This window comes from Tiliqua scincoides, chromosome 4 (assembly GCF_035046505.1).
Source record: "Tiliqua scincoides isolate rTilSci1 chromosome 4, rTilSci1.hap2, whole genome shotgun sequence".
NCBI lineage: Eukaryota > Metazoa > Chordata > Lepidosauria > Squamata > Scincidae > Tiliqua > Tiliqua scincoides.
In genome coordinates this window covers 27,239,893-27,383,551 of record NC_089824.1, presented here as the reverse complement: position 1 = coordinate 27,383,551, position 143,659 = coordinate 27,239,893, and the positions used below count along the sequence as shown (strand labels likewise).

The 143,659-nt window shown below is 44.7% G+C and overlaps 4 protein-coding genes across 5 annotated transcripts; 1 reads left to right on the top strand and 3 right to left on the bottom strand.

Moving 5' to 3' along the window:
- Positions 1 to 14,838: 14,838 nt before the first annotated feature.
- Positions 14,839 to 32,150, bottom strand: GDF6 (growth differentiation factor 6). The gene is made up of 2 exons (XM_066625545.1): positions 31,853 to 32,150; positions 14,839 to 15,674 (listed from the first exon to the last, which is right to left on the bottom strand). Exons 1-2 carry the CDS (start codon positions 32,148 to 32,150, stop codon positions 14,839 to 14,841), a joined length of 1,134 nt encoding a protein of 377 aa, XP_066481642.1.
- Positions 32,151 to 61,863: 29,713 nt separating this feature from the next.
- On the bottom strand, positions 61,864 to 69,046 carry UQCRB (ubiquinol-cytochrome c reductase binding protein). Its single transcript, XM_066624113.1, has 4 exons — positions 68,957 to 69,046; positions 65,426 to 65,497; positions 63,219 to 63,385; positions 61,864 to 62,106 (listed from the first exon to the last, which is right to left on the bottom strand). Exons 1-4 carry the CDS (start codon positions 68,973 to 68,975, stop codon positions 62,029 to 62,031), a joined length of 336 nt encoding a protein of 111 aa, XP_066480210.1. The 5' UTR covers positions 68,976 to 69,046; the 3' UTR covers positions 61,864 to 62,028.
- A 4,527-nt stretch (positions 69,047 to 73,573) lies between these two features.
- MTERF3 (mitochondrial transcription termination factor 3) lies at positions 73,574 to 92,685 on the bottom strand. Of its 2 annotated transcripts, XM_066624224.1 has the most exons (9): positions 92,584 to 92,673; positions 88,730 to 88,961; positions 87,860 to 88,199; positions 83,604 to 83,756; positions 82,922 to 83,111; positions 77,514 to 77,661; positions 76,556 to 76,627; positions 75,053 to 75,214; positions 73,574 to 74,039 (listed from the first exon to the last, which is right to left on the bottom strand). In XM_066624224.1, the coding sequence occupies exons 3-9, from the start codon at positions 88,182 to 88,184 to the stop codon at positions 73,845 to 73,847; spliced, it is 1,245 nt and encodes a 414-aa protein (XP_066480321.1). In that variant the 5' UTR covers positions 88,185 to 88,199; positions 88,730 to 88,961; positions 92,584 to 92,673; the 3' UTR covers positions 73,574 to 73,844. The 2 variants fall into 2 exon arrangements, with proteins under 2 accessions (XP_066480321.1, XP_066480322.1); XM_066624225.1 differs by lacking the exon at positions 88,730 to 88,961 and having other exon boundaries at positions 92,584 to 92,685.
- Positions 92,686 to 92,748: 63 nt separating this feature from the next.
- PTDSS1 (phosphatidylserine synthase 1) lies at positions 92,749 to 132,632 on the top strand. The gene is made up of 13 exons (XM_066625862.1): positions 92,749 to 92,979; positions 103,993 to 104,084; positions 108,567 to 108,611; positions 110,408 to 110,532; positions 113,481 to 113,639; positions 118,414 to 118,565; positions 119,838 to 119,979; positions 120,871 to 120,983; positions 122,309 to 122,374; positions 124,899 to 124,998; positions 126,353 to 126,418; positions 127,549 to 127,618; positions 129,263 to 132,632. Exons 1-13 carry the CDS (start codon positions 92,801 to 92,803, stop codon positions 129,370 to 129,372), a joined length of 1,419 nt encoding a protein of 472 aa, XP_066481959.1. The 5' UTR covers positions 92,749 to 92,800; the 3' UTR covers positions 129,373 to 132,632.
- The last annotated feature ends 11,027 nt before the right edge of the window (positions 132,633 to 143,659 follow it).

The window sequence follows — 143,659 nt, the reverse complement described above, 5'->3', positions numbered from 1 at the left end:
GGAGAAGCCAGTGAGATGTATTCTTACTCTGTCTTACAAAGCATGATGTATGAGGTATGATACTTTTATTGGATCAAGTCACTGGTGATACATAAAGGAGAGAAGAAAGAAGGATATCGGCTAAGAACTCACAACAGATAATGTTTGGTAATTAAATCTCAGAATTCCTGCACATTTTCAAGGTGGGCAAAGAGAGACAACACATGAAAGCGAAGGCTTAAAATGCAGGGAAAGAGCAGATGGAGAATTTTTCTTCCACATGAAAGTGAAAACTAATATAAAATGATGATGAAATGCAAGGCTGTTAACCAATTAAAGGCATCTTAGTTGAGTTAAAGCACCAGCCTTTTAATTGAGGTATCGGTTAACGAATTACAGTGGACCCTTGCTTTACAATGATAATACATTCCAGAGACAGCACTGTATTGTGCAAATATTGTAATGTGAATTCAGTAACGCTTGGGGGGAGGGGGGGGTGATTGGTTCCAAGACTTCAGAAGTTGAAGTTTCTGCTACAGAACTAACAGCCCAGCCCTGAGCTGCCAGAGCATGGGGCTGCTGTGGTGCCACAAATGGCTACCATAGCATCCAGCATGCCCCAGGCAGCTGCCACCGCCTCCTCAGGAGAAGGGGACTTTCATCCCTTTTCCCCAGCAAAGGAAGTAGCCCCGCAATGGGGCTACTTGATTCTACGGCAGTTCTGGAGCTGCCGCAGAATCACAGAGTTCCATGTTGGGTTGCCTGGTCCAACAAGGAGCTCAGGATCTAGTGGAGCTGAGCTTCACCAGTCCTGCCCTCCTCCCATACCACTCCCTCCCCCGGCATGCCCCATTCCTACCCTCTCCCCACCTCCCCCCTCCTCTCCCCATGCCCCCACCTACCTCTCCGCCTCCCCTCTGGGTGACTGCTGAGCAGTGGAGCACTGGCTTTCCCCCAGTGCTAGCCCAGCGCCTGCCTTAGTGCTGGGCCAGCACCTTACAAATGCACCTTATGGAATGTTTGTGACAGTGCGTGTTGGTGCTAAGCTGGTGCCAGAGCTCAGGATTTGGCTCTAAGCTATTTCCCTCTCTAGAAGGTGATTTAAAAGGTGCCTGCAGCACTCTTTAGGGGCCATGCTTATCTTTTTACACATTGTTGTAATTATAAAACACAAATTAAAAGGCTGTAGCCTTCCCCCCAGACACAATGTTAAAAACATTGGTATTGGTCAAGATGCTGCAAAGCACTTGCATTTGCATTGCTGATTGGCTTATCTATCTCCCACAAGGTCCAATTGGCAGTGATTGTGAGCCCATTGTAAAGTGAATAACTTATATAGTGAAACTTGTTTTACTATGGGAAGTTCATTATAAAATGATTTGATTGTACAATGAGCCCATTGTAAAGTGGGGGTCCATGGGTATATCTAAATAAATTTGCATATTGCCAACATGAGTATGGCTGCTTTTTCTGAGATAGCAAAAGGAGCTGAGGACAACTCACAATTTTATAAGCAAACGCTGCAGGGCTGCACCCATGAGGTTGGGTAATGTGCCTGTCCACCACTCCAGTGGCCCACTGCCCACTCATCTATCCCACCCTGAGTTGCCTTAAGCTCTTCCTGATCACCTTCCTTCAAGGAGAAGTGGACTGAGGCAGGGGAACCATTGTGGTAGTCTACCTCCTTCTCAAGCACTGCTGTCAAAGATCACACTGACAAGGTTGAAGGAGGAGGCAAGGAGTGCGGTAGCATTCCTCTCCCCATGATCTAGGGAAGAGAATCACCATCCCAGCCTCTTTATCCATCTACAACTCCTTCAAAAGAAGCTGGGCAAGAGGATTCTGAGACTTCCTCTTCTGATTCTCTTTGTCCCCTGCCCAGACAATGGCAGACAGACAAGGAGGCATCCAAGGGAGTGTGGGGCATGTGTATAATGAAGAATACCCATAGGCACAAAAAGCCAGGAACAAAGAGGGGGTGGGAAATGGGAAGGAGAAAACTTGCCCCCTTCAGACTGGACTTGGAAAGGTGCAACCTATAATAAGATAGAAGGGCTGTCTTTAGTGCTCTCTTTTTTTATTCTTTATTACATTTGTACACTAGATCAGCAATCAAAAAATAAATGGGCATGTCCTTAACTCTCAGCATTACCAATTAAAGTTTACCCTCACTGATTAGATGTGGCCCTTGCCTATTAATCCACTTGTGCTTCAAGCCTGTTCAGGTACTTGTCATCACTCCCTCTCCCCCAGAAATGAATGAATGAGGGCTGGCCAGTCCATCCATGAGGCCAACTGATGCAGTTGTCTCAGGCAGCATGTTTGCAGCAGGTGTTCATTTCCTCTGTCTACCCACCTTTGCTGCTGTACCTCCTACTTAGGGTTACCACATACAAAGTGAGACAGAGTGCCTATACTTTAATCACTGTATAGAAGAGGGAATTTTGGCAGGTGCAGCTCAACATGGAAGGGTATAAAAAGCTGCACCTGCCAAAATTCCTACTTCTATACAGTGGTTAAAGGTACAGGCACTCAGTCCCACTTTGTATCTGGTAACCCGACTTCTACTCTTCCCATTCCCTGGATTCAAAAAGGAAGCAGGGAATGGAGCAGAAGAGAAAGTATGGGGGAAGAAAAGAGTGGTGGGCAACAGTGTTGGAAGCAAGTGTTTCCTCCAAAGGAAAGAAGAGGGGAGGAACATTAGCGGATACATTGCCAGGTAAGGAAGGGCAATGTGCGGTGTGCTACCTCAAAGGCAGGAGGTCTTTGGCCAGCCCTGCACAGTGTGTATTAAACCCCAGCCCCACCCTCTCTGTTATCTGTCACCCTGTAGGGTGGCAGTCATGAGGCGGATCTTGCCCCAGGTTTAGCACTTGTTACAGCAGGCAAACGAGCATCAAATGAACATGTGGTTTCTACATTCTGAGGAAGCCCTCATGCACTTGTCTCTAAGAGGAGAACACTGAACCAGGTTTTATTGATTACTGTTTAAAGCCCCAATCCTATGGGCACCTTCTGCTGATGGAACTACCATTCTGTCAGCGGAAGGCCCTCTCTGAGTGCTGCAGACACAGCATCAACGCACACAAGGTAGCCAACCTTGTGTGAATGGCTGTCGACAGAGCATATGCATCACCAAAGCACCCAGTCACCACTGGAGATATGTTGGAGGCTGAGGTGGGCAGTGGGTGGACCTAATTGAATAGTGTTTTTACCCCATAAAATTATGCTCCTATCGATATGGAAATTTTCTCTTCTGAAAGTCCCACTGGTTTTGACCCAGAGAATTTGCCAGTGGATTGTGTCCTTGGAGGATAAATTCTAAAAATATTTGGGGGAAAACTTACTGCAGTGGTGTAATTGCAAAGTACAAGGTAATTGTGGAATAAAAGCGGCCCTAGCTGAGTGGTGGAGCACATGCTTTGACTACAGAATGTTCCAGGTTTAAGCTGCTGGCATCTCCAGGTAGGGCAGATTCTGCCTGAAAACCTGAGCAGCTGCTGCCAGTCAGTGTTGACAGTACTGAGCTAAATGAAGCAACTGTCTGATTCAGTGTAAGGAATCCTCCTACATTCCTAGTTGTTTCTCAATAGTTCCTTTAAATGTTTCATGCTTGTTGCTTCAAAACTAATATCTTGACCAGCCGAAGCTGCAAGGCCTCTAATGGCCACAAACCAGGCCACCAGAAAAGACTGCAGGCATCATAGCCGTATAGACCATTGCTGTTGAATGCACCTGCCCTCATCTCATCAAACTCCAAATGGTGCTAAAGTTTAAAAAAAATGGAATGAAATCAAGGCCCAACTCCTATCCAACTTTCCAGCACTGACACAGCTGTGCCAATGGGGCATGTGCTGCATCCCGAGTTGGGTGACAGTCATGGAGGCCTCCTCAAGGTAAGGCAATGTCACCCTTACCTCAGAGCTGCATTGCCCTTACCTCAGTGCTGGACAGTTGGTTAAGATTGTGCCCCAAGTGTTTCAACCAGCTCCTCCAAATGCTGATCTGTGATAGGAATCCATGAAATACTGTTCTACAAGGTTTCTGTTCATTTCACCTCTGCACTGTTATTTTTTTTAAAACATCATCTTTTTAAAGGATATCATAAAAGCCTTAAACAGTCACTTGCTTGAGTCCCCTTCCTCCTCAGCTGTTTTGTGGTTCAGTTATTTGTTACGTATTTCAAAGCTGGGAAGAAAAATTGGATGGATAAATGATGTGTTGACAGGAAGCAGCTTGAATTTTTGGTTACAGGGGCTGAATTAACAGCATCCTATTTCCAATTCTGAGCATCATCAAAATCTTCTATCGCTAAGATGGTGGAGGCTTTTTGATTACTGGACATGGAATTAATGATTCTGCTTCTGCTGGTTAGGCAGTCTGACTAGGAGCAGTATACAGCATTGCTGGAGACTGAGGGCCCAATCCTATCCAACTTTCTAACGCTGAAGCAGCCATGTCAATGGGATGTGCGCTGCATTCAACTGTGGAGGGCCAGTCATGTAGACCTCCTCAAGGTTTTTGAACATTTCTCCCCTTACCTTTTGCAGCTGCATCAGCTCTGGAAAGTTGGATAGGATTGGGCCCTGAGTTAGCCACTGATCAATGTAGCTCATCATTGCCTCCAGTGCTGGAAGCAGCTCTCCAGAAATTCCAACAGAGCTCCTTACCAGCCTTCTCTCAAAGATAGTAGAGATTGAACGTGAGACCTTCGGTACCCAAAGCAGTGGCACTCTGCCATTGAGCTATTACCTTGTCCCAAGTTCATGTTATCTTCCCTTTTGAGTATGTTCAAACACGAGGTTAGAGGCAGCGTCCTTGTGCTTTTCGCACAAATCTTTCTAACTTCTGAAACTTTCCCAGATATTTCCACTACTTTTTTTTTATTTCTATCTTTGCTATCATAAGGGATAGACACTTTTTTGTTTAATTTAAAAAATAATAAAAACAACCTCAATTGGCCTATTAAAAATGGATTGTGAATAGTCAGAGAAGAAGTGTGGCATTATTCACCCAGCCCCGCATCAAACAAGCTTTCCCCTTGTGTAAATAATATTTAAATTGCTTCTGCCAGCATAAAGGCTCCTTTTCAGAGCACCAATGTTTAGTTCAGGCATCTTGCAATATGGAGCCACCTGCCTTTTCCCTCGGGTCACAGACACATTTTTGCAACCAGTGCTCTCTACTACCCTAAAAGGGAGAATCCCTTTGATTTTGAGGGAAAGTGAGAGGAGCACTTACACTGTGCATGTTGTGTCAAGCTAGGTCAGATGACAGCCTTTGTGGCATGCATGCAAAATTCATATGCTCAATATAATGTCTATAAACTGTTACCCACCATCAGGGTCTGCTTGAACTAAAAAGCTTATAGGTGCCAGAAAACAATAGGTATGCTTCATTCACAGAAGCAAGCCTAAGATATCAAAGCCAACCTCAGAGTAGCAAATGCAATTTGGAAATATGATTGATTTCTTGTTTGGTTCAGTCCTACCTGAAACATCAGGAGGGGAGGGGGAATGATACATCATTCAAACTCAATATGAGAAGCAGCCCTGAATGTGCTGAAGGTGGGGGGTCTCCGTACTTGGCAGTGCAGGTATTTCTCACAGCTTTAGACACAGGAGCGGGTGATAGATCCAATGCAGCTATCATCCTGCACTCTCCTACAAGAAGTGCACACACATGGCATGAAGCCTGGAATCTATCTGACTCCCCAAGCAGAATCTCTTCTGCCAGCAATGGGAAATTACCAGCTAGACTCATGTGCTTTTTGCTTCAGCACTTGACATCGAGTAGAAAGCGGTACATGCCAAACCAGAACGGATTTCTCATATCTTCTGCATGTGCATATTCTCTGACTCATAAGTACATACTTCACAGTCCAGAGTCAACAGCTGAATGTTTTCTAGGTGTGCCCGAAATGTTACATTTGGCGTAAGAAGGATCTGAGTGATACGTGACCCTCAAATACCAGAAATGACCTGACTTGTACACCATCTTATTACTTTACCAGAATTCATAACGCAAACCTCCTTTCCAAATTGAGAGCAGGCATCCCCCATTTAAGAAGACAAAGTGGAACAAAAGCAGAAAGAAGGAAAAAAAAACCCCAAAAGCAAAGTGTTTCCTTCTGAATCATGCTCTAACCCCCTCGATTGCATCATATCACAGCCCAGCTGCATAGAACTTAATACTACATAAAACAAGATTGATCTTAACGACTTTCAACACCTTGGGTGAAATAGTAAAATGGTTCCCCACCTGCCTTCCAATTATTCTGGAGCAACACAGCCTGGCAGGTTGTTTTCAGCTACCTTGTTTACCATGTCGTACCTTATCATCAGGGCTGTGTATCTATTGCAATTCCTCCAGGACCCAGACAAAAACAGGATGTTGTGCTGGTTATGAAACCCAGCTTCCTAGCAATCTCAGGCTGTGCTCATTTTAAGATAGGAGAATTGACAGAAGTGATGTTTCCAGCACACTATTAGCATGCTTCCAGCACAGTTAATTTAAAAACAACAAAATTGTGTCTCCTCATTAAAATCAATTGTATGGAGGTTGCCATGTTGTTTTCATACACTCCACACACTATGGGGGCTGCCATGTTTTTGACAGATTCCTCCGTTCTTTAGGTAGGAAAATAGGCAGAAGTGATGAGAGCATGGTGGTTGCCATCTTTTCTAGCTCTGAGGTTGCCTGGAGAAATTCTAGCATGGCTCGCATGCTGGAACCTAATAAAAGAAAATGACCTGAGCATGTTACAAACTTAAAAATAAAAAAAGCTCTCTAGTGCTTCTAGAACTAGAAGCTTAAAAAAGAACACAGCCCAAGTATTCTTTCTTTTTGCTACAGGAGTTTTCTAATCCTGGTCGTTCCCAAGCAAAGACTCCTTCATGGGAAGAACTTAGCAGCAGAGCACCTGCTTTGCATTTAGAAGGACCCAGGTCCAATATTTGGTATTTTCATGTAGTTGTGGGTAAAGACTCCTATTTCAAACACTGACCAATCAGAGCAGACAATATGGGACACAGGCTGCAATATGGTACACACTTACCTAAGAGTAAGTCCCACTGAAATCAGTGGGCCTGAATTAGTGTAGTTTCATATGCTCTGCTTCAAGGTGCACAAGCAATGCCTCCTGAAATCCCAAAGGGGAAAGGAATGTATGTATAAATGTACAGAGGTTGGAGAATAAGGCTCCCATGCCTCTCTTCATGATGAATAAAGCCACATGAAATGATACAAAATTGTAAAAAAAAAAAATCCAATAGAATCATGCACATTTTCATAATTATATAAACAAGTAACAGAGTCCAACTTTTCTTGGCACTGAATGTGATTTGCTTTGACATGGAATTTTTTTTAGTCCAGATTGCACACAGCCCAGCTTCTCAAAGCTTGATGAAGTCTCTTTCATACATGCTAGAACCACAACCTCCACTTTTAGCTGCTAATACCTGGCAGGCCCTGACCTCCAAGCCCTCCTGTCTCACTCGCAACCGAACATGGATACAAATCCTTTCCACCTTACAATGCCTGTCCCTGGAGCAAAGCAAGGAAGAGCTTCCATGTGGGACCAGCATTAGGAGTTCCCACCATCAGCTAGCTGCTGAGACTTGTGCCCTTCCCTAGAGCTCTACTAGAGTTGCCCGGTTTCCAACATCCCGCAGCTTGAAACTCTAGAGCAGGGGTGCCCAAACCTCAGCTCTGGGGCCACTGGCGGCCCTCGACGCCTCTCAATGTGGCCCTCAAGGAGCCCCCAGTCTTTAATAAGCCTCTGGCCCTCCGGAGCCCACACTGGCCCAAAGCAACTGCTCTCAGAGTGGGGGCGACTGTTTGACCTCTCGCATGAGCTGTGGGATGAAGGCTCCCTCCACTGCTTGCTGTTTCATGTCTGTGATGCAGCAGCAGCAGTGAAGGAAAGGCCAGCCTTGCTTAGTGCAAGGCCTTTTATAGGCCTTGAGCTATTGCAAGACCTTCATTCATTCATATAAGTTCATCTTTAATATATTCATTTATGTAAACTTATGTAAATTTATTCAAACTTTAAATGTAAATTAATTCTTTTTCCCCCAAGGCCCCCAACACAGTGTCAGAGAGATGATGTGGCCCTCCTGCCAAAATGTTTGGACACCCCTGCTCTAGAGGAACATAGAAAGCTGAGAGCAAGTCTGCCTAGTTCAGCATTGTGAACATTGAATGACTCTCTCCATGGTTTCAACAAGGGTCTTTCCCCTTCTTACCTGGAGATACCAGGGATTAAATTTAAGACTTTCTGCATTCAGCCATGTCCTCTACCAGTAAGCTGCAGCCCATCCCCATTGGTATTGGGGCCTGGCAATGTCAGGCCCTGTTCTCTAGGAATAGGGGCTTCAGACTTCTCTGAAAGCTGTTCATATACTCAAATATGCATTATATTCATAATAAAATGATTTTTAACTGGAGTCTTATTTTGAATTTTTGCAAGAATGAAGGGCCAGCATTGGCACTGTCCACTTGCACATACAGGTAATGTGGACTAAAGCCCTCCCCCCCCCAAGTAAACAGCAACAGAGGGAAAAGCCCTCCCTTTCACATATCTCAGCTGTTCCCTCTCATTTGACTATTATGCACAAGAGGAAACAGCTAAAGTAGAGAAGAACTCCGTCAGAGCCTCTGTTGTTGTACACTCTGGAAAAGTGAGATAAGAGAGGCTTTTGGCAGTGTCTGTGGGTTGTGTACTTAAGAATCAAAAGGGCCGCCATTTTTTGTACTATCTCACAATACAGTTGGGAAAGTTTTAATATCCATTTTCATGGCTCAGCAAATCTTGCTCCCTCTTCTGGCCAGCAACGTAGTTAATAGGATTTATGCCCTGCTGTACAGGCAGCTGCTTCCCAAAACAGCTAACAAGGTTTAATTAAACAAAACTATATTAATAAGCAGTTCAAACAAAAACAACATAGAAACAGTAGCAGCAGGAGAAAGGTATAGCCAATAAATTGATGTATAAAACCCAGACAATCTAAACAGCCTAGGCAAATAAAAAGGTCTTTGCCTGGCGTCAAAATGATAGCAGAGTTGTTGTCAGATGAACCTCCCCCTAGGGACTGCATTCTAGAATCAGGGTACCCCAACAGAGGCAGCCCATTCACAGTATGCCATTGGCCAGCAGGGCTCTTCTTATGTTCTCATCTCTGGATTGATCCAGGCCAATTCATGCGGGAAGGGAGAGATAGTCCTCAGGGTCACCTGTTTAGAGCTTTGCAAGTTAAAACCAACTCCCTGAGCAAAAGTAAACTAGGAACCTGTGCAGCTGTTTTAAAAAAGGCACCCCTAGGCTACATATCTCATCCTTTAAGACAGGGGTCTCTAAACTTTTTGGCCAAAGGTCCGCATCAAATATCTGGCACAGTGTCGAGGGCCGGGGAAAAAAAATTAAATATAAAATTAGAATAAATACATTAGAGATGGAACTTAAGATATATGATTAAATGAATGAGTTCAGATGTCCAGGATTTCTCCAAGCACCAACACAGCCCAAGAAATAAAGCACACACTTAAATGGACCCTCATTCCTCCACCCCACAAGCATAACTCTGATTGTGTTTGGTCAACTGGGTCAGAGGCTCTCAGAGGATCAAAGGCTGGCCGTGGGCCAGATAGAAGCTCTCCGTGGGCCACATCTGGCCCCTCGATTGGGGTTTGGAGATCCCTGCTTTAAGAGACTGCAACTCCATCCACAACCAGATGAGCCACCTTCCAACAGCACCACCAATTTATCAAGACTGAGCTTCTGGTTGCTGCCATTCAAACTGAACGTTCCTGTTCCTAGACTCTTGTTAAACCGTTTCTGCCCAACGCTGCATATATGCAACAGGGACCAAATATGTACACCTGTGGGCCAAGCAGAAATGGGTTAAACATTTCCATAGCTTTACCGAAACTGGATGAAAGGAGAACCTTGTGCAAAAAACAGATCAGCAACTAGAATAGTCCAAAACCACACTATCTGGTCTTTCAACGTGCTTTCAAACAGAGTTAAATAAAGCATTTGAATGAGACTATAAAACAGAAACATCAGTTTGCACACAAAACAGAAAGAAATGTCCTGTTTAGATGTTCTTCCATGAAAAACCTTTTAATTTACTCTGTAAAATGGCATTAACATTTTACATTAGGAGGCACAAAACTCTTTAAGTGCCATAGTTGACACAATATGGGAATGAATTCTATAATTGTTTCTGAATTATTTTAATACCATGTGTTACACCTTCTCATGCTTCATCTTCTTAAAAGATAGTACATTTGAGGAAAAAAGATATTGTCTGCTACAGACCAGCATTTTAAAAATGCTCACTCTTCCATGGAAATAAGTAGGAATTAAAAGTACTTGACTTTATATGGAACATGCCTGAAATCTACAGCATTTTGTCATTAGGGATTATTTGTATTCCAACACTGTCACTGGAACTCAATTTTATTAGCTTTCCACCTTAGCTAATAGGATAAAAGTATGTAACACTAAGCCCAAACTCTTTCCTGTCCTTCCTCCTCATTTTAACTAGCAAATTCACACTGTGCTCCAACATAAGATTCTATAAAAGGTAGCATGGGAGAGTGAGGGTGAGCTTGTACATCCTATGAACATGTAAGGCAGACTTATATCAAGTCAAGACAAACAAGTGGTCTATCTACTCCAGCACAGGTACATATTTGTATACAAGCAGACTCTGCTATATGATCCTTACACCACAAAACAAGGGTGGATGGATCACATATAGACTGAAACTACTCACACAAACACTTATTTTGCACATAGGTCTTGATATACTATGAGCATCTTTGCTCCTTTATCACCACTGTGCACTGAACCTACATACCAGGATGTAACATTAGTTTCTGCAATGGGGTTCTCAGGTTATGAAGATGCTATGAATACCCGTATGTAAGAAAAGAGCGACAGGAAAATAAATGGATCCAATCCCACAACCCTTTTACTCAGTCAAAAACCCCAAACTGAAAACATTTACCCAAGTCAAATTCATGAAATAAAGATCGTGAAGACAGGCATTCCATTTGGGAGGACGTTCTTGTTTTCAAATATAGATTGTTCCACAAAGTAAAGGCATTTTATGGACATTTAACTTTTACACATACTGAGAAAAAGCTGTTGGTAAAAGAAATGCAGAATGTATTAGAGAGGCAAGAGCAGGGATTGCTTAACTAGGCACCATTTGCTTCTGCTGCCCAGGCAGGCACCATGAGCATAAGTATAAACGCAACTCCCCTCAAGAGAGACCCACAATGAATTGTGCCTCTTGCCATTAGCCAGTGGAACTTATTTCAAAATAGTGGGAGCACTTTGCACGCATGCTTAAATAACTTTAAAATGAATACTTTTTAAGCCATTTCTGCCCAACGTTGCATATACGCAACAGGGATCAAATGTGTACACCTGTGGACTGGGCAGAAATGGGTTAAGCAGCCAGCTCTTGACTTACATCTTACAGACTTCAAGTGGAATAAAGTGTGCCAAACTTTTTTCTAGACTGCACCCAGGTACTTCAGTCTTGCGACTCTGTCTGCATGAAAATACCAATATGAACAGTGCACTTGTCCAACCAAAACTGATGCTCTATTATTTCAAAAAAAGGAACTATGTTCTGCCTGTGCTGCGAACATCATGCACAAGAGCTCTGCATGGGCATTTCAACACAAAGTGGGTCAGGGTGGTAGTGTTTCAGATGTGTTCTTCCCGCATGAAACTGTTATTCATATCATGACTATTAAATGAGACAACATTTTCCAAGTGTATTTGCATTTTTGTATACAAAATTAGTATTTTTTCCTCCAAATAACACATGTATTCAACAGGACTGCTATCTGTAAATATTTTCTCCTCTTTTGCTGCTAGTTCCCCACTAGGTGAAGGTTGTATAAAATCCTTAAGTGTAACTTCCATTTTAATGAAGTCCTTAAATCTCTTAAACTTACCACCAAGAATATAAAAAGATTTAAAGTACAAAAGCCTTTGAAGATTAGGTTTTTAAGTGGTGCTTGTTTCATGCTGACTGACATTTGAGAATTGCAGCCAACATTCAGTTAAGATTAAAAAAAAATGTGTTACTATTTAACCATAAGAGTAGAACATAAAAAGCAACTAACTTTTTGAGGAAAAAGTTTAATAATACAGTCATAGTTTTAGTATCATCCAGAAAGAGTGTCTGGTAAAAATGTTCTGGATATTAATTTACCTCAAATAGCTTTAAAATTGTAAATAGTTGGGGCATAACCCAGCAAGAAGATTCCCCGCAAGAAATGAAATGAAAGCACACTAGGCAGACATCCTTGCTAGATTGTGCCCTTGCAATTTAGTGAGGTAGACAACAGAAAAAGAATTCTTCGTCATTAGCACAGCACGTTAAACCTTGCGGTAACATTGTAAAAGAAACCAATAACGTTACAGACATAACACATGAAATATTTGATTAATGCTTAATTCTGTACAACTCAAATATAAACTTTTAAAAAAATATTAGACATTTTAAACATTGAGTGCATATAAATGTTCTGGACACAAGAAAAGGAATTGCATGCTGTTCACCTCCATTTTTGCACTTCTCAGTCTGTTTAAATAAACACATATTTACAACTTCAACATGAACAACAGTGCATCCCAACCAAAATGTGCATTCAAAAAAAAAAATATATTGCTCCTGGCCGAGGCTTTCCTTTATTAGCATTCTTATATTATTTTTATTATTATTACTACACTCATTCTCCCCACCCAGCCATTTTGCAGCTCTATGAAATCAGATAGTTTAACTGCTCTAGAGTTCACTGGAGGAAGGAAACTCCTAATGGGCCTCAGGAATGCTTAGAAGTGCATTTTCTTTTTGCAAGAGCCATAATCACGGGAGGTTGGGAAGGAAGGTAAATGTGTGCTTTCCCAAGAAATCTGCATGTGCTGTGTCATACTGGTGCTGATTACAGAGGCACCTGCCACTCTTCCTCTCCTAAAATTTCTGAAGCGTATTAGCTGCCCAGTGGCACCAACCTGACATTAAAAGATGCTTCCAAGCCAATGTCAACTCATTTGATTTGTGCATTCTGGAATACTTGGCTCTTTTCACATGTTTTCATTAGTAGGATGTAAAACCCAACCTAACTGGTAATTACAATCCAGAATCATGCTGTAGCTGTGGGAGGCCAAGTAGTGAGGCCACTTCAGCCTGGTTATCTTAAGAGGGTGGAGCAGGAGACTCTTTGTTTCTATGACAAACCAGTTGGTGTTCTGCTTGCTCTCAACAAACCGCTTCTCTTTAAGGGACTCTAGGGCCGCATTCTTTTTTTAGCTTGAAACATAAGCAGAAGTGACGTTCCCAGCATGTTGCTAGCATGCTTCCAGCATGGTTATTTTAAATACAGCAAAACAGTGTTCCCTCATTGAAATCACCACACGGTGCATGGTTTTCACCATACACTCCATACGCTATGGAGAAAGCCATGTTCCTGACAGGTTCCTGCATTTGTTTTGATAGAAAAGAGGCGAAAGTGATGTAAGCATGGTGGCGGCCACCTTTACCAGCTCGCTTGCAAAAATTCTAGCATGGCTAGCATGCTGGAACCTAAGAATGTGACCTGAGCATGCTGGAAGAGAAAAAGGTAGAGGCTAAAAAAAGAATGCAGTCTAGATTTTCAGATAATTCTGAGAAGGAAACGATTCAGCACTTAAAATGGAAGCAATTTACCACATCTGCTCCTTCAATGTCTTCCCCATGCCACTCCCAGACAGCAGAGTGCCTCTCCTGCCTAATTCAGTGGCACAGCTAGAGGGGGTACAAAGCACTAAGTATTGCAGAGAGACTCACTGCAGCCCGCAAGGAGCCCCTCCAAGCCATTCCAGGCAGTGGGACTGGGAATGGCTCCCAAAGGGGAGGGGCCCCTTGTACACTGTAGTGAGCCTCCTTACAAGATTTAGGTTGCAATCCTAACCCTGAGAGTAAGTCCCATTGAACAAAACAGGACTTACTTCTAAGTAGACCTGGTTAGGATCGTGCCATTTGCACCCCCTCTAGCTGCACCACTGGCCTAATTGCTTTACAGCCCAATCCTATGCATGTCTACTCAGAAGTAAGTCCCATTAGAATCAATGGGGCTTACTCCCAGGAAAGTGTGGATAGGATTGGGCTGTTGGTGATTAACATGGGCTGAGTTTGAAGAAGTGCCCTTCTCTTCCCCCCCCCCTTGGGCCAGGCAAGAAAAAGGGCTCCACTACCTCTTCGAAGATGAAAGCACCTGGACACCCCCCTCCTACAAGGGTCGCCAGCACCTGTGAGTGCTCCTCACGCAGGAGGAAAGGCGGAAAAACAGCCCCTTTGAAAACCAGTGCGCATGCCCTGTTACGTGGAGGGGTGAATGAGATCACACAAGAGTCTCCTGAAAACTGGGGGAAACGGATGCACTCCTGCCCCCTCCAACATCTGAGTGGAAAAGGGCTGCAGCAGACCTCCTTCCTTGGCCAGTCAAGGTCTCTGCAGATGGGAGAGGAGGAGCGAGATAGTCGGGGGACGTCCCCTGACCGGCCCTGCCTCCTGCTCCTTTGTCCAGAGCTCCAGTGCCAGAGGCCCGTCTTCGCAGGCTCCTCCCTCCTGCTGCCAGCTACGGAGCCTCCTCAGGGACAGCTCACTGCCCCCTGCACTCCTCCTCCTCCAGCTGCTCCAGAGCAGAAGCCCCCGCGCCGCCAAAGGATGCGCACCGGTCATCTCCAAGAGGCGCGCGCAGGGAGAAGCCCCAGAGGACCCCCCCCTGGAGGGGGCGCGCATGGCCACCCCGAAGCCTTGAGCGCTCTCTCCAGGCGCACTTCTTCTCCGGCTACCTGCAGCCGCAGGACTCGACCACCATGTCCTCGTACTGCTTGTAGACGACGTTGTTGCCGGCGTCGGTGTAGAGGATGCTGATGGGCGTGAGGCGCGTGGGCACGCAGCAGCTGGGCGGCGTGGCGGCGGGGTCCATGGAGTTCATCAGCGTCTGGATGATGGCGTGGTTGGTGGGCTCCAGGTGCGAGCGCAGCGGGAAGTCGCACGCGCCCTCGCAGTGGTGCGCCTCGTACTCCAGCGGCGCGATGATCCAGTCGTCCCAGCCCAGCTCCTTGAAGTTCACGTGCAGCGCCTTCCTGCTGCAGCGCAGGCGCGCCTTCTTGCCGTGCCGCTTGCCGTGGCGCGCAGTGCGCCTGCGGCGAGGGCGGCCCCCGGAGCGCGCCTCCCAGCCCTGCCGCAGCTCCGCGAAGAGGCTCCTGCGCCGCGAGCGCGTGAAGGCCACCAGCAGCGCCTTCTCCTGCTGCGCGCGCGCGCCGCGCCCCAAGCCCAGGCTGCGCAGGTCCAGCGGCTGCCCCGCCGCCCCGCCCCGAGTGCCCCCCACGGCGCGCAGCTCCAGGCACAGCTCCTGCGCCCTCCTCCAGGGCTGCAGGGCCCGCCACACGTCGAACACCTCCCAGCCGCCGCCCGCCTCCTCCCGCAGCTCCAGCGTCCGCGAGTCCAGCAGGCGGCCCGACAGGCAGGGCGAGAGCTGCAGGTGGGCCAGCCCCAGGCGGCGGCCGGGGGCCTTGCGGAAGAGCCGCAGCTCCGCTCCCACCAGCTCCTCCTTGTCCGACAGCGTGGACACATCGAACAAGTACCGCTGTCTCCTCAGGGCGCTGGGCGAGGGGTCGTCTGCAAGACAAAAGGCGGGACTGCATCAGTTACCGGGCCCAGTGCCTGACCTCTCCACCTCTGCAGGGGAAGAAAGGAAGACCTTGAGAGAGGTGGCCACAGGCCTCGAGCACGCTGCAGCCCCAGCCCACCCACGCTTCCCTGGGAGTGAGACCCACTGAGTCTAGTGGGACTTCCTTCTGAGCACACATGCCTAGGCTTGAGCTCCCAGTGATACTGCAGTCCTATGCCTGTTCACTCAGAAGTTGGTCCCATTTTGTTCAGCAGTTCTTCCTCCAGGGTAAATGTGCATAGGATTCCAGCCTCCAGCTGCAATCTTATCCCTACTTTCCCAGGAGTAAGCTCCTTCAACTATAATGGGAATTCCTTCTGAGTAAACATGCATAGCCTTGGGCTTCCAGTAACACTGCAATCCTATGCCTGTTTACTCAGAAGTTGGTCCCATTTTGTTCAGTAGTTCTTCCTCCAAGGTGAGTGTGCATAGGATTTCAGCCTCAGCCTGGTCCATTTGAACCCATTTCTGCCCAGCCCACAGGTGTACACATTTGGTCCCTGATTCATATATGCAGAAATAGCTTAAACAATTGGGCTTGCATTGGGAAGAAATAGCTTAAACAATTTCTGCTGAACTTTGCATATATGCAACAGGGATAAAATGTGTGCACCTGTGGGCCAGGCAAAAATGGGTTAAATCACTGGGATTTGTTTCCTAATGTGGAAAATACAAAGCCAAACAGGCCAATCCTATCCACACTTTCCTGGGAGTAAGCCCCACTGATTCTAATGGGACTTACTTCTGAGTAGATATGCATAGGATTGGGCTGACATCCTTAGAGGCTAAACAAATTAAGTTATTCATCACTCATCAGTCTAGGGCAGAATGTTTTAATGTTGCTACCTCCCTCCTTACTTGAAAAGTGAGTTTACCTGAAATCACTGACTCTTCCTTCTAAGTAAACAGGAGCGTTCAGCACTCTTAAACTTTCTTTGCATTGTGCTCCAGATCACTTTATGTTTCTCTCAACAATTCAGGGGAGAGGATCCAGGAGGAAAGTTGCAGGAGTATTCAGTTGAAACAAGTTTCCCAGCCTGAACCCTTAGTGATGTCCCCAAAACTTTGCTAAAACAAACTCAAGGCTCCTGAAAGACAGATCCACTCTCTGGCTGTTATCTGTCCTCTTTTTTTTCCTTTGTTTTTCAGAATCCAATTAAGTGTGTGTGAGGGAGGAAGGGGATCCCAGCCAATCTGAGACAAACCTGCATTTCTTTTTTTTGACACATTTTGTGTACAAGGTATACAGGCTGCAAAAAGCAAACCAGATTCCCCCCTTAACTCCTTTCCAATAAAAAGGTTTACAAGCCAGCAAATACAAAAATTCTCCCAGCCTCTGGGATTCCCCCAAGAGCTAGTAAAAAGCCTGTATATATTTCAACAGTAAAAGTGTCACCACAGAACCTGTGCTGGTGAGCCCCACGCTGCAGCTCAAGCTGTGAAAGGGAGGCTGGAATGGCTACAAGCGCCTGGTTATTTATTGATTGCGAAGGTCACTGTACTATTCCTAATCAGTATGTTTTGAAAGTTAAGAGGCCTGGTTGAAAGGTCTTGGGAAGGGGGGGGGGAGAGAAAGGTGATTGATGGGAACCAAGACCTATATATGTCCCAAATTGACATCAACAGGGAATCAAATACATTGCTTCTCACTGGCTTCCTTTACACACACACACACACACAGCTAATCCAGGCCCCTCAAAATGAATTCAGTAATCACTATCACTGGGCTGTGGATTTCATCTCTGTGTATAATTCAGTGGAATCACAGTTTACTTGGAAACATTTTTGAGGCTACAATCCTATCCGTGCTTTCCTGGGAGTAAGTCTCATTGAACACAATGGGGTTTACTTCTGAGTAGACATACATGGGATTAGGCTGTAAATCAAGTAAGTGTGTTTTCTAAATTCTAAATCAATTTAGAATGGAGACTCACAGCCCAATTCTGTGCCTTATTCCTCAAAAGAAAGTCCAATTAAGTTCCATGGTTCTTTCTAGGTAAGGCTCACAAGATTTCAGCCACAGTGATGGTCCATTTCAGTCAGGATGGGGAGATCAGTGGCACCCATGAGTGCTGGAGGATGCTCCTATACTCTTATTGAAGAGATTCCCTTCCAAACATGGAACCCAAAATGGCCAAAGAGAGGTCTTTTGTATGGTGCTCCCAGAAGGAAATCTACCAGTACACTGGGGTCCATTTGTCACACTGAGATTTGGATGACCTGAACATATTCTTTATGATCACCTGCAGTGGACAAGAGGGGCCGTATGCCCCAAATGCCTTGGAAAAATTTCCCTTTGGAATGCACCCACTTTCCTTTGACAAACAAGTTGAGAATCAACTCAGTTGTCTCTGTTGCAAACAAATACTCTATGCTGATGTTTGCATAGTCTGCATGTCAACATAAGATTTGGGCCATACCACCACCACCACCACCCCCAACCAGGAGACTGCTCCTTAGTTAAGGAACTAGGAAACAGCTTCAGCCTTACGTTTGGGCTACCCATGATACTCAGACATCCTTTACAGGAGCATTTTTTTAGAGTGTGCCCCTAGGAGCCCTGGAGCTCCTAGACTCTTTCAGAGGCTCCATGAGAACATCAGAAATGGCTGCCATCTGCCCCAGCCTGGTTTTCTTGTTTGTGGCTCCCCTCCCTCATTCTCCTATTCCAGCTTTTCACATTGGGCTCAGCACTACGCCACTCTTCGCATGTTCTGGAGTTCCCCAAGACTCCATGCATGCACCAGTAGGCATCCCCAAGACTCCTCTTAGAAGTGTTAATGCCTCCAGGGGCTGAAAAGTTTCAGAACCACTGCAGCTTTAGAGAAAAGAATCCCCATCACAACCTGGTTCATTCAGTAACCATCTGGTGTTTCTTTCTCCCCTCCTGCTGTTTCCCCCCCCCCCCATGCAGTAGTTCCTTGAAGCAGGTTAGGCTGAGAGAGAGAGAAAAAGTCACCCAGCCCACTTCATGGGTGAAAAGGGATTTGGAACTTGAAGGGCACAGCTGTTGTTCTCCTAGCCTTTAGCCACACCTCCCATCTGTGACCACACTCTTTCTTTGAAGAAACACATACAGAAAGATTACAGAATGAAGAAGAGCAGCTATTGTATGTGCTGAATAGCACCACTCTGGGAATTAAGTACTGTCCTCCATATTAACATTCTGAGAAAGGGTTTAAAAAAAAACAAAAAAGATCCATAAAACATGTACCTTAAGGCAGTGGTTCCCCACTGGTGGGTCGAAACCTGATTTTTGGTGGGTCACCAAAGGGTAATGGAAAGATCAGATAACAATCGCCCCAAGCCCTGGGCTCTTCAAAAATCAGATACTGTAGCTCTAATTATCCTGCAAAGATCTCAGCTCCTGCAGCTTGCAGGATAGCTGCTAACTGCCTTGCAAGGAGTTGAGCTCCTGCAGTCTGCAAGCATGTGCAAATATATAAACTTTGAGTGTTTTTACTGGTTATTTTTACTTATAAATAAAATATTTCTTTCTAGATCTCCTCAAGAGTCCTTCTCTCATTCTTTGGTTTCTTCACATGTTTTTGGAGTGCAGCCCAGACTCCAAGCATACTTCTGCACCTCGATTTGGATCTCAGAAACTGGAGGTAAAATGAGGTCAGAATTGAACTACTACCGGTTCAGGCTGCAGGAAGAGGGAGAAAACACATGGAACCAAATGCTAGCAGTGGGCTTCCAATTTATCATGAAATTTATGTCACACCTATGTTCAGTCTTAGGCAGACAAACGTGTGAATGCCTCTCTGACAGGGATGTGTGGTGTGTGTGGAGGCAGAGCCTCCCCACTGGAGTCCTTTGAAAAACGAAGCCACCTCTGAGGAGGTGGGTAGAGAGGCAGATGGGGCAGAGTCTCCCCACCGGAATCCTTCGAAAAGGGCAGCCAGAGGCGGTGGAAGGGGAGGCAGAGCCTCCCCACCAGAGTCCTTCAAAAAGTGCTACCACCTGTGGCACTCTGTGCTTGGGTTGTGGGTGCCTCACGCGGCAGCAGGGTGGTGCTTTTCAAAGGACTCTGGTGGGAAGGCTCTGCCTCTCCATCCACCACACGTCCCTGTTCTATGAGATCCACCTGCAAATTTGAAGATCTACTGGTGGCAGATTAACAAGGAGGATTCATTTGCACCATTCAGACCCCAGCCTTTTGAGTGTCTTTCGAAGTGTTTGTCAGGCCAGCCAAATGACAGAATTCACGAACTCCTGGAACTCGAGGTGTGATGGTGACGTCGCAGCAAAGCCCACTAGCGTTTTCCAGCCGTGGGTCACCGCGGGGCTCCGTGCGGTCATTTCTTCATGGAAAGACCGTTCAGTCCCCAGTCGTGGTTCTCCATTAATGGTGGTCCCAGATTTCAGCCTGGAACGGCATCCCGCCCGCCTGCCCCTAGAGAGGAAGGGGTGAAACCGGGCACTTCAATGCCGTACGTGGATCTCAGAGGACTGCCCTTGACCTTCCTTACAAGCAAGTAGATGAAGGGCGGCAGCTTGAAGCAGACAGCAGTGGCGTAGCTAGAGGGAGTGCAAAGCGCTAAGTTGTGCCTCACCACAGCTTGTAAGGGCCCCTCCCCTTCGGAGCCATGGGGGGGGGGCAAAACGGAGGCCAATGCTAGTGGCGTAGCTGGAGGGGGTGCAAAGCACCAAGTTGTGCAGGGAGCCTCACCTCAAGCGGCCCCTGCCCTTCGAAGGAGGCATTTTTGCTCCCAATGGCTCCGAAGGAGAGGGGCCGCTTGCACTTCGCGGTGAGGCTCCCTGCTAAACTTAGAGCTTGCTTGGCACGCCCTCTGGCTACGCTACTGGATTGCAGTGCGATCCCTGAAGCAAACGAGGACGTCATTCTCTCTGAAATCGGTTGGGCTTGTTTGTTACTGTGGCTGCAAAGACGTTTACACTCCAATCTTAAGGCGTCTTTACTCAGAAATCAACCCCCCTGGATTCAAGTGGATGGGCTGCAGCCTTAACTCAGCCCAAAGGCCGATCCTGCTAGCAGAGTTTTAGGACCTGGCTCAGCAGGGCTTCATGAATTTCATTCGATGTTTCAAATTCAGCCAGTATCCGTTGGAAAAACCCTACAAGTTTACAGGTAACCAGGGTGAATTCCGCTCCTAGTGCACAGATCGGACCTTACCAAAACAGGCTATGCGTATTTACTAATAAATAAACCCCCACTGTGTTCAATGATATTTCCTCCCTACTAAGAGCCCTTAGAACAGCAGCTTTTAGGCTGCAAACCTATCCACACCTACCTGGAAGTAGGCCCCACTGACTTCAATGAGACTTACTTCTCACTGGCGTTGGCTTAGCCCAATCCTATGCATGTCTACTCAGAAGTCTCATTGAAGTCAATAGGACCTGCTCCCAGGCAGGTGTGGATAGGATTGCAGCCTGTGGAATAGCCCGCAGGTATTATTCTACCCAACTGCGATTACTCACTGAGGCAATGAAGTCGACTTAAATTCCCTCGGCCCTGCTCGACTGCAGGCATCCCTGCCAGCTTTCTTGAGTCTTCCCACCCCAACATTACTAGGTGGGGGCCTGGCCAGTCACAACGTTCTCCGCCCTGAAGACGACTTTAAAATCGAACAAACACCTAGAGTAATTTCGTTGTACCCACAACTCCTTCGTTTGAGGCTTGGTCTATCTCCCCGCCCCCACTCTGGAGCAATTCCCATTGTATTCCCTTCTGGGTGGGGTTAATGCAAGCCCCACCCATCCATTGGCACGCCAAGCCCCTAGCCCTCAAGCTTCTGCAGTGGGCTGCTTTCGCTCCCTTCCGCCTCCTTTGCGGAGCTCCAAGAGCCCGAACACAGCCGGGCCGCTCTTTCAAGCCTCGGCTAAGCAGCAGCACAACCCGGAGAGGGTCCTCCTGGGGCCAGGCTGCGAACCAGGAGGACGGGGGCCTGCACAGTCACAGGACGGACAGGTCTTGCGGGGGGGGGGGGCTGCCTGGAGGCGGAGATTCTGCAGGCTGCAAGGAGAGCCAGGCGGCCCTTGCGCCCTGTATGGCATTTCGCCTCCAGGAGGTTTTATGGCACGACCCACCCGACCAGATCTGAAGACGCGGAACTCCAGAGCAGTGATGTAGCGGGAAGGGGTGCAAGACACTAAGTCTTGCAGGGAGCCCCACCTGTGGCGTGCAAAGGGTCCCTCCCCGCCCCTTCCCTTCGGAGCCATGGTGGGGAGAGGGGCTGCTTGCACGCTGCGGTGAGGCTCCCTGCAACACTTAGTACTTTGCACCCCCTCTAGCTATGCCGGTGCAGAAAATGATTGGCCACCCCCTGAGCCTGGCAAGAAGATCGCTTCCCGTTGGAGTGGAAAGGGATCCCCCTCCCTCCCATCAAAGGCAGTGAAAAGGAGGAAGACCCAATCCCCTAGATTTTACGCAGGCCAGGCGAGGCTGTCCCCCTCAGTGGCGTAGGATCCTGGTTCCTTTTCCAGGATCCCCCTCCCCCAAACAACTACAAGAGGAGTCATGGGCCAGTCCCGGTCTGCAAAGCAAACGCTGTGGGCCACTGGCGGGGTCCGGACCCACATAGCCGAGCCCGGGTCTTGCGCCTGTTGACCCGGAGTTCCACTGCCTTTTGCCCGGAATGGCTCCGAAAGGGGGGAGCCTTGCTTGCACGGAGCATTTAGGCGCCTGCAAAACTTAGCGCTTTGCACTCCCTCTGGCTCCGCCACCGCGAAACGTCCCATTTCGAAAGCTTTGGAGAATTAACAGTCTCAGAGTCCAAGCCTGTCTAGTCCTAGTGCATGTCTACTCAGAAGTAAGTCCCATTATAGTCAATAGGGCTAGGACTGGAGCCTCAGCCCATTCTCTCTCGCCAGCAAAGTGATCTAACAGCAGGAGCTGGATTCCCCTCCCCAGGCAAACTGCGCTTGGAAGCACGAGGCCTTGCTTCCGAGTAACCATATGGGATCGATCCACTCCGGAGAATCTCCCCTGACTTCTTTTCCAGCCGCCTGCACTGGCTCGACTTGGGCAGAAGCGCCTTCAGAGTCCCGCTGGACCGTCCTCCGCTTCTTGGAGCCAGGGCTTACAACAAGGCGAGAAGGCTTTGGACGTGAAGTAGCTGTGCCTTCGGGGAACTGTTAAGTCACACACACACCCATTGACGCCCGTTCAGTTGAACGTCTGAATGGTGTGTGTGTGGGGGGGGGGGGGTTACAATCCCTATAGCGCTCTCTCCACACACAGGAGCAAGAGGTTCCCTCCTACTTGTCAGCTTGGAGGCGACTGTAATACACCAATCAACGAAATACTCCCTAGGTCGCTCCTTTATGCTGTTCACTAGTGTACAACGGCTAGTATTATAATGCCGTTGTACAAATCTATGGTAAGGCCACACCTGGAGTATTGTGTCCAGTTCTGGTCGCCGCATCTCAAAAAAGACATAGTGGAAATGGAAAAGGTGCAAAAGAGAGCGACTAAGATGATTACGGGGCTGGGGCACCTTCCTTATGAGGAAAGGCTACGGCGTTTGGGCCTCTTCAGCCTAGAAAAGAGACGCCTGAGGGGGGACATGACTGAGACATACAAAATTATGCAGGGAATGGACAGAGTAAATAGGGAGATGCTCTTTACACTCTCACAAAATACCAGAACCAGGGGACATCCACTAAAACTGACTGTTGGGCGGGTTAGGACAGACAAAAGAAAATATTTCTTTACTCAGCGTGTGGTCGGTCTGTGGAACTCCTTGCCACAGGATGTGGTGCTGGCGTCTAGCCTAGACGCCTTTAAAGGGGGATTGGACAAGTTTCTGGAGGAAAAATCCATTACGGGGTACAAGCCATGATGTGTATGTGCAACCTCCTGATTTTAGAAATGGGTTATGTCAGAATGCCAGATGCAAGGGAGGGCACCAGGATGAGGTCTCTTGTTATCTGGTGTGCTCCCTGGGGCATTTGGTGGGCCGCTGTGAGATACAGGAAGCTGGACTAGATGGGCCTATGGCCTGATCCAGTGGGGCTGTTCTTATGTTCTTATGTTCACGCAGGCTGAATCCGTCGTGAGAACAGGGTTTTATCCCAGTTGCTCCCGGGGAAACGATGTAGGCTGTTCCGAGGAAGGGCCAGCGAAAAAAAGGACTTGGGGAGCTTAAGAACACCGAGTATTTTCAGAATCAGAAGGGTGTTAGTGGCGCTAGAGCGTCGGAGCAGGGGATGTGCGTTCAGACGAAATTCACTGGGTAATAACCCCGCACTGGAGCCCACAGAAGGCAGAAGAAGGGGGATCATCAATGGGATAAGCTACACTCGGAGGGGGAGCCTGCCTGTTCCAGCAAACACAACAAGGAGCTCTGTGGCGTTTTAAAGACGACTTATTTGTTTTGTGGACTACAGTCCACTTCAGCAGAGGCATGAAGTGAAATCCAGCAGGCAGACTTGTATATATACAAGTGCACGTGTGCATACACACAAACTCGGGCATAAAAAACTGAACACAACCAAACGGAGTATGCAGGAGGAAATGAAACCAGGCTTACCTCCGAACGAGTCTCAAAAGATACAGCCAGCCCTAGCTACCAGTGGTGCTGAACTCTTAGCAGTGCCATCCAGGTAGTGCCATTAGAAGCCGGTCTCTCCAAACCCCCTCCTGCGATAGGGTCAGGTCTGGTTCTAAATGCCAGTTTAAACCCCTTCTTCATCCCAAAGCAGTCCACCGAGGCCCAACGCGGTGATCTACAGTCCAAGCCTCTGCCTGTTTTGCTCGGAAGTAAATCACACCCGTATCTATGGATCGCAGTCCAAGACACGCCAGCTTGGCCCACTTCCTCAAGAGTAAGCAGCCCCCATGGGCGCAGGGGCCACAGGGCGGGGCATCGGAGCGGGCAATCCCGTTTTCACTGCGGATTAAGAGCCCAATCCTGTGCATGTCTACTCAGAAGTAAATCCTATTATAGCCAATGAGGCTTACTCCGAGATAAGTATGGCTAGGATTGAGCCTAAGACTGCAATCCTATGCCTGTCTACTCAGAAGTAAGTTGCATTATAGTCCATAGGGCTTACGGCCAGATAAGTGTGCACAGGATCCACAGTTCCCTGGGAGTAAGCCCTATAGACTACAATGGGACTTACTTCCGAGTAGACACGCATAAGACTGGACTCTGATATCACATCGAGCAAGGAGCGCTGCTCAGGCTCGCAGAGGGACGAGGTGCCCGCTTGTCTCAGCTGCCTTCGGAAGCCAGCCAGCCCGCCGCGAGTCCCAACCGACCGACACCGTCCAGGCCCCTGCACTTACCACTGCCCAGAGAGCCAGCCGCCCAAACACAGCCCTCCCCACCATGATTCTCCCGTCCTTTTTCTCTGCTTCTCCCACCCCCAGACATAGGCTGCAGTTCTGTACACACTTAGGCGTGTACACACGCGTAGGGCTGCACTGTTTAACAGCTTCCAAACTTTAAGTCCGTTGTGACATGAAAATGAGGACTTAGGCTGGATGCAGACGACAAACCAGACAGTTTGCATACAACGTTGGTATCATCAAGAGCCAATGCTCTCCTTGCCCTGCTCCAGTTTTGTCCTGTCTGAGATCTGGGGGGAGGGGGGGTAGCCTTGGACGAAGCCTTTTTATCAGGGGCTCCCTCCAAGGCCACCCAACCATTCCAGAGCGGCGAATTCCCTCCGTCCCCGTGAAAATACTTCCCTGCTGCTTGTTTTTCCTTCGCCAACCACAACCCCATCCGGGGAGCCGGGTTGAGCAAACCCCCCAAGGCAGCCGCCGCCTGCCCTCGAGGAATAGAATCTGCAAGAGGGACCCCTGTTCCACCGCCACCTTTTTGCACTGCAGATAGACACCCCCCCCCAATAACAACAGCCCTCTGCCCACCCCTAAGGTCCGTTTATTAAAAACTAGAAGAGGCACAGCGAAGCCGTCTGAACGTGCCACAAGTCTGAACACGGGTTTCCTTTCCTCCGTTTCGACAGAAAAGTCCACCACCGGATGAGCTTTCTCCTCTTCCAGGTAGAGCCTTCACACTCAGGACTCTCACAGCCCCAACCTATGCATGTCTACTCAGAAGTAAGTCCCACTATAGATAATGGGGCCTACTCCCAGGTGAGTGCGGAGAGGATTGCAGCCTCAATGCCTTCATCCCCACGCCAACGTCGAAAGTAGCAGGTGGGGTTGTTTCTACACGCGACTGTCATTTCACACATACTTCCTGGGCAGGCACTTCCATTCTGCTCCAAGGGACTTACTTCCGAGTAAACAAGCATAAGGAAGGCTCATAAACCTGCTATTCCGAACGTAGCATTATATTGACCACAGCAACACCTAAATAAACACGATTCACACCAGCGCAATTCAAAAGGAGAGAGACACGTGTAGCGTAGGATGAGTTTAATATAAAGTCCATTTCTTTTGGGTTTTGAATTTCGAATTTAAACATCTTATATCTAAAGAGTGGGGCTGTCAAAGAGGAGCCTTTTTTTTGCTCCCCAAGCTGATTCTCAACCCCGATTCTTGGGGGAAATGATTTCAAAATCAGAAGATCTTAAATATTTAGGATCTTAAGCCTTTCAAAGCGATCCTAACAAACTTGCGATGTGACTGGCAGATGACTTCTGAGCTCCTCTGTATTCCACGAGATTCGTATTCAAGGAAGATTCTGATGAACACCCTTCCAGCTGTTATCACGTGTCGGGTGGCACAATCCGGGTCTGCCACCCCCCACTTACTAGGAAGTAAGTTTCACGGTACTCAGTGGTACTTGATAAATCATGCTGTGGTCATCACGTTTCTTGGGACCAAGTTGGATGGAGATTATTGCGGCTGCGATCCAGCGCGTGCTTACCTGGGAGTAATCCCCGCTGAACACACTGCGACTTACTTCCAAGTAAAGCTGCCTAGGATGGCGCGTCTTCTTGCAAGCCCTCCCGTCGAGGATGGCGTGGTAGACACGCGTGAACTTCGGGGGGAAGGGGACAGGCGTTTCCCGATGGTTGGGGGCATTGTGGATGAGGAGTCCACGTTGACTACCTCCCTCCGCTTGCAAAGCCCAGGCAGCCTGAGAAACGAGGACATGGACGACTTCGAGGAGGAGGAGGAGGAATTCGGAAGACAAACTCATCCGAGGCCATTTCAAAGGGTGCAGTCCCCATCCCCTGGGAACTTCTTGCCCCCTTCCAGCCTTTCTAAAAAGGGGGCCTTAAAAGGTGTTTTGTGTTTCTTTATTCGTTCTGCCTTTGCCCCTACTGGCCTGCTTTCCTGGAGAGCTTCTGTGCTGGGGGGGGGGGGGGGAGGGAGAGGAGAGAGAAAAGAGAGGCCGAGGCCAGCGAGCGAGCACAATCTGCCAACAGTAATTTTCCTACATCCAGCGGGGTCCTGTCTGATCTCGCCACCATCACTGGGAGGGGTGGCAGTGGGTGATAAGTGCCGAGGGTAAAGCCAACGAGTCCCCCCCCCATCTTTTTCCAAACAAACGCTTTTTCCACCCAAGAAAAGCCACAAATAATGACAGTGCTTTGATCTCATTATTAAGTTGTCCTAAAAAGATCATCACCCCAGAAACCAAATTTGGGGTGGCTCCTTCACCAGTCCGACCGCCCTTCTTCTCCCAGTACTGAACGTTCACTGGTGGGCTGAAAATCTCACCGATTTAAACGGAGGGCACTTTTTCCCTTCTGAAATGGCAGCTTAAATCTCTGGCTTCGGAGCGTCTTCCTGGGAAATGAGGTCTGGGCGTGTTCCCGAGCTCCCATTCCCCTCCTTCGCTGGGGTTTCGAATGACCTGATTCGTGGGGGGCGTGGGAGCAAGAAAAAGTAGGATGGTGTCTTCTCTTCCTTCAAGAGCTCCTTTTAGTACTTCTTAAGACTTTCCTAACCAATTCTTAAAGGGAGAAACCCCCAAGTTTGCATTCCTTTCCCAATTTCGGGGGGGGGGAGGTAGAGATAAGGAAACCACCGATTTCCAACGAGTAGGAATGACCCCACCACACCCGGTGCTCAGCTTTCCCTTCTGCTCACCTGAAATTGACAAGGTCTCCGCAAGTAGGAAGGGTAAGGAGGAGGGCTCGCCTGAAATTGACAAGATCTCCACAAGCAGGAGAGCGGAAGAGAGAATTTGGAGACAAGTCAATAGAAGTCTCCATCCGAATGCGTTGAGTGACTTGATATTGTCTACAAGTCAATGGAGAGAAACCTCTCTGGGCTGCTGCTGCTGCTGCCACAGTCCAAATCCAAACCCATCTCACCCATTAATGGGGGGAGGGGAGGGGAGGGGGCCAAGTCGCTCCCAGCGAGGTGGGCCCTGGTTTTCCTTTGGCCAGAAAGGACCCTGCCACTTTAGAGGAGCGGAAGTTCTCTTGAAGTTCCCCTGGCCAGGAGCGATTGGCTGGCTCCCCGCCCCCTTCATTATGGGAGACTAGACAATATTTGATGTGTTATGACATGAACACTCAATTAGATCGCTGAGCTGAACTGCTCCAATCAGTGGCTCGATGCTCAGCAACCCTCAGAAGGTCCAGCACGAGGTCACAGCTCGTGACACATCAAATCAAAATCAGTGAGAGGAAAAAGGAAGGCTTTCCCCTTCATCAGCCCAGGGCTCCTGGGCGCAGGGCCCTCCCCCCTACTCCACCACCCCACCCCCTTCCCAGCTAGGTCCCCAGGAAAGGAGATCAGCCTAGGACCCGCTCCCGCTTTAGAACCACATTTACTCCTCACTGATCTACAAGGGGGTGTCTTCGTTCCTTTCTTAAGAGACGCATTTAAACTAGAAGCGTGTTGCCGTCCAAGCAGGCAGTCTCAAGGAGAAGCGAACACGAAGCGGGGCTCGTTTTCTGGCTGAGAAGGTGAAGAATTTACTTGGGGAGAGAAGAGTTTTCATCCGGCGCTTTTCAAATCTACCTGATAGGAAGAACGGATGGGGAGAAAGGAAACCTCTCTAGAGGCTTTCTGGTCGCATCTACTACCAGCTGTAATCACATCGCCCCTGTTAGTTGTCCTTTGAAGGATCGTACCAAGCAATAGCATAGCTAGAGGGGGTGCAAAGTACTAAGTTTTGTAGGGAGCCTCAGGACAGCAGCGTGCAAGCAGGCCCTCCCCGTCAAGCCATTCCAGGCCTATGTCTCCGTTTTGATCTCCCACCCGGAATGGCTCCGAAGGGGAGGGGCCGCTTGCACTCTGCGGTGAGGCTGCCTGCAAAACTTAGTGCTTTGCACCCCCCCCCTCTAGCTACGCTACTGGTACCAAAGCCACCAGCTAACTTTTCGCTCCACTTGGTGGAGTGGCGCCGCTCCACCAGCACCAATCACTAGTTATGATCGAGAAAAGGAGGGACACGCGCGTCTAATCAGCCCCAGGAAGAACAGAAGACGATTCCACCCTTCGTCGCTTTCCTAGTGCAAACGGTTCCTGGTCTCTCGGCAGTCTGAAGGCCAAATGGGATGGTTAGAACACCCGTTGGTGTTTTTTTCGCAGTACCAAGAGAAAACCACTGTTAACTTGGGGGGGGGGGGCGCGTTCTGGACTAGAAACAAGGTGAAAAGCGATGCGGTTAGGGTAGCCTACGTCTAGCGTACGGTGGGGACAAGTAGCCAGGACCGCGGGGTCCATGAATGTACATGTATGTACCCCGGGGTCCATGCTGCAATGTAGTCTCCGCAAAGAAACGCACTGTAGAAGCAGGAAAAAAATGACTGGAAGTCATTCATGCCTTGTCTTAGGAGAAGAAGCAGTGGCGTAGCTAGAGGGGATGCAAAGCACTCAGTGCCCAATCCTAGGCATGTCCACTCAGAAGTCAGTCTCATTATAGCCATGGGGCTTACTCCCAGGTAACTGTGGATAGGATTGGGCTCCAAGTCTTGCAGGGAGCGTCACCTCAGCGTGCAAGGGCCCCTCCCCTTCGGAGTCATTCCAGGTGGGGGGGGAGTAATATGTCTCAATTTTGCTTCCCCCCCGCCTGAAATGGCTCCAAGGGGATGGGGCCCTCGCACGCTGAGGTGAGGCTCCCTGCAAGACTTAGCGTTTTGCACGCCCTCTAGCTACGCCACTAAGAAGAAGTGAGGCTTTTTAAGGTAATGGGTTGTCTCTCAAAGCCCATTCCCCGCCCCCCTCTTTGCAATTCACCAGTCCACAAAACCCTGCGGGTCTTTCTCAAAGAAGTGCCAGACCGTGCAGTGCAGGCAGTGGATTCGACTCTCCCCCCCCCGCACTCCCCCTTTCAACAGCTCCTGAACCAGCCGATCCAGCTGGAAGGGAAGCTGGTTCTTCTCGCTCCAGGCCCCCTGGAAGCAGGACGGGGAGACTTCTGAAGAGGTCGGGAGGGGCTGCGGGGCCAGAGCAGGAGGGGCGGGGGGGGAGAACACCCGAGCCAACAACCCTCCTGGAGAGCCAATTAATTAGCAAATCATTAAGGACTCTCCGCAGCTAAACAACCCAGAGCGGGATCTCTCAAGGATCCTGAGCGATCGCACAGCCAACCCCACCCCCTTCCCCAACCCTAACTGGTCACTATGGGGGGGGGGGGTCAAGAGAATGCAGGCCATCCCCAGATCTCGTGTGGTCGTGGGAAGCCTACACTGCGGTCATATCACAGCCCCGTTGGAGTCAAGTATGGTGGACGAGGGCTGGCAACCGTGGGAAAATCCCTAAGGGTTGAAAGCCCCGCCGTGCACGGTTACTCGGGTGTAAGCGTGTCCCACGACAGCTGAGAGGGAGGCATGCCTCGCGGGGATGACCCCGCCAGCATCATTTTCCGAACGATCATTCTGTCTTATGTAATTCGAACTCAAGACATTAAAGGGGAGGAGGGTGGCATTCAAGACCCGGGACATGGCCGGGACACATCTATGCGCTTCTGGTTGGGAATGAACGCCCGCCTGCCTGTCTGCCAACCCCCACCGAAGTGGACCCGTAGGTTGGCTGGGAGAACCCCCCCTCCCTGTACCGCCTTTGTTCCCAACAGCACCGGGCCCTGGCAGAGGGAGGACAAAAGCAGGTCCGAACTGCCCCAAAGAGGAGCTGGAGCTGGTTTCCCACAAGCGAGCCCGGGCCGTTTACACTCCCATCCGCAGAGCCTGCCTTTCCTCCGAACGCCGCAGTCCTACTGGGGGCCTAGAGCCCAATCCCATGCCTGGTCTACTCAGAAGTCAGTCCCATTCTAGTCCATGAGGCTTACTCCCAGGAAAGTGTGGATAGGATGGCAGCCTGAGAACCCAAACCTAGGCACGTCTACTCAGAAGTCAGGCCCATTCTTGTCAATGGGGCTTACCTCCCAGGAAAGTGTGGGTAGGATGGCCTCAAGATATCAGCAGAGACGGTTCCTAATAGATCTCCCTCGCCTAGAAAACGGGGCAGAACTCGCGGCTGATTCGGGAGGAGAAGCAACCTTCGGGCCGCCTCGGGAGGCCGAGATGGAGCTGCAAGTTTGCCTTTCAGCCCCAGTGTTGGGGGGTGGGGAGCAAGCGGGGCTTGGCTTGAAGCGCCCTGAAGCCTTCTCTGCTGCTGCTGCTCCTGGTCTCCTTCACAACCACAGTCGAGACTCACGTCTAAATTTTTCACCGGCGCAGTCCGGGAAGTCCGCTGGTGCCCCACCACTCCTCGGAACAGGAGCCCGACCGATAAGCCAAGCCAGTCTCGCCGCGTTCCATCGGCCTCAAATCACAAGCCTACACTGACATGGGAGTAAACCCCACTGACTACAATACGACTTACTTCTGAGTAGACAGGAAGAGGAGTGGGTTGTTAGAGCCCAAGCCTCGGCATGTCTACTCAGAAGTAAGCCTCCTTATAGTCAATGGGGCTTACTCCCGGGTAAGTGTGGATAGGATTGCAACCTTACTCCGAAACAGGTCCCTAGAAAGTGCGCCCAAGGGAGCGCCCGGGAAGTCTCCTTTCCCGATGGACGTCTCTGGAGGATGCTGGTGGCGGGAGAGCGATGGGGCGGGGGAAGGACAGGGGCCGCCTTGGGGAGCGGTGTCAGTGGGGCTGGAGTAGGGAAGGGGCGATTGGGGCTGCGGACCCTCGAGGGAGCAGATTTAGGGGGGGCTGAGAGCCCCAACCTATGCATGTCTGCTCAGAAGTAAGCCCCAGTGTAGTCAATGGGGCTTACTCCCAGGTAAGCATGGGCAGGATTGGGCCCGGATCCGGCCGGGGGAAGGTGCTTACCTCGGCCCCGGTCCACGAAGCTGGTGATGGTGTTGGCGGCCTTGGAGGACTGGAAGGCGCTGGCGTTGATGCCCAGCCGCTCGGCCACGGAGTAGGTCCGGTAGAGGGAGAGCATGTACTCGTGGGGCTCTGCGCGCGGCGGGCCCCCCTTCGGGGATCGGGGCCCCCTGCCCTCGCGGCGGCCCCGCGTGCCCTGCGCGGCTCCGGGGATGCTGGCCTGCAGGGAGCCCGGCAGCTGCCCCCCGAAGAGGCAGCAGGCGAGGAACCCGGCGCAGAGCAGCGCCCGGGCCGCATTCATAGCGAGCGAGCAGCAGCAGCCCGAGCTCGGCGCGCACGGCCGGCCAGCTCCCCTCGGGTCGTCTGCCGAGCCGAGCGGCGCCCCCCGCGCCAGAGGCCACAGCCCGGCCCGGGACCGCCCCCGGCACGCCCCTCCCCGCCCCCTCCCGCCCGCTCGCAGCCTGCGGGAAAGGGGGCAGGAGCCGCTTCTCACGCAGGGAGCGGCAGGACAAGAGTCCGCTGGAGCATGTGCAGAGAGCGTCGCCCACCCAGTCACTTCCAGGCGTGCAGACATGCAACCCAGGGGACAGCTGGGCAGAAGAAAAGACTCCCATCTGGAAGGCTCCCCCACTAGAGTTCAGTGGGGCTGGACGGGGAGGGGGGTTGATTGCTGCTACTCCAGGGCAGGGAGGTGGGGGGGCAGGTGAGGCAGAGCCTCCTCGCAGGAGTCCTTCATAAAGCAAGCACCCACAAGTGTGGGTGCTTGGCCGCTTCACAGGGCAGTGGCGCTTTTCAAAGGACTCAGGTTGGGTAGGCTCTGCCTCACCTGCCCCCCTGCTCCAGGGAAGGTACTCTGCTCATGCCTTGGTGAGCTTTGGCTCCAGTTCATTCCTCCTGGCGTGGGTGAAGGTTAGCAGGGTTCAGGAAGGGGGGGTGGCAGCTGGTGTTCCTTCTCTGGGCATGCAGCTGAGTCCAAAACCTGATTAGAAACTGAACTTGAAAGAAGCGCATTTCGCAGGCCAGAATTTCTGGAAGTGAACCAGGGGAACAGGCCAGCCAAGATGAGCTCTTTCCTACTCCTAACACTCAACTTCCAAACCAAAGAAGAGCCCATGGAAGGAGGACTGATCTTGGTGGACTCCATAGTTATTTCATTCTACTCCTCTGGAGAGCTGCTGAAACGTGAGTATGTTGGGGAAATGCTTCCCTGATTGCCTGTTTGATGACCAGAGGTTGTGCTTCTCCTTCATAAAAAGTGCTTGGTCAGTGTAGAAAAATGGGGCGACTTTTTTCATCCAGGCAGTGCTTGAGAGCAATGGCAGCAGCAGACCCTCACTGCCTGCCTGCAGGGGTTGGCCAGGCAGAGGTGTGGGCCCTTGCATGGAGATGCTCACAACTAGTAAATGCACTGGGGGGAAAAGACACATCCCCTTAGAGGACTGTAACGTGCTCTATGTGGGGCTGCCCCTGAAGACGGTTCGGCAACTACAATTAGTGCAGAATGCGGCGGCCCGTGTGGTCACCGGAGCCAGGCGGTTTGACTCTGTCAGTCCGTTTCTCCGGGGGCTACATTGGCTGCCCATTCATTTCCGGGCCCAATTCAAGGTGCTGGTTTTGACCTTTAAAGCCCTATACTGCTCTGGGCCAGGATATCTTAGAGACCGCCTACTCCCGTACAATCCGGCTCATCCTCTCAGGTCATCAGAGAAGGCCTTTTTGCAAGTGCCGCTACCCAAGGAGGTCCGGGGGGCGGCTGCAAGAAATAGGGCCTTCTCGGTAGTGGCACCAACATTATGGAACTCGCTTCCCCTTGACTTGAGAATGGCTCCCTCTCTTGAGAGTTTTCGGGGAGGCCTGAAAACACTGTTGTTTAAACAAGCCTTCTGATTTCTGGCCTTCTTAACTTTTTTATACATCTTTTAGTTTTACAGGCTTGATTCCTCGGTGATCTGCTCTTTTACTCTTTTAATCTGACTACTGTTTTTATGGCCTCTGTAGTGTGTGTTTTTAAATGTTTTTATTTGCTTGTATTAATGTTTTTAAAAATCTGTTTTTTAATATGTTGTTAGCCGCCCTGGGTCCCGTTAGGGAGAAGAGCGGGATAAAAATAAAGTTTTATTATTATTATTATTATTATTATTATTATTATTATTATTATTATTATTATTATTATTATTATTATTGCTCTCAAGCACTGCCTGGCCAGTAAAGATGCTTTCTGGGGCAGCTGTGAGGCATCATCCCTTCTTCATGGTGCCATTTCATTCTCAAATGTCCTGTCCCAAAGAAAGAAGGTGTTCTGCTGCTTGCTGCTGCCTGCTCCCCACTGTCCTCCCATTGAGCTCTGAGCCAGGCTAGCTTACTGGGCAGCAGTGGGAAATGGTTGTAGCCATAGACTGTCCTTCCCCCCCCCCCCTCAGTATTTTACAAATCTTGCTGCAGCTGCTCTCCATTATCATCTCATTGGCCAACCAGGGGCCTGGAGGCAGTGGGGAGCAGGGGCAGCACCAGCAAATGAGAGTCCTGCTTTGCACCATCTCCCATAATGATAGCAGAGGTATTGAACAAGAGGTTCAGTTGAACCTTGTCTCCCTGTTGCCTGGAGCTCCCCAATTTTGCTGCCTCTGCATGCTCTCCTCTCCTTATCCAACAGGGATAAGCAAGGCTGGAGGGGAAGATAAGCAAGTGAATGCCCACCTCATGGATAGCAAGGGGGAGAGAGGCACCTCCCCTTCTTTCACTTACCAGGAAATCGGTGCCCAGCCTCCCTCCTTCATGCTGTTCCTGTCTCTAATGAAGAAGAGCAATGCATGCTGGAAACTCTGCAGATTCCACTCCTGTGCATTTGAAACTGAAGCAGTGCCAAGGAAGGAGGCTGTGTGCTGAGCTTCAAGAAAGGGAAAGGAAAGGAGTCCCACCCCTGATCACCTCTGCCTGCCCATCTGCAGCTCTGGAGGGAGAGTGGGGCTGACACAATCATCTTGTTCTCAGTGAGCTGGAAGAGAATCTGAGAGCCCACTGGAGTGGCAGGCTGGAAAGGGTAGCAGACACAGGGGCTGGGGGCAAATGAATTCATCTTCTGTTCAACCCTCCCATTCCCCCCCCCCCCAATACTTTTAAATCACCTCATGAAAAGGCTGGCCTTGATATTGAAGAGGACAGTCACCTGGTTCAGTGCCTGGTTCCCATACACCATGATGGGTTGTTGGTGCATGCGCATGCTTCTGAAGGCATGGGAGGGCCCTCCACTGTGAAGCCCCAAAGAGCTTCACTCAGCACTGCTGGCTCCACAGCAAAGTGTAGTTTTCAGCACCTGTACTTGCAATGAAAAAAAAGCCATGTCTGCTATCATCATGTGATGGCTTTCCATGTAGAAAAACAATGACATTGAAGTGGCCCTCAGTAGGCTTTTGGTAGTCAGGATTAGCCAGTATGGTCTAGCACAGTGGTTCTCAAATGTTTTAGCACTGAAACCCACTTTTTAGAATGACAGTCTGTTGGGATTCACTGGAAGTGATGAAATTAACCAGGAAGTGATGTCGTGGCCAGAAGTGACCTCATCAATTTAGGCTTCAAACCTAAGCCACGATCAGCCAAAAGCATTATCACAGTCCGTTATACAGTGTGCTGTTATTTGGTTTAATTCAGAGTTAAAACATTCCAGCTCAGAAGACAAAACAGAATGCAGACTTGGATCATTCTCCAACCTCACAGCCTGCCCCATTCGAGCACAGTAGTGTACCTGAGGGGGGCAAGGGGGCAAATGCCCCATTCACCCCACCCCACAGCACCCCTGTGCCATACAGAGCCTTTTGCCCAGAGGTGTTCTAAAGCCCAGGAAAGCAGTGTGCTGCCTTTCTGACCCTCTGAAGGCCTTGTATAGCCCTAGGAGGACCAAAAAAAATCACTTCTGGAAGTGATGTTTTTAAGCCTTCAGAAGGCCTTCTGAGGGCTGGGGAGGCTATCTCAGTCCTCAGAATGCCTTCTATGGAAACTGGAAACAATGTTTTTTGGTCCTCCTAGGGCTTTACAAGGCCTTTGGAGGGTTGGAGAGGCAGCACACTGCTTCCCTGACCTTTAGAATGTCTCTGGGCAAAAGTCCTTCAGGCGACTGCCCTCAGATTGGTGTGCTCATGGATTGAGTGCCTGGGGTGCTGTGGGAGAGGGTAGCAGTGTGGCATTGCTCCCCAAGCCAGGTGCCCAGGGCATTTGTCCCTCTTGCCCCCCCCCCCATATATGCTACAGGGGAAAGCAGAAGTGGGCAGTTTCTATGGCAGTGGCACACATTGACATCCTATTTTGCTTTCTGACCTTGATCCCCTGACCCAGGTACATGTGGGCTTGCACTAGCTATAGAGCTGGTGCAGATCCAAGTAGTCCCGATGGGCTAGTACAGGCTTACCCCAGGGCTAGGGAACAAATTACACCTGCCAACTGTTCATGGCATGCCGATCTGTTGTGGCACACTGGTTGAAAATCGCTGCCTTACTGCAAGGAGACCTTCAGAGGCTGAAATTTCCCCGCTGGATTCGGTGCATGCTACATTGGGATAGCTACATCACTGTGTGGGAAGTTACATAGGATTGGGTGGCCTGTTTATTGCTATAACCACTAGGTTCTCATTTGTTCAGTGTGAGTAATATTTTCTCCCTAGGTCTTGGAGCATATCATGCAGGTCATTAAGGGCCTGCTCTCTGGCTACTAGAAGTTTGGTTTCATTCCTGCTTCCCAGACTTCTGAGCTTTTTCCAGACATTGCCCTCTTGAGAACTAGAAACATTCTTTTTTTCAGAACAAAAGAAGAGAGCGGCGATTCAGGGGATGCTGATTTCTGCATACAAAATACTGTCCTTTTAATATTTTGGGGTTTGGTGAGTAATCTATTTGGATTGAATGTCTATAATTTAGAGTTGGTTTTATGGCATTGCTGTTGCACCAGATTTCTAGACTGGGTCGGGATAAGCATTCAAAGAAGCATCAAAACAAGCAAATAAAGAAGCACTGTGATCTTCAGGGAAGATGAGGTGGGGGCTACACCTAATGAAAGGACAGTGGTCGAGGCTGGTTAATAATGCACACACAGGTGCTCTTACCAATCAGTATTTGTTCTTCTAAAATCTATAGAACCAACACTGAGGGTGGCCTGGGCAAGCAGGCATCACCAAAGTAGCATCTGACAAGTGGTCAAAGGTTGACAGACTGCCCCGTTGAATATGGGCGACCAGATGAAGACCTAACCAACTCGGAACATGGAAGGCTTCCTTTGATATCCATCTGGGTCTTTTCCTGTCAGTAATGAGGACTTCAGGGTTAAAAGACACTTCAGCTGAGGGATTGGGGGGGGGGGTCTTCTTCCTATTTCTTTTGTCCAATATAAGCTCCCCTCTTTGGGGGGATTTGTGTTTAATAACCATACCAAACTAGATTCAGGTGGGTTAATTCATCCCTTGTTAGAACGTAAGAAGAGCCCTGCTGGATCAGGCCCAGAGGCCATGTAGTCCAGCTTCTTATATCTCACAGTGGCCCACCAGATGTCACAGGGAGCACACACAAGCCCACAAGATACATACATCCTGATGCTACCTCCCTGCATCTAGCATTCTATTTACGCTCATACCCCCCAGCAAAGACACCAGATTGCAATTGGGTTTAACTTGTGCTACTTTATTAAACACAGTGACCAATTTTTAATGCATGAAATCTACTGAATATACCTTCCCTCCCTTGCCAATCGGGGGGGGGGGGGTAGTTTTCACATCATTCATACTTGTACCTTCTGATGCAACAATAACTGTCTGTGGCACTGTCTGACCTCTAACTGGTGCTCCACACAGAAATTCTCTGCACAGAAATCATTTCCTCATACAAAACATCATATGTCACTTGTAATATGTGACAAAAGACCCAATCCTATCCAACCGTCCAACACAAATGCAGCCACAATGCAGCCCCAAGGTAAGGAAGGGGACAAGTGTTCCCTTGCTTTGAGGAGGCCTCTATGACTGCCCATCACCACCACAGGATGCCGCACACACCCTGATGGCACGGCTGCATCAGCACTGGAAAGTGGGATAGGATTGGGCCCAAATGCACACATATTGATTGTACCCCATCAGTGCTTTCTGCAGCATGTATGGATCGGGAGCAAGAAGCTTGTGCATTCTTCACACAAGGCGAGCTACCAGTGAAGCGAGTTTCACACCATTTCTTCCACAACATTCACTTCCACAAAAGGAACATGTCACATATGAAGCGTTTCCAGATCTATGCATGTTTTGATATTTTGGTTCCTAAATGTGTCGGCGAGATGGAACATTCCTAATCCTAGCAATGACTACCCACTAGCTTGTCAACAGTTCTTCTTTCCTCTATCTTAGAGGAATTCCTTAGCGGAATATGAAAAGAAGTGTGTTGTAATTCACAAGCTGTTCAAGTGGCTCTCACATGGCTGCTGTAACATAAGAAAACATGACATTTTACCCATCGTAAGCTACAAGGAATATTGGACAGCTATTCTTGCAAAGTTTAAGACTGGTGTGCTAAGCATCCTTACTAGGGCTTATGTCCCACAGAAGGCAGTAGAACTCCTAAGCAGTGCCTCCTGAAACTGGTGCCTCCCCAAACTGATGTTAAGAGAAAGCCCTCCTGCCCCTGCTAAGCCACTCCCACCATACCTTAATTCAGTGCTACCCACCCAAAACTCTTATCTGCTCCACCTAGACCCTCCCAAGGAAACCTCCCCACATCAGTCAAAATGGGAAAGAAATGAACTGTAGCAAAATGAATGACTGGTTTACATTTCTGGCCCTTATCTCCTTTCTCATTCGAATCTCTTTCCCACTGTACTCTGCGCTCCTTGTGTTATTCCACTGTTTAAACTGAGAGTAAGAGACATGCTGAAGCTCCAAAGGCAACTTGAGCCTTCACTGCACAGACAGAAATTGTAGTCATCAGGGAATCAAAACAAGCGGTTGTCATGTTGGTGTTAAAGAGAGGCAGGGCCCCAACTGATTCAGACAATAGTGTATGCTGCTGGGCCAACTATATGGGATACTGTGTATTGCAGTGTTTCTCAAACTGTGGGTCAGGACCCACTAGGTGGGTTGTGAGCCAATTTCAGGTGAGTCCCCATCATTTCAATATTTTATTTTTAATATAGTAGACTTGGTGCTACCATGGTATGCAACTGCATTTGGGGAAATGTGACAGATCTGTACTTTTAACAGGCTACTATGTATATGCTTTGAACAATGACAGTAAATGGGACTGACTTCTGGGTAAGTGTGGGTAGGATTGCAGCCTAAGATTGTTAAAAAATTTTCCTGCTTGATGATGTCACTTCCGGTCATGACATCACTTCCAGTGGGTTCTGACAGACCCTCATTTTAAAAAGTGGGTCCTGGTGCTAAAAGTTTGAGAACCACTGGTGTATTGGATATCAGTTGAGATCTCCTGGATGTGATGAATGCTCACCGGTTTTTTTAGAGGTGTAAAGCACACTCTCAGTGGGCAGGCAACATGTTCATGGAACAACTGTTTTCCAAACACTACAAGTATTTATCACTACCAAATCACTATATACCAAATAACTAACTTTCATTGCCATTGTTTCATATATCTGCTGAGACTTTAGTGCCATTAAAAAAAAAAGGTTCCTTCTTCCTGGGATCAGCCACATAGACAACCCCAGCCAATCAGGAGTCATGTCATGAACAGGAAGTTAAGGTGAAATGTAATCATTCAGCACTGTCTATGTGCTGACATCATTTAACACAATCAAACAAGTGTTGGGTAAGCATTCCCGCTCCGTGGGTGAATACCGCCCTCTTCAGATACAATGCCTGAAAAGTACATTTCAGAGCTGCCCACGTTTACTAGAAAAATACCTCCCTTCAGCTCAGTCCTATCAAGATTGTACATTAGGAATGAGCACAATAATAATTTGTACATCAGGTTTGTTTTGACTTATCCCTGAGTTTCCATCATTCAAGGCAGATACAAATAAATCATTGTAACAGCATCAGTTGAAACAATGGAGAGGTAGCATGAATTCTAAAACCTTAACTGTACAAGTAAAATATGGTCTGGACTTTTATCTACGCTGTAGATAAAATATGGTCTGGACTTTTATCTACGCTGTAGGAAGAAAAAAAAGTTTGTGCAGACCTTCTAAAAGTCCACAGAGGAGGCATCAAGCAAGCCTCACTTAGCCATATATTCTGCATTGTACCTACAGAGTACATGGTTAGTTCTTATTGTAAGGCAGACTGAAAAGATAATGAAGAAGCTAAGCAGGGTCAGGCCTGGTTAGTACTTGGATGGGAGACCACCTGGGAATACCAGGTGCTGTAGGCTTATACCATAGTCTTTTGAGACTGAAGGTTGCCAACCAACCATCCAACCATTTGAGATTTGATGATTTTTAAAGTATATATTTGCATCAGTTTCTGCGTAGCCTGAAAATGAGAGGCATTAGGCCCAAAGCCTTAAGAACTGTTCATACACCCATTATTATAGTTATATACCAATTTTCAAGAAAAACATTCATACAGCAATTTACATTGCTCATGTAACTTATGTAGTTTTAAAATAATGTCACTTTTTAAATGCATAAAATCATGCATATTTGTTTCCATACTTTTCCTTCATTCTGTTCATAAATAGCCCAATACTTTCCAATGCTAGTACCGCAGGGCTGCTGGGCCGACGCTGCGTTCAGCCAATGGTGTGCCTGGTCCTCAGAACCAGGAAAGGAGACAGTTTTTGGCTCCACAAGGTGCAGCTTCCCTGGACCTCAGAATGCCTCCAGGGGGGAGGCAGCAGGTGCGTAAGGGGTGACACTCCCAGGTGGCAAAGTGGCAAGGAGTGCCACTGTATCCAGCATGGAATTGAACAGGCTGGAGGTATCCTTGGGGTAAGGAAACCTTTGTTCCCATACCCCGTGTAGAGCTTCAGCCTGCTCAATGGGCTACTCAGTTCTGACCCAGCTAAATTGCTGGCACAGAACCAAGTAGCTTCATATAGGGCTTTCAGGCCTAGGAGAGGGGTTAGGATATTGCAGGGATCTCTGCTGCCACCCCTCGCCCTGAAACACCCGCTTTTCGCCTCTGTTCTGCCCTCCCCTGCTGCTCACTGCCTGGCACAGCACTTTCTTACCCAGGTGGCCATTGGGTGGAATGAGGCACCCATGGGATGACTCAGTCCTTCCCTCAGGCATTGCTTACTCTCCGGGTGTTGAAACGTGCTTTACAGTGCTTTTACAGCACCCAGTGCCAGAACAGTAGCCGCTGTGCCAGCACTTGTTAACCCTAGAATTGGGTTGAGGGTTGTTATATCACATTCTAGAGATAGAATAATAGTGACAAGAATTTTAACTGGCCAAGTTCTACCAGGAAAACTAGAAATGTTCTTGAACTCCACCCAGTCAATCAGGATCACTTCTGAACTGGATCTCAGGATTGTCCAGTGTGAGGATTCCCCAGTTTCTTACTTCCCGAGGGGAGAAGTTTTGTTTTTCAGTTATGCAGCATCTGATTTGCTTTTGTGCTGTTGGAATTTTAAGGTAGATACAATGGGTTTTGATGAGCAATTCCATTACATTACAGCAGGGATCTCTAAACTTTTTGACCGAAGGGCACAGTATCAAATATCTGGCACAGTATCAAGGGCTGGAAAAAAATATAAAATTTAAATAAATACATTATAGATGGAACTTAGATGAATGAGTAAATGAATGAATGGGCTCAAATGCCCAGGATTTCTCCAAGCACCAACACAGCCCAAGAAATAAAGCACACACTTAAATGGACCCCCATCCCCCCACACCATAAGCACAACTCTGGTTGTGTTTGATCAACTGGCCAGAGGCTCTTAGAAGATCAGAGACTGGCTGCAGGCGGGATAGAGAGTGGCTGCGGGCTGCATTTGGTCCCCGGGCCGGGGTTTGGAGACCCCTGCATTAGAATGATTGTTAATTCACAAATCAGACAAGCTGGAGCCCATGTTCACCTATTAACCACAATGCAGTGGGGTGGTGATGTCGGTGTTACAATATGTTGGAACCAGCCATGTCTATGAGCAGGGGAGGAAAAAACCACATCTCAGGGGAAGAGTGCCTGTTTTGCAAGCAGATAGTCCCAGGTTCAATCCCCTGGCACCAACAGCAGATTTGGGGAATACATGAAAGCCTATTGTCAATCAGAGTTGAAAATACTGGGATAGGTGAACCTATCTGGCTCAATATAATGCAACTTCAGCTAAATAACCCAATGAAATGTAGCTGCATCATCTACATGGACATAAAGGTTCGGAATAATGATTTTTCTACAAAATCTGGCGTAGAAACTTCACAACACAGGCAATCTCTTTACTGAAGTACAAATCGGTTTCGGGGGTGGGGGGGCAGCTTTCAACTTTGTAAACCCTAACATAGAAGCAATAAAAATGGGAAATTTCACACAGGGGATCTACAATGCTTGGAAAATGGTAAGCATGTGCTTACTTTGCGTGAGATCTTTGTTATACTTTTATTTACTAGCGTTTGGGGATAAGAGAGGCTCTCAGATTCAGTGCTTATTTACATGTACAGAGAATGTCACACCTCCCATTAATTTGTCATAATTTGTATTTCTGCTTGGACACTCCAGCTATGTAAACGCAACCCCTGGTTTTACTGTCATTTGTAATTTACCCAGCTGTTCGGCTAACTCTGGAGGCCATCTGTCCTTCAGCTAATTCCCAAAATGAGGCATTATCTCAAAAATTATGGTGTAATCAGTTCTCCTGAATCCATTTTGGAATCTGTGCTTCTCAGTTCCTCAGAGCTTGAAAGCCTTTGAGCTTAGCTTCAGAGCCTGTTCTTACAACCACCTCCATGTTTTCTCTGTTGGAAAAATCTGAGCCTTCTCTGGCTGCTTCAGCCAGTGGCAATATTTTTGCATCTGCTGCCAACTATTCAATTCTGCCTGTCCTTGATTTTTGGCATGCCATGGAAGCATGAATCATTAGATATTGGTGACAAGGTAACGGGTACAAAATTGCATAGTATACACCCATAGCAAATTCAGGTGGTTGAGGGCCTATTTATAGGTGAAATGGGGCCACCCACAGATAAGGCTGTGGATTCTATAAATTCAGAGGACTCCCTTAGTAAGCAGAAGTAGACAAGCTTGAACATCAAAAGTACAAGGAAAAGGAACACCCCTCCTCCAGAAAAAAAAGTGGAGTCCTGATGTGGACTGAACATGTTCAGTGCCCCCCCCCCAATCCAGAGCCATGGAATGTTGATGTTTTAGTTGGAAAAAAAGCTAATAGCAGAATGCAAGAGTGAAGGCAGGAAGAGGGAATTGGCCTGCTTGAGCCAATAGGACATTAGGGTTGACAAAGTGCAGCATTTTTTGACAGGTATTTCTTGTCTGTCTGCATATATTGCCCATATTCATCCCACCCTTTCTGGACAATTGGTTTAAAGGACTGGCTTTGCCAGGACAGTCATGGCTGCCTTGTGTAATCATTGCTCATGACTTTGTATGAGTCACATGGAAACATGTGGAATACGTGACAAGATCCTGTCAAATAGCCACCTAGGGCATCAGACCTAAAGATTCGTGACTTAAGAGGAGGGGCATCGTAAGAAGATAATATATATTGAACATTCTGAAAGCATAAGAAAATAAGATATGAACACGTTGTTCCTCATCAGCATGTGAAGGAAACATAGAGACACGTGTGCAGAGAACTGAAAGGTATTTTCAGATTAATGGTCAACATTATGGTCAACAGTTTGAGCACTTAGCATAATTTTTTCTATGGTGTATGACTTTTGGACCACTTCTTATTTTAATTATATGCATCCATTATATGTGTTCATTATAATTATATGCATTTGAAAGAAGACAGTTCAATCCTTCTATACAATTAACACAATACAACATTTGTGACAAGATCCAATGAAATGTCTATTGTCCACTATGGTTTTGTTTTGCTTGATAGCAGATTCACATTCTCCCTTGTCTTACCACTTTTCTTAGTCTTGCCAAATAACCAAGCAAGAAATCCCCTGTTCGCAGAATTGGAAATGGAGACTGGCCATCTTATAGCCAGTTCATACATTTCTACTCCTTTTGTTATTATTTTAATTTCCAAGATTATAGTGTAATTATTTTATAACAATGTTAATAAAATGATTGATGCATTCCTAAATTTTCTAGTGGATTGACCCAAGCTTTGTGGCAGTGGTGTAGCTAAGGAGGTGCAGGCGGTAGCAGTTGCACTGGGCATCAAGCTTTAGGGGGGCAACAAGCTGAGCTTGACACTAGTGACCAAATTTATGAAAATCTTGGTATGTATGAACAATACCATCATGTTATATATCATTGGAAAGGTAATTTAATGCAGAGTGCAATGAAACAAACGGCACTGGAATATCTGTATTCTATCAAAAGTTATGGCCAATTAACCAGAAAATGAAAACAACTCTCTTGTGGAACAAAAAGTGGATTTGCTTAACTCCAAACCGACCTATGAGACTGTTCTGAGTGCCAATGAGATGTTATTATGATAAAGCATGGAACCAATAACTTTTTATTTATTTCCTTAATAAAATTTGATTTTATGATGTGGGGGGGGGGGGCTACAAAATCTTCTTTCAACCCGGGTAGCAGATAGATGCCTTAGCTATGCCACTGACTGCGGGGAGGCAGCAGAGCAAGTGGGTGGTGAGCTGCTGGGGGAAGGAGGTGGTTTCCTCCCAATTTTCCCTTTTAAAAAAGCCTGGGCGTGATGTCACTTCCGGTTGTGACATCACTTCTGGGGCAACATTTTGAGCTTTGCACCTGGCTACATGATCATTAGCTACACCGCTGCTTTGCGGGCTGGGTTCCTGGCACACATCTTTGCTGCCAAGACCCATCTCCTCCCTCACCCAAAATGCTCCTTTCTCCAAACTCCCCTTGCCCTCCTTCTCCCTGCCCACACTCCCACCACTGACTGATTGCGGCTTATGTAACCTGGGGGACATTGCACTGGGGCTCTGATTCTGCCACTTTGTGGTGACAGCTTGGATTGGCCCAGTGACAATGTGCTCCACATGCCATTGCTGGGGGTTTTGTAACAGTGGGATGCTCCTGCTGTTGCAAATGGCCCATAGGATTGGGCCACAATTTAGATGGTAAAGAAACTGGACTTCTAATTTGCATTTACATTAAAACATTCTTTAAGTTTTATTTTCAGTCTGGAAATCTTGATATTTGAATTCCCAAATTCAAAATCTAGAATTTGGTGGAAAACATGAATTTCAGAAGCACCTTTCAGGCCCTATATATGTGGCAAAGTTAAATTTTCAAAGAGAAACTGAATCAATGTCTCCTATTTCAAATAACAACATTTAGATTTCAACATTTATATCCCATTTAAAAACACAAATTTGTTTAGAATTATTATTATACTTTATTTTTAACCTGCCTTTCTCCCTTGAAGGGACTCAAGGCAGCTTACAAACAAGGTTACACTTGTTTCACACTTTATTCACACTTGAATTCACACTTTATTCATCCTTAATTCATCCTTAATTTCATTGAGGCAAATTTCACTTCAGTGCCTTCATTCCTGGCTCAGTACAAGTGATGGGAAAGTTGCAAGGTGCAACTGTACTATAGATGGATGATAATTAGATACAGTATGGACCAGGGGTGTCAAACTCGTTTCAAACCAAGAGCAGAATAGCATTTATGATGCCTGCTGAGGGCCGGAAGTGATGTCATTAGGCAGGAAATGTCATTAAACAGGTCATAACCAAAAATAAGTACTTTTTCTCACTTAGGACCTCATTAGTTGCAAATGACAGAAGAGAAAATATGCAAATCTTGATCATATTTCAAGATATGGCAGAGCCCAATTTTCATGTGGGCTGCCCTTTCAGAAGTAACAGCATTGCTCAGCAGATGAGAGCCTGAGGGCCAGATAAAAAGCTTCCGCGGGCCTCATGTTTGACACCCCTGGCAGGGCCTAGGAGAGGGGAGTAAAGGGGGTAATTTGTACCTGGGCCCAGCGCAAGAAGGGGGGCCCAGGAGCCAAAGGAAGGGGCCCAGAAATTTCCTGGGATCTGACATTTTCCTATCTACTCAGATTTGTTGCACTTATGGGATGCTGGGGACACTACTGATGCCACATGGGTGGGTAGACCTGGGCTACAAAGACTTTTCCAGCTGTCTCTACCCTTCCCTCACCCTGTTTCGCCCCTCCCTGCTCCTATTCTGCTTACCCGTCACCACCCTCCCCTGCTCTGTTTCACCCCCCCCTTTGTAAAGGGGTCCAAAAGAAATTTTGCACCCTGATAAAATTCCTCTCGGAGGCCCTGACCCCTTGTATAGACATATACATATGATTACTTCAGTACATTGTGTCTAGTTTCTGAAATACTACACCACAACATATCTTGGGGATTTTCAATATGAAGGTGAAAAACTAAGTGGATTTCTTTTTAAGTAAAGAAAGAGTTTCTATTTCTGGGCCCAAACCTATAGACCAGTGGTTTTCAACCGCTGTGCTGCGGTACACTAGTGTGCCATGAGGCTGCCTCAGGTGTGCCACGGGGCCAAGGAGTCAGCGCAGGAGAAGCAACTGCTCGGAGCCTCGCGTGGCAACAGGAGAAAAAGGGGCAGACTTGGACGCTCCTGGTGGTGGTGCCTGCCCCATGCGCTGGTTGGGCAGCCAGCCAGGCAGCTAGAGAAGCCTGGAAGAGCTCCCGGCAGTGAGTGAGGGCGAACCTGAAGGTGGAAGCAGGTAGGAGCCAGAAGCAGCTGGCTGGCAAGGATCCTGGAGAGACCCTTTTTCTTGCCAGCAGTGCCCCAAAGTGACCCTCCCTGTGTTGCCTGCCCGGGCAAGGCTTTGGCAGGAAGGGCGCTGGGCCACAATCCTATCCACACTTACTTAGGAGTAAGCCCCATTGACTATAATGGGGCTTACTTCTGAGTAGACGTACAGAGGCTTAGTTGGTCGCACTCTTTCTTGAATAAATGAGCAGGTAAGTGATGCTTTTCTTCCTCCCCCCACCTCCTCCCCTCCTGCACACACATCCCCCCATCATAATTACAGTTAACCCCTCTGACTGCCCCTCCCCGCCCCTCCCTCTTCCCCACCCTCCAAAGTTCAAAACCAGTTGTTTCCCATTCATTCTCTCTCTCTCCCCCCCCACCCCATTGAATCCTGCACTTGTTTCAGCCACATCTCCTCACTGTCCCTCCAGTATGCTCAGTCCCATCTCTCTTTGCCAACACCTCCTGGCATATCAGAGCATATCAATTGATAACAGTTTGCTTCAAAACCTTTCCAGAAACCACATATACCCACCTCTCCAAGCTTCTTGAGAATTTCTTTCATTGGCATGTAATGATCAACAGCTGCAATCCTAACTACACTTTCCTAAGAGTAAGCCCCATTGGACAAAATAGGACTTACTTCTGAGTAGACCTGTTTAGGCTTGTGCCCTTAGTTATATTAATTAAATTAATTGTAAAATAATAATGTAATTAAAAACTAGTAGTGTGCCTTGACAACCTTAGTGCCTTGTCAGTGTGCCGTGAGCTGAAAAGGTTGAAAATGGCTGCTGTAGACAATGTTCCATTCTTGTTCAAAGTGAGAAAGGATACAGACATATCAGCAGCTCAGTCCACATGGTCCATCTTCTGTCATCCATTAATGATTGGCTGTGTAAAACAGTGGTTGTCTTGCAAGTTTTCCCACCCCTTTAGCTGGTAGCCCATGAAGTGAGTCACTGGTGGGGAAAATGCACAATGTCATGAACTCTCATCATGTGTTTTACATTGTGAGATATCATCAGAAAGAAGAAGAGGGGATGTGCTGCTGTTTTCTGCTGGTAGTCTGCTGGAACAGATGAAAGGTGAAAAGGTCACTAAGGATGAACTACCTCAAGCCATGAATTTAAACAGATTGAACAGTGTTGCCTACAAACTTCATTTCCTTATTATACCCACAAAATCTAGGGCCTGTATAGGTGACATTAGTCTTCTGGAAGTCTTAGGACGACTTTATACTTCTGTGGTCTATTTTTTTTTAAAACTACAATCACTATGTTCCACCAGTGTGTTTTAAAGTGACAAAAGTCATGCTGAGGGTCTCCTAATACTAAAATGGTTTCCCAAATGGTGGTTGGGACCCACTAGGTGGGTCAAAAGTCAGTTTCAGGTGAGTCCCCATTCATTTCAATGTGTATTTTATTTTTAATATGTTAGACTTGATGCCCCCATGGTACATGACTGCATTTGGGAAATGTTACAGATCTGTACGTCTAACAGGCTACAATTTATATTCACAGTCAATGGGGCTTACTCCCAGGTAAGTGTGGATAGGGATGTTTGGGGAATTTTTTTTAAACAAATCAGCTACTGCTTGGGAGAGTTAGGAAGGTAGTACTTTATTTTAAAAAAATTTTAAACTTATTATTTTAAACTTTTAATTTGATTTGATTTTTGTCATACGAGGGGTGTTAAAATTTTCCTACATGATGGTGTCACTTCCGGCCACAACATCCCTTCCAGGTTAATGACATCACTTCCCGTGGGTCCCAACAAATTATCATCTAAAAAGTTGGTCCTGGTACGAAAATGTTTGAGAACCACTGTCCTAATGTGTTAGTTAAAGGAAAATCACTATGAGGAAAGGCTACAGCGTTTGGGCCTCTTCAGTCTAGAAAAGAGGCGCCTGAGGGGGGACATGATTGAGACATACAAAATCATGCAGGGGATGGACAGAGTAGCTAGAGAGACACTCTTTTTCCTCTCACATAACACCAGAACCAGGGGACATCCACGAAAGTTGAGTGTTGGGAGAGTTAGGACAGACTGAAGAAAATATTTCTTTACCCAGCGTGTAATTAGCTTGTGGAACTCTTTGCCACAGGAAGGAGTGATGGCATTTTGCATGGATGCCTTTAAGAGGGAATTGGACAAATTTCTGGAGGAAAAGTTCATTACGGGTTACAAGTCATAGTAGGTATCTGCAAGCTCTTGGCTTTAGAGGCAGGCTGCCTGATTGACAGATGCAAGGGAGAGCACCAGGACACAGGTTGTGTCTCTTGTCTTGTGTGCTCCCTGGGGCATTTGGTGGGCCACTGTGAGATAGAGGATGCTGGACTAGATGGGCCTTTGGTCTGATCAGCAGAGCTCTTATGTTCTTATGTTAAATCATATGCATTAATTCAGTGATTCTGAGCATGTGCTCTTCATGGTGAGCTGTGGCCCTCCATACCAAAATAACAAATGGTGATATACTAGATATTAGTGAGGAACTGAGCCACCCAGTGAGAAGTAGCACTCTCATGGAGTTTTTCTTCTACTGCCACTGCTCTTGTTTGTATTCATGCTCTTTAAGTGATGTCCCAGGCAAATGTCAGCATATTCACTGATTCACATTGACTTTCCAGCTTGGGGGGGGGGGGGAGGGGGAAGTGTTACATGGGTCTGTTCCATGGCTGGCTCCCAAAGTTCAGAGGGAATGTGCAAAGTGTGTCACATCTGGATATACTTTTTGTCATTTTATTATGCAACATCTGTTAGGTCACAAGTTTGTATGAAGGTTCTGCTTTGGGACTGGTGAGTTCACAGCACCATCTTGTGGACAGAAAAAAAATCATAGAAATGTGTTTTTTTTCAGTAGCAAAATGGAGATGGAAGTCTACCTGTCAGCTGAAAAAGGGGAAGGAAAAATCAGGTGAAAGGTTAATCATCAGTAATACAGATAATATGTAACTCAGAAACCACTTTCTAAATTCAGCAGAGGTTCTAATAATTAGTTTGACTTTGTTTCTAGTGACAACTAATTATGGTTTACTTTGGCCAATTCACTAACTTCCAAGTTCCACCAGCTCATCAGCTTCTTTACTATTAGATAAGGGAAGGCCAGGATTGCACCTAAGAGTGCTGAGAAATTGAACAAAAGATGGCATTTGACCTTGGAGGGGAAGAAGAGCTGTAACTGCCAGCTCAAAGTCACTTGGGCTAGATTGTGGCTTTGGCACTAGGATAAATAAAGGGAGAGGGGTCCCCTTGGTTTGGAGAGCCTCTCTTGGTCTGTACTATGTAGGCAGGGCTGAGGCTTTATGGACTTCTCTGGTGCTTGGCTGTTGAGGCTAGATTCAGACTTGGTTCTCAGTGCAGTGGTGATAAACCTGTGCCTGGGCCCTGGGCTATACCACTTCAGACTCCAGCTGCTTGGAATGCTCCTCCACTAGAAAAAAAGTGTTCACTCTGAAACAAAAACTAAGAGTCAGAGAGAAAAAATCTAAGCTAGCAGGGATGCCAACATTCATCTTTCCAGGTGGGGAAATAGGGATTTGGCTGGCTTCTGCTTGTTCCTTTCCACTACAGGACTAGCATTCCAGTGCCAACAGTTCTTCCTTGGCTTGGATTGTAATTTGTGCTGAAGAAGACCTTAGTTCCTCCCTCCACTTACCCACATCCAGACCTCAAAATACCTGCTCCCAAGCACCTATATCCCCAGCTGCCTTTGTTGCTGCTCCAGCGGCAGGTCATTGGAGGGCAAACAGTTGGGTTTCAACCAACCTCCAATACCTGGCATGCTGCTATGGCTGTGTGCCAGGCCTGAGAGAGACATGGCAGGGAGAGATCACCTTCTCTCCCTTTCCCAGCTCTTTTGCTGGAGGAGGGCAAGTAAGTGGGAAGGTTGGTTAAGGGAATGGTATGGAGACTTGGGGAGGGGTCGGGTAGGAAATGGACTCTGTTTATTCCTCATGAAATTGCTGGGAGCTGCAGCAAGGTCTGAATTAGACTTGGAATGGAAATGAACCAAGCTAAGGGTTTTGGAAAGTAGTTCAGTTCTGCTAAGCCCCATTTCAAGCCTGGCTGATGCCAGCCAGTCTTCCCCATTGCTTGTTTCAACCTAGCCTACTTCAGGACATGCTAGTTTATGCAAAGAAAATATTTGCACAGAGGAGCAATCAAGCATGTGACACCTTCCTTCCCAAGTATTGCTTAGTCACAGGTTTACAGTTACAGTGAGAATGATGTCTTTCATACTGATGATACTGCTTCCTTGGGCCTGAATAATAGACCCTTCTGAAGTCCTTAGAGATCTCTTGACCAGACATGTAGGTTGTACGGAGGCCCTTGCAACCTACTGCTTGGCTCCTGTCTGAATCCATCACAAAGACATCCATTCCCCCACCAGTTTCCTCAGATAACTACAAGGTATGTACATATTTCAAATATTTTTAAAGGCCATTTTTGCCTATCACTGGTTACTGCTGCTTCTAATGTTCCCATAAGTCTGTCTGGTACCACTCTTCATATTTCCCCCTCCCCTCCTGTAGCCTCATCTTTCTACCCACCATTACAGGACTGTGACACCTGTGATTCCTGCTGGTGTGCTAATGCCATAACCATGACATATTCAGTGGCTCCTATAATTATGCTTTTTCATTACTCTTGAGACAAATGGTGCTTTATAAAAGGTATTCCATGTGCTGGGCTCAGCATTTTCCTTTGCCAAGAATTTTCTGACTTTTCACTGCTTAACAAAATCATGACATTCTTGCACTTAAAAAAAATATTTACAACTTCCAACATATTGATACCCCCCCCCCCCCGGAAATAAAACCTGGAAAGCTCATATCCTACCACATTTTCCCTTTCCAGTCTTTTGAATGTAACTCTCTGCTCCTGAAGGCCCTAATCTGCAATGATCCAATCACTGTGACACTAATAAATAATAACTATTCTGGAATCTGAGAGATGCAAAAACATGCGGCAATTTGCCATTTAAGCAATTTGAGCAGATGATGTTCTGCCCCTTGGATTGCCTCTTCTTCTGGAGACAGCCCAGTCCTTTCTCATCATATATCAGATGCTCTGATTGCTAGTCATGATTACCAATATGATTACCACCCAGTTTATTTACACAGGGCCTAATTTTCCTATCCAATTTTCCAGTGCTGGTGCAGCCGTGCCAACAGGGGAACTGCAGTAGGGGAACAGTCATGAAGGCCTCCTCCAGGTAAGGGGGCATTTGTTCCCTTTCCTCAGGGCTGCATTGTGGTTGCACCAGCACTGAAAAGTTGGATAGGATTGGACCTTTACTTATCAATTAATATCTTGCCTTTTTCCCCAAAAGGTACACAAGGCAACTCAAAACAACATCAAAATACATATAAATTATAACACACATTAAAAAATAAAGTACATAAATAACACAATGATAAACCCTTCCCTCCCAAAAATCAGATAACATAGAACTGTTTTTAAGTCTCCTTGGAACTACTCTACAGAGGGGGCTGATCAAAAGTTATCTGGTGGTTCCAGGGGCTTGATTTCCTTTGGAGGAGAGATCAAGGGAGACTTTATGTAGTATTTGATCTGTTCACAAATATACAGGTTAAGCACAAGCAGTTTGCACATTCCTACAAAGCTGCAGATCTACTACCTGATATTAAATCTCTAGAGAGAAGCCCTGCATATCAAGATCTCTTCCCTTCGAACTTGTTCCTTTTCCACATTTTTATACATTCCACACATTTGCCCTTCATGCAAGGAGCTCCGGGTGGTGTACATGGTTCCTTCCCTCCTTTTGTCCTCACCACAACCTTGTGAGGTAGGTTAGGCCGAAAGATAGTGACTACCCCCGTCACCCAGGAAGTTTCATAGCTGCATGGGGATTGAACAAAGCTGCTGATCTTCCAGGTCTAAGGGCTGCACTCCTATCCACACTTTCCTGAGCGTAAGCCCCAGCAAATAGGACTTACTTCTGAGTAGACATGCATAGGCTTGTGCCCTGACTCTGGAGTCACTACACCATCCCGGCCCTGTGTTCTAGAACCACAAAACCTGTGAGTGTACACCACCTCCTTCAAGCTTTGATGGCTGACACTCAAAAGAGATTTCTTGATATTTTCCATGAAGGAAACATCACTTAGGCATTCTGGACTATTAGCCAGGAATTCCACAAAGCTCCTTGGCCAGACAATTACAGTCCAATGCAGCACCAGCAAAAAGGCTCCCTAATTTGCCTTCTCTAGCATGTCAAGAGCCACAGCTGAGCAAATCACCACTCCAGTTTGGAATGTGCTTAGAAAACACATTAGAAGTGTCAGAAATGAGTTCAGTGGGTTATTTCTATGACTGACAAGAAAAGGGAATGCAATTAGCAAAATTCCTGATGGGATTATTCTATTCAGATGTATTTGGGGCAGCGTGTGGGGACACAAGGTAATAATATCAATTTTAGAAGTAGTGCAGATGTGCAACAGGCTACAAGCACTGAATGTGTTTTGAATTAAATATGCAAAAGGAAATGCTTTATGTAAGTACTGAAGGCACTGTCATTACTGCCAAGCCCAGCAAACCTAGCATAATTCTTTTTTGATAAAAGAACACTGAGATCCTAGCAAAAAATGTTGGTTTTTTCATACCAAAGGCATGCGGTCAGTAATTATCATTGACCAGTTCAGACGTGAGTTCAGATTTTTGGCCATGAGCCTTAACAAGTACAGATGGACAGAACCAGTCAATTTCACTGCTGCAAACCTGGATTCCAGCCCCCCCCCCCCAAGCTTTTGTCCATACTGTATGGAACTAGGTCAGACAATTATGTGTAGTAGTAGCAAGATCCAGCACTTCCAGCATCATAAATGAAATTCATTCAAAACAATCTAAGCTGATCAGTTTCAATGGATTACACTGAGTTACAGTGGTTTCCATTCACCTCTTCCATATCAAGCATAATTTTATAAATCTGATCATGTCCTTCCTCAGTGCTATTTGTTCCAAAATAAAGCTGCAATCCTACTTTCCAGGGAGTAATTCCCATTGAATTCAATGGTGCTTATTCCATTGTAGTCATGCAAAGGAGTCCGGTGTAAGTTCCTAATTATTTTCCTTTCCATGTTGGGGAAGTGTTCCATCATTTTGGTTGTCCTCTTCTGTATCTTTTCCACTTCTATAATATCTTTGCTAGAGTTTTGCTTTTATACACAACACAAAACATCAGTTCCAAGGCTTCAGGATAAAATAAAAAATGATTACAATTGTTGCCTAGTAATTGCTGTGGGCCACCATTAATCAACAAAATAACAATTAAAAGAAACCAGTCAATGAAAAAATAAAGATAATGTGAAGCATCAATATAGAAGCTAACATTACATTCACAAAGACTCCCTTTCCTGTAAATACATGAAATTAGCTGTAGCCAAATATTATGAAAATGACTGCCAGGGTAATTAGCAACACTTGCTTATGCTGGCTTGCACCAGTGTCTATACAGCTGTTTGTTTTGAGGGTGGGCAAATAATTTCTGTTCTAATTATTATCTCGAAGTTACACTTTTCTCTTTATCAGACTGGTAAGAGTGAGAGATGAACTGAATCCAGTATCCATTGGAAGAGCATGAATGAAGAATAAATTCTAAGCGAGTTAAGATCTGATTAAATTCTACTTTTCCCATGTAGGTCTTGGCTCAGTGAGAAGCGTTTCGAGTTGCTGCTTTCTTTTAAGGCAGGCCCATTGGCAAAATTCAATGATAAAACACAAAACCCTAAGATCATTATTCCCTGTTTGGATTTTAACTGACATGAAAACGTAGTTCTGTTTGACTGGGACATAGTTCAAAACCCAACAGCTACCCTACTGCAGCAAATGATGGAAAAGGACCAGCCTTAGAAACACAAAGCCATCCTTTAACTTGTATTGATAATAAACAGATAAAGTTGTCAGATCCTCTTTGTTGAGCTGGCCCATTCATTTTTCTTCAGGCTGGAAGGCACTGCTGCTATCGTGTGGGATGCCAGGCTGATTTTCCTTTCAAGAAGAGACAGTCCAAATGGGGCTTACAGCCAAGCGTAGTGCTAGCAAAGCTGCGTGAAGTCCTTCACACTGTTCCGGTAGACATATTTGCGCCAGACAAGTCCATATGGAATTAGACAAAACAGCCACCATCAACTTAAGCCAAATTACAATGCCAACCTGGAGATGCACAGCTTGAGTCCCTAGAGGGGACTTCAGCTGTGGACCCTTTACCCCTCCACAACTTGCTTTTGCTACCCTTCTAATCCTGGCTGACAATGGGAAAAGGATTTTTTTTTTTAAGGTTACCACCATTCTCATATGCTCAGTGTCAGGCTTGTACCAAAACACTATAAATGATTAGTGCAAGAGCCAACTTTCAGCAATCTGTTTTGCCAAATATCCAGGCAGGCAGGAACATACTGTGTAAAAGCTATTATTGCTTTAAAAGTTATAGCAAGCAGACACCTTAAAATATTTAACATTTATGTTTTAACATCTCCAGGTTTTATTAACTGTTCTTTACACAGTCATCTGGTCTGTTTAAGGATGGAGCAATAATATAAAAGGAAATACAGCTTCAAGTAATTGAAGTAATAAAACTTTGAAACTAAATAGCATATCATAATTCATTTTGCATAGCATATATTAGATTTCATTACATCAGTACATGATTTAAAAGTTAAACTCTCTTGTGGGTCATAAGCCTTTAAGGTACTGTCATCTTGAAAAATGATTTATTTATTTTTTTAAAAAAGTCACAATAGTTGAAGCTTTACAATCAAGGAACATCCCCATCTAATGCCAGGGTAAAGAATTAATGGACATGAAGCTTCTATGCTGCTTACACAATATATTTTTCACTGTTTATATTGAACCCTAGGATTTATGGAAATGACGCTAGAAACAAACCCATGTATTCACCATCTCCATGTACCACTTCACTACTCAAAACTTATCTAAAGGGAAGGAGGTTTCTGTGCCTCTGGTAAACACAATATCTGTAAGTTGGGGGGGGGGGAATTGTATCTAGCTGAATAGCTTGTAAAAAACATTTGAAGTTAGCACTCTGAATATACCTATAACCAACTAATTATAGGGTGGAGGAGAGAAGATGACAACTGCTTAGATCCAATTCAAATTCCATATCATCACCTCCCAACAGAAATCCAATCTCAAGGCTGAGAAGATGTGCCAACAATACCAAGGATCATGGTTAAATGCATTCCACCAGTCTCCATCTGGTAAAACCTCACAATGAAAGTTAGATGCTTATTAGCACTTACAAAGGAAACCAGGTCTGGTTCAATCACATCCAAAGTGAGATTCCATATAGGTCATGCGCAGTTCTTTCCCTCTTCCAGAGATTTAATTCATATCCTGCCTTTATGCTCTAAAGCAGCAATTTTCAACTGGTGTGGCATGGCAAATTGGTGTGCCACAAATGGTCCACAGGCATGCCATGGAGTATTTCGGAAGGTCATTTATTAATAAGGCTATTGGGGAATGCGAGTCCCTTGCTAGTTTTGCAGTCTACCTTGTTAATTGTCAAAAAAGTAATTCTGCGCCCTGAAAGTTTTAGTACATTAACAGTATGCCATGAAATGAAAAAGACTGAAAATACTGCTCTAAAGAGAGCTGCCCAAACAGTTAATATTTAAGCAATTTTATTCCATCTCACTTCTGGCACTGAAACCCAACTAGAAGAAAAATGAGTTTGGGAAACTGACTGTAGGAAGCTGGGGTAATCTACCTGCATACCCTGTTTGCTATCTATATCAGAACCTACCTCTCCCTCCTCCTCCTGCTTTCTATGTGATTAAATTCAGATTTACTAATAATGTATCTACTTTGCCATCCAAGATTTGCTGCCATCAAACCCAAGGACTGGATTGCTCAGTTATGAGAAAGTATGAATGAGCAGCAGTTGTGAGTAAACACTCTGTATAAGGTGACAAACCACAGACAGCCACGGCAACCTTTTTCTTCACTCTATGGAAGAGCAGCTATTTAGGTGACAGAAAACAGTGCGTAGAATAACTAGTAGCTCTATTTCCTGAAACAGCTGTGAAAGTAAAGCACTTCATAGTGGTAAACAAGTGATGGTAGCAAACCTGTGTGTAAGCACCACATTCCTACCCATTTAATATACATAAATTGGATGAGGAACAGATTTAGTTTCTTTCAGCTTTGATTCTACAGACCAAAGGAAGGTTCAAGATCCAGTAAATTACTGAAATATTTGCTAGAGCAAAATGCTTTCAAACCAGTGACTTTACAGGGGCATCTGGTTTGGGACTCCTCATCCCTATGGGACAAGGACGGGCAGGTTAGTGAACAACAAGGCAAAGGCAGAGTAGGAGAAGAAATTGGGAATGGTAGCATGATGGGATGTGATAGACGGTTTGGCACAATGAAAGGATGCAGGGATAAAGGAGCTAATAAGCAGCCCATCCTGGGGCATTCCATGTGCAAATGCTTTTATGCAAATACCCAAAGTCTCCAAGCAAAGATGGGAGAACTGGAATGTCTGGTGACTAGGGAAAACATTGACATAGTGGGCATAACGGAAACCTGGTGGAATGCGGAGAACCAGTGGGATACCGCAATCCCGGGCTATAAACTCTACAGGAGGGACAGGGAGGGGCGTGTTGGAGGTGGGGTGGCTGTTTATGTTAAGAAGGGGATAGAATCCAGCAAAGTAGAGATTGAAGGCGGGTCTGACTCCACCATAGAATCTCTGTGGGTTAAATTAACAGGCCTGAGAAGTGATGTAATACTTGGGGTGGACTATCATCCTCCAGACTAGAAACCGGAAGGGGACCTTGAAATGAGGGAACAGATCAGGGACATGTCAAGGAGGGACCGGGTTGTAATCATGGGGGACTTCAATTATCCTCATATCGACTGGGTCAATTTGTGTTCTGGTCACGAAAAGGAGACCGGATTCCTTGACATGGTAAATGGTAAATGCCTTAGAGCAGCTAGTCATGGAGCCCACCAGAGGACAGGTGACTCTGGATTTAATATTGTGTGGTACTCAGGACCTGGTTAGAGATGTCAATGTTACTGAGCCATTGGGAAACAGTGATCATGCTGCGATCCGTTTCGACATGCACGTCGGGGGAAGAATACCAGGCAAATCTCACAAAAACCCTTGACTTTCGATGAGCGGACTTCCCTCAGATGAGGAGGCTGGTTAGAAGAAGGTTGAAAGGGAAGGTAAAAAGAGTCCAGTCTCTACAGAGTGCATGGTGGTGGCTCAAATCAACAGTAATAGAGGCCCAGCGGAAGTGTGTACTGCAAAGGAAGAAGAGCTCGACTAAGTCCAGGAGGGTGCCCACATGGCTAACCAGCCAAGTTAGAGAGGCCTTAAAGAGCAAGGAAACTTCCCTTCGTAAATGGAAGTCTTGCCCTAATGAGGAGAATAAAAAGGAACATCGTTGTTCGTCGTTGGCATCCTTCAGTCTCGAAAGACCATGGTATCACGCTCTGAATAGTGGTTCTGGAACAGAGTGTTCTCTCCAGTGCGCGACGCCTGGGTAAAGTAGATATGGAGGACAGACTGTTACCCATGCAGCAAATCCCCCCTCTCCACGTTGCTGAAATGGTCCAATGGAAAGGCAGAAGCCAATACGGTTGGTTCCAGCGGCGTCGCAGGAGTTGCCAGAACGTGACTGTGTTCAGCCATGAACTGCCTCAGGGACTCCGGCTCGGATTTTGCCTCGAGGTTGACTCCTGAAGCCTTTTCCATAACTGGATGTAGCCACAAGGCAGTGGAGGTTTGGGATCAGAGTTTTCCTTCTCTCAGATGAGCTGCCTTCCCAGGCTGATGAGCCCCATCTACCCGGTGGCTATTTAGTCGCCTCTTACGACAAGTACAGCCAAACTGAGGGCCTATTCTTATCCCCAGCCCCCAGGGGATAAAAAAAAAGGAACATAAAAAAAGGAACATAAACTGTGGCAAAAGAAATGTAAGAAGGTGATATGGGAGGCCAAGAGAGACTATGCGGAACACATGGCCAGCAGCATTAAGGGGGATAATAAAAGCTTCTTCAAATATGTTAGAAGCAGGAAACCAGCCAGAAAAGCAGTTGGACCTCTGGATGGTGAGGGAGGGAAAGGGGAGATAAAAGGAGATTTAGAGATGGCAGAGAAATTAAATGAGTTCTTTGCATCTGTCTTCACGGCAGAAGTCCTCGGGCAGATACCGCTGCCCGAACGGCCTTTTTTGACCATGGAATTAAGTCAGATAGAGGTTAAAAGATGTTTCAGACCTAATTGATAAGTTAAAGATCAATAAGTCAGCGGGCCCTGATGGCATCCACCCAAGAGTTATTAAGGAATTGAAGAATGAAGTTGCAGATCTCTTGACTAAAATATGCAACTTGGCCCTCAAAACGGCCACAGTGCCAGGGGATTGGAGGATAGCAAATGTCACACCGATCTTTAAAAAGGGAAAGAGGGGGGACCCAGGAAACTATAGGCCGGTCAGCCTAACATGTATACTGGGTAAGATGGTGGAATGCCTCATCAAAGATAGAATCTCAAAACACATAGACGAACAAGCCTTGTTGAGGGAGAATCAGCATGGCTTCTGTAAGGGTCTTACCTCATGAACCTTATAGAACACTTTGAAAAGGTCAACAGGCATGTGGATGTGGGAGAACCCATGGACATTATATATCTGGACTTTTAGAAGGCGTTTGACACGGTCCCTCACCAAAGGCTGCTGAAAAAACTCCATAGTCAGGGAATTAGAGGACAGGTCCTCTCATGGATTGAGAACTGGTTGAAGACCAGGAAACAGAGTGAGTGTCAATGGGCAATTTTCACAATGGAGAGAGGTGAAAAGTGGTGTGCCCCAAGGATCTGTCCTGGGAACTGTGCTTTTCAACCTCTTCATAAATGACCTGGAGACAGGGGTTAGCAGTGAGGTGGCTAAGTACGCAGATGACACCAGACTTTTCCAAGTTGTGAAGACCAGAAGTGATGGTGAGGAGCTCCAGAAGGATCTCTCCAGACTGGCAGAATGGGCAACAAAATGGCAGATGCGCTTCAATGTAAGTAAGTGTAAAGTCATGCACATTGGGGCAAAAAATCAGAACTTCACATATAGGCTGATGGGTTCCGAGCTGTCTGTGATAGAGCAGGAGAGAGATCTTGGGGTGGTGGTGGACAAGTCGATGAAAGTGTCGACACAATGTGCGGCCGCAGTGAAGGAAGCCAATTCTATGTTTGGGATCATTAGAAAAGGTATTGAGAACAAAACAGCTAATATTATAATGCCACTGTACAAATCGAAGGTAAGGCCACACCCAGAGTATTGCGTCCAGTTCTGGTCACCACATCTCAAAAAGGACATAGTGGAAATGGAAAAGTTGCAAAAGAGAGCAACAACGATGATTACTGGGCTAGGGCACCTTCCTCATGAGGAAAGGCTACGGCGTTTGGGCCTCTTCAGCCTAGAAAAGAGGCGCCTGAGGGGGGACATGATTGAGACATACAAAGTTATGCATGGAAAGGATAAAGTGGATAGAGAGATGCTCTTTACACTCTCACATAACACCAGAACCAGGCGACAACCACTAAAATTGAGTGTTGGGTTAGGACAAAAGAAAATATTTCTTTACTCAGTGTGTGTGGTTGGTCTGTGAAACTCCTTGCCACAGGATGTGGTGATGGCATCTGGCCTAGACACCTTTAAAAGGGGATTGGACAAGTTTCTGGAGGAAAAATTCATTACGGGTTACAAGCCATGATGCATATGTGCAACCTCCTGATTTTAGAAATGGGCTAGGTATCAGAATGCCAGATGCAAGGGAGGAAACCAGGATGCAGGTCTCTTGTTAACTGGTGTGCTCCCTGGGGCATTTGGTGGGCCACTGTGAGATACAGGAAGCTGGACTAGATGGGCCTATGGCCTGATCCAGTGGGGCTGTTCTTATGTACATGTCAGAGTAGGCTACATATGTTTCTAGCCAAATCATGTGTTCACTGAAGACCTCATGTTAGAGCACAACATAAAAGACTACATGCACAAGGAATTTATGATGGATCAATTTGTACTCAGCCCATTAAAGCAGGAAGGTTACCAACTACAGGTGTGGCCCTTTATGAAGCTAAAATGGCTACAGATGAGTCATACTGTGTGTCTAGTTTTTGCAACAGTTTTCTTCATAGTTGTGCACGTACCAGAATAGATTAATGCACAGTAAGCAGAAGTCATCTGAACTTTTTGCTTTGTCCACTTGTGCTGCAACATCTTAAGTTAGGACCAGTATATCACACTCTTGGGCAGATCTCTGAGCTCTGCTCAGCAATCAAATCCCAACATTTGTGTATCAGAACATAAATATGGAAAACTCATACTTCTGCTTTCACCATGTTGAACTAAGGTAAGCAAACTCTTGAGGAAGAAATGGATGCTTTTGTTTAGCTTAGATACAGCACATTTACCATGCAACAATGGATATTAAGAACAACTGCTAATCAGAGAAAGAATCTTTGAAAAAGTTCAGTGTTTAAGCCATTTCTGTCCAACGTTGCATATACTCAACAGGGATCAAATGTGTACACTTGTAGGCTGGACAGATCAAATGTGTACACCTGTGGGCTGGACAGAAATGGGTTAAAACCCAATCCTAAACCTTTGCACTAACAGATCCCTTGATTCGAATGGGACTTTATCCCAAAGTATGCTCAGGACTGTATGATTTAGTGACTCAGTATGGCTGAAATATGCCTTATTTAGATGATTTACATCCAATCCAGTAAATAAATTCAAGTGACTAATTTAGGTTAAATGAGGCAATTGCCTTTATTTAAAGATTGGCAGCAAAAACAAATTCCAAAAGCATCTATTAATGTAGCACTCCATGTGTTTGGGTAGACAAGAGAGGTGTTATATAATGCCTATCTAAGGTTGCTGCTGCATACTTAGTGTGTGTCTGCATCCCTTTCTCCAGAGACGATGATGGATATATATAGTCACTCTGCAGATGGGTATCCCTTTCTAAAAAGGGATCAGAAAAGCAGAAACAAACAGCAAAGGCTGTTGCTTATCTACATATCCAGCTGCAGGAAACAGCTGTATTATGACAGAAAGAATTACTCAAACAGCTGGAATGAAGTTCACAGATCACCGTGTTAGCATGCAATGTAGCTGAAAGGCTTGAACCAATTCCTTGCAATTTAGGAGAGCAAATTCCAAGTAGATCTGGTAATGTTTATTTTAGTTGGATGAACAAATATTAGTGAGCAAATAGTTACATGGAATATCTCAGCACCCAAAGTTCCCTCAACAGACCTTTACCAGAACCATATAATTTAAAATTTAAGAAAAAAAGACATCTGCGCCAATAATTACAAGTTATTTCTTCTTCCACTCTTCTCTTTCGAGTCTTTCACGAATGACTTCTTTCAAATATGGCTCAAGGTAAAATTTATCCTGAAAAAAAGTTATATTAGAAATTTCAGAGTGCATCTTTGCAATAAAGCCAAGGTAGTCCCTGTCTGCACAAGACTGCCTGAATTACATTCCTTGGAAATGCTAGTAGACAACAGAATTGGAGCCACTGGTTTTTAGAAATCTCCCACGTGTAACACATGCTTTCCCTTAAAGGTTTGCAGCAGGCTAAGTTTAATCACATTTTAGGTGCTGAAAACATTGGTATGGGAAGGCTGCTTCTGCTTCACTACATTTCACTACATTTCATAAAGTTAGGATAGTGTAGTAAAACCTCACAAATAAAATCACCAAAGAAGAGGTGATCAGCATGCAAGAACTGATTTCTGCAGAAAGGCTGTCCCAACCACAAGGCATGAAGCTCGGGGGGGGGGGGCGGCGGGAATAAACATACTACAGACAGCACCTACCAGCTAAAAAAAACTCCCAAACCTGATCCAGAGAGTCCTTGGTAGTACGGCAGAAGTCTGAGTGCTCAGAGTTCACTTCCACCCAGATGCTGGGGGCAAACACTAAACTGTTTCCTCCCAGTCATCTGTTCAGTGAAGGTGTCCTGCAAGTGCTGTTTACTCTCAAGAGTTTCTAGACTGGGCCATTAGCATTACACCCACTTAGAGGCAATTCTACAACTTTATATTAGCATGACAAAAACACTCAGCAGATCCAAGTAATCACTATTACAAATAATCACTCAAGTATTATTCAATATTCTGTACTGGCCAAGAAACAGTAATGCAGGGTGGAAACACTTCTATGCTTTTTCCTGTGGAAAAAGTCTAAAACAGCATTGTTTCATAAAGTTAGTAAAATAAAAGATCGGTGTAATACTATCCAAATCAACTTTTCAGATACTACTCTCAGAAAGCAAAAGTGAATCACACAGATAGATAAGTTTGTAGGATGGGGTGGGGCAAGGGAACAATAGGAACATCACGAAAATCCAAACATACTAAATCAGAACTGTACTGATTTGGGTAATTAGAAATGTTTTCCATTTCAAAATTTTCTGGAAAACCCACATTACTTGGAGTGTATAAGTAGTCAACTTTCCCCAAAAAAGCATTTACAAGGACGTGCATGTGACAATCTCATACCTCCTCATATTTTACCCACTGTTCTTTGGGAAGAATTTGATGTCTCATGCTCAAGTCCAGAGCTCTCTTGATGCGAAATAATCTCTCATTATACACATCTTCTGGAAGTCTCTTTAGTGCTTCCTTCACATCATCATCTTCATACATTGTATCATCTCGCATGAGTCCTGTAACAGACAGATGTTTCTCATTAAGAAAAATGCTGATCAAACTTTGGTAGTTTTTACAACAGTCTTTGAATACAACAGTGTGTGAATATCAACTCACAGCATTTTTTGTTTTCAAGTTGCTACACCCCTGACCTTCCAAAATTAGATCTCAGAAACTTGTTAACACTCAATCAAGTGTACCCAAAAGCATGTTTGTGGGGATGTATGTGTACCACACTTAAGAACTGCAGATTCCAGCACAGTCAATGCATATCCAGAGGCATCCAAAGAAAAGTTTAAAATTCAAGTGACATCCCCACCCAACAATCTTTTCATGACAGTTTCAAAACCACTTGTTCTGGAGTACTTGCATCAAATATGATAGAACTGCTCAACAATGGGCACAATCCTAACCAGGACTACTCAGAAGTAAGTCCTATTTTGTTCAATGGGGCTTACTCTCAAGAAAGTGTGGTTAGGATTGCAGCCAACGGAGCTTAAAGTTTGCAGCAATCCTAAAGGCAGTTATGTCAGGTAAAGACAAAATGACCCAGCTATTCTCTCATATGCTAACATGTTTCCCAAGGCTTACCTGAAATTGTTTTGGTTCACCAGTTCATAATTGAACACATCACATGTTTGCACATCCAGAAATTAAGAAGCAATAACATTCTAAATTTGCCATTAGTACACAGTTAAAGAACAAATTAACAGATGAACAATTCACCAATATGCTTCTTTAACTCTTTCATTTAAGCCACTTCTGCCCAACACTGCAAATACGCAACAGGGATCAAATGTGTACACCTGTGGGTTGGGCAGAAATGGGTTAAATCCATGGGGCTTGGAAATTTTTCAGTCTAGGCTAGATATGGGCTAGTCTGGGGCAGGAGGTCTGGTCTAGAGGGTAGAGCCTCCGTCTGCCTGAAGATAACATCCACAAGGTCACCAGTTTGAGGCCACCGGCACCGTGTGACCTTGAAGCAGCTGGCAAGCTGAAGTTGAGCTATTCCATCTGTTCTGAGCATGGGAGGATGGAGGCCAGAATGTGAAGCCAGATCGGAATGAAACACCTGAATGTAGTGGTTCTTGAAAGAAAGAACCTTCTTTCAATTGTAAAAATCCCTATTTAATAAGGGATTTAAATAAGCCTGCCTATGTAAACCGCCTTGAATAAAGTCTTGAATAAAGACCAAGAAAGGCGGTATATAAATACCAGTTATTATTATTATTATATACCATGAATTACTATATATACCATGAATTATTATATACCATGTCACCTGGCAGGACAAAGTTCCAAACAACACAGTCCTGGAACGAGCTGGAACCCCTAGCATGTATGCACTGCTGAAACAGAGACGCCTGCGTTGGCTTGGTCATGTCATGAGAATGGATGATGGCCGGATCCCAAAGGATCTCCTCTATGGAGAACTCGTGCAAGGAAAGCGCCCTACAGGTAGACCACAGCTGCAGTACAAGGACATCAGCAAGAGGGATCTGAAGGCCTTAGGAGTGGACCTCAACAGGTGGGAAACCCTGGCCTCTGAGCGGCCCGCTTGGAGGAAGGCTGTGCAGCATGGCCTTTCCCAGTTTGAAGAGACACTTTGCCAACAGTCTGAGGCAAAGAGGCAAAGAAGGAAGGCCCATAGTCAGGGAGACAGACCAGGGACACACTACACTTGCTCCCAGTTTGGAAGGGATTGTCACTCCCGAATCGGCCTTTTCAGCCACACTAGACACTGTTCCAGAACCACCATTCAGAGCGCGATACCATAATCTTTCGAGACTGAAGGTTGCCAACAACCATGAATTTCTATTTGATTGTAATTTCAATGAAAAAAACCACAGAAAGGAAATGATGGCAGTTAATATTTGCAAGATCTTTAGAAAATAATTATATTTTAACATTTAAGACTCACAAGCACACACACTTATCTGGCATATCAAAAGGACACAGTTGTTCTTTTTCTATTCCACAATGAACAGATTAGGGTTCTTATAGAGGATTTGTCTTAGTCGGTCTCTAGTTTATCTGCAAAGTGAAGACAAACCTACCAAGTTTGTTGAATCCGGCTGCATTGTAATACCACTTACGAAAACCATCAAGCAGACGCCCACTGGCTGCAGCTGGAAATATCAATCATTGCTATTAGTTCAAAAGTAGAAAAAGGTCCAATATAGGCATTTATCCAAGAACAAAAAAAATCGACAAATATGGGTTTCATTTTGTATTTATAGACACGCAACATTGCTAACACGTAAGAAGGTTATGCCAAATACCTTGGCTGCAGTGTGCTTGTTGGCAGCTTAAAAACCCTAACAATACTTGAAGTACTCAAGTTCAATATTTTTGAGGGGAGAAGCTGTGCACCGGTCTCTCAAAAATGGACCACTATTAAAAATGGCAAAAAAAAGACTGAACACTGCAGTACCTCAGTTTACCAAAGCACTATGGTTCTAAAGTCTTGTTTTTTCTGATACAATTTGCATATATGAAGAACTTTTTGATAGCCAAATTCAATGAACTGTTAATGGTTAATATCAGGCCTTCTGACTTCTTTTGTTCAGGTCAGGGCCTTGAATACAAGCATAGTACTTATTGTGTCACATACATGTGTGTAAAAATGTAAAGCCCTGGCTTTAACTGACAGCTAAATATTTAACAGATTAGGAAGAACTCAAACTTTAAAAAACTACATTTATCCAGCATTATTCTATGTACCCCAAACTCCATTTAGCGTTTGTTTAAAATACACATGGCTACCAGTGAGCATGGCCAACAAGTGCAGTTGGAGAGCACATCAGAGGAGCGGATTGGCACAATCCTATTTCCCCACATTTGGAAATGGAGGTTGTGCAAACATTGCTTTCTGTCAGTGGACAGAACAAAGGACAACAAATTTGATTAATGCCAGTTTTAAGCAAACCATAAAGCTATATATAAATATAGCTAACCAAAACTTTTGAAGTAGACAGTAAAGGAACATCAGTCCCTAACTACATCTGGGGTTGTGGCAATACTGCAGAACAGCTGCCTTTTTAAGCCAACAATTACAAAGGAAGTAGTACAGAGGAGGATAAGTTTGGGAGAAACAAAATCCAACAGCTATGCACTGCATGGAAACCTTGTGTAGGAAAATTAAACAGCAGGTAAGAAGGCAGCTTGCTCAGTCACCCATTTCTGTACCTTCTAGTTGGCGCCTCCCACACAAGACCCTGTGCCTTTTAGCAGTCACAAAACAAACTGCAAATGAGCAAATAAAACTTGGCCTCCACAAGTGCATATCATTTTACAGCTTCTCTTCAACACAGAAGTATTGTGTTCAGGAGCCACAACCCTTCTGATGACTGCTCAACCAAGAGTTGGGGTTTGCATTCAGTGTTGCCCAAGGCATGCCATAAACTGGGCAAGTGTAAAGGTCAGACTGATGCATGTCATAAGAACATAAGAGCCCTGCTGGATCAGGCCAAAACCCCATCTAGTCCAGCTTCCTGTATCTCACAGTGGCCCACCAGTGAGCACACAAGACAAGAGATCTGCATCCTGGTGACCTTCCTTCCATCTGGCATTCTGAGGTAGCCTACTTCTAAAACCAGGAGGTCGCACATACCCAATGTGATTTGTTACCTGTGACAGACTTTTCCTCCAGAAATGGTCTAGAGGTCTGAGCCTTCGTCTGCCTGAAGATAACATCCACAAGGTCGCCAGTTCGAGGCCACCGGCACCGTGCGACCTTGAAGCAGCTGACAAGCTGAAGCCGAGCTATTCCATCTGCTCTGAGCGTGGGAGGATGGAGGCCAGAATGTGAAGCCAGATCGGAATGAAACACCTGAATGTAGTGGTTCTTGAAAGAAAGAACCTTCTTTCAAATTGTAAAAATCCCTATTTAATAAGGGATTTAAATAAAGCCTGCCTATGTAAACCGCCTTGAATAAAGTCTTGAATAAAGATCAAAAAAGGCGGTTTGTAAATACCTGTTATTATTATTATTATTATTATTAAATCTGTTCCACCCCCTTTTAAAGGTATCTAGGCCAGACACCATCACCACATCCTATAGCAAGGAGTTCCGCAGACTAGTTACACACAGCATAACAAAATATTTTCTTTTGTCTGTCCGAACTCTCCTGACACTCATTTTAGCAGATGTCTCCTGGTTCTGGTGTTGTGTGAGAGGGAAAAGAGCAACCCTCATATACTTTTGCACACTTTTTTGCACAATGAGCAACCAGCTAATCTCAGAGTGTACATAACCATCATGGTTTGTAATCCGTGATGGTCTTTTCCTCCAGAAATGTGTCCAAACTGCTTTTAAGGACATCTAGGTCAGATGCCATCAGCACATCTTGTGGTAAGGAGGTAAAAAACATAAGAACAGCTCTGCTGGATCAGACCAAAAGCCCATCTAGTCCAGCTTCCTGTATCTCACAGTGGCCCACCAAATGCCCCAGGGAGCACACAAGACAACAGACACAACCTGCGTCCTGGTGCCCTCCCCTGCATCTGGCAATCAGTGGCAGCCTGCCTCTAAAACCAAGAGCTTGCATTTACCTACTATGATTTGTAACTCATGATGGACTTTTCCTCCAGAAATTTGTCCAATTCCCTCTTAAAGGCATCCAGGCAAGATGCCATCACTACTTCCTGTGGCAAGGAGTTCCACAGACTAATTACATACTGGGTAACGAAATATTTTATTCTGTCTGTCCTCTCTCAACACTCAACTTTTGTGGATGTCCCCTGGTTCTGGTGTTATGTGAGAGGGAAAAGAGTGTCTCTATCCACTCTGTCCATCCCCTGCATGATTTTGTATGTCTCAATCACGTCCCCCCTCAGGTGCCTCTTTTCTAGACTGAAGAGGCCCAAATGCTGTAGCCTTTCCTCAAAGTGAAGGTGCCTCAACCCACTGAAATGGAAAATTGCCCATTTCCACTAGAGTTCCACAGATTGATACCACGCTGGGTAAAGAAAGATTTTCTTTGTCTGTCCTAACTCTCCCCACACTTGATTTTAGCGGATGTCCCCTAGTTCTGTAAGAGGAAAAAGAGCATCCCTCTATCCATCACCGTTCCCGCATCCTGTGACAAGTAGTTCCACAGACTAACCACACACTCAGTAAAGAAATATTGTCTTTTGCCTGTCCTAACTCTCCCCACACTCAGTAGATGTCCCCTGGTTCTCCCCTGGCATCATTGCCAGATGCCATCCCCACATCCTGCAGCAAGGAGTTCCACAGACCAATTCCGTGCTGGTCCTAACCCTCCCCCCCCTCAAGAGATGCTTAATTGCAGTGCAGTGCAATCAATAGCTGTTTAGCACCTGCAGCCTACTCAGCACCTCTGCCAGGAGGAGGTGGAGGTGACTGAGGAGCCACAGCGACCCAGGTGTCCCCCCCCTCCGACAGGCAGCCTCTCCCCCATCCTCCCCCACTGACAGGCAGCCCCTCCCCTCACAGGCAGCCCCTGCCCACACTCCCCTCCCCTACAGCAGGAGCCGCCCCCCAGCAGCGCAGCTCAGCTCAGGCAAGACCCTTTCCTCCCCACCCAGCCCTCTCTCTCTTCCTGGTACCCCTCCCAGGCACTCACCGGGTGCCCTCGCCGCCATCTTGACCTCCTAGAAAGACGCGCACACTGCTCCCTGGGTAAAAAGGGCTCCTCAAGTCACGTGCTCAAGGCCCTAGCCGTCACGTGACTGCACTGACTGAGCCATGCATCCCCGCAGCCCGACGAAAAACACTAGAGTGACACTCGTCAGTGAGTGACGGCGAGACCTCCTGCCAACTTTTTGGATGCCAGATGCTAAGACAGCACCTGGGACTTGGGCAGTGACTTTCATTAGGCAGCTGCAGTATTGTCCCTCCCATGCAGGTGCAAAGGCAGAAGGGCCAGTTCAGAGGGAGGAATTGCAGCCCAAGCCTCTGCATGTCTACTCAGAAGTAAGTCCCATTGAGTTCAGTGGGACTTACTCCCAGGTAAGAGTGGATAGGATTGTAGCCTTAGGGAACAGTCCTATCCACTCCTACCTGGGAGCAAGCCCCACTGGAACTTACTTCTGAGGAGACATGCAGGGGATTGGGCTCAAGCTACAATCCTATCCACACTTACCTGTGAGTAAGCCCATTCACTATAATGGGACTTACTTCTGAGTAGGCATGCCTAGGATTGGGCAGCAAGGTGGTTGCTGTTTGAAAGCAAGCACTGAAGAGTTTGTGCTGCAACCTGCAGCCCCCCTTGATCAATCCTGTACTGAGGCTGCTCCCTTCACCTACTGGACCATGGGCCGTGGCTCCCCATCAAGACTACAGCCCTATACATCAGTGGTTCCCAAACTGCAGGTCTTGCAAGGATGCCAGAAAGATCCAAAAACTAATCTCCTCAAGCCCTGAAGCTGTTAAAAAACCAGATAGCTTCTCACTGCCTTGCAAAGAGCTGAGCTCCTGCAGTTTGCAAGCATGTGTAAATATAAGGAGATAAATGTATAAGGGTCTTTTTCTGGTTATTATTACTTTTAAAAAAAGATCTAAAAATATTTATATAAGTCTGATAAACATAGGTGGGTCCCAGAGCTTAAAAGTTTGGGAACCACTGCTATACATTGTATAGGGGGATAGATTTTTGTGCGAGGATGCCATGGCTCCCCTGGTTGGTTTCCATGACTCCCAGGGAACCACTGGTCAGTTTGGAGCCCACTGCTATACTGGGAATGGGGTGCTATGAACAAGAGAAGGGCTTACTTCACTCTGTCACTGTAGCCCCCATTAAATGTTTATAGAGAGGATGGATGAAATACAGGCCCCATCCTATCCAATTTCCAGCCACAGTGCAGAGATAAAGGAATAAGTGGTACCTTGTGGAGGCCTCCATAACTGGCCCTCCAAGTGCAAGATGCAGCTCACGCCTCGTTGGCATGGCTGCATCAGTGCTAGAAAGTTGGATAGGACTGGGTCAACAGTTGCTCAGGTTAATAATTCTAGCTTGAAAGGAGGGATGGCAGATCACAATCCTGCAATTCTGCCCTGACTCTTGTTCCCAGAGGTTATACAGAGGTTGATAGTAATTTACCTGAATCTGGACACCTAGCTTTGTGTTATATACAAATACTAAATATATACATATGTTGTTACATGTTAAATAGTGCTTTAAAACAAATGGTAATACAAATCTTTGTATTATATCCCTGCTAACTGGCAGAACCGCTTTTTTTAAGATTGTGATGCCTTTTGGACCAGAGAGCCATTTAGTTAGTTGATTTTTGTCTGTAAACTGTTGTATAAACTTGTTTTTCTTAAAAAGCAGTATTTAAAAAAGACGTTTTAAATAGTAATAGTAGTAGTAGCAGCAGCAGCAGCAGCAATGTTCTTCTCTCAACCCTTTCACTTACTACTAGGAGTCATCATGTATTTGCAGGCAAAAGAATACCTTGTATTAAAAAAATCTCCCCCACCATTTTGGTTCACAATCAGGGTAATTCTAGTAAAATCATTCCTTCATAACTCCCTGTCCCCCTCACCAATGGCCAACCAACTATAGAAGCAGTTGTACTCCTTTCACTTTCATGTAGACTTGCTGTATTTTTACCCACTTGCAACTGGGTAATTGCAATTCTTAGATGCTTTAACTGGGACTCATTCAGCTTTATGAGATGAACTGAGTAAATGCACGTTATGTTATGACAGCGGAAAATGGAGATAGAACATATAGAACTATAGAACACATGGGTGGCAAAGTTATTTTTGACTATGTGTTACCCTTGAGGAGTCAAAATGATGTAGGTTGTGTAGAAAAGGGACTGAGAATTCAGACACAAAGAAGCAGGACAGGACATTTTAGCTCCAAAAGACTGGACCAGAGTGGAGTAACAGATGGAGGAAAGCACTGATGTACTGACACAGCCCTTGGTTTTGTACATAGCCATAGTCAGCAATGTTAGGGCTTGCTAGCTTTTACAGTTTCTCTCGCAAGGAAAATTCATCAAAACATCTTTCAAGATTCTTATTGCAGATGCTGACTTACCACAGCTGAAGCCCAGAATTAGCTCCAATAGGGCTCTCCCTACACACCGCTAGTTTGTTTTCTTAAACCATAATATTTATTATGCTGTAATGTATAAAGAAAATCAAATACAATTCAATTACTCTTAAAAAAATGAAAATAAGGTGGGATGTAATTGCAATCAGCTAAGCAACTCAGCAGCCACTTCTTTCCGTATGCCATTATATAAACTGGAGCGACTCCAAGAGAGGACAAGGGTGGGATGAAGTTCCATTGCCAATAAGCTACCTCTAACACCAGGGGTTGGATGCCTGAAACAGGACTAATGTGCTACACCCTTGTTCACAGCATAAGCTCACAGTAGGAATCCCAGAAGAGGTTTAAGGTCATACTTCAGATTACAATTAAAAGCAATGCTGGCAAATTTTCTCCATGGAACAAATGAGCATACTGAACAAGCAAGGCATACATCTCTGAAAGGCTCACCCCTTTGCCTTTCCCTCATCGTGAGCCAACATTAACTTTTCTGTAAAAAGAGTGTTCTACCTTTTATGGAACACTGGTAAAATGCTCCTGTTGCAGTTCTATAAAGCACATAAACACTGCATGTGAATATTGGTCTTCAACTTGCTCTCTGTTAACCACCATGAACTACATGCCCATCCATGAGTGTCTCCCCCCCCCAATTTAATTAGATCAAACAGTTATCGTATGTGGCTAGCAGTGAACTTCAGGCAATTTTGGCAGCTGCCAAAGAGTTTTCATAGTTAAGTAGAAAGACATTCTTGGCCTAAACTTTGGTACTACAAAAGAGGAACGGCTTCAGGCTCTATTTTTCCCCCCACTTGAAGCAACTATTCTATATAAGTCACACAGAGGCTTACAGGCATCTTGTTCTAAAACTACAAATAGCTTTAATGCCACAAATAGTAATAGTAGAGTGTGTTAGACCAATGGGCTATGAGATGTACCTTACTATAGTAGTTCAATGGTAATCCCATTCTAACCAACAAGTATTCGATACTGAAATCTGAACTGACAGAGTCAACCCAAGGGCAATGTAAAAAATATTAATGCCAATGTAATACGAGCTATGATATAATGTCTGTTGACACAGCAGGTGCAATATTATAGCACATATTACACTGATACTGTCATGGTTGGGACGTATCCTGGGCATTTGTTAGCTGTGCAGTGATCCAGGAAAAAAAAAACTTAAAGCCCAATCCCAGGCCCCATGAAACCAAGAGAACTTTTGGCCTGACACAAGCAGTCAACTCTGCCTTTGCATTCCAAAACCTTTCCCAGCCAAATGATACCACAAGAAACATTCTTTTAAAATATGAAAGCAAAAATTCTGTACTGGCCAGGCTGGTTATCTGGATATATGCCATGGATACAGAGAATAAAGCAAACTGCAGCAGAATTGGGACATCGTCAAGCTGACCTGGGGCTGTGCCACAGATGGGACTTTGTCAGGCACGGGCCAATGGCCCATGTCAGAGACTATCCAGGGAGGGATCCTGGCCTTCAAGACATGCTGCACAAATTGCAGCAGCTTACAGAACAAGTGGTAAGAAAATACAGGGTGACTATATGAGAATCCATTATTTTACTACTAGTAGTTCTATGTGCTGCTGTGACCAGTGGCCTTGCTTCCAGGGCACCGTGCAACACTGCCAAGGCCCCGCTTACAGGGAGGAAGCCTGACTGACCAGTGGAAAGTAGGTGGACATGCCAATGTGTCTCAACTTGCATAGATATGTCCTCTTTTTCCTCCTACTCCCATCCAACTGGGCTTTCTCCCCAAGGACGGGCCTCTGCATTATTGTAGGGAAATCTAAAGGAAGTTGAGGTAGCAGCAGCTCCTTCTCTTCCTGAGGTGGGAAGGAAAGGAGCTGCTGCCTCTAGAAAGCCAGCTGCTAGGGAAGCTGGGGATCTGGTATGCATGTGTTCTGGGAAGGCCAGTGTAGGACATGGGATCCATACATGTCAAGGGCCCAGATCCTTGCCTCGCCTCAGCCCAAACTAGTGCTGGCAGTGCCATGACCCCTGTTGGCATTGGTCTGTAATAAGTCTAAAAATCCAATACTTATATTTAGCTACGTAACCAATAGCTACATAACTTAGACCAAGACTAAGCAACATTAGTAAAGATCACCATGACCAAGTGGAAGCAGCATAGGATCAGCCAACATCAATCAGAAGAGCAATTGTTGACATCTTTGGTGGCAACATTTATTTACCTTTTACTGCTACTGCACCTGGGATGCTCATAACTTCAGTGAACTCCTTACCTCCTCCCCAGTTGCCCCCACATGGTTCTGTTCAGGTTACAAGTTCTTAAATTGTAAACATGCATGTTATGTGTATTCACTAAGGTAGCTTCATTTGGTTTTCTTTTGCTTCAAAATTAGCAATAAGGAAGTTTACCATAGTATTTGTTCTCGACCAATTTGTTGTTTTTAAAAATCATGTTACTTTACAGAGTTTTTTGGAATTTTTGGAAGTCCTGTACTGTTGCTTTAGCAATTTCTGTGCAGAACATATCATCAGACAAAGATACCAGTTTTTCCAAGGATATATAGCTGGGCTGCTGTGGGTCATACTGTGCTCTTCCCAGAAATTTAAGGAACATGTGTCTTTCTTTGATTCGTAGTAGCTTTGAGTTAAACACCTAAAATAAAAGACCAAAAAGAATGTGAATTTAAGCCTAACAATCTGAAATTGCTTGAGTTGCGATATCCCTGTACACTTCCTTGGGAAGGGCAGCCCAATCCTAATGGCCGTGGCATGTGGAGAAAGAGCAGTTCCAAAATGGCAACAGTTGTATCCTGTGGGCACCAGGAAGCTGCCAGAGGTCTCCACAGGGGAAGGGGATGTTCGTCTCAATGGGGCTTCTCAAGTCTGCACCAGCTATTCTGCTGGTGCAGACTTGAAAACTTCCGTGTTGGGCTTTCCAGTCTGACATGGAGAATAGGATCTGGAAGAAGAGGCCACCGCTGGTCCCACTGCCCTCCTGGGCTTTTTCCTCCCTTGCCATGGAACACCCACCGACCCAAAAGCCTGCCTTGCTGCCAGCAGTCTTATCTCCCTCTGAGCAGCATCCTTCCAGCACTGGGCCCAGAGCTGCCTGGAGTTGGCCTGGTGCCAGTGCTCCCTCCCCCAAGGGAAGGCATTCAGTGCTGGCACTGGAGCTGAAGGATGGCACTATGGGCCTTTAGGATTGGGTCCTAAGTCTCATCAAAATCAGTGAGACTTACTTCCATGTAAATTTGGGTAGGATTAAGCTACCTGGTTTTTAAGGTTCGCCATCACATTTGCAAGTGATAATTTTAAAACTGTGAACAATCTTGGTGACATGTTCAAATACATTCATGCTGTTCCCTTACATAATGTAGAAATGTGAAGGCTGCATAATTTTACGTTCAATAACAGTTCCTTAAACCAAGTTTCAAGTTTATTCCTAAAATGCCTGTGTTAACTAAGAACCCAATCCTATCCAATTTTCCAGCACCGATGCAACCAAAATGTAGCACCGAGGTAAGGGAAAAAATGTTCCCTTACCTTGAGGAGGCCTCTGTAACTGCCTCCCCATCACAGGATGCAGTGCACGCCCCACTGGCACAGCTGCACCGGCACTGGAAAATTGGATAGGATTGGGGCCTAAGCAACATTCAAGGATCTTACCTGAGGAAAATGAACCATGATGCTGTGGGGAATGCCCATTATATTGTGCAAGTAATCAAATGTTGCTGTTAGTTTCCTTTTGTTTATCTGTAAAATCTTGGGGATTCTGCACACAATGTGCTGAATTTCATTGGAACTAAAACCAAGTTCAAGCTGGTACACCTGGAAGAGAGGGATTGTAATGAGTCAATCCACTCTGAAACATTTCAGGGTAAAGAGTTATAACCTATATACTCTATAATCCAAAAACTATTATGCATGTTTCCCAGAATGAAGTAAACTGCATGTAAAATTCTTCCTTAGCTCCTTTTCTCCTGTATTGTTAGACAACCATAGTTCTTCTTGATAGAATTCCATAATTCTTCTGGTCCATCCTTTCATCAGAGCTGCACAACTAATTACTAAATGCTTTCCAAAAGCAATATACAATTTTAATTCAACATGAAAAAGATGTTTCTTTGTTCACTGTTTGGTGTAAGTCTTTAAAATGCCACTGTATTTGGCCAGCCTCTTTACAGACGGGAGCCACTCTGATAATATTCAGCATCTCATGGAAGGTACTACTGTTGCCTGACAATCTTTTTATTTCTCTTCCCAGAGTGCTATCTCAGCATGGACAGGTCAGCTAACCTCTTGGGCTCTCTCTCTGCCCTCCTTCCTCTCAAGAAAGGCAACTTAGCTTCCCTGCCTTATTGCATGGTAAGGACTTGCTTCATACCTATCTTTGCACCTTTGAGACCCCCTCTTTGTACCTTTGAAGCCAAGGAGAATCTCGTGGCCTGCCCTTTGCCACTGCAAACCCTGCAATTCAGTGTTCTCAAGTCTCTCAGAAACAAGGTAGGAAACCTTGGTTCCCCTATGTAGGTCTCTACATGCCTCCCCCTTCCCCCTCTGGAGCCATCACATAACCTTTTCCCCTTTAAGGATTTCCTCTTGTTTCTCTTTTTCGTCTGTACACTGCTTGCATTTAGAGGTTAGCTGTGTGAATGGCTAAGAAGCATTGAATGGTTTTTAGTTTTGATTCCCCTTCCTGGCCTTTGTAAAATTATCCCCCCAATAAAAATGTATTTGCTGCATCTTCACCCTTGTTTCCTTCTTCAGTCCCTGCTGAACCACTGCACAGGGTCCCAGCACATGAAATAGATTTCTGCCATATGTTAACATACATTTAAAAGCACACCTGGTAGCACTATACCTGTCTGTAACATATGGCCTTTGCACCATGTGCTTTCTAAAGTTGTTGGATCAGGGTCCCAGTGCCTGTTCAAGCAACGTGTATCTTTTCTCCAGGCAACCATGGACACTTCCATGCAATCATATCAAGTTCTTGTCAAATAATATTCTTTTCACAACTCTCAATCACAGTAAATGGAAAGCATTAAGCAGTGCCGTTCCCTGTCCAAGGCTATCCAAGGTGCTGTTTTATACATTTCTTGTTACAACTAAAAGCTGCCTTTCTGAACTGGAGTGGCTAACACACTATTACAAAAACAGAAGACTTACCTTCAGATTTTCTTTAATAGGTTCAAGACTGCCAGTCAGTAACCTTGGAAGACGAGTTACTAGATCTCTGGTCTGTTTTAAAGACACATAAGGCAAAAAATATTGATGTTATGTATAATAATCTTAAATAGATATTACTTAAATTTGTGCTCATATTTATTTGCTGGATTATTTTCACACTCTGACTCTTTAAAAACAGCATTGGATAATTTGGCTGTACATTTTTTTTCCTATTATGTGAGCCAAAGCCATCCCACCTGTGCCATTCATATTCATTATGCAGAATTATATGCATACAGCAGTTTCCAAATGTGTGATTTCAACAAAACAAACACATGCCATATATCAATTCATGATGCTTTATTGCTTCCACCTGGATAGACAAAAATATAATGTGTGATATATTGATCCATGGCCAAAGACTCATGAGCAGATCATTATGCATGAGCCTCAAGTTCACACTTCATGCAGAGTTGTTTTCCTACATGGATATCACATCTGTATAAGAAAAGAACGTGTACTATAATCTCTAACAAATGTACACATGTATTTTACAGCATGTATCCAAGTCTCATTCATTTCAACAGGGCTTAAGCAGGACACATTCTCAGCACATACTACCCTAAGTCCATCTGAACTTCCATTCTTTCAAATTCCAAATTTATTTCTCCTATAGTTATGCCAACGTCACACCACATAAAATGCATTTTCTTTCAGGAAAATATCTAATAATTCATATGTATCAATTATTTGGTTATCTGGATAACTGAGGCTGTACTGTCCAGTGACATACACTCTTTCAAGATGACTGACTTCAGAGGCAATGTTTTAAGCCCTTGTAATGCTAGAGATTCTTGCTACCTGCTTACTGAGTTTTTTTCCACAACACAAACCCTCACCCCTTGCCCAGTAACTTTCACACTTGACCACTTAAATGACACTCATTAAAAGGTAGCACCTTTTGCATATTTAAACCCAGTTCTTCTTGGAAGAAACCCAGTCTATTATCCAGTCTTTCAACAGAAAAAAGAAGTAAATATGGCGTCCTTGAGACCATCTGTGCAACTGCTTCCTTGCTGAATTTTTTAGATATTAGATAAGCCACCCTAAAGGAGAGAAAGATTTGAATTAAAAATGAAGGAAACACAGAGATATCATTTATACAGCTGTGCCAATTCCTCAGCAGTATCTATCAAAATGACGGATGTTTTAATAATATTTACCACAGAGTCCAATTAATGACAAAGAAAATAAATATTTTTGTGCAAAACATTAGCACTTAAGAATGGTCCTAATGGTTTCCAGCTGTACTTAAATTTAGTCTGTACCAGCCTAGTTCAGATAGATAATCTTATTGTCCCAAATGGTTTATATTAGAGAAAACTCTTTTAAAAATACCACTTTTGCAATTAAAAACTGTGAAGGGTTTCAAAAACTAGAAAGGCCCCTTAAGAAAAAGAAACAGAGGTTATCAAGCAACAGCCCAAAAGAAACCAAAGATTTATATCCCTCCGTTCTTAAAGAGATACACAAGGTATACCTTCTACAAGCAACAAAATGATTCAGCGAACAGATTTCCATTCCTAGGGTGCTGCAGCTCCATATACATGAAAAGAAAAATTCTGCTAAATACATTTATAGGCTGTTTCTTCAAAGTAGAATCTGTACCGTTCTACTAACTGTACTTAAGCCCCCCCCCCAACAGCCCCCAAAGCCTACTTGTCTAAGGGCTGAATCGTATCCAACTTTCTAGCACTGATGCAGCTGTGCCAATGGGGCGTGTGCAGCATCCTGTGGTGGGAGGAAGACACAAAGGGGAGGAAGTCCCTTATCTTCCTCAAGATAAGGGAATGTAGACCTCAGAGAACGCAGTTCCCTGGCTTGAGTATGCCTTAATGCAAATGTTCCCAAACTGGGGTGTTGTGACACCGCAGCCAGGAAGCCCTGTCCCTGCCCCCTTAAGGGGTGGGGCGATGATGAAGGCAAGCAACGCAATCAACATGATCATGCCACTGCCAGGGACAAAGCTTACCTGTGGCACTGCTGGCACGCTGGAGGGTCCAGGGAGTCTGTGCTATAAACAGTGAAAAAGGCTACTTCTGGTTTTCATTGTGAAACTGGAAGTGACCTTTTTCACTATTTACAGCTGTTTGGAGGCACGGGGAGCCCTGAAGAAGGGTCCACAGATTCCCACAGCCCTCTGGAGGGCGGTCACTGCCAGAGGCAAGTAAATAAACCCTTTTCTCTCAGCAGCTGTGCCTCTGTCTTCACCCCTCTCCCGCAAACAGAGTGGTTCCCAAACTTCCAGAGAGTTTGGGAACCGCTGTCTGAATGGATAGCATGAATGGATAGAATGTGTAAGCACTTTTTCTTGCTTATATTTCACAATGATATAATAGTGACACTGCTGGGCAGAAATAAATTAGAAAATAATTTTTTCTTCTTCTATTTGGCTACAGTGATGAGTTTGAGACATAAAGGCAGCAAACTATAAATATACTTATTTCAATTAAAAAGGGACAAAACAACCTTACTCAGTAAATTAACAAGTAATTAATGTCTGTAAACTAGGCAGAAACAGATGGTAGTGTTTTCCTGTTCATCTCCCCCCTTCCAAAAAGTTACTCAACATTAAAATTATATTAAATTCTAGTTTTACTATAAGTTTCCTTCATCCTTCCTGAACAGTTTTATTTTAGTGAAAGCATGTTGATAAAAGTTATGCATTAATAATATTTCAAAACAAACATTCGTGGTGCAGCTGCAGTTCAGATGTTTTGCAAGAACTGTTTATGAGAAGTAGAGTATTTTTCTCCAGAAACAAATGCCATGTTTATTAAAATGCACATTGCACTCTCTGGCAACACAAGATTCAAAACAATAAGACATTCCAAGCAGTGAGGTGACCCAGATTATTTAAAACTGCGCAAGAATGCTTAGCTATGGGTAGTTTACATGCATCTTATTTCTGAACTGCAGCCCTCTGCCATTTATAATGGCACAATACACAAACAACATTAATTGACAACAACTAAGAATGCAAACCTATGCACACTGTCTGGGGAATAAGCCCCACTGAATACAGTGAAATTTACTTCTGAGTAGACATGCAGAGGACTGCATTGTAAATTATGCAAATTAAAGCACCCTAACATGTACTATCATTTCCAGGGGCAACCACTGTTCCTCTGAGAAGCTGAGCACCCCTTATTTGAGGAACTATATTTGTTCAACATATAGCTTTATAAGCCTCTTTGCAATGCACATTATTTTTTTCCAGGGGGGTTACATTAACTTAAATCAAATCTATTCAAAAAGAACTAGAGCACCTTTCTGCTCACTAGAAAAATATCGACTGAAATGAATTTTGTAGTGGATTTTGTCATGCAAAGTCACAGAGAACCTGTGTTCAAACAGCTACAGTGCTGCTCTAAATCATTCAATATCTCCTCATTGTAGCTAGGAGAGTCTGGGTTCACTCCCACTATCGCAGACAGAAAAAAATTAATGGAACAGCTTCTGACAATCTTATGCATGTCTCCTCAGAAGTAAATCTTGCTGTTTCCACTTGGATTTACTCCCTGGAAAGTATGCACGGGATTACAGCTGAAGTCTGCAATCCTATACACACTTACTTAGAAATAAGTCCCAGTGAAGCTTACTTCTGAACAGATATGCATAGGATTGCACTGTTACTGTAGTCATTCTAAATTCTCCTTTTCAGAAATTTCTGTTCAGATTTGCCCAGTTCAAAATGCAGCTAAGCCAAAACACTTGGGTTTTCAGTTGACATAGGTTGCTATCTAGTTTTCCAACAGTCCTGTGAGTAGGAAAGGGGCAAATTGGGGAGTTGACACAGCAGCCAACATTACCTTTGCTTCACCAACTGGGAGCAAAGCCTTACGTCACACAACTACTTAACCCATTTCTGCCCAGTCCTCAGGTATACACATTTGATTCCTGTTGTGTATATGCAATAGACAGAAATGGCTTAAGGATCTAAGGTATCTTTTCTAAGTGGGGGGGGGGGGGGGCCCTAGAAATTTCTAGTTTTTTTTCTTCCTTTTCACCAATGTATTTTTCATGGGCTCTCAAAGGGGGGGGGAGTGAATGGCATAGAACTAAGATTGTGTTGTGAGAGCTGTGGTTCAGAACCAGAACAGTGCAAATGGCTGCTCTGCTCATGCACTGAGGTTTTTAAGTGCTTCTCTTAAAGCACCAGACCCTAGTACCCACCACCAGCCACCTTCCAAGGTCAAAGAAGATCTCCAGTTCAGTACCCTATGAAGGTACCACAAGGAGTTGTTGAGGAAAGAATTTTTGAACCTCTCACCATGTATGAGTGGAGGTGCTTTCTGTGAGTAGGTATGTGTTGAATCCCACCATGTATTGCAGAGAAGGGTGGCAAAAGAGAAAAAGAAAATATCAGTGAATAGAAACAATGTTTTTTTTAAATTTGCCTTCTACACAGATTGTTAGTCTTTCAGTACTAAGATCAATAGTGATGAACCTGCAGTAAGGTGCCCCAAACCAAATGGATGCAGTAGGGTAAAATCAAAACACACATTAATAAATAATAATCACAAACACCTTAGGTGTAAATGAAGTTTCCACATATGAGCTACAAAAAACAGTTTTATTTGGAATTGCACATCTTTTACATAAATACCTCTAAATATCCTAGGTCCTTGGGAAGGCTTGATATTTAGAAAACACCAGCCACCAACAGGTGGGTGGGTTGTGACTAACCAAAATAAGTAATAATAAGTCCCACACACACTTACTTGGGAGGAAGCATCACCAACCTCAGTGAGACTTACTTCCAGACAAACATGCATAAGTCAGAGCTTTCTATTCAATCCGCAGCACAATCATAAGGCTGCAAGCCTGTTTCTATTTGGGAGGAAACACCATTGGACACAGTTGCACTGGGGTTGGTTATAAAACACAAATGGTTTGGAAGTGGTCTACTGACTGCTGTTTCAGCTCAGCATTACGAAAAACATCCTGCAAAGGGTTGCATTAGGTTATGTTGCCACTGCCAGCACAAATGGTTTGTATCAACATATTAATGTGTCAAAGAGCTCATTGGATTTCGGCATTGTTTGGGTTTTGTTTCAAACGCTTTTAAATGAGTCTGAGTTATTTATTACAAAGGAAAGTTCCCCTAGATGAAACATTTCAGTTAATTATTTGGTGGGTAGCAGAACTAAGCACATTTTTCTGCAACAGCAGAAGAACTGAACACAAGGCAAGTGTGCCTGTCCACCTGCCCCAGATGATTTAAATCGCCAATCCAAAGTACCACTTTCCCTAATCATTATATTCTATATCCAGAATAGATTACTTCCTCACTTTTACTTAAAGCACTGCACTACTGCAGTTTGTCAAAGCAGGTTACCATACAAAGTCTATGATGGATGCATAGAATTACTCAGCCTTGTCTTTAATCCTTTTTATTGCTCAGTTTTGCATTTTCTCACAGAAGCACATATTGACAGTGTACAGAGTGTCTCTTTCATGTTAGACAAATAGATCTGTGCTTATTTGATCTGCGTTAACTGCACTATTTTTAAGATAACACTGCCTTATAGGCCAGAATCTTCTTTTTATTCATACTAGGGTTGTATTTTTTTTACTGAAACAATCAGCTAATAACAAGACTTGCAGAACAAGGGTGAGGCAATGAAGCATGTTGCTAGCCAACCTCCCACTTTCTCTGTTTGTTGTCTTTTGCTTTGCCATTTCTGACAGGCTCCAAGAATAATTTCAGCACGAAGATTATTGGAATTTCTATTTCTATTTCCCCCCAACAGCCCCAAACAGGAAATTTTGTGTAGTGGCATAATAGATTTATTTGCTCCACAAGATATTCTACTCCCCCTTCCTTGAATCTTTCAGTTTAGCTGGCGTGCACATAAGCAAAGCTAAACTAGTTTCATATTTGCGGTGTTTTAAGTGGCATCATTGACAGAATTCTGCATTCAAATATTATGGACCACACTGTCTTGCAAAATCCAGAGAAAAGGTACCCCTCTCTTCCCCAGCTACAGAAAAGATCCCAAAGAAAAAAAGAGAGATAATGTATACAAAATCCAGGATCATTTTTACACTCCTTTTGGAAATAACCATGTACATTTATGAGCAAACTTTAACATTCTCCTGGGTTACATATGCTGAACTTGTCTATGAGGAACATTTCAAACTGTGTTAATTCAATAACCACAATGCAAAATTGACCATAAAGTTTCCTTAAACTGCACAAAATCCACAAATGACAGAAAAATATTTCAGGCAGAAGATTTGAATGATAAAAGATAATATGTGGACAATAAATCAGGTGGATGTCTAGAAAAGATATTTTACCTTATCTCTAGATCTTTCACATCTTCTCCAAGAATATAAGGGTTTTTAGTGAGAAATGTTCCAAGTTTGTTATCCTCCACACCAACATCCTTCAAGAACAGAAGTGTTTTTCTTATATCTTTTTCAAAATCCAACTTCAGAAGAAGCTGACCTGCATTTGGCCGTTTTTCCACTTCAGACAAATTGACTCCTGCAGCAAATTAGAATCAGAGTTGGAAAGGACCTGTAAGATCATGGAGTCCAACCCCTTGCCAATGTAGGTGATCCACAGCTACAACATCCCCAACAGGTGACCATCCAGCGTCTGCTTAAAGATCTCCAATGATCAAAGCCATTGCTTTGGCTAGATGCCCAATAAACTTTTTTAAAAAATGTATCTTGATGTAAAAACATAACATATTTTTCTAAGGAAATCTTAAAGTTTACAAATGATTTCTTTAACACATTCTGGGTCTATGGCATGCACTCTTTTCCGCAGAGCCTTGGACTTCTGACTTTACAAAGTGGCAACTCAGTAGCTATACTGCAACTATCCATTTTGCCCCATGTTTTTAGATATGCATTCTTTTAACACACATTACTATAAGGTGGCTACGGAGTTAGGATTTGCTATTATACAGCCATACAGAATGCTGATTGAAGAATTTTCAGCATATCCATAGGAGCCTGCCAAGATGCTTACCTAGAAGAACCAACTTGCGTAGAGTTTCTGAATGATCAACATAATCTTTAAATGTGAAAGACTCAAAAGGAAGTGGTGGCTCAGCTATAATCTGAAGAGCTTCATCTTCTGAAACCTCCTCCAAAGCAGATGAAGGCAATAGATCTTCCCTACCTGAAGGTCAATAGCAGAAAAAGTAAGCATTGGGGAAGAAACTGACAGAACACACATCGTACACATGTTAACCACCAAAATTAGTCTAACAACATTGCTTCACATGTTAAATGTATCTCTGCTTCTTTGCAACTACCAGCTCAAGAATGGAAAACTAGTTGGGGGGAAAATGCTATTTTATGTACATTAATTAAAAACATTCTGAACCCAGTCCTTCCATGGGCCAGAGAACCAAACCTGTATAGCTTCCTGAACATTCACTAATTTGAATGTGATTAATTTAATAGGATGTGCATCAAGGATGTGTAGGATTTGATGCACATTCTATAAATTAATCACAAATTAGCAAAGACAGTAGTTGTTTTCCGCTGGTCACAGGACTAATTTCTTAATTTTTCTGTTTCAACTTTTCCCCCTTAACTATCATATGGGGTACAGTGGATTTATTTAACAAAGTCTATTGAAAAGATACATTTGGCCTGCTTCTCTATGAGCATCAATGTAACTAAAATACTTAGGGTTTTCCCAACAGTAAGATTTTCTGTTATATAACAGTTACTTACTAGAAATTAGTACAAGGACATCATTATAGACTGAATTGAAAAAGGGTTAATGCATTTCATGTTGATTACTGGATGTTTTTACTGGACCATTCTCAAACTTTCACCTATTGCATTTGGCTTCCAATTTGGGTAACTTTTAATAGTAAGTGAAATGTTATTTTTAAAAGTAACTAAACAGAATGACAGCAGGTGGAGCCAATGAAGCACATAACTACATGGCTATGGAGGAATCCCACTCTAGCAGTTCCAGAGAGATAGCTATGTCTGTCACAACAAAAACCAAAAGTAGCCTTGTAGAATCTTTAACACCACATGAAAGGTTATCCCATCATAAGTATTTTCACCTTTGTGATGCTACAATATTCCTTTCATTTGTGCTATTCTATCACAGTAGCAGTTGCAAAGCTGACGGGGGGGGGTCACGGGGATGCTGTTACCCTGGGTGGCACTTTGTGGGGGGCTGCAATGTCACCCCTGCTGCAGCTGTTAAGAGTCCTTTCCCACTCGCTCGCAGCAAAGCCACTTGGAGCAAGACTGCCCACTTCAGCCAGCCTCACTCCGAGCAGTGTGTGACTGTGCCAAGAATGATAATGGGGGCAGGAAGATTCTCCTATCCACCCCTGCAGTCACTCTTGGCATGGTCACTTGGAGCCAGGCTGCCCAACTTGGAAGCGGCAGCCACAGCCACTGTGCTCCCTCCAAACATGACCGGAGCACTCCAAATGCATTTGGAGGGTCTTCTGAGGAACACCCTCTGGACCTTGGAAGGCCTAGAACATCACTTCTGATTTTGGGGGCAGAACTGGAAGTGATGTTAAGGCCTTAGAAGGCCTTCTGAGGCCAAAGGATGCCGCCCTGGGCCTCAGCCCTGAAAGGTGTGCCCTGGGGTGGCACTCCTTCCAACTACGCCACTGCATGGTAGTACAGTATTTGGATTACTAAGGGTCCAATCCAGAACTCACTTAGCGCCACTGCTGGGTGCCATAAAGCATGTTTATAGCACTTGGTGAGCAGGGAGTGCTGGCACTGGGCTTGTGCCAGTCAGGGGCCGGGCCCAGCACTGGCAAGAGGAGAACGCACCACCATCAGGGTAAGTGAGGCTGCTGGGCAGTGGTGTGGTCTCTAGGAGGCAGGGGGAGGGTGAATCAAGGGTGGAAGAGGGCCTGGGGTGGGACCAGCAGAGCTCTGCTGGATCCTAAACTTCGTATTGGGCTGGAAGGCCTGACATGGAGTCTCTCAAATCTGCACTGGCAAAACAGCCGGTGCAGATTTGAGAAGCCCCACTGCGGGGACTGGAGCTTTCTCCAGGGGAAGCGGACAAAAGTCCTTTTCCCCTGAAGAGACTCCCAGAGGCTTTCTGGCACCTGCTGGATACAGTGGTAGCCGCTTTGGCACCACTGCTTCAGTGGGTGCTCGGAAGCTTCGGTTTCGACTGCCCCTCCTTTTATTCATCTTCCATATGTTACACATGGCCCAATCCTATCTAACTTCCAGCACTAATTCAACCGTGCCAACGGGGCATGCACTGCATCCTACAGGGGAGGCAGTCACGAGGCCTTTTCAAGGTAAGGACCAGTGAAGCTCTGCTCTGTAGGATCCAGAACCCCATGTTAGGTCTCCCAACACGACACAGGGCTGCTCTACTCTGTGCTGGCTAAACAGTCAGCACAGATGCGAGTAGCCCCATTGTGGGGCCTCTTTCCTTACCTGGGGAAGGGGAAAAAGCAACTGCCCGGAAGCCACTGGATGTAGCGGCAGCCATTTTGGTGCCACTGCTCCTCTGGACAGCTCAGGATTGGGCTGCCCATCCCAACCACAGAAAGCTAGGAAAAATAAAGAAATGTTACCCAAAGAAACATTGCAGTTGTGGAGTAGGAGCCACCAGAATGCCTCTTTAAATGTCCTTAATGTTTTTATACAGATGCTGCTGCTACTGTTCTGAGGGTCAGCTCTTCTAAGGGATCACAATGTTGCATAAGGGACAAAACCACCTCTGAGGTACAGAGTCTAAACCATTAATGGCGTTAAAGTTCAAAATCAGAACTCAACAAGATAATAGGAAACCAGGGAAGATGCTGAAGCACCAGTATATACTTCAATTAATGCTTGCTTCCCGTCTTCAGCAGGTGAATCAGGGCCCAGAAATGGGTAACAACTCCAGAAGGGTTACAGCACTGCTGTAATGTTGTTCTGAGACCCAGATATACATATTTTGAACATTAATTAGGTCTAGGAATCCTAATGAGAAAACTCTAGCTGTAAGCATTTGCTTCGAGGGGTGGCTTTGGCCTAGCCTCCCTCACCAGTCTTTCACTCACCCCTCCCCTACTACAACATTCTTTTTTCTCTGCCTTTGAAAATTGAGTGCTGCCCTGTTGTAAGAGGAGCAGCAAAAACACAGCTGCACCCAGTGATCAGCTCCCACTGGACAGGAAAAGAAGAGGCACTGTGGCTGCTCACTTGGCTCATGGACATAAAAACCATGTTGGATTTAAGGTGGGTCCTGGAAGTTGAGGATCTTTGTGCTGCACCAGATACTGACACAAACTTATTTAATGTACAGTATCTATTACCCTTGAATCCCACTATTTCTTCAAGAAGCTTAGAGCAATATACATCATTCCTTTTTTTTTCCATTTCATCTTCACAACAACCCTGTGAGGCAGATTAGGCCGAGAATGTGTGGCCCAAGATCAGCCAGTGATCTTCATGGCTTAGCAACCTTAGGCATCAGTCTAAACAATATACTAGCGCAACCAAGCTTGCACTAAAATACAGATGTGTACACATGTATCATGGTGCCAGAAAACATAATGTGAGAAACACCTCTCAAATATCACTGGCGACCCAATCCTATGGCTATTTACTCAGAAGTAAGATTCATTTAATTTAATGGTGCTTATTCCCAGGTAAATATGCATAGAATGGTAGCCTTAGGACCCAATCCTATTTGGCCCTAGCTCCGCTGCTGGGTGTTGTGAACATGCCGTAAAGCATGCTTACAGCACCCTCAGAGCACGGAGTAACAGTGACAGTCAGTGCTGGGCCCAGCGCTGGGTAGAGGACACTGTGGGAGTGCCAGAAGGTAGGTCGCACCACCAGGTGGTGGTGCAGGTTTTCAGGGTGGGAGGAGGTGTTTTGGGGTGGGGTGGGACAAGCAGAGGCCTGCTCTGCCAGATCCTATCCTCTGTGTCAGGCTGAAAAGCTGGACATGGAGGTTCTTTTATCTGTGCTGGCAAAACAGTCAGCGGAAACAGAAGAAGGCTTGGGGTTTTCTTTGGGGGAAGGGGAAAAATTTGGGCACTGCTGTTCCTCCCGGCACCAGGAACCATAGGATTGGCTGCCCATAATGCTGAGTGACAAGTGTGATTGAGCCCTTAAGAGTTCAGACTGATGAACACGCATTCCTCAACACAATGTAGTAATCCTAAACCCCTTTAGAAGGAACAAGAAAAATGAGTTTTTAATTAGAATTACAGATACAATGCTGGGATAACCTTCATTCCCCTTAATTTCATTTACACATTATTCATCACTTACCTTCATGTAATGCTTTGGTATCTGAACTAGATTTTATTTCAGTTTCTGTTTTATTTGTTAGTGAGAGTGAATTATTTTCTTCACTCCAATTCAATTCAGTACTTGAACTGCAAAACTGTATGCAGTTATCCAAAAGAACAATCCTAGGGTTCTTTAACATAGGTTGACACGTGTATCTGTATGGGTGCATTGACAGTAAACCCAGTTGTTCAAGAGAAAGTGTCCATGTTTTAATAGACTGTTTTTTCAGTTCTGTACAATTCATGACACTGCACGTCTTTAGCAAGGGACGACATCTAAATATCTGTCTGGTCAATGAAGTCATCTTGTTGATGATATTCTGTAATAAAAGACCATTACATAGAAAAGGTTATAGGAATATTAAAGCCAATATTGTGCATGCAAAGGTTTAACATGGAAACAATTAAACTAATGTTTAATTTAATTAGTGAAGAGAACTCAAGTGCATCTAGTATCAATCTATGAGAAACCATATTACTAATCCCTAAAGGTCATAGTAAACAGCACTGTTTAACTGCCTATTGTGCTAGGTTTATAGCCAAGATCTGAAGGACTACTTCGTGCATGCTAGACAAACTTGTAAAAGGATTTTCTTGCAAAAGGATTTTCCTGAAGGAGATACATTAATGCCAATGGCAGCTTCCCTCCAAAGACCAATTGCAGTTTTGAAGTGACCATTTTTGTTGAGAACACTCTGCATGTGAAAAGAGTTAAATACTTCTGCCCCACATCCCACAGTTCCAATATGATTGCCCTCTCCACCACCCCAGGCCAAATGGACTTAATGTAATTTAAATAATGTGATGGTAGTTTGGCCAGCATCCCATCTTCATGGGCTAGTTTGCTTACCAAGCAATAGTTGTAGTTACTGCTACCAAGTAGCCCCCCTCATGGTCCTTTTCCTCTGGAGCAGAAGAGGAAAGTGTGGGGCTCAGGAGAGGCATTTAAGGCTCCTCCACTCAGGACAGCAGACTTCCTGTTTGCCGACGATGCAGCTGTCACTACCCACTCTGCCAAAGATCTCCAGCAGCTCATGGATCGTTTTAGCAAGGCCTGCCAAGATTTTGGACTGACAATCACCCTAAAGAAAACACAGGTCATGGTTCAGGATGTGGACTCACCTCCCTGCATTACAATCTCTGCGCATGAACTGGAGGTTGTCCATGACTTTGTGTACCTTGGCTCAACGATCTCCGACACTCTTTCTCTCGATACTGAGCTAAACAAACGCATCGGTAAAGCAGCTACCACATTTTCCAGACTCACAAAGAGTCTGGTCCAACAAGAAGCTGACAGAACATACCAAGATCCAGGTCTACAGAGCTTGCATCCTGAGTACACTTCTGTACTGCAGCGAGTCATGGACTCTTCGCTCACAACAGGAGAGGAAACTGAACGCTTTCCACATGCGCTGCCTCCGGCGCATTCTCGGCATCATCTGGCAGGACAAAGTTCCTAACAACACAGTCCTGGAACGTGCTGGAATCCCTAGCATGTATGCACTGCTGAAACAGAGACACCTGTGTTGGCTCGGTCATGTCGTGAGAATGGATGATGGCTGGATCCCAAAGGATCTCCTCTATGGAGAACTCGTGCAAGGAAAGCGCCCTACATGTAGACCACAGCTGCGATACAAGGACATCTGCAAGAGGGATCTGAACGCCTTAGGGATGGACCTCAACAAGTGGGAAACCCTGGCCTCTGAGCAGTCTGCTTGGAGGCAGGCTGTGCAGCATGGCCTTTCCCAGTTTGAAGAGACACTTTGCAAGCAGTCTGAGGCAAAGAGGCAAAGAAGGAAGGCCCATAGCCAGGGAGACAGACCAGGGACAGACTGCACTTGCTCCCGGTGTGGAAGGGATTGTCACTCCCGGATTGGCCTTTTCAGCCACACTAGACGCTGTTCCAGAACCACCTTTCAGAGCGCGATACCATAGTCTTTTGAAACTGAAGGTTGCCAATACATTATACAATACTCAGGACAGCCAAGGCCTGCTCACCATCCCTGCCAGAAACTGTCAGCCTAGTCATCACAGTGACTTTGTAGAAACTTGACCTTGACCTTCAACTACAAACCTTCAACAATAAACACTATTTTTAAATGCCAAATTTTAAATTTATTTAAAAATGTGAATCCAGAGCTAGACACATGCAATAAGGAAATACTGCCTCCAGTAACTAGGTTGGAAATTTTCCTGTTTGAGGTTATTACTAACACAGTTACATTTGAGCATAAAAGCAGGAAAGAAAAAAAAATTGTGGATAACTTGTAAGGAACTCATTCATAATGCTGGATTATTTTAACTGTTTCTAGACATACAGTATGTTTAATGCACATTTATGCAGACGAAAGTCCCACTGTGTTCAATGGGACTTAATGCATGGGAAGTGTGCACAGCATTACAGCCTTAATTTCATCATTACCCATTAAAGAACGATAAGTGTTTGAAACACTCACTACATGTGTTCTAGGGGCAAATGAGTCAGGGAACTGGGAACAAGAGGAGTGTAGGAACAGGATTTGGAAACCACAAGGAGAGATTAGCCTTAAATTGGTGCTGGACTGGCAGGCTTGCAGTCTGATCATCTGCATGTTTACTCAGCAGTAATTCTTATGTTCACTGGGCTTACTCCCAGATAAGTATATATTACTCCTGAGGGCAAGACTAGAACCGATAGGTTGAAACTAGGCAGCCATTCCAGTCTCTGAAGCCTTTTACACTAACAGAAGCTAACCACCAGCACATGTGTGGAGTCTCAGGGAGTGCCAGCACATGCATGGAGTGGTGCAGTGTACAGCAGATGGTGGCCACTTATGTGTGCTCTTGGAGCCCCTGTCCATGTTCTCACCCCACATTTGATGTGCACAAAATTACACACTTAGGATGCACTTATAAACACAGTTATATTGAATTAAACCCAGATGAATGCTCTAGCACAGTGATTTTCAACCACTGTGCTGTGTCTCATTGGTGTGTCATGAATAGTTTGCAGTGTGCCACAGGAGTTTGTGGGAGGGTCCATTTATTAGTATGGATATTGGGGGATGTGAGTCCCTGGCCAGCAGTGCTGGATACCTTGTCAATTGTCCAAAAACTGATGGTGTGCCTTGACAATTTTAGCACCTTGTCAGTGTGCCATGAGATGAAAAAAATTGAAAACTGCAGCTCTAGGACTTACTCCCCAGTAAATATACTGGCATCTACAGTTGTTACTGCAGAATGTGGTTGCAATCCTATGAATATCTACCTGGGAAGAAATCCCATTGGACAGAACAGAACCAATCTATATATTATGCAAAGTTGATAGAATTCTGGCCTGTTCCACTTCAGACTTAAAATAGGGAGGGAGCCCTATTTCTGAATGCTGCTTCCCCATGTCACAACAAATGCTCTTCATCAGCAGAACATCAGGGAGAGATCCACACTACACCTTTCAGATAATGCACTCATAGAGGCTGCAATCCTATCCTTGCTTACCTGGGAACTTAACAAGATCTCAGATGTCCCCTTAAGAACTTAAGAAGAGTGCAGCTGGATCAGGTCAAAAGCACATCCAGCCCAGCTTTCGGTATCTCAGTGGCCCACCAGATGCCTCAGGGAGCACATAAGACAATAAGAGACCTGCATTCTGGTGCCCTCCTCGCATGTGGCATTCTGAAGCAGCCCACTTCTAAAATCAGGAGGTTGCACAGACCCATCAAGGCTTGTAATTTATGATGGACTTTTCCTCCAGAAATCTGTCCAATCCCCTTTTAAGGGTGTCTTGGTCAGACAGCTTCACCACATCCTGTGGCCAGGAGTTCCACAGACTTATCACAAACTGGGTAAAGAAATATTTTCTCTTGTCTGTCCTAACTCTCCCAACACTCAAATTTACTGGCTGTTCCCTGGTTCCTTAGTACCAGATGTCATCACCATATCCTGTGGCAAAGTGTTCTACAGACTAATTACATGCCAGGTAAAGAAGCATTTTCTTTTGTTTGTCCTAACTCTCCCCACGCTCCAAAAGAACCTCCCTCTATCCACCGCTGCACAATGTCTTCCCCCACATCATGTGGCAGGGGGTTCCACTGATTAATATTTTCTTTTGTCTGTCCTGACTCTCCCCACACTCAATTTTTAGCAGATGCCCCCCCCCGGTTCTGGTGTTGTGTGAGAGGGATAACAGCCTCCCTCTATCCACCCCCTGCCTAATGTCTTTCCCCATATCAAGTGGCAGGGAGTTCCACCGATTAATAATTCCTTTTGTCTGTCCTCACTCTCCCCACACTCAGTCTGAGTGGCTGTCCCCTGGTTCTGATGTTGTGCCAGAGCGAAAAGAACACCCCCCCGCCCACTCTGTCCATCCTGTGGCCAGGAGTTCCACAGACTAACCACACCCTGGGTAAAGAAATATATTCTTCTGAGCAGACATGCCTAGGCTTGGGGTCTTAATACGTGCAAGTGTTTAATGGGGGGGGGGGGGAGAATGGGAAGCCAAAACGACCCCGCCTGAGGCGGAGGAAGGCGGCGCTCTACCGGCTGCTGAGGCAGAAGCCCAGCCCGGCCTGCCCTGCCCAGCCAGCCCTGCGGCAGCATCCTCGTGGCTGGGAGCCGGACGTCCTCAGCTTGGCCTGCCCGTCAGTGGAGGCGCTGAGGGCCTCCTGGGGGCCGCCAGCCCCAAGACGAGACGAGACGAGACGAGACGAGCGCGGCGCCCCTTACCTGGCAGCTGCGGGCCTCCCCGGAGCCCCGTGAGCGCTTCCCGTGCTGGGGCGAGGCGAGGGCCTCTGCCGCGGGAGGGGCGAAGCTGCCCGCCGGCTCCTCCCCGGCGGCGCGGCCTGGGTGGCGCCTCCCCTCTCGCCCTGCGCCGGCCCACGCTGCGCGCGGCGGCGAGTCTGCCGCCTCCTTCCCGGGCTGGGCTGGCTAGCTGGCTGGCGCGATGGCGGCGTGCGTGGGGAGCCGGACCCTGAGCAAGGACGACGTGAACTACCGGCTGCACTTCCGCATGATCAACGAGCAGCAGGTGGAGGACATCACGCTGGAGTTCTTCTACCGGCCCCACACCATCACCCTGCTCAGCTTCACCACCCTCAGCCTCATGGCCTTCGCCTTCACCAGGTGCGCCGCCGCTCCCCCCGCAGGCGGGCCTGGGCTCCTGCCTGAGCTTGTGGTCTCCGGCGGTGGCGTAGCTGGAGGGGAGCTCAGCGGGGTGGGCAAGCGGCCCCCTTTCGGTTCCGTTTTGTTCCCCCTGCAGGGCATGGCTCCGCAGGGCGGGGCTGCTCCGCCCCCCTCCAGCTACACCACCGCGTGGCTGTTTGCTGCACAGGTAGACCTGGGCTCCCCCAGACCTGGAGCCCAGATCTACCTGCCTGCTAGACCTGGGCTCCCATTCCAACTCATCTCAGTTCCCCTGGCTTTGCTCCCCACTGGTATGACTGTTTGGGGGGCATGCACCCCTGGCCCCCTCCTGGATCCACCCCATTAGAGGGGGAGAAGGAGAAAAGTGGGGGGCATCGCCAGGCCAAGTCCGATGATGCCACAATTGTGGCACTTCAGCGGCAAGGCTTACTTAGAGCCCAAGCCTCTCCATATCTACTCTGAAGTAAATCCCCTTGTTGTCAGTGGGGCTTACTCCCAGGTAAGTGTGGATAGGATTGTATCCTTAGGACCTGGAGCCCTGCTGGGTCATGGAGGGGCTCAGTGGCGTCACTACGGGGGTGTGGGCCACACCGGGTGACGTGCATGGGGGTGACACGCTAAAACTGTTGTAGTTAGGAGTGACCCCATCATATTATATACCAGGGGTGCTCAAACTTTCAACTTTAGGGATGCTGGACCTTTAACAAGTGTTTAGAAGAGAGAATTTCAGCATGTGCTGCTTGTCATCTGTGGGATGACAAGTTGCACCTGCTGCAATTCTCTCTTCTATACACTTGTTAAAGGTCCAGCATCCCTAAAGTTGAAAGTTTGAGCACCCCTGTTATATACCATTGGATGTGGAATTTCGAGCGGAATGCAGTGCAAAGAACCAGAATGAAATATCTCCTTTCTATCAAAAGTTATGGCCAAAAGACTGGAGAACAAAAAATGCATGGATACCTATGGAAAGTGAAAGTGAGCCGTATTGCGTGTTTACTCGTGAGTAGGTGAATATGCCTTAGTCTGTCAGAAAGGGCAGGCTGAGAGGAATCCAATGACACCAGAATGATCCTGATCCAATGAATGCAGCCCCCAAAAACACCTGAGAAGGAGGCCTCTCCCTCCAAGCAGATAAATGTATTGAGCCCTATGGAAAGTGAAGTTAAACCTCATGGTTGCATTTACTCATGAGTAAGCAAACTGCCTTGGCTGGTGTGGAAGATCAGGTGAAGGAGAGTACAAGGCTGCCAGAATGGTCCTGATCCTATGCACCTGCAGCTAAACAAGTGCTCCAGAAGGCAGCCTCCCCCCCCCCCCAAAAAGATCAAAACAGAGGCTTCAACTGATAAGGTGAACCTTTTTGAGACTTGCAAAGCCAGGTGGATCCTGACAGTGATCTGGTTTAAACAGAAGTTCTTAAATTGAACTGGGCACTGGTTAGGGCTGAAAACCTTACTGGTTTTGGAGGTGGGGGGTGTTATTGCAGGCAGGCTACAGAGGAAATTCACTTGGTGGAACAGGGTTGGCTTCTGCTTATTTAATTATTTGTTTTACTTTAATTATTTATACTTATTTATTTTAATTTGCCTGATGATGTCACTTCCACCATGACATCACTTCTGGTGGGTCTTGGACAGATTGTCATTCTAAAAAGTGGGTCCCAGTGCTAAAAGTTTGAGAACTGCTGCAATAAGGTGTTAGTAAGTTGACACCCTGGAGGGGGTGTGACACCACTAGTGACGAAAATCACAGTTTGGGGGAATAATACCAGCATGTTATGTATCAATCAATGCGTAATTTCATGCAGAATGTGTTCTTTCTTTGTTCTATCAAAAGGTACAACCAAAAGACCATGGGGCGGAGTGATGGTACATCACTACGTCCACCATCTTGGGTGTTGCCCCGCCCACTGCATGGGGTGTGATGCGCTGGTAGCATGTACCAGGTGACATGAACCCTAGTGACGCCACTGGAGGGGGCTTGCTTCCAAGTAAACATGTACACATAAACTTTCAGCTTCTTTGCTGTGTTGGTTTTCAATCACTGATTCATGCATGAATTGATGACCAGCAACGAGCTGTTTTTGTTGGGGGTTTCACAGCCAGCTTTCCTTCCTGCCTTGCTGGCCCTCCAAGATATTCTGGGGCACTAACTGCCTTTTCCTGCCATTATTCAATTCCTTTTCAAGTACCCCTAAAGGTCTTGTTGAGTACCTTTAAGGGTACATGATCACCAGGTTGGAAATCATTGATGTACAGGATCATGGGGACAGGATCATCAGAAGGTACACCATGCAGCGACCTTACTGAAGCTCAACACTTCTTTAGGGCTGGTAGGTACCTGGATGTGAGGGTGCCTCTGAATTGACTTGGAACCTAAGGAAGAAAGGCACAGAAGATGATGGTGATGATGCTTGAGACATACAAAATTATGCATGGGAAGGATAAAGTGGATAGAGAGATGCTCTTTACACTCTCACATAACACTAGAACCAGGGGATGTCCACTAAAATTGAGTGTTGGGAGAGTTGGGACAGACAAAAAAATATTTCTTTACTTAGCGTGTGGTTGGTCTGTGGAACCTTTGCCACAGGATGTGGTGATGGCATCTGGCCTAGATGCCTTTAAAAGGGGATTGGACAAATTTCTGGAGGAAAAATCCATTACTGGTTACAATCCATGATGTGTATGTGCAACCTCCTGATTTTAGAAATGGGCTATGTCAGAATGCCAGATGCAGGAGAAGGCACCAGGATGCAGGTCTCTTGTTATCTGGTGTGCTCCCTGGGGCATTTGGTGGGCTGCTATGAGATACAGGAAGCTGGACTAGATGGGCCTATGGCCTGATCCAGTGGGGCTGTTCTTAAGTTTTTATGATGATGATAAAATTACACTCATTTCAATAAATGAGTTCCTTCCTGGGCTGCACTAGGTTGGCCAGGGCTGTGTAGATACTTAATTCTTCACTTACCCTTCACAACAAGGTTGAGAATCTCTGTCTAGCACAGTGTTGCTCAACCAGTGGTATGGGTACCACTAGCAATACTTGAGGTGGTGTCTGGTGGTACTCACAGAATCGCTTGACAACTGTCATCCGTCAGTGACACCAGGAATGTGACACAACAAACAGCAGTAGGGGGCTCAGCTTGGCAGGCAGAGCTCCAAAGCATATTTTCCCGTGCTCTAAAAAGCCCCTCCAATCTACCCTGAGCCTGTTACTGGTGTTTGTTGCATTCCATCTGGCCTCCCAGCCCAGAAGTAACTGGTGATAACAGTGTTCCCCTTCTCCAGTTCCACCCTGAACCTCTTACTGGTGTTTGTTGAATCACATCTGGCCTCCCAACCCAACTGGTGATGACGGTGATCACCATTGCCAGTTACTTCTGGTGGTACTTTGAATAAGTGGCCCATATGAAGTGGTACGGTGGAGGTCAAACCTTGAGAAACACTGCTCTAGTAGGCTAATGAGAGAGGATGCAGCCAGATAGTTCTGGGATGAAATGAATGGGGAGATACTTAAGAAAGAGAATAAAGAAATGTGTGGTGGATGAACTGGAGAAAAGACAAAGCTGAACATGTGAGACAGTGTTTTGGACAGAACAGTAACTTAGGAGTTCCTTTAGAGGAGATTTTCTCATTCATAAAAGAGGATAGGTTTGGTCATTTATTTCTGGTGTGTTTTGTCACTCCACAATATGCTGAGATCAAATGTTTACTAAAGAAATATAAAGAAGTCTCCCTGTACTCTTACCAAAGCACCTGTTAGCAGTTCTCTCTGGAGTTCATAAATATACTTATGGGAAAGAGAGTTTGTTTCTGGAAAGCACCTGATGACACTAAGTTGGCAGGTGTTCTGAAACTTTTCTCCTGGGGAAAAGTACATCTGACACAGTCATATATAAGAACATAAGAAAAGCCCAAAGGGCCCATCTAGGCCAGCACCCGCTTTCCCACTGTGGCCTGCCAGCTGACTCTGGGAAGCAGGTATGCTGAGGAGAAAACCATAATTCTTTCCCACTGTTGCTCCCAAGTATTCATAAGCATTTTGCTGCTGAACCCAGAAGTTGTGTGTAGCCATTAACAGACCTGTCCTGCAGGAATTTGTCCAAACCCCTTTTGAAGGCATCCAAGCTGCTGGCCATTACCGTATCTTATGGCAGCAAATTCTGCAGACTTACTATGTGTTGCATGACGAAGTACCTTCTTTTGTCCATCCTAAATCACCAACCAATCAGTTTCATTGAATGAACTCTCATTCTAGTATTGTGAGAGGGAGGAAGAAAAACTTTTCTCTTTTCTCTACATCATGCATAATTGTATAACTCTCAGTCATGTCTCTCCTTCATTGCCTTTTTTTTCCAACCATAAAAGCTCCAAATGTTTTAGCCTTTTTTCTTAAGCAGGCTGATCCAGCTCTCTGATCATTTTGGTTGCTCTCTTTTGGACTTTTTCCAGTTTTGCAATATCTTTTGTAAGATGTGACAGTCAGAACTGTACGTGGTATTCCATATGTAGCCAGACCATAGATTTGTATAGAGGCATTATACTATTAGTAGTTTTATAACGCAATCCAGTGCAGCCTCCACACTGGCATAGTATGTTCTGTGCTGGTGCTGGCCATTGCAAAAGTGCTGCAAAGTAGTTTGCAACAGCATAGTAGATGCCTGTGCTGGTGTGAAAGCCCACACTGGCAGAAGACCCAGCCTATGCCAGACACAGTAAGTTTCGCACCAAGTGGTGTGTGGATAGGAGAAGCGGTGTAATGGGATAGAGGAGGGTGGGAACAGGGTTGGGTGGATCAGGCTGGGGGTTGGATTGGTGTCAGTGGCGCGTGCCGCATCCAATCCCTCCCTGGCCTGATCCATTGTCATGAGTGCACATGGACTTGCGCCAGCTATTGGGCTTGTGAAGGTCCGAGTAGATCCATTGTGTGGGTTTGGGCTTTCACCAAAGCAAGGAAGCAAATGTTCCTTTACCTCATGGAGACCTCCAGCCTGCAAAATTCCCATGCAGATGAAGTGCAGCCCACATTGACCCTGCTGCCTGGGAATTCGCATTGAATTGGGTTGCCCATCTACAGTCCTAAACACATTGTTTAGGGCAAATGGTCTGTTGAAGACAAGGGAACTTAACTCTGAGTGAACATGCATAAAATTGCACTATTATTCTAAATCTCTTTCCTAATGATTCCAGGATGGAATTTGCCTTCTTTATAGAAGTTGTGCACTGGGTCAACATTTTTATTCACCATGAACCCAAGACTGCCTTCCTGGTCGACCCTATCTGTCTATATGTTAAATTGAGATTTTTGGCCCCAGTGTGACCACTTTACACTTGTCAATTTAACTGCATTTTCCGTTTGGTTGCCCATTCATTTGCAGCTCAGCACTATGCATGCCTACTCAGAAGTAGTGTTGTGTTCTTATTGTGTTCAATGGAACTTACAGGAAAGTGTGTATAGGATTGCAATCTTAACCTCATCAGAGAGGTTCTTTTGGCACCCTTTATAATGTGCTATGGTTTTTACCACCTTGAATAGTTTCGTGTCATCTGCACATTTGGCTGCCTCATTGTTTATCCCTAAATTCAGATCATTTATGGACAAATTAAAAAGGACTGGCTCAAAGACAGATTCTTAGTGGGGGGGATTCTACTCGTTACTTTCAGTATAAAATTACCCATTTATTTCTATTCTTTGTTTCTGATTAATTAACTAGCAACTAGTCCATCAAAGGACCTGTGACTGCTAAGTGTACTCAGCAGCTTTGGTGAGGCTCTTAGTCAAAAGCCTTTTGAAGTTGAAGATTGTAGGTGTCAGCTGAACTGCCTCAGTCCAGGTACCTGCTGTCACTCTCCCAGAATTCCAGAACAGCAGTTCCCAAAGTTCTACTCGGATGTTGGGACTGCTCTAAGTTTTGGGGGGAGCAAGGCAGGAGCGGGGGGGGGCTGCCCAGAGAGTGCCACAGTGATCGCACCGCTGTGGGGACCCAGGGACGCCACCATGTACCTGGGGGCACCCTGCATCCTCCGGGGGGGGGGGGCCTGGAGGCTTACAGCCGCCTCCATGACCTTCCACTTGGCTGCAGTGAGCTCCGATCTGCTTTTGGAGCTCACTTCTGGTTTGCATGAAGTGAGCTCCGATAGCAGATTGGAGCTCATTGCAGCCGCACAGATGGTTGCGGAGGCAACTGTAAGTCTCCAGGATCTCCCGGGAAGCTGAAGGACACCCCCAGTATGTGGGGAAGTCCCTGGGTCCCCACAGTGCTGTGATTGCTTTGGCACTGTTGGGGATGCATTCCTGGGCCACTCCTCTTAAGGGGGAGTGACCCAGGCTCTGCTCTCAATAGTGGGTGGCAACCCACAATTGAACCCACTGCTCTAGAAGGTTAGTGAGGCTGGACTTACCTTTGCAGAAACCTTGCAGATTCTCCTTCAACAAGTCTCGTTATTTTATGCATAATAATGTTATCTTCTATGCATAATAATGTTATCATAATTATGTTATCTGGTGCATTCCACCAATTTTACACAGAACAAATGTTAAGCTGGTCAGCCTGTTATTTTCTCAACCCCCTCCCCCCTGATCCTTTTAAAACATTGGTATGACATTGGCAACCTTTCAGTCTTGTGGCACAGAGAGTGATTTAGAGGGCAAGTTGTTTATTGTTTGTTGAAAGATGAACAATTTAGCATTTGAGTTTCTTAAGAATTCATAGGTGGATGCCCTCTGGGCCCAAATGTACACAGGAGGTCTGTGGATCCAGTCCTATCTTTTCAGCACGGTGCAGCCGCAATGCAGCCCCAAGATAAGGAAACAAACATTCACTTATCTTGAGGAGACCATCAAAGGATCCCATCAAAGGATGCAGTGCACACCCCATTAGCACAGCTGCACCAGCACTGGAAAATTGGATAAGCACTTCCAAAAGTGCTAATGATTGGTCCCTGAAGCAGTTAAGTGGATTTATTAGAAGAGCTGTTATTATTAATAATATTTGCTGCTTAATAAATTTTAGAAGATTTTCAGGGCTGCTTCAGCTTTAGAAAATTCCTACAAAGAAATGCTTTTTTTGCAGGTATTTGTATGAAACCCATCGTGTAAATCAGGGTGTCATACAGTGGAGTAGCATTCATGGTGCTTGCTGAAGGCCAGAAGTGACATCGTTAAGCAGGAAGGGATTAACCCATTTCTGCCCAAGGTTGCATGTACACAACAGGGACCAAATACGTACACCTGTGGGCCTGGTAGAAATGGGTTAAGCAAATTATAGCCTGAAATAAGCAATTTGTTCTTACAAGGGAACTCATTAGTTGCTAATGACAGAACAGAAAATATGCAGATCTTGAGCTTATTTTCAAAATATGGGAGAGTCTAAGTATCACACTAGAACAGTGGTTCTCAGACACTCAGGGAGAGTTTAAAGGCCTGTGTAAGTCCTTGCGGGGGCGGGGGGGACCCTAAGGGGGCTGCAGGGGCTTGGCTGGACTTACCAGAGCCTCCTGCAGCTTCCCGGGGGTGTGGGGAGCCCTGTGCAAGCGTTTGTAGGGCTCCCCAGGCTTCCAAAAGTGAAAGTGGAGCGATTGTGCTCCACTTCGTTTTGCGGAGGTGGAGCGCGATCCCTTCACTTTCACTTTTAGAAGCCTGGGGAGCCCTGCAGATGCTCACACACACCCGGGAGGTTGCAGGAGCCTCTGGTAAGTACAGCCAAGCCCCTGCATCCCTCTTAGTGACGTGAACTTGGGGATTGCATCGCTGCCTCCTTGCTGCCCCTGCCCCTTAAGGGGCCAGAGGCCAGGGCCTTCATGGCCCCAGTTTGAAAACCACTGCACTAGAAGACCCTAATTATTACAAAAGTGACTCTTTTAGCTGTGCCACCTCTGCCAGGGCATCCCTTTGCAGCTCAGGTGCTCTGATGATCTGTCAGCCAAAGCAGCGCTGCTGAAAGGGTGGCCCGCGTGATTATTGGGCTCTTGCAGCACCTCAGTAGCATCTCTATCTACATAAGTAGTCATTGCCATCAGTGTTCCTCTCTAAACCAGTGATTTTCAACCTTTTTCATCTCATGGTACACTGACAAGGTGCTAAAATTTTCAAGGCACACCATCAGTTCTTTACAATTGACAAGGCACACCATGCTGCTGAAGTGGGGCTCACGTCCCCATTGGCCCTACTAATAAATGACCCTCCCCCAAACCCCCATGGCACACCTGGAGACCATTTGCAGCACACCAGTGTGCCATGGCACACTGGTTGAGAATTGCTGCTCTAAGCTGCCCAACCACGTGGCCATACAGCTCGTACAACTGAGCTCTGCAGAGCTTGGCTTTCCCAGAAGTCTGGTGATAACATGTGACATCACTGCTGAGCATCTGGAGATACTGCCAAAGCAGCCCTAGAAGGTATCCGCACAAGAGCACAGAGCCCTTAGGGAACACCATCCTGTGATATGAGCAGTACATGCACTGTGTTGAGGTCTGAACCCAGGAAATCACTCAGGTCCTGTGCACAGGAGGGAATATAACAAACGCTGTGGTGAACAGTCTGTTTGTAGCAAGTAACAGGGAGCAGCTGTTCCTGATTGCTGACTCTGTGCAGCTGATTGTGGGTGTGCCTTGTGCATATACCAAGGCCGAAGACAAACACTCCTCGGTGAGTGAGGGTGAGCGTGTAGGGTGGTGAGTGTTAAGGAATAGGAATCAGGATGCCGTAATGTGTGTTGCTGTATGACTGACCAGTGTTGCTGTAAATATCCTTGTATATAATATATCTTAGTGATGGAACCTAACTCTCATGTCCAGTGCCTCTTTGCCTTCTGAGAGATTGCCTTGGACATCAGCCTTGAGTTTCTGTTGTGCTGCCGTTTGATTTTGCTCTGCTGGAGACTCCTGCACTCCACCCCAAACCTCCCCGCAACACACTGCTCAGCCATCTTGTCAGCCACCTTTTTCCTGCCGTTCCCTGTACCATTAATCCAAACTTCTTTTTCTGCTTCCCCAAGTTTAAAAAGTACCATTAAGTTTTTTTACAGAGTGCAAAAAGGGCACTTTTGAAATTTCCTGTATTTGAAATTTCCTCCCAAATTGCCAACTGAAAGGTGAGGAACTAAGTAGCTGCAATGTGTATATAAGGGCAAGTTCCTGGCCTTTCAGTGTGCGATGTTGAAGCGAAATTACTGAGCTGTATCACTGCTGAACCATTTGTGAGAAAGATTGCTACTGAAGTGTCCTTTGTAAATAAATCCAGTTTTGTTTGAAGAACTGCATCCTGCCCTAAATTCTAGTGCCAAGGTACTGGAAGAGAGTGTCCCTAATCTCTCAAGACCTTGTGGAGAGTGAGGCCCTGGCAAGCTAGGGACTTGAGACAGCAGAAGAAACAATTGGATGGTTTGGCATCAGGTTTCATGGGGTCTTGAGTCAGGAACCCACAGAAGCACCACATATACAATAACTGAGGAAGCCAGTGATTTATCATGTTGTCTGGTCTTCTGTTTTCTGCTGTTTTCCAGTAAGGGCTGCTTCACATTTTTTTACTTAAAGTAATCTCACTATGGGGTCCGGAGGGGGGCAGAAGGGACATCAGCTCCAAGGCTTCTTGGCCCAAGCTCTGTCTGGGCTTGTCCTGCCCTGTCCAACCAGGGAAATTTTCAAGGAAAATGAGCCTTAGAGGTTCAGGTGTGTGTGTGGGGTGGGGGGGGGTCATCTGCACCAACTGGGCTAGTCACTTCTTTCCAGGAGGAGCCTCCCTTCTACCTATTGTGCAACCCTCCTCAGCTATCCAGTTCTTCTCCCTGCTTGGGACCAGTGAGCCAGTCATCCCAGGCACTTTTATATCCCAGGCTGGCCTCATCAGGTCCCATAAGTAATATCCTAATATACATGTGCAAGCCCTCATTTATGGTGGTTTATCTCTAGTCTGCTGAACTAGGTAGCAGTGCATCAGTGAAGAACAGGCAGAAGTGTAGCCTGGCTCTGTGCCATATCTGGGCCTCCAGCTCCTCTCCAGAAGTGCTCAAAATTCTTTCTCTCTGTGGTATTCAGTCATGACCTTGTTCATGTAGTGCAGCAGTTGTGCTGAATTGTCATTGCTTAAATCTTGTTATTTAGCATAGTACATGCTCAGGATTCAAATTATCTGGGTACTTGGTGTACAAGTTCTAAATCATTCCCACTAGCTGCATGATTTTACATTAAAATGTGTGTGATATCCTAGAAAGAATTTTAATCCAGGAAAGTCAGGACCCTTCTGACATTGTCCTATGTGGATTTAAAAATCCATGCATCCCCTATAACTTTCTCAAACTGAGTCAGGGGTGGGAATCTGGTTATATAAAGAAATACATTAAAACTGCCGAACTAGCTTGGTTGGAGGTTCTGGTCTGAAGCTGCAATCCTGTAGACGCTTATGTTGGAGTAAGTCACATCAAACTCATTGGGGCTTGCTTCTGAGTAGACATGCATAGGATTGTACTGTAAATCTAGAATCTTCTATTTAGCAGACATAGATCTAATCCTAAGCATGTCTACTCAGAAGTAAGTCTTATTATAGTCAGTAGGGCTTACTTCCAGGTAAGTGTGGATAGGATTGTAGCCATAGTGTTGCAGTTTTCTTTTGCCTAGAAAAGGATGAGGGCAATATAAGATATCTTTCTATGAGAGATTATTACCAGTTAGCTGGTAACAGATAGCGCACATGATGTAAGTGGAGTCTCTGTGTTCAAGGCTGGGTGGCAGAAAGCGAAGGTTCTTTCTTCTGGTCAGTAATGATTCTCACCCTAATGAGTGCTCTAATTTACAATAAATTCTTACAAGTCTGGGAAACTTACAGGTGTGTGTATTGACTTCATGTTTAGCATTACTCTTTGATAAACTGAGGCATGTTTGTTTTAAGTAAAGAATTTGGTTGAGTTTGAAGCTAGCTAATGTCGCTTTCTGAAGCTGAGGTGAAAAACCTGGTATGTCCACCTTTTTAAAATCATCAACTCTCCTTTTTTAGGGATGATTCAACCCCTGAAGATAATATTTGGAAAGGCATCCTCTCTGTGATTTTCTTCTTTCTTATCATCAGTGTTTTAGCTTTTCCAAATGGTAAGTAACTTTGAATGTATTGGTGAGCCTTGGGTGTGTGTGAATTTGTGACCATGTTTTCAGCAGTTTCTTTTAAAGTGTTTACTTCAGACTCCTACTGTACCCAGTGGAGCTGTTCTGGACAAGAGTACTGATGTATTGTTTGCTTAGAGGTTGGAGAACATTTTGGCATAGGAGTCCCAATCTACTTCCTTACGACTCTTCCCTAGTTGAGATATCAGGCATCTTTCTCAGACTGATCTCTGAAAGAGCATCCAGTGTAGTGCAGAGTATAAATCAAGACAGAATTGTAAACTTAAGATAGAATGGAAAAGGAATGCAAGATAAAGGCTGCAATCCTGTGCATGCTTCCCTAGAAGTAACATTGAACATAGTGGGACATTTCTGAATAAACGTGTAGAATTGCACTGAAGTCTTCCACTCTAGGGTCCTCTGTTCCTCTTTGAGATGGACAAGGGAAGCTCCTATTGCTTGGTAAAGGAAAAAAGCTTCTTTTGTTGCTTGATAAAGGAAAAAAAGCTTCTTTTGTTGTGTACTGCTGATGTGTGAATTACTTATACTGTATATTGCTGCCAGAGATAGGTTGGTCTCCTTTGCAAGGTACTGGGTTCTTCCTGGAGGAGACTTGGTAAGGGACCCCTTCCTCGGTAGAAAGGTGTTGGACAACTTGTCCATCACACCAACAAACATATAAAAGTCAGTTGACCAGGAATAGCACCATAGTGTAGATTACTTTTAAGGTTTTTCAACTAACTAGACCATTGTACTTCTAAAACAGAATCATTTTGCTTTTTAAATTGCAACAGGTGAGATTAAATTGCATCTTGATTCTGTGATTATGCATATAAAATCATATGTTCCCTTTTATTTTTTAAAATAAATCATGGAAATGAGATTTTAAAATATTAATCAATTATCATTGGGGGAATGTTGTCAGAGAGATTAGAGGTTGTTATTGGAATTAAACAATAATCCTGTAATTGTGTGATAGCAAGCATGTTTACTTGGAAGAAAGGTCCTTAAAATTAGTGGGACACAAGTAAATAAATTTCAGATTAGAGTCAGGGTAAAAAAAAATTGTTATTTCGTTATCTTTTGTAATAAAAGTAGCTTCTTACAATGAGTCAAAGTAGTGGTTTATCTAGATTAGGAGTAGTGTATCTTCAAGATTTCGGACATAGTTCCTCTTTAGACTTGAAATGTTAGGGATTAAACCAGGGATTATTTTACTTGAAAAGCATGTGCAAGTCCTACTGTCATCTCAAAAGGTCGAGACTCTGGTGATTATAGTATTAGCATTAGATTAAGGAAGCACAATTTTATTTAATGCCAAAATGGCAACGAAGCTCACAACAATATTAAATATATACTCACAAAATAATGCAGTAAAAGAGTTACACTAGCTATGGCACAGCTAACTCCTAAACATAACTCTCAGCCAAAACCCAACAAAACTGAAACAGCCAGTATAGTGAAGTACAGTATCGGCTTCAGTATTCTCCAAAAGCATAACAAAAAGTTTAACTGTATCTTGCTGCATGACAGGGTGACGTACAGGCCTCCAGCAGGAAGCTTTTCAATAGAATTGCAGCATTAGGCCCTAGATAAAAGGCTTGGATATGAAAAAGAAACAACATTCTGTAAAACTTGGTTAGCTGAAGTTCACTGTCCAGTTTTTCAATACCTACTGCTGCCTTTTACTGGAAATGTTAGTGTGACCTCATTGTGTCTGGTATGGTGATGGTTGGTAGCTGTGGGCGTGTCAGCAGCAGTTGCTTGCTGGCTCTTCTCCAGTAAGACAACTATGATGTGTATGTATAGTAACTGTGTGATATAAGTGGAGCACGTTGCACTGTCTGATTGAAGCAATAGCTGAGTTCAGTCCTCAGCATTCTTGGCAAGTAACTGAATACCAGTTACTATAGATATAGAGATAAGAGCACTCGTTCTCCCTCCCTTGAGACTGAGTAGGTTCCCTTGCTATGATTGTCAGTACAACTGGGCTCGATAGCCTGGCTACAGAGCAAGCAGTTAGTAGCAGCTTGAATATCTCCCCAATATGGAGTTGTTGCTCGGGCCATCAGAGAAACATTTGCGCCATCATCCAAATTGCTGGTTATCAACCAGTCTCTGATATCCCATAGGAATAATTGGGATTGCACTGTTCCAAGGGCTGTGAACTATGCATTACAAAGCCAGACACCTGGTAATTGTAGACATGAATAACTGTAATGGAAAGACCATGAAGCTAAGTGGATGTATGCCTTTAGCAAGCCTTTATTGGGGGCTAGAAAGGCTTCAGACACCTTGAATTAAGGTACTTTGAGCCATGTAATCTGGATTTGTATTTGATCTTAGCGGTGTCTCTAAAAGGTATTGATTTCAGTTGTGTAGCTGAGAGGAATGATTTTCCACACGAATTCAACCTGTATGCCTGGTACTTGATATTCTGGTATCTAATGTCTGGCCTACTGGAAGTTTTAAGTGGCCCGTCCTGTTCTCCTGCACTTCATTGAGTGTTACTAATCACCCAGCTCCTTGACTAAGTATTGATGTCATCAAGTCCCTGTGTGCCACAACTGGAATAAACTACATAACAACATGCCATTGACTTTTTCAAAGTAAGCATCAAAAATCAGGGAAAGAAAAATGAACTCTTAGGACAAAAGTGTTTTCTCACTTTAAAAATAGTATGTGCTATGCTTGGGTATGTTACCCTTGTACCAGAGGTCTTTCAGAGGCTCTAAGATATTTGCTTTGAACTCTTCCTATCGGGGTTTCTGCTGCACATAAGTACATTACTTTTCTCCAGTTGCTAAGTGGTGTTCGGTCATTGCTGGTACCCATTGATCCCTGAAATGTGATACAGAATGTGATCCCTCAAATGTGGTAATCAAAGACATGGTATTGAACTGGATCCAAGGACTGTTGTACCTTGGGAGATACAAAAATTGACTTCCCATTGATAAAATTGTAAGCAAGCAGATGGGGTACTCCATGTCTGTCAATCCATGAGTTTTTAGCTTTTACCCGGTGGAATGAATTCTTGTTCAGGAACAAGTAGACCCTTTATTGATGCTTATCGTAAATTTCGTAGAGCTTAGTGTCACATTGTTTTCAGCCCTCCAACCTATTTCGTGTTATTTCTTCCTACTTCCTGTTGGCATTTGCAGTAGCACAGAGAGAGACAGAGATAACAACAGGAGTGCTGCAATCAGGCAAAGATAAGTCATTTGTGAACTGCGGATAAGTGATACTGCGGGTATGGGGGATACCTGTATTGTAGCCAGTGAGAAAGACATAAGAATGGCTCTCATGGACAGCTATGGAAAAGTTCTGGACTCAGTGTGACAGTAAAACCTGACTACTGTCTCCATTACTGTTCAGGATTCTCTTGAAGAAGACCCTCTAAAGCAGTGGTTCTCAAACTGGGGTGTTGCGATGCTCCAGCCAGAGAGTCCTGGCCTCTGCCCCTTTAAGGGGCGGGGAGGGGAGAGGCAGCAGTCGCTGTCAAGGGGCACAGAAGCTTGCCTGGACTCACTACAGCCTGCAGCAGCCTTCCAGGTGTGCGAGGAGCCCCACACCAGCCTCTGCCGGGCTCCCCAACATGTGGAGAATGTAAGAATAATGATTGCAAACCCACTTCTGGTTTGCAATCACATGTGCCACCACGGGGCTCTGCTGCAGTGAATCCAGGCAAGCTCCTGCACCCCTCGTTAGCAACGCGATTTTGGCGATTGCATCACTGCCTCCCCCCTGCCCTGCAAGAACTTACAGCGGGGCTCAAACTCCCTGCAAGTTTGAGAACTGCTACTTTAAATTGTAGTTTACAGTGCATTTCTGCGAATAGAACATATGGAGACACACTGTGCACACACACATAGACTATGGGCCCTTGCAATCCATGATCTCTCCTTTCTTTTTTTTGCACATGCGGAGCCCGTTGTGGGTGCTTCACAAATCTACTTGTCTTTCCAAATTCTGTGCTTTACTCCCACTCTTCCTGATTATGGGCATTCCATTGCTGATGTACCCTGATTGCCAGGAAGAGCCATCACCAGTGTTCCCACCATGTTATTGTCCCTGCTGACCAGTGCTATTCTCCCTGAAGTTTCTTGTAAGATATCTTACAAGGAGTCATAGGTCAATTTTTAAAGTTACTGAAGGCCTGCTCTTTCAATACTATGGTAATTTGCACAGTTAGGCTGCAATGCTGTGCACATTTACCTGGGAGTTAGCTCTGTTGAACTAATTTTGGGACTTACTTCTGAGTAGACATATCTAAGATTGTGCAATGACAAGTGCTTAGCCAAACAGCAGCAGCCCAGACTCAACAGTTCCTTCAGTAGTTTTAATTAAGAACTTAAATTCATTGTAAAGTTTGTACAAAACTGGATCTTAGTTGGTTCACTGGTGCAATAAACTTCTCTCACATCAGGTTTAAGCATATGTTATAATTCTAATGGGTGTTTCTCTCTATAGGCCCCTTTACTCGTCCACACCCTGCAATATGGCGCATGGTTTTTGGTAAGACTTTCAAGACTATTAATATTTATATACTGCTTTTCATCGAAAAACTTCACAAAGTGGTTTACCAAGAAAATCAAATAAATGACTCAATTAAAAAGCTATGCCTCCAACCTCTTCTGATATTTCCTTGGTTGACTATGCATTTCTTCAGTGTATTCTATGACTTCCATGCCATTGTAGAAGTACATTAATATCCAGTTCTTGTAGATGGTTAGTGTGCCCCCTTTAAGATTTGTGCTCTGTTTTAAGCAAATAAATGGAGTGCCGACAAGATTATTTTATTTATCCAAGTGAAAATGGACACACAGTAAGTTGGTACAAAGATGAGTGGAAGGTGACACACTTCCAAACTGAGGAAACAAACTAAAACACTTCTTTTATCCTCTTAGATTTAATACACTCAAACCATCCTGGAACACTCTAAAAAACATATTAAATTTCCTTTGTGCCAACTATTTGAACGTTGGCTGAGCGATTCCAAATTTTGTTAATATGGCGCAGGGCCATTCTGTAGTCCGTATGCTCAGATTCAGCTTATTTGTACTTACCTGTGAGTGTATTGGACTTCTAAAGAGGGCCAGTGGATGTGAAACTGAGAGAGAGGGAGCAAGATCTGAAAACCCAGATGTACCCTTTCATCTCACCATTTGTTTCTAATGCTTAAAAGTGTAAATGGGGGTAAGGGTAGGGGAAGGAGAGCACAGTGTGCACAAGAACACACAAATTTTCTTTCCATGAAACTTTACCGCTAAAGCTAGAATTTAACCTGTTGAAAGGTTTGGAGAAAGTTCTCAAAAAATTCTCAAGTGTTCCTAAGATACTTTGGAAGATGGGACTTGATCTGGTGAGGTACTGAGGTATTTTCAAAATGTCACCCTGTGTAATTATATTCTGTAGGCACTCGCAGCAGCTGCAACCATTACACTGCTAAGGCTACAGCTGAGTTTCCATTATGAAGAGACTTTTGGATGCCCTTCAAAAGCCTACACAAAGTCACATCTGCTTCATGAATGATGGATTAAATTATCATTTTTCTTCTGAATGCTGAAATCCCTCTTTGAATTTGATCTCACCGAAATTTGTTGAGCCTCTCTGTGGTGGTGGTGGTGGTTGGGTGGGGTATCAAACTGCCTGACCTTAGTAACAACCTATCAAAGTAATCACACGCCTGAAAGTTGTGAGTAAAGTTTGGTGGTCAATTATGCAAATAATTTAGCTTTTCTTCAACACTTCTTTGTTGTGTAGCTAACTATTTACACATGCTGCTTACTGGGTAGCAGTGGTGGACCTCCCATTATGTTTGATGGGGCCAATGCCCCAGGAGCGAGCCTTTAGGACCCTGTGGAAGCCTCTCTGAGGCTCCTGACAGAGTCGGAAACCGTGTTTCCAGTTTTTCAGAAGCACATTTATAGCATCGGGAAAGGCTCAGGAAGCTTCCCTGATGCAGCCTGGGGTCACGTGAGGGGGGGCAGATTTGTGCATGGGGGGGTGGCAGCCTGCAGGGAGGTGCCATTGCAGGCCTTTGCCCTGAGGCACGAGGCTGGGGAGGTCCCCCACTGCTGGGTTAAAAAAAAAAAATCTCAGGTCATGAGAAGAAACTTCTAAAAAATTAATTTATACAATCAACTTTGGTTTGGGAATGTTTGTTTATTGATCCAAACTGGTCTATTGGCATTGATGAGTAGATGGTTATGAAAATGTTTTGAATATTGCTTTTTGGACAGATGTTTTAAACACCTAGCCTACCAAAAATGTCATCAATAAATATCTCATATGAATTTGTTTTTCTGCAGGTCTGAGTGTTCTCTATTTTCTGTTTCTGGTTTTCCTGCTCTTTCTTAACTTTGAGCAGGTGAAATCAGTGATGTACTGGCTGGACCCTAATCTCCGATATGCAACAAGAGAAGCTGACATCATGGTGTGTATTGATTGCATTGCAGAGAAAGTTCTGGCACTTTTGTCCTTTGTCAAAACTGAGTAGCATCATGAATTCTTTTGAAAGTAATAGAAAATAATTCTCACATCTTTATAGAAAATTCTGTGTTTCAAATATAATGTGATGTTGTGTTCGATAAACCTGTTTCAAAAACAATATTTAGAAATTATCGTCACATGTGAAATGTCTTCCATAATTTGAAAGAGACAAAAAGATAACCAAAATCATCAAGGGGTTGGAGCAACCTTACTAAAAGGGGAGAGAAAGCATTTGGGTCTTTTTAGTAAGGCTGAGTTGAAATGGGGGGAGGGGGGAATTTTCTGAACATTTTGTACCCTTGCAAAATGTACCCCGTTTAGTCATCTTTAATGGGGGACTTTTGGAGGTGATAGGAAGCACTACAGAGAAGCCATGCCTCACTTGATGTACATTTAGATAGTGACAACAACATTCTGTTGTGAGCCTCTTCATAACCTTGATTGGTTTAAATGTTATTTTTTGTTTGAAAAATACAGTACAGCCCCCTCCCCATCCACGGATCCAATTATCTGTGAATCGGGTCTGCAGGGCCCCTCTATGTGACCCCCTCTGGAGGCAAGGGGAGCTCCACTCCCCTCACCTCTGGAGGGTCCTCTGAGCTCAGCAGAGGATGCGGACGTCGGTCCGTAGCCTCTGCCAGGCTCAGACTAAGCCTGACAGTAAAAAAAACAAAACAAAAAACAACAACTTCCGGTTGTGAAACTGAAAGTGACATTTTTAATGCCTTATAAGGTGTTCGCCCATATCTGCCGTGTAACGTAACCACAGGGGCTTCCAGAACGGGGCATGCACGTATCTCTTCTTTCTTATAAGAGCTTTGACCATTTCACTAATGGCAAACAAAGCTAATTGAGACTGAGGCAGTGTGTCCAGGAGGTGGGCACTGATACTCTTTATAACCAGCCATGGCCCAGTCAGATCCTCTGCCTTGCACAATCCCTGACCTACAGCCATCATACATTCCCCCCCCCCAAAAAAAAAACAGAAAGCAAAATGCAGCCTCTTACCTTGTTCCTTCCTTTGTGATCTTTTTTGACAAAACAGGAAATGCAGGTCAGGATGGGACCCCCCAGCATCTCCTGCACTTCCTATTTTATTTAAAAGGACTTCAAGGGAGGAGCAAGGTGAATGGATGGGAGGTGGATCCCTGCTGCCCATGTAGTTTTTCCAGGTATGGGAAGTGGCAATCTGCTTCTCTGCCTGCTTACCTCACTCCTTCCTTGCACAGTTCCTTTAAGTTTAAAAGGACTGCATGAAGAACAAATGAGGTGAGTGACTAGGAAAGCAGATGATCTGCTTCCTGCTCACTTTTGGCAAGTGGAAACAGATCGATGTAGCTCTGCCCGCAGCAGGGGTAGACATATGGTGCAGGATGCCCTAAGTTTACTGCTGTCCGGTTGCTTGATGCATGCCACATTATCTGCTTCATTAAATGGGCCAACCCTGTGAATAGTTAGTAATGCAAAAGAAGTAAGTATAAGCTCATTTTGTAACTTAAAGCCTAACTCTGTAGAGGGCCTTTGGCAGCGGAGCTCGTTCTCTTAAGGCATCACAAATGTTGTGCTGTGTCATGGACATTGGAACTGCTTGCACAGATGGCTGGAGGCTCCATATGGACCCAGCCCACAATGGAGTAGGTAAGTGTTGGCAGGGGCAAGTTGTGGGATTTTGGGGGGAGAACGGGGCAGGGAGCAAGGAAGGCAGTGGCTCTCAGTAGCACCCAACACCTCCTGCCTCTCCTTGGATTTACACCAGCTGCCATCCAAAATAGCTGGTGTAGGTCCAAGGAGACCCATTGATGGGCAGGTTGCCTGTAGAGTGGTAAGTAAAAGATATTTTTACTTACTTCTCCCAGGCTTTCTGATCTCACCGCCCACCACAGCATGCAGAGTGTGATCTGTCAGTGCAACTGCATAACCTAAAATGGTGGGGGATAGGGTCTAGTTGTTAAATAAGTTGTAGAATGTGGCTATTTTTTGTGCAGGGTCTGGATTATTCTGACTGGAATCTGGATCTTGTTAACCACAGAATGTCATGGCCTTTGAATAACTTATCCCTCAAGGCAGCAGTTCTCAAACTTTTTCTCTGTTCTCAGGGAGAGTTTGAGCCACAGTAAATGTGTGCAGGGGTGGGGAGAAGGCAGCAATGCGATCCACTGGATCGTGCCTCTGTGGAGGGTGCAGGAGCTTACTGTCACTTCCCAGAACCTGCAGCAGCCTCCCAGGGGTGTGGGAAACCCATGCGCCAGCTTCTACAGGGCTCCCCACACTGCGGAGTCAGTAAAAATCGTGGTCGTGACCTCTTCTGGTTTGGTTTGTGTTTCATAAATGCAAAAACGGAAGTGGTTGCAGTCGCGATTTTGAGGGTCTGTGCGATGTGGGGAGCCCTGCGGAGGCTGGCACAGGGACTCTGTGCATCCCCAGGAGGCTGCTGCAGGCTCTGGTAAGTGGCAGCAAGCCCCTGCGCCCCTCCAAAGTGGTGCAATCCAGCAGATCATCCCTACCCGCTCCTTAAGGGGGCGGAGGCCAGGGCTCTCTTGCTGGGGCATCGTGACATCCCAGACACCACTGACTCAAGGTTTGAAGACCAGAAATAGTTTTTTATATTGCAAACAAACAAGTGATGTGATGAGGAGCAGTAGTATAAAACTGGGTTTAAAGTACAGCTTCATAACATAGGCCTTTTCATGGAAGATAGGTGTGTTTATAAGCATTATCCAGAATTATAGCACGTGCCCTTTAGCTCCCAAGCCTATAGCTGGTCCTAAACTGGGAGGAGAACATTCTCAGGTATTATAGTCCATTGTATTGAAATGTATTATTTCTTAGAATGGCTGCAATAGATCCTCACTGATAATTCTCCCTCTTTCCCTCTCCCCAAATTATTAACAGGAATATGCTGTGAATTGCCATGTTATCACTTGGGAGCGAATCCTGAGCCATTTTGATATATTTGCTTTTGGGCATTTCTGGGGCTGGGCAATGAAGGCCTTGTTGATCCGTAGCTATGGACTTTGTTGGACTATTAGCATCACCTGGGAACTCACTGAGGTAGGTTGTGTGTTCACAGTGAAGCGGTGTGAATTAACTGTTCATATGATAATGTTGGATCATGCTTCTGGCATGCAGAAGAATGTGCTGACAGCTGCATCTCAGTTGAAATGGTACCTGGTATCTGGTGTGCTCCCTGGGGCATTTGGTGGGCCACTGTGAGATACAGGAAGCTGGACTAGATGGGCCTATGGCCTGATCCAGTGGGGCTGTTCTTATGTAACTAAATAACTTTACAAAATGAAACTGTTTCCTGGAGGAAATGTATATCCTCAGGCTGGATATGTCTATGTTTAGTGGCTTTGCTAGCATTATGTCATTGTTATTGGCATAACTGAAGGTAATTTGTTCCATCTTAATTTAACATATCCAGTGACATTTTCCTCTGGGGATTCAGTAGAACAAACTGAAATATGTTCATTTACTCAGAATTACCTGGAAAAATAGTCAATGAATGTACACTTTAGTGTTACTATACTATATAGTGTTTCGTGTATTAAACCAGTGATTCTGTATTTGTTTCTGTTGGTGCATATGATAGAGTGCCTCCTAAAATAATAGGCCTTCTTGCAAAACAGCGCCATTTGCAATACTGATGTTAGACTGGCATTTTATAATCAAAATCGGTCTGCCCCAAAGTCGGGCTGGGTAATATCATTAAAGTGTTTCACTTTTCTGTAGCTGCAAGTACACAAGGAAGTTGTGTGGCCAGGGCCGTTTGTGTACTGGCTTGTTCTTCATTCCGTCTAATAGATCCGGCATAAGATCCAGAAGCTCCAGTGGGCACGCTGAGCCAGCATGCGCAGAGGCTTATCTGTTCACTCCTTTGCGCAAGCTGCACACAAAATGGACAGTTGGCAACCCATGAGCCTGTTCCAGCCATCAAAGCTGTTTTTAAATTAGATGTGGTTTAAAAAAGGAGACCACAGTTTAGCTTGAAAGAAAAAGAAAAATGCACGTGATGCCTGTGCTTCATTACTTTGAAGCTCTTCTTGCTAGAACTCTATTGTGGAGCCTAATTACTGTTAGATAGTCCATGTCTGTGGCAAAATACACTCTCAGTTCATAGCCTATTATCTGAGGAATGGAATGGTCTAAGAATATATATGTTAGCCTTCCACAATGTGCATCATGTGGAATCCACATACCATGGAGTGTTTTTCTTCATATAAAAGAAAGGGAAGACACTAACAGGCCAATTCTAACTGACTTTTCAGTGCTGATGTGGTCGTGCCAGTGGGGTGCATGCTGCGTCCTGCATTGGGGAGGGCAGTCACAGAGACCTCCTCTGAGTAAGAGGCTGTTGGTTCCCTTACCTTGGGGCTGCGTTGTGGCTGCATCGGTGCTGGAAAGTTGGTTAGAACTGGGCTGTAAATATGTGAAGCTTTGAATTTCACCCATTGTCTTTATTTAAAATTGAAATAATCTGTGCTATCTGGTACCAAATGAATTTCAAAGTCATAGCCTTCAGGGATGTAGCCAAATGTTTTTAAAATGTTAGTTGGCAACCTTCAGTCTCGAAAGACTATGGTATTGCGCTCTGAAAGGTGGTTCTGGAACAGCGTCTAGTGTGGCTGAAAAGGCCGATTCGGGAGTGACAATCCCTTCCATACTGGGAGCAAGTGCAGTCTGTCCCTGGCCTGTCTCCCTGGCTATGGGCCTTCCTTCTTTGACTCTTAGCCTCAGACTGTTGGCCAAGTGTCTCTTCAAACTGGGAAAGGCCATGTTGCACAGCCTGCCTCCAAGCGGGCCGCTCAGAGGCCAGGGTTTCCCACTTGTTGAGGTCCACTCCTAAGGCCTTCAGATCCCTCTTGCAGATGTCCTTGTATCGCAGCTGTGGTCTACCTGTAGGGCGCTTTCCTTGCACGAGTTCTCCATAGAGGAGATCCTTTGGGATCCGGCCATCATCCATTCTCACGACATGACCGAGCCAACGCAGGCGTCTCTGTTTCAGTAGTGCATACATGCTAGGGATTCCAGCACGTTCCAGGACTTGGTTGTTTGAAACTTTGTCCTGCCAGGTGATGCCGAGAATACGTCGGAGGCAGCGCATGTGGAAAGCATTCAGTTTCCTCTCCTGTTGTGAGTGAAGAGTCCATGACTCGCTGCAGTACAGAAGTGTACTCAGGACGCAAGCTCTGTAGACCTGGATCTTGGTATGTTCCGTCAGCTTCTTGTTGGACCAGACTCTCTTTGTGAGTCTGGAAAACGTGGTAGCTGCTTTACCGATGCGTTTGTTTAGCTCGGTATCGAGAGAAAGAGTGTCGGAGATCGTTGAGCCAAGGTACACAAAGTCATGGACAACCTCCAGTTCATGCGCAGAGATTGTAATGCAGGGAGGTAAGTCCACATCCTGAACCATGACCTGTGTTTTCTTCAGGCTGATTGTCAGTCCAATATCTTGGCAGGCCTTGCTAAAATGATCCATGAGCTGCTGGAGATCTTTGGCAGAGTGGGTAGTGATAGCTGCATCGTCGGCAAAGAGGAAGTCATGCAGACATTTCAGCTGGACTTTGGACTTTGCTCTCAGTCTGGAGAGGTTGAAGAGCTTTCCATCTGATCTGGTCCGGAGATAGAATGCCTTCTGTTGTAGTTCCAAAGGCCTGCTTCAGCAGGACAGCGAAGAAGATCCCAAACAAGGTTGGTGCAAGAACACAGCCCTGCTTCACGCCGCTTCGGATGTCAAAGGGGTGTGATGTGGAGCCATCAAAGACAACAGTGCCCTTCATGTCCTTGTGGAAGGATCTGATGATGCTGAGGAGCCTGGGTGGACATCCAATCTTGGGGAGAATCTTGAAGAGGCCATCCCTGCTGACCAGGTCGAAAGCCTTTGTGAGATCTATGAAGACTATAAAGAGTGGCTGTCGTTGTTCCCTACATTTCTCCTGCAGTTGTCTAAGGGAGAATACCATATCAGTGGTGGACCTGTTGGCTCGGAATCCACACTGTGATTCTGGATAAACGCTCTCTGCAAGTACCTGGAGCCTCTTTAGTGCAACTCGGGCAAACAACTTTCCTACAACGCTAAGGAGAGAGATGCCACGGTAGTTGTTGCAGTCACCCCTGTCGCCTTTGTTCTTGTACAGTGTGATGATGTTTGCATCCCTCATGTCTTGAGGTACTCCACCTTCTCTCCAGCAGAGACAAAGGATTTCATGCAGCTCAGTGATGATGATCTCTTTGCAGCACTTTAGGACTTCAGCAGGGATGCTGTCTTTTCCAGGTGCCTTGCCAAAGGCAAGGGAGTCCAGGGCCACGTGAAGTTCTTCTAGGGTTGGTTCACTGTCAAGCTCCTCCAGCACAGGCAGGCACTCAATGTTGTTCAGCGCTTCTTCGGTGACTACATTTTCTCTGGAATATAGCTCAGAGTAGTGCTGCACCCAGCGTTCCATCTGCTGCGCCCGATCCTGGATGACCTCGCCTGTTGCAGACTTCAGAGGGGCAATTTTCTTCTGTGTTGGACCTAGGGCCTGCTTGATACCATCATACATCCCCTTGATGTTGCCCGTGTCAGCTGCTATCTGTATCTCGGAACAGAGCTGGAGCCAGTAGTCGTTAGCACATCTCCTGGCAGTCTGCTGGACTTTGCTGCGAGCACCTCGGAGGACCTGCAGGTTGCGCTCACTGGGACAGGCCTTGTATGCTGCTTGAGCTCTCCTCTTTTCCTCAATGACTGGTGTCAACTCCTCAGAGTGGGCTTCAAACCAGTCTGCTGTCTTGTTGGTCTTCTTGCCAAATATGGACAAGGCGGTGTTGTAAACGGCATTCTTGAAATATTGTCTTGCATTTAAGATATCAAAATAACTTGGATTCTAACATTTTTATTGCAGTTAAGATATTTACTATTACTGTGACCTGCATTATTGAACATCAATACCAAAGCTTGTTAAATCTTTCCATTAATCTTCAGAAGCTGCATTTATATGTAGTTGGGTCAAAGCATTAGGTTACATAAGATTGATCCTTCTGTGTTGAACAGGAATTAAGTACCCTATTGTGCACTTCACAAAAGATCAGACCAAACATTTGATGGCTTAAAGCTATCAGCTGAGAAATTCTAGAGAAAAGCAAGTTATCAGGATATTTTTCAAACAAGCTAAAATTGAGCAAATGTCACACAGCATTAGCTCAGGTAAACTGCTTAAACCATTACCTGTGTCTGGTTGTGCCCTCTGATACAGTGCAAATGTATTAGTGCCCCCCCCCACGATGTCACAAGTCTCTTTGTAGTCCCTTGGCGTGCAACATGCTGCATTTTTTCTGTTTTTTTTTTTAATTCAAATATATAAAGGTAGAATTATGTTACAATGAATAGCATTTTGTGCTTAAGAAAATACAGAAAACTCTGATCTGGTTTACGGATCATTGTCTTCTTGAGTGTGCCACATTAATTCTCAAAGTCAAAATGTTCCTCATAACCTGATTATGTTTTATTTGTGCCATTACGTTAATCTGTTGAGTTTGTGATGTTGGCACCTAACCAAGCAACCAGTTTAACGCTGAACACCAATGTTATTTTTACTACAATTACTATCATCTTTTTGGAACATAAAACTGAGACGTTAGAAAGAAAGCACAACACTTTCTTACATGAAATACAAATTGATCCAGAGCCCAAATCTGGGTTAATAATCTGTAGACAAATTCAGTTGTTATATGAATTTTTTTGTGTATTTTCCACACCTGTTCTTATGAAAAATCACATTGTTATGTTGAAAAGAATCTTTGCCTATTTGAATTTCTCACTCAGAATCTTTTTTGCTGTGTTCTGTAGCTGTTCTTCATGCATCTGCTGCCTAATTTTGCTGAATGCTGGTGGGATCAAGTCATTTTGGACATCCTGCTATGTAACGGGGGTGGCATCTGGTTGGGCATGGTAGTTTGTCGTTTCTTGGAGATGAGGACCTATCACTGGGCAAGCTTCAAGTAGGTCTCATATACAAGCCAATAATAATTGTATAAATGATGTTGCATTGTACATTTCTGCAATATAATACATTCTTGAGAGATTGTAAGTTGCAGAGGCTGTCCAATTACAGTCCACTAGAAATAATAATTCTTCTGAATTCCTAGTAATATGAAGAAATGACATATATGCACTTGTTCACTAGGACTTGTAACTCAGAATTACCCAAATCTAAAGCCTTCATTTTAGATTTACTTATGTAAGCTGGAAATCCCAAGGTATGTGACCCCACTGTTCCACTTTTATAGGAGATTCCTAAATTGGAATGGCTGCAGTGATTATTTTTGAACTCCACTGCCCATGACGTTGATGTATTATAGCATTGTTGATGGATTACAGTATTTATCCCATGATGATTCATGGTTTCTCTTCACTTTTAATTCGCATCAACCTCCAATTCACCTCTTAATCACATAAACAACTTCAACTATGTAGGGAAGCTCCCAAAATGCCACCCATAAGCTTACAACCTACACTGTCACTCAATTCCCTAATTATGTTAGTCCAAGTGATTTTAAAGGAAGAAAGATATCTTTGTTTTTAAATATTATACTGTGTAATAATTTTGCAGGATTGGGTATACTCCTGCATCAAACTTTTCATATTTCTTTTTAGTATAAACATTCTGTATTTCAAACCCTGTTATCCAAAGGAAAGACTGGATAGTGTGGAAGTACAATAACTGAGAACTGAACTTACAGTTGTTCCTAGTGTAAGAATGAACACAGATTTGAATAAGGATACCCTAAAATCTAAAGCTAACATTGATGAGCTCACTAGTTTTGTTTTAATAATACTCATTTCTCTTTAGTTAAACAGAGAGCTGAAAACTCATTTCAATTATCTGAAGAAGTCAAGAATCTCACTCATTTCAAATATTTTCCTTAAAGGAAATAGTTTTCAATGGCAAAGTGTAATGCTATTTGAGAGTGTCTTTCTGAATACCATAGGAAATTGCTCTCAAGTGCTTTGCAATTTTCTGCTTTGCTACCTTTCAGGACTGAGGCATGCATGTGGAAAAGTGTGTTTTGTGGCAAGTTTCTTTTGAGATTGAATTCTGGCTTGCATCATTAGAATTGTTACTAAGGTCTGCTTCTTAACACACCTTTTTCTGCAATGTGCATGCAGCCTCTTGCTGTGAATAGTTGTATCATAAAACCATATTCTGTCTCATCACTTGTTTATACAGCAGTGCAGTGTTGATTTCTTTCTTTTTTACTGTCTGCTTCCAGGGACATTCACACCACCACAGGTAAAATCAAGAGAGCTGTATTACAGTTCACTCCAGCGAGCTGGACATATGTTCGCTGGTTTGATCCCAAGTCTTCATTTCAAAGAGTTGCAGGAGTATACCTTTTCATGATCATCTGGCAGGTACAATTCACAAACTCTGTGACATCAAAGACCAGAAGTTTCAGTTGAAGTTTTGGCTATACTTGGTCAAAGGAGATTATACCTGTTATGTTAATGCATAAGTAAAAAAGAGAGTACCATGAATTTCAGCTCCATTTGTTAAAAGAAGCAAGGGCCTAAAAAGTTGACGTTCCAAGAACAGAATCAGTACTTGACTATAGGAAACCATCTCCTACTGAATCATACCATGGATCCATCTAGCTGATCCATCAAGCAGATGGACCACTCAGGGCACTGGGAAATCAATGTTCCATAAAATGGGCCTACATTTTATTTATATAGATATGAAATAAGTTATGAAGGTATTTGTCCTGAACATCTTCTGGTGTTTTAGTTCTCATAGGGGCAAACTCCAAAGGTTGTTTGGTTTTTGTTTTTTTCCCCTGTTTAAGCCAAACACATTTTAGCACCAGAGGGCACCAAAAAAAAAATTGCTATAGTATGGCATAGACACCAACTTACTGTTGTAGCCCTAGTAGATTTTATGCCTCCAACTTATTAAAGTGTCTACTTATACAGTCATCCTCTCATATCTGTGGGGGATACATTCCTGCTACTACCATGGATACCTGAAACCGCTGATGCACTTTAATGGGTACTTGACAGGTACAAAACAGCCCCATTGTCAGATGTCATAGACAGAATGACATTTATAATTCAGAATGACATTTATAATTCACTGTTCATAGTAGGAAGTACATTCCGCAGATGTCAGTAGGCTACTAGTGGTGGCTTGCAGGACGGTCTTTGGAAGGAATATCCACAATTACTGAAACATACTCCTATCAGTTTTGTTTGCCTGTGATTTCAAATTTTGCTATGTGACTCTTTCTTTCTGCTCCTTTTTTTTAGCTGACTGAGCTGAACACTTTTTTCCTGAAACATATCTTTGTGTTCCAAGCAAGTCACCCTTTAAGCTGGGGTAGGATCCTCTTCATTGGAATTATCACTGCACCTACTGTGAGGTAGTTTTGTTTGTTTGTTTTTCATTTTCTTCACTATAAAATGACTTGGAAACTAGTCAGAGCTGTAGCTACAGGGTGCTCCCTGAATATTCTGTTTCATTGAAAATAAGCAAGTCTCTAATCCTTATATTATGGATGTATAAGGAAACTTCCAGGTGTTGTCTTAACCAATTGCTCACTTAGCAGTAGGAACATGATACTCTTCTATATTTTGCCTGTTATGCTATGCTTTGGCTGTGTTTCTCCCTTAGAGCCCCTCACCGCAGGATTTCTGACAGTGATTCAGCAGCCAGCGTTTACACAAATTTGGTTCCCATCCCATAAACATATTTGTTACCATACTCAAAAGATGTATGTCTTGAATCTCATAGAAAGCTGCCTAATACAGAATCATACCATTGGTCCATCTGGTACATTACTGTTGATGCAGACTGGCAAGAGTTCTCTATGGTTTCAGGGACGGGTTTCTCTCTGCCTCATTTGAAGATGTCAGGAACTGAACCTGGAACTTTCTGCATGCAAAGTAGATGTTGTGCCACTGAGCTATGGTCCTCTAAGCCCTGGGGTGTCGCGGGATGCCTGCTGCCTGGCAGAGAGACCATGTTGCACAGCTGTTGGAAGCTCAACATGATGGGAAGAGCTCCAGCATGTGGTTTTCGCAGGCAAGCTCACCTGCCCTCCTTGGCCCCCTTACCACTGTTCCTTCTTGCAGCAGTGGCGTTGCTAGGAGGGTGTGGAGGCGCAGGACGCACCAGGTTGACACACTTGGGGATGACACCACTGCTGGCCAAAATGGTTAAAATCTTGGTATTTTCAAGTAGTACCACTATGTATAAGGCCTCAGAATGCCTTATAAGGGCATAAAAACATCGCTTCCGGTTTTCCCCGAGAAACCGGAAGTCACCTTTTTTTTTTTTTTTTTTTTTGCAGTGGGCATTCTGAGGGCTGGAGAGGCTGCTCATGGCCTCCCCAGCCCTCAAAACATCATCCAGATACGACCTGAGTGCAGCTCTGGTTGCATTTGGAGGGTTGGGGGGACCCTTATCTGCAGATTTAATCATCTGCAGATTTTGGTATCCATGAGGGTTTCAGGAGTGGAACTCCCATGGATAACAAAGGCCACCTGTGTATCTATTTGCAAGTCTTGAAGGTTGAAAAGTATTTTTTATCCTCTTAGAGCTCTGTGTAATTGCTTGTCTTATTCTGCTGGTCACCATTCCAGATGTCTTACATAGTTTTCATTAATTGATCTTCTTTGTCATTATCTATAATTGAAATGTGTAATTATCTGATCCATCAAATAATTTTTCTATTTCTTGTTCCAGACAGTACTATGCTTACCTCACAGACACACAGTGCAAAAGGGTAGGAACACAGTGCTGGGTGTTTGGGTAAGTTTCAGTTTGAGTTGAAAATGTTGGCATTTTAAGTTTTTGCGGTTGCCAACTACTATTACTGATCTGAGCCAGTGAGCAGAGAATGCGTGGTCTTCAAAGTTCTCATTTAGTCTCCTGCTGAAAAGAAATGTATTTATTACATTTGTTTCTTGTCTTTCTTCCATGACACCTAATGCAGTGTGCTTGAGGTTTTGAGACAGTTTCCTTTGTTAGGCTCTGAGTGAAACTGAGACCTGAATAACTCCAGCAGGGTTGCTACCTCATCATGTGCCTTAAGACCATGCAGAGAGGCAACAAAGATGTTTCTTTTTCCGTGAAATACCTGCCTGGAATTCAGCTCTGGAACTTAATTCAAAAGTTACTGTTTTGCCACTGGGTACTTATTCCCTTTGGAATTCCCTTTGCGTTCTTCCTGTGTGGCTTATCTATCAGAACAAAAAGTTCTGAAGCAAACCAGAATATGACACAGTTCAGCCCCTGCCCTGTCCATTTCCCACAATGGGAGGGAATCATGAGCTGGAGGAGACAAAGCACCATCTTGACCACTCCCCAGCAGAAGTAGATTTCTGTTGTTGTTACAATTTATACCCTGCTTTTCAACTGCTTGGCGTCCAAAGTGGCTTATAAAACATTGCCCCATAATAAGAGAGGAAGCAAATAAAAACAGCATATAACATACATTGCAGCAATAAAAACTCATCTATAAGAATCTGCAGAAAAATAAAATATATAAGAGCCTGTACAGCTGGGAGGTGTGGGGTCCATGTTGGGGCTTATTTATAGTTCCTGTACATATCCAGTCTTTAAACTTTGCACAGCAGACTCCTGTGGAAGTCAGGTTTGAATAAAAAATGAATGGTACCTTTTGGGGTAGTTGTTAGGGATGAAAATTCCATTCAGGTTGGCTTTGGTCACAGAGTATGGACATAAGGAGGTTCTACAATATGGAAAAAGTGTGTGTAATGTGCTAAGAGAGAAAGAAATGGTTTTCTCTTGCATCCTGCACTGTGTGCCAGGGCCCATTGTCATCTGAAGTGGAACCCTAAGGCTACAATCCTGTACACACTTAACTGGGAATAAGTCCCATTGAACACAGTGGAGCTTACTTCTGAGCAGACACACACACAGGATTGTACTGAAAGTTCTGTAAAAATATTGACACACCCCCTCTCAGTGCTGGGAATCTGGCATACCAGAAAACAGTCTTCTTGAGTATGTAATTTAGCTCACTGATTTGAACCATAGCAATTGTTTGCTAAAGGTTTTTCTTAGCAGTGATTATTTCTGGCTCTGTACATCTTGGTTGCTTAGATTCTTTGCGGGGGAAGGATATTGGTGAGTAAACGAATCCGTCTTGGGCTAAATTAGATTACCTTGAGGCTTTCCTCCGGCCTTTGTGATTCTGCTGAAAACATTGTTTTTCTCTCTCATACAAAAATATAACAGAGGAAAGGAAGCAAGTCTATGTGAAACATCCAAATCTTTCTGCGGAAGACTTGCAGTTCATGAAGCCACAGAAATAGCAATGTTCAGATCAGCATAGTGTGCCCTTGTAGAGAAGGTCATGCTGAGCTAATAGGCACCAAGGGACTTCTTAACTCCTGCTTCATGCCTTTGGCAAATTCAGACAGGCTGATTTAATCACTGACTTGGCCATACTGAGGACCGTTTTCCTGTCATCACTTGCTCCCTACCTGATCTGTCTTCAAAGCCTTACACTGATAATGATAGAACAGCTATCCAAGGTTCTAGTTCAGGCAAGAAAAAAAAGCTCTTGCAAAATAATATATGCCAACTTTTTCCAGGTGATGTTATTTTAACAGTGCCACTGGATTTAAAATGGCGTACACTGAGGAAGCTTCAGGGCATTTTGGCAGCCAAGATAGAAAATCCAAATGTCATTAATTTCTCCTTTAATATTTAGAAGATTTTTATCCCATTTTTTGACCTCCAAAGAGACCCCCAAGACAGCTCATATCAATTAAAATGAACAGAGACAATGATAAAAACATAACATCTTTCTTTTCTCTCTCCTCTCCTTCACAGAACATGGGTGTTTCTCCAGCAACTGAGGAGAGAGGGATGTAGTCCAAACATTGATTCATCCATTCAGTTTATATCCTGCCTTTCTCTCTGAAGGGCACCCAAGGCAGCTTTTAAAGACACCAGCAAGTGGAGGTGGTGTTGGTGATTCATCACCCCGCTGGCTTCTTTTCCTCTGACACCAAATAAGAATAAGAGTTGAACTGAGATTGCCCATTGTTTTTGCAGTACCATTTGCAGGCAGTGACAATTAGGGGATCATTTGGCAACGGAGGAATGAAATGAATCAGAGGGCATCACTTTATTAGTGACAGAATAGGTGGTCTTTCTGGTGGCTGTTGGCCGTACATGGCCCTGGTCACAGCAACACAAATGTTCATGAACTACCTCACAAAACTGGGAAACAAACGAAGCTTGTAAAGTGTGCTATGTATTACATTAAAAACTCAGCTTGTTTCTCCTGTTGTTCCCTCAGGGTTATTGGTTTCCTTGAAGCTATTGTATGCATCAAATTTGGTCAAGACCTCTTTTCCAAAACACAAATATTATATGTTGTGCTTTGGCTCCTTTGTGTGGTAAGTGGCACATTTTTCTTTGCATATTCACATTTTACCCTTTTGTTTGCCATCCCAAGATGTAACTGCTGTGTTTACATCCAGGTAATTGCAGTCTTCCTCTCATAATGGCTAAGGGCCCAATCCTATCCAACTTTCCAGGGGTGATACAGCTGCAATGCAACCCTGAAGTAAGAGAACAAAAGTTCCTTTATCTTGAGGAAGCCTCCATGACTGTCGCGCCCCCCCCCCCCCGCCACACTGATGCAGCACACACCCTGTTGGCACAGCTGCATCAGCACTGAAAAGTTGGATAGGATTGGACCCTAAGTGAAATTAGACTCTACCAGGGCAGCTGTAACCTACGTCTTGCATAAAATAAGTTGTGTGGGCACTATTCTGGGGTAAAGATATGGACTATAAAAGCAAAACAGCTTCAGTTCAGTGGGATCCTCTCAAATGTAAACCCCACTGTAACAAACTGACTTTATGGGAACACATCTTAGCAGAAGACCAAGATCTATGTCCCCTCAAATTTGTAAGCCAACCAAATTCTTGTCACCCACTCCTGTACCTGTTTACTCAGCAGGAGGTCCCACTACGTTGTGGAGCTTACTTCCATGTAAATATTCAAAGGATTGCCACAATATCTTCTGGGTGCGGTTTCTGTTAACAGCAGAACGTTTGAGCACTGTGGAATCCAGTGGAAGATAGATAAAGATCTATCCGTACTCTGCCGGTTTAAGGTCAACAGGAGTTCAAAATGAAATGCCATCCTTTCCCCAGTCTGCTTTAAGTATTGATTACGACTAACAAGCTAACTTTGCAAGATTGATAGCACAGCACAGGGGTAAAAGACTATGTTTCATTGTCAGGTAACCTGAAGACATTAATAGCTTCAATAAATCATTGGTAAACTGTGTTTTAACGAGGCTCTACATATAAGTAAGGGGAGGCTACCTTATTCTCTACCTCTGAATGACTGTGCTCTTGTCCACATTACAGACTTAAATTGCAAAGAGCGCCAAGGCTCTCTTCATAGAATATTTTTGATATTTCAAAGAAGAATCTGTCAAAATTTGGAGAAGCCATGTTGTTGAAACTGTTAAAAGTGATATGTTTGTACTATGGATAAGTCCTATTTCTTCACTAAGGAAAGGATCAGAATTGTTCTTCCATGTCATTGTTGTCCTCCTCTTCCACCATTTACCAATCATATATTAGCAATGTTTTGTAAACCATCTTGAGAGCTTCTGTTGTACAGCAGCATTTAAACTCCTTAAATAAGCAACCAAAAAACTTGCCTGGGATTTTGTAAATCAGTGTTAGGTTTTGACTCCCTTCCCTTCTTTTTTTTCTTTTTCCCATACTGCAGGCTTTTACGACTTTCCTTTGTTTATATGGAATGGTTTGGTATGCAGACCACTATGGACGAGAAAAGGTAATGTTTGTGGTATAAACTTGGTATAAAGCACATTTTGTATGGCTTGTTTCCCCTTGAGCCATGTCAAGGAACTTTCGCCATAGCTTAGCCACAACTTTATTTTGATTTTTCTGAAGAGATGCCATTTTACATTCTAGGAGTGAGAGGCATGGAGATTTCAGTGTGGAATAGGGCGTCCTGTTAAAGTCTCATTTTTGAATATATTCAAGATAAGCAAAAAAGCAGAGCATTCTAAAAGCATTCATTGTGATGATTTTTTTAATACCTTAACTCTCTCTTTGGGCCTTTCTTTGTGAGCTTTGGAGACATATTATGTCTCCATAGTATGTCTCCATACTCATATTATACCCATGCAAGGCCCTTTTGTGCACAGTTCACAGGATACCGTAGCTTCACAGAAGATGTATGCTTGGCTCTCTCACTGCTTGCTTTTACACATGGGATGGAGACCATTTTATTCAGGCAGGCCTTCCCAGAATGCCATTCTTAATTAAGATATACTGCTCCTGTCAGATCTAACTGTGTCTTCCTTGAAGTTTGATTCTCTAGTGGTTCCAGGGTGGCTCAGTCTTGAGCATCTGGGAATCTCCTCCTCCAGACCAGAAAGGGTCAAATCCAAGTCTTTGAAGGGGGGAGGGCCTCTCCAAGATTTCCCAGACTGACATTGTCTTTCAGCAAGCAAAGGTTTCTGCTCAACTCCAGCCAAACAATCTTGTAATTTTATCTGACCAGGCTGGCCATCCTTTCTCTTCCTCTTCCCAGGGTGAGGAGGCCCCCGGAACTTACTGCAGAGCAAGCTGGGAGCCAGCCCCATATTGCAAAGTACAACTGGACAAGTAAATAATTCATGTCACCACACCTGGGTTGGAAGGGCAAATGGGAATATTGGCAGAAGATTTGGGTTACCTAACAAAACACAGGGGAGCCAATTCAGCCTCGTAGGGTCCCTTGTCCTTTCAGCTATTAGGCCTGCATAACCAAAGCAGCAGATGTGGGGCAAGGTACAGCGCTTGTAGCATTTGTTTAGCTCTCTCTGCAGTTTGAAAATTATTTGTTTGAAAGCTTGGAGATGAGAAGAACTAATTGCAAAGATGACACCCCAGTGATGATCCTCTTTGTCTTCACAGACGTTGTCAGAAAGTGAAGACAGTTCATACATCCCAGATGCTTCCTGGCTGAACTCAAAGTTTACTAGAGGTACTGGCACTGGTGCTGTACACTGGCACTGTATGGTTTGTCCCTTTTTAACAATAGCAGTAAGACCTTTTTCGGTTGTTCCTCTATCACTCATCCCAGTACAACAATCCTTTTGTGTAGCATTAGAATATAGAGATTTAGGATCCTGGCTATAGTGCGAGCACGTTTGGAATTCTTTAGGTTGTTTCCTCTTTAGTAGCTTTCTCAGCTGAATTCCCAGGCTGCTTGTTTATTTCCCCCAGGTTTTCTACTTCTGCCCTACTTGACCTTAATGCACAACAATTCAGATCTGTTTTGAGGAATCTCACCCCTTGTAGCAGCTCTTAGGTCATGCACTGAACCATAACCACTGCAGCAATAGTTGCACTCACTTTCTAGCATAGCAAGGGTTATGGATGCTGCTCATAGGATGGCATCTTATGGTCCCAGGTGATTCAGGGGGAAAATGTTCCCTGGCCATGCCGGCTGAGGTCACTTGTGTGTCTTTAATTTGGCTATTGACTTTGTGGGTAAAAGCCCATATTTCTCTTCTCCTAGATATGAAGTGTATTTCTGTAGCACAAGACATCATCTGAACTACTTTCCTCCACAGTTAAAAACTATTAGCTTTTTCATTGTTTTTTGCAGAAGTGCATATTTTCTCCAGTTTTTTTTAATGAAGTTATTAAAGTCTTATTTCCCATTTTTTAAATTCTTATCCAATGTACTGTTATTCTCCGTCCTTCAAAGATTATGAAATGCATTGCCTGGTCATTGGAGGGATTTTTAAAATTTATTTTCCCTCTCTTGGTTGAACTGCTCTCCCTTCCATGACTTTGTCTGCTGATTTTCCAATAGCACATATGTTAAATATGTGAAGTTGTGACTTTGTCATGATTTTCTTTTACACATTTGTTTCCCAAATTTCCAAATATCTACTGTTACCTTTTTTTCTGTCTCCTTTGCTTGTCTTTTCTTGCTTATCTTTGTTTCTCAAAGTGATTTTTTTTTTGTTTAGGTCTGTAAAATATATTCTTTATTTATTTTTATAAAGTTTTTATAGGATGCCTACAAAAAGCCTTTAAAAAAATAACTATATTCAGCAAAGAGAGTAGGGAAGCTGGCTGCACTTCATCAGCTGACATTTTGCTCAGCAGAATACTTTCCTGTCCCTATCAACAGTGTTTCCATTCCTTGTGTCTGTGCACTGCTCTCAAAGGCCATCCCTTGTCCCTCAGGATCCTCGAAGAGTGTATGTATAGCTCATGGATTTCCCTAGTTCTGTGGGTGGTTCATTTATGGAGACCAAGGTCGTCCCCCCACCCCAGCCTTACTCTCAAACCAGGGTTCCTCTCACCACCTTTAAAGCTCCACTTTGGCCCTCTCCTTCCATTTGAAGCACACAGCACATATGCACTTTTGCTTCCCAGTATACTAATATGGGGTTTATGAAAGATTTGAGAAGACTGGTCGTTATTACATTGTAATTAAATTGTTGCCCTTACTAGAGTCAAAAAATAAAATTGTAGTTAAACCACTAGATGGCATGCTGGTTTCATCTAAATTGTATCAATATGTTTTAAAGAATCCAGGGATTAGATTTGTAAGAAGTAAATTGTCTTTTTTGAAATAACTGCCTGTCCTTGTGTGTGACTTGCTCATTAGGGATAGAAAACAGTCCGCCTAGGCACTCAAGCAACAGTGAGAGCCATTCATCTAGAAGGAGAAATCGCCATGCAAAAACAAAAGTAACCAATGGGATTGGCAGAAGATAGAGTGACAGTTTCCAGATTTGTTTTGGAGGCGTGCCTGAGAGCAAAGAAGCGAAGCTGGGCCTGGTTCTGAATCCCCTGCTTGAAGGTTGAGGATAAGAGAAGGCGACAGAGGGAGGCAACATCTTCAGCAACCAGAGGCCTTGGACCTTGTTAAGATGCGGCTCATCCATGTACTGCAACTCATTAGCTGCTCTCACTTGCCAGTCACTGGCTTCAGTCTCACCTCTTCTGCACTTGACACTCCAAACAGTAGTAATATGTTTAAAGGCAAAATAGTTGCTTGTTCCAGAGGGGTTCATGTGGTAGGTAGTCATTGTTCAAGTAGCGTGAATGCTTTCTGAGGGCCTTGCTTTAGCTGAGAATGATAATCCAAAGTTAACTGGCAACCATTTGGTTTTGTTTCCTGTTTGGTTGTGGATTTTTAAAAACTGTTTTCCATTTTTTTTGTTTAACATTTTTTGACTGAAGAATGTTCTGCCTTTGTTCTCAATCTGACAGCTCAGCTTTTCTGTGCTATTAGCTTTTTAGGAAAACAATGGCTCTCTATTTCAATCAGCGGGGTGGTAAGTATTAGGAAGTGTGTTCATGACTTGTACAGGTAATTTGACAGTGTCTAACTCTGCTGAATGTTTCTTGTGTTCACTCCTGTCTCAGATAATCATGACAGTCTATTGCACAGTACGGGCTGTGTCTGCTACTCCAGAGACACAGATCTGACTTCATTTACACGCATGCACGCATCTTGTTCCTTTCTTTCTGGCAGCTTCAGTGTTTCCTGCATATTTATTTCTTTAGTTTCCTTGTGACGGGCCTATTCCGGCAACTGCAGCAAAATGATCCCAGTTTTGAAGCAAGCCTCATACCTCAGGCTTGGGAGCCCCTACCTGGCCTGATAAGTTGGCTTTGCAGAAGAGTAGTATTGTTACTTAGATGTTTTGTTTTAAATTTATAATAATTTATGTAAGCTCACTCCATGTATTCCTTGATAGCCTGTGGTCAGCTAAACAAAGCGCCCCCATTTTTAAAAAGGAAATAGTCAAATAAACCTTTAATTACAGCTTTGGTCAATCTGGGTAATTGCTAAGAAAGGCAACAGTCATAATAATGAAGCATTAAATCCTGAAGGTTATGTAGCTCTTGTATTTAAGTTGTCACAGTCAAGACAATTTTGCATAGATTTTCTCTTTCATGTTTAGTTGGTATTTCTTTGTGTGTGCCAACTCTGTTGGGTTATGGGGGGCGGGTAACTTCAGATGACTTGGCAAAGGTGACAGGTTAGCTAAGAACCCACATCCTTCCAGTAACTAACAATTAAGCTTTCCAGCATCTGGAATGTGCTGTCTTCTGCGATATGCCGCAGGACGCACACCACAAGAGCTGAAAGATTGTAAAGACTTCAGCATACAAGTGAAGTGACTGTAAATAGAAAAAAAACAAACCACTATAATCCATGACTTCTTATGTGCCACTGAGGATCAGCTTTGTGAATGCACTCACTCTGCAGTTTCTAATCCATGGAAAGCTCTGCTCTTCTTTTCAATCACGAATCTGCAAACTCTTATATCAAAAGCTGCTATATCTTACTTGCTGTAACTGTGCTAAATGGGGAAATGTGCATCTGGAGCCTTTTTTTTCCTCCAACAGATACGTGTTCTTCATTCATGTTCTGAAAGTTGTATACTGTTACTTCTATGTGTTGTTAACATGTTACATCGTTCTTGAATGTATTTGGTTTGGGCAGTCAGCTTTATCTGTTAGTTATTTAAAAGTCAGTTGCATCAAGACAGACCAATGTGAGTTTTCTATTTATTCAAGACCAAAGCCAGATGACTTTAATGTCCTTGTGAACATTTCAGCAGTTCAGTTTAGGGTTAATGTCCCAAAGAGCCTGCCCCATTTTGCAGAGTCTTGGTCAAGCACAATACAAGCTCTGGAGAAATCAATAAAGTTCCCTCCCATTTCACTAGACCCTAAATGTACAGTGCAGTGTCATGTGCAAATGCCACTTTTGTCAGTTGACACCAATGTGTGTGTACAGTTACCTGTATTAAACAGTGAGTGTACTATAGATCTTTTGTGAAATGAGAACTGGTATTAACATTTACTGTGACAGGGGCATAAAGAGCCTTGTGTAATAGTCTGTATCTGGATAGAGGCTTTTCACCTTCTGCCTCTTCCTCCAGCTATTACTTCCTGTACTTCTGAAAAACTCTCCCTAAAGATCTATGAACCCTCTGGAGCAGTATTCCACGATGAGCTAAGAGGATACTGGGAGGGAAAATCAGTTTATCTGTATGTACACAAAAGTGCTTTGCATGTGCACTCCGGCCATTTTGGATCCTGGCCTGCATATACTTTTTTTTTTGTTTTAAGGAATTAATAAAGAGATACCTTGCATGAGTGATCTCAAAAGACGAGCACTCATTTCCTATCCCTGTAGCAGAGAAAAGAGAATGCATTGTAATATGCCAACCCGTGCTAATTCTGGCCCCCCTTTTGAAACATAAATTACATAATGTCTTCAAGTATTGTGTGAAATGTGGCATATTCTGTATTGCCATCGGTTTTCCTAGCATGTAGTGACAACAAGCTCTCTCCCAAATCATACTCTGTCTGCAGAAAGATGTGTGTTAGCCATTTTTCATGAAAATCCAGCCTGGACCACTAGAAATTGGGAGAGGGGTTTTGATCAGACCTAGATGTGGTCACACTTAAGAGATGTATCCCTTACTTGGTGAATTGTGCATGGAAGCTGTAGCACTACCATCCTGGTATTGAGAATTCTGGAAGATTTGTATTTGCTCTTATTTACATACTTTTGAATTTTTTCTCTTTCTTTTTTGTGCCCTCATCTGCTTCTGCAGTGCTTCCACTTGTGTACACTCCAGGTTGTTGTTTTTTATTCAATCATTTACAATGTGCTTATCAGAAAAAGGTTGACTGGTTCCCCTGGAGACTGCTGTATTACCAGTCATTGATGGGGGCGGTCACTTTGTATCAGCAGCAGCAACAGTTTATCACATTGCAAAGTAACACTGATGCAAGGAGACCTGTTGCTTTTTTCCAGGTTAAGGGTGCCAAGAGGGCATAGACCGAAAGGCTAGCTACCCAAAGCAAACCCGTTTCCAGCCACCAGTATTAAATCTGGGAAGAGCACAGTTATGTATTTTTTTAAAAGTATCAAATATATGGAATTTGATTTTAGTTCTGCTTTTGGTTACTCATCTGTGAAAAATAAAGCCCTGAATGCCTGAGACTAATTTAGGGTGCGTGTGTTTTTTCAATATCAAACCCTGGTTGTTCTTAAGAGCATTAGCACATAATAGGCTGCCCTGTGAGAACTGTGCGTTTGTCATTGTCCCTGCGAGGGATATGCTATGTCAGTTGCACAAGTTGGGTGGATATTTCTTTTCCTTTTGATCAGGTTGTCAAGATCTCTCCCCTTCTTTCTAGTTGTATGTCACACAGTGAAGCATGACACCTCAGAAGGTCTTCATCTTTGCCAACATCTTAATCTTAGGCTGCCTTATTAACTCAGTTTCAACTCGAAACACCTTCCACTTGCAGAAGACTCTTAAAGCCTCTCTCTCTCGTTTTATGCCACTGGGGATGAGTAGACCTTGAATATGTGTAGTTATTTTTCAGTATTCCCTAGCTATTCGTCTACTTTTGCAGCTTTCTTGTTTCCAAAATAATCCTGTACTCCAAAAATTGGCTGGTTATTTCAAACCAGCATGTAAAATTCTGTTTCACCTTGGAACCTCTTGGCCATACACCTCTCATCTCTAGCCATTCTGGCCAGGTTCACATGCACAGTAAAATAAGCAGGTTTGAGGTGGTAGAACAGACTATACCACTTTAAACTGCAGGTGGATCAATCACACTTTTCTGAATACTTCCCTTTCTGTAAAGAACCTTCTGTGTGTATAAAAAAAAATCTAGCGCTGCATGGAATGGGCTGGACTAGAAGTTTTCTTCTTGGTATCCTTTTTGTTCCACTGGGGGAGTTTGACTCATGGGGGAGCATTCAAATATAGCACCCACACTTGCAAACTTAATTGGTGCACTTCATTTTACCACCTCGTAGTTCTGAGTATCGGAACATGGCTTTTCCCATGTCTCTTCCTTGCCTTCTTCTCTTCCCCTGTCTTCTCTAGAGCACTCCTTCTTTCAACCCTTTTTCTCTAGGTTCTCACTTCCTTTTGGCTATTTGCTTTCTTGGGCCCTTGTCTCATCCTCCTCTCCCATTTTTGGTGGCCCTTCAGTTTGCCTTATCCTGTGGAACTAGAACTGCTCAGCCCATGGCAATGTGGGACCCTTCTGCTTGCAACACTCCTTTGTGCCGTTATGCAGTTCAGCTGGGAGACTCCATAATGGCTGCCATAATATCTATTGGATGTTCTGTTCCCATTTCGCATGCGTGTTCAACTCTTGTTTGTTTGTTAGATAGGCATGTAGCATCCCTGAACATTTTCTTTTTTAATTACACTTCTAATGAAAACCTGATGTTGCTCACCAGAGGGGTACTGCTGCTCCTGAGCTCTCAAGAAGCTGAGTTCTTCATGAAATAGCATGACTTCCTGTGAACCACAGAAAAGCTCAAGATTGCCTCCACTCTGAATGCAGTTCTATCAATGTTCTCATGCTGTGAACTGAGCAGATTGTTCACAATAGCTCTTGCTCTTGGGATATGCCGATAGCTTTCTGTTTGTAATGGCAGCAGGTCAGAGGAGAAGCCAGGGCGCTCTTCCAAACTTTTTCTCAGAAGGTGTTCTTGACCACTGTCAGTCAAACCAAGGACAGGGTGCATTTCCTCTGCAGTCTTAAACACCAGCCTCTGGGGTCCTTTGAATGCTTCCAGCATAGCACGTGCTTTGTATGCAAAAGTTTCATTTCAACATCTCTAGGTCGAGTTGAGAAAGATCAGTACTGAGCTAGATGGACAAGGAACTGACCCCATATAAGGCAACAATGTATGTTCCTACTCCTGCCCAAAACTTGGACAACAAAGTAACAAAAGTCTGTTTTGGGCACACTTCTAAATTGAAGTTGCCTCCAGCGTTGTCCTCTTCACCTGAAAATGCATCCTCAAAATATGTCAAAATCTGGGAGGTGTAACTGACTTCACACAAGGGGGCACTCTTTAGCTCATCTTGCTTTTAAAAATCTGATTTACATCTGGTAAAACTATAAACCTTAGCAGCTCACTTGGAAGAAAAAAAAAATGCCTGGGAAGGCATGAAAGTTACATACAGTGAAGTCTTCTAATCAGGTATAATGCAAGTTCTAACTTTTATTGCAGTATACATATTCAATAACTCTTTGGGGAGCAAAAAAAAATCATATTTGGTAAGAATGTAGATTAAAGCAAGATATCCTGGTGGGATTATTTCCAGTGTAGGTTTGTGCAACATGAGCAATTCTTATGAGTGAAGCATACATTGTTCTCTGCAAAGAGGTGTTAAATCAAATGACTGGTACTTTTCACCTCTAAGAAAAATGATTTAAGTAGGACTATAAATGCTAAGCATCTCCAAGAAAATAGTCTTATTCAGAGCAAAATGACAGAGCTTTTTAAAATGTTGGCATGCATCAAGTAAACTATGAAAGATCACTACTGTAGCCAATGTGATTTCATGAAAATTTTTTTGCAATAACTAGTCCATAGAAGATTGTTAATTCTTGGGAGGTCTCTGAATATGGAAGGGGAAATGAAACCTGAGAACCTGCTAAAGGTTAGGAATTTTCAGCCATCTGTGATTGACTGTTTTGGAGTACAAAACTCAAAAACAACTTTGGAAAAGATTCTAACAGTAACTTAAAAAAAAAAAAAAGATCCTGCGACAGTGGAGCCTGCTTGTTAACAGAATGGGGTTGCTTTCTCTTGCCTGTGGTAGAAGGTCTGGTTTGACCAATATTTTCCCTCTAGGCTGGACAATCTGATTCAGAAAATTGTCTTAGGATTTATTGTGACCAAAATAAGTGTTTTGTTTTTAAATAACAAAATCACTTTTTGAGCATGAAAACATTTGTCTTGGAGTGATTTCAGATACCATTTGTCTTAAATAATTAAAAGTAGGGGTGTCAAGCTTGTTTCATACAGTGGCCTGAATTGCATTCAGGATGCCTGCAGAGGGCCTGAAGTGATGTCATTAAAGCAGGTCATGACAAGAAATAAGCAGTTTTTTTTTCTCACTTAGGAACTCATTAACTGCAAATGACTGAAGAGAAAATGTGCAAATCTTGATCATATTTTCAAGATCTGGAAAAGACCAATTATTATCCAGGCTGCCCTTTTAGCGGTGACAGCTCAGCACATCTCAACAGCTGAGAGCAGGTGCTGATGGTGCTGGGAGAGCCCAAGGACTGGATAAAGGCAATGTACCTGTGGCCTTATGTTTGACACTCCTGATTTAAAGTATATTTTTACACATATTTTGGTATGTAAAGAATAATCCTAGCTAGATGTTAGCATTTTGTGACCAAGTCAGGGTGATCTCCTACAGAGCTTTCCATTCCTTATGGGACATTAAATTTCCACATTCCATTATTAAGGACTGCAGCTCAGCAACCTGCCTGCATGCAGAGGAGGGATCCTGGAATGATCCATGTGGCTGTCTCCTCAGTGTGTAGAGCATGGACTTTTTCCTCTTTGAAGAATTCTTTCAGTAGTAGAACAGTATTAATTATGAGGGTGGATCAGAAGGATCCAAGAGGATCCACTTGAAAGAGCCATAAGTATTTAAGGGGGGTCTTCACTGAATCAGACCAAGAGTCCTCTTGGTTCAGCAATTTGCATCAATGCATCTCAACAATGTTAAAGCTGAACTAGATAAAGTTAGAAGGAATGTTTTGCATTTTAATACAGTGATTCATTAGTGGTTCCTTTGAGGCCATCAGATCCCTTTCATAGCCCTTCCTTTTTAAAAAATGAAGTAATGTTTTTTATTCTGAGACACTGGAGAATGCTACAGCACAAACCACAGACATCAGGCAGCAGGCACAATGACCCGTCACATTTGCACAATTGTGCTGTTCCTATTCCACGATTAGGTCACTGCCAAAAACTTATCTGCCAGATGCTCCCAGTGTTCCTGAAGCACATTGTGTGGGGCAGGTAACGTACTGTCTGTCGTCACTGCTGCATCACCAATATCATCGTGATCATGCTGCTACCATTGATAGAACATTGGCTACTACAGAAATGTTTTTTTTGCTTTATGTCAGGGGTTCTCAAACTTCCCCCATGACCCACCTATTCTGCAGCAGAGGGCACAGTGACCCACCTCCTTCTCTGGTGCCCAGTCTCTGCAGGTCTCTGGAAGCAACCGGAAGTCACTTTCACAAACACAGAAGTAAATCAGACTTTCAGGTCGCTTCTGGAGGCCTGGTGCGGCCTCCAATTACAGCTGAAGGGCTCCAATTTGGCGTCAAGCAGACTCAAGGGGGATGGGAGGGCCCAAACCAGGATACACCCACCATTGACCCAAGTGGTGGGTGACCCACAGTTTGAGAAACACTGCTCTATTTGAATGCAAATAAATACATTAATAAAAACCATGTGGCAAGTGCTTACGTTATCAATGGGAGAGGTGAGGATGACTATATCACCAATGCTAGTCATGAGTGGATTACAGCATTTTCTGAAGTAAATTAATCTAACTACATCAAATTCTAGCAGGCCAAAGCAGTCACTCAGGTGAAGCTTTTTTTTCCTTCACTCACCTAATATAATGTGATGTCCAAATGTGACGAAGCCTCACTTTGGATTGTCTGTCCTGATGACAGCTGACTCATATGGGTAAGTGTGGCATTGTGCCCAGGTTTGAAAATGTCTCGGTGACCTTGCTTGGGAAAGAAGAGTCATTGTACACTATTAGCCATTCCTTCTGTCTAAAGGCAAGACTTAGGGAAAGAAGTACATGCTGCAGTTGTAATCTGTAACAAGGGTAAAAGCCTTTAAATACAAGGTTATACAGCAATGGCACTTCCTCCACAGCTGGGGCTAGAGATCAGAAACATGATAAATACCTCATGAAAGGTGAATAGAGCAATATAAGTTTTCCTTAGAAGTTAGAAAAGGACTATATTCTAAGGGTCTAACCCTATCCAACTTTCTAGCACTGATGCAGATGTGCCAATGGTGTGAGGCAGTGGTTCTCAAACTAGGACATCACAACACACCAGCCCTGGCCTCTGCCCCCTTAGGGATGGGGGAAGACAGCAACATGATCCCCATGATTGCACTGCTGCATGGGGCAGGGGGGCTTTTTGTAACACATCTTACCTCCTGCCAGGGTCCATGGGATTGGGGGGGGGCGGCTGTGGAGCACTCTGCAGGTTGCACTTTTGCAACCCACTACCGACTTCACACTTGCAACCTGGAAGTGGGTCACAATTGCTATTTTCACTTTTTACAAGTTGCAGAGAGCCCTGCAGAGTGCTCTTTTCCCACACCTCAAAGACTTTTTGGGAGGTTTACTCCTGAGAAGTTTGAGAAACCCTGGTGTAAAGGTAACCATAGCTCAGGATTCTTAAGACCAAGAGTATTCAAGACCACTGAATATAGGCTGAGCATGTATGTGAAAGTCCCAGGTAATACACTCCACACAAAACTGATTTAAAAGATATTTATTCTACAAATAACTTTACATAAGAAAGAACTAAAAGTTCTTGGTGATTAAGTATGAAGATAGGCACAGAACCAGTAAAAAAAAATCTCTAAAACCAACTCCTTCCCACCAGAATACTGCAGAACCCTAGATTACTGCTCCTCAAAATTCCAGAGTTCAAAAGAGTAGGAAGCAAACCCAAGACACAAGCAGAACACTGGTGCCCAGACCTTTCCTCTTCTATCTCTTCCCTTTCTCCTGAAAAGTTTATCTTAACCCTATGACTCAGCTAATACTCCAGCTGACAACAATCACCTTCCCTACAAAACAGCAGAACAGGAAGAGGGTATTGATCCTAGATACTGCTCTTCAATCTTTTTATCCTTCTACAGGATCTTATTTGTCAACCTTATACCTTCATTCATTATACCTTTATTGGCATAAACAATTTCCAGTAAATGACAGCAATATCAACATAAAAACTGAGGGATACAATAAACTGAGGGATAAAACAACCAAGGTTGAAACCACTCATTGTTCAGGATCATTATGTAGGGGAGCAGAAATACATGAAAGTTTACGCCTTAACAACACTGAGCAAATATCTCGCTACATATAACGAGCAACACTCATTTCTCCCATCCAGCAGTTACTGAACAGTGTCAGTATTCAATCCATGAAAATTTTCCAGAAATGGGAATAGGAATTGATGATGTAGATCAGTATAGTGGGGCAATGAAGTAGTACATGGGTCATCATCATTCTTTATTTACTGTCACAGACCCAACAGACCCAACAGTAGCACATGGGTCAAAGACTCAATTAATCACTGAGGAAGATAGAAAATAAGCAACATTTGAGCCCTTAAGGCTGCACTCAGACTTCTGCTCTGAGTGGGACTTGCTTCTGATTCACTTGCATGGGATTGACCTCAGAGCTGTTTTTCCCTATCTGTAACTTTGGAGCTGTCCTGATGTGCACCTTAATCACATGAGGGTGGTCACATTGCAAATCAGAAATACAGGTAACTACTTCTTCATTTCCTGATACCCTGTAATGCAGGGAGGTGAGCAGAAGTGGACTCACCTCCCTGCATTACAATCTCTGCACCTGAACTGGAGGTTGTTCATGACTTTGTGTATGATGGCTCAACGATCTCCGACACTCTTTCTCTCGATACCGAGCTAAACAAACACATCAGTAAAGCAGCTACCACGTTTTCACGTTTGTGAAGCTATAGGAATTAGGTATAAGGTTAACTCTGGCCTATCTAAAATTCCTGAGATTTTGGCTAAAGGTCAACTTTGAGGCAAGTCGGATAATATCTTTGCTGATATTACTCTTTCCCCAAGTCTAATATTTCATAAAAGACGTTTTCCAGACTCACAAAGAGTGTCTGGTCCAACAAGAAGCTGACGGAACATACCAAGATCCAGGTCTACAGAGCTTGCGTCCTGAGTACACTTCTGTACTGCAGCGAGTCATGGACTCTTCACTCACAACAGGAGAGGAAACTGAACGCTTTCCACATGCGCTGCCTCCGACGCATTCTCGGCATCACCTGGCAGGACAAAGTTCCAAACAACACAGTCCTGGAACGTGCTGGAATCCCTAGCATGTATGCACTGCTGAAACAGAGACGCCTGCGTTGGCTCAGTCATGTCATGAGAATGGATGATGGCCGGATCCCAAAGGATCTCCTCTATGGAGAACTCGTGCAAGGAAAGCGCCCTACAGGTAGACCACAGCTGCGATACAAGGACATCTGCAAGAGGGATCTGAAGGCCTTAGGTGTGAACCTCAACAAGTGGGAAACCCTGGCCTCTGAGCGGCCTGCCTGGAGGCAGGCTGTGCAGCATGGCCTTTCCCAGTTTGAAGAGACACTTGGCCAACAGTCTGAGGCTAAGAGGCTAAGAAGGAAGGCCCATAGCCAGGGAGACAGACCAGGGACAGACTGCACTTGCTCCCAGTGTGGAAGGGATTGTCACTCCCGAATCGGCCTTTTCAGCCACACTAGACGCTGTTCCAGAACCACCATTCAGAGCGCGATACCATAGTCTTTCGAGACTGAAGGTTGCCAAAACCAACTTCTTCATATAATCAGAACTTTTTCCTTGATTACAGTTGCATTCTTTGGAGCATGTAATTCCAGTTCATGAAATACTCCCCCCACCCCAGGAGTGATATTCTGGATGCTTGCAAGTCCTGTGCCACCTCATGAAAGAAAAGCAGAGACGTTGCACGGTTGAGCAGGCCTTCAGTCGCTTTGTATTAACGACGTTATGATTTTGGTGTTTTCTTTTGGCTGGGTGTGCTATAAAAGCAGGAGACATCACAAGGTGCAAAAATGGTGCCAGGGAAGGAAACATTGTAGGTTTATCCTCATATCTGCACATCCAGCTCATTTCACCACATTTGGAATGTGCGAAGATCAGCACTTTCCCTTTGACCACATGTGCAATAATGTTTTTCTTCCCAAAGTATATAAAAAAATGGATGGGGGGGGAAGCTGAAAAGCAATGGAAAGAACACCAGTGTGTGCAATTAATTGTGTAGGTAGCTTTGTAGTGAATATGCAGCTGAGCAGGAATCTCTCCATAGGCAAACCCCCTTCTTCTTTTGTACTCTTTTGTACACCTGATCAGGTGCTTGTTGCATCTCCAATGAGCTTCAGCCTCCCTGAAATGTCTCTCACGTATTTCATCATTACACCAAATATTGGACTGTATGAAGAAAAAAAGAGAATCTCCGCTTTCATCCAGAATCTCCTGGCTTTTCCAGGCATTTCTATTGTGAATAATTTCAATAACCTTTCAAGCATACTTCAGTGACCACTTTCACTGGAGAATCTTAAAGCACTTCATCAAACTATGAATTATGTAGCCTAGGCTGGTATGATAGGGAAGTAGCCTTTGGAGGTCTGGCTTGAATGATGTATTATGTTGGGGACTAATGCAATGTCATGCAGAGGATAAAAATGGAAGCCAAAGGCAAATGAATCTGATTTGTTTTGGTCACTGCAGCTGTGTCAGTAGTGAACGCTGCCTTGAGTTTTGCCTTGCTGACAAAGAATGAGACACAGCTGGGGCTAATTTGATTGCTTGGCCTTCTTGGTCCCACTTTCCCATCAGTCCCTGCAAGAGGAAGTAGAAAGAGGGTTGCCAATGCTGAGCATTTTTATCTATTGCTCTCCTGTTTTGTGTCTGAAACCACTGCTAAGTGGTAGGGGAAAAGGCAGCAAGGGATTTGTATTTATTGCAAAGATTTATATCCAGCATATTCATAAAAGTTTTAAAACCACATACATTTATTTAAAAATGGTAAAATATCTAATAAAAATTGATTGGATGAATAAATAAAAATCTATCAAATGGGGACAGAATTTAAAAAAGCAATACACAGCAGTGGACATAATAAAACACTGAATAAATGGCCTGTGTAAACATTCTCAGCAGATAAAATCAAAGTCACTCTTTATTAAAAAGAAAAAAAAATTAGGTAAATAAGGACTTAACACCTACAACAAGCAAAGAAGGTGCCAAGCAGCCCTTTCTAGGGCTAAAATCCTATCCAGACTTCCTTATGATTCGTATTGATTGTCATGGGGTTTACTTCTGAATAGACATAGGATTGTGCTGTAGGGACTGTATTCCATTTGATGGGTGCCACTACTGAAAAAGTCCCTTCCCTGACTGCTACTTGCCTCATCGGTCACCTTTGAAAATGGGGAGGGGGTGTTTCTTGGAGAAGTGTCTCTGAAGGAGATATTGGTGCTCACAAGGTTTGTATGCAGAACTGCCAACACTCCTGGACTGGCCTGGAGTCTCCAGCAATCTGCACTGATCTCAGCTAACTGAAAGGAATTCTGGAGATTTTAACATGGTTTTCTTGATATCATAATATTATGTCATGTTGGAAAAAGACATCTCCAGTAACAGGTTCTGCAACACCTGGCAACCCTGTTTGTATTTCAGGTAGTGCTTCAGGTAGCATCAAAGCATCAAAGATTAAATTCAGTACTTGTGCCTGCAGACACATAGGAAGTGAGTGGAGTGCTTTGGGGGTGAGGCTCTGGGAGAGTAGATGACTCTCAGTAGATGACATACTCAGATGACTCACAAAAAGTGGAAGAAACTTGAGACATCTGTATAGAAGAGGGCCATAGAAGTGGAGGTTTGTTTTTTTTCTTTCTTTTCATAAGATGATGACCTTAGCTGTCACATATTGCAAGCAGTCAGCCAGATCTACCAGGAGAGGGATGCAAAGGATATGGTTGGTTCCTCCCCTCCCAGTCAGAACCCAAAAAGAAGGGAAGGAGCGGCAAGAGTTAGGATCTGCCCCCCAGAGGTGCTGAAGGGCCTGACTGATGCCCTCCTGCTTCTGAACTGTCTTAGTGAATTGGTTTCCACTGATGCAAAACTAAATTAGCAACTGTAAACAACTCTCCAGCCTTATTTTTCAGCTATCTAGTTGTTCTGTCTCTACCCCTTCTCACTTCCAAACGCATCACTCTTCTAATGCTTACAAAGCAAGCATGGACATGGATTATTTTAATTCATCCTCTTGGGAGGCTGCAGGGGCTCTGGTAAGTACAGCCAAGCTCCTGCAGCCTCAGTCTCCTCCCTGCCTCCTGAGAGTCAGCACCCTTGGCTACAATGGAACTTACTTCTGAGTTAACATGCATAGGATTGGGCTGTAAGTAAACTTGTTAGTAAGTTACTAACTTGAATTTGGCCTTTAAAAATGCATACCCGATGAAGCTCATGAAGAACAGACGTTATGCGCTCCCTGGCCCATTTGCAAGTTAGGTGAAAGATTAAGCACTACATTCCTCTCCCCTCCACCAATTCTTCCATGCAAATACCCTCACCCTACATTAACAGAGCAAGGCAAACATAGGGCTGGAAACTCCATTGGCTGCTGCAAGTCTCATGACAGCCAATGATATAACAATTTGGTGGCCTCCCTGCAGTTCCCCCCTCTGATGCCACCACTTCCCCCCCCCCAAATTCTCTTCTGGAATTTGTTAAACATCTTCTCTGTTTGTCCTTCAGTTGCCTTTGAGCACTGGTATTTTAACTGACAGTCCTGCTTGGGCACAGAGATTTGGAGACCATAGCTCAAGAATGTGCTGGCCTCTGTCCGTCATACTTTAGAAATGGCATGAATTATTCCCTTTTTACAACTAACTTAATTCTGCTGTACGTCAGTGGATCTCATGAAACAAATTATGCTTTGGGTTTGCAAGCATTGCACTGATTTCCTCCTGGCATCTGCTTACGCTAAACTTTTACATCTGTCTGCAATTTGGCTGTGATCCTGCCCTGCCATAGATACAAACAATTTAAACCTCACTTGTTTTGTGTATTTAAAAAAGAAAAAAAAAAGCGTTGGCCAAGCACTCCTTATACACACCAGATAATTTTCTCTGGTGTCCTCATTTGGACTGAATTTACAAATTTATTGAATTCCAAGCAAACAAGAACTAAGTGACTTTCTCCAAGGTCGAAATGTTTATTGGACTACAGAACAAGAAATTATTGTCTCCAAAGTGTGTGTTAAGTGAAAAGCTTCTGCAGCTATGAATTGGTTTCTTGTATGGCTTTGTTTGGTGAACATCGCATCACTCCAGAGATCCATCTTTTGAGAAGGACTTCAATGATTATAATAGCCAT

What these genes read in the sequence shown, in the direction of transcription:
- UQCRB (XM_066624113.1), bottom strand. An exon ending in AGCCGGATTCAACAAACTTG is followed by an intron (nt 63,386 to 65,425) that starts GTAGGTTTGTCT and finishes TGTCTGTTACAG; the next exon opens with GACTCATGCGAGATGATACA. An exon ending in AGTGGGTAAAATATGAGGAG is followed by an intron (nt 62,107 to 63,218) that starts GTATGAGATTGT and finishes ACTTTTTTTCAG; the next exon opens with GATAAATTTTACCTTGAGCC.
- MTERF3 (XM_066624225.1), bottom strand. Translation starts at nt 88,184, where the DNA reads ATGACTTCATTGACCAGACAGATATTTAGATGTCGTCCCTTGCTAAAG. An exon ending in GTGAAAGATCTAGAGATAAG is followed by an intron (nt 77,662 to 82,921) that starts GTAAAATATCTT and finishes TCTCTCCTTTAG; the next exon opens with GGTGGCTTATCTAATATCTA. An exon ending in CTATTAAAGAAAATCTGAAG is followed by an intron (nt 75,215 to 76,555) that starts GTAAGTCTTCTG and finishes CCTCTCTTCCAG; the next exon opens with GTGTACCAGCTTGAACTTGG.
- GDF6 (XM_066625545.1), bottom strand. Translation starts at nt 32,150, where the DNA reads ATGAATGCGGCCCGGGCGCTGCTCTGCGCCGGGTTCCTCGCCTGCTGC. An exon ending in CTTCGTGGACCGGGGCCGAG is followed by an intron (nt 15,675 to 31,852) that starts GTAAGCACCTTC and finishes TTTGTCTTGCAG; the next exon opens with ACGACCCCTCGCCCAGCGCC.
- PTDSS1 (XM_066625862.1), top strand. Translation starts at nt 92,801, where the DNA reads ATGGCGGCGTGCGTGGGGAGCCGGACCCTGAGCAAGGACGACGTGAAC. An exon ending in ATGGCCTTCGCCTTCACCAG is followed by an intron (nt 92,980 to 103,992) that starts GTGCGCCGCCGC and finishes CTCCTTTTTTAG; the next exon opens with GGATGATTCAACCCCTGAAG. An exon ending in TCACCTGGGAACTCACTGAG is followed by an intron (nt 113,640 to 118,413) that starts GTAGGTTGTGTG and finishes TGTGTTCTGTAG; the next exon opens with CTGTTCTTCATGCATCTGCT.